Source organism: Coloeus monedula (genome assembly GCF_965178545.1).
Source record: "Coloeus monedula genome assembly, chromosome: 17".
Lineage (NCBI taxonomy): Eukaryota > Metazoa > Chordata > Aves > Passeriformes > Corvidae > Coloeus > Coloeus monedula.
Window position 1 is genome coordinate 15,818,926 of NC_138797.1, and position 111,382 is coordinate 15,930,307.

General features: G+C 51.3%; 5 protein-coding genes across 7 annotated transcripts; 2 read left to right on the forward strand and 3 right to left on the reverse strand.

Annotated features, from left to right (window-relative positions):
- Nucleotides 1-30,493: 30,493 nt before the first annotated feature.
- On the reverse strand, nt 30,494-33,267 carry SNAI1 (snail family transcriptional repressor 1). Its single transcript, XM_082293086.1, has 3 exons — nt 33,183-33,267; nt 32,128-32,631; nt 30,494-30,912 (listed from the first exon to the last, which is right to left on the reverse strand). Exons 1-3 carry the CDS (start codon nt 33,259-33,261, stop codon nt 30,731-30,733), a joined length of 765 nt encoding a protein of 254 aa, XP_082149212.1. The 5' UTR covers nt 33,262-33,267; the 3' UTR covers nt 30,494-30,730.
- Nucleotides 33,268-36,776: 3,509 nt separating this feature from the next.
- RNF114 (ring finger protein 114) lies at nt 36,777-42,142 on the reverse strand. Its single transcript, XM_082293029.1, has 6 exons — nt 42,003-42,142; nt 41,122-41,272; nt 40,546-40,652; nt 39,909-40,023; nt 38,933-39,040; nt 36,777-38,726 (listed from the first exon to the last, which is right to left on the reverse strand). The coding sequence occupies exons 1-6, from the start codon at nt 42,119-42,121 to the stop codon at nt 38,661-38,663; spliced, it is 666 nt and encodes a 221-aa protein (XP_082149155.1). The 5' UTR covers nt 42,122-42,142; the 3' UTR covers nt 36,777-38,660.
- Nucleotides 42,143-42,247: 105 nt separating this feature from the next.
- On the forward strand, nt 42,248-50,941 carry SPATA2 (spermatogenesis associated 2). Its single transcript, XM_082292650.1, has 3 exons — nt 42,248-42,688; nt 45,399-45,834; nt 47,203-50,941. Exons 2-3 carry the CDS (start codon nt 45,517-45,519, stop codon nt 48,448-48,450), a joined length of 1,566 nt encoding a protein of 521 aa, XP_082148776.1. The 5' UTR covers nt 42,248-42,688; nt 45,399-45,516; the 3' UTR covers nt 48,451-50,941.
- Nucleotides 50,942-63,867: 12,926 nt separating this feature from the next.
- Nucleotides 63,868-72,600, forward strand: LOC309579423 (opsin-5-like; the record flags this gene model as incomplete). The annotated part of the gene is made up of 6 exons (XM_082292725.1): nt 63,868-63,950; nt 67,272-67,359; nt 68,618-68,780; nt 69,296-69,423; nt 70,928-71,256; nt 72,046-72,600. The coding sequence occupies exons 1-6, from the start codon at nt 63,882-63,884 to the stop codon at nt 72,598-72,600; spliced, it is 1,332 nt and encodes a 443-aa protein (XP_082148851.1). The 5' UTR covers nt 63,868-63,881.
- A 4,099-nt stretch (nt 72,601-76,699) lies between these two features.
- On the reverse strand, nt 76,700-97,559 carry SLC9A8 (solute carrier family 9 member A8). 3 transcript variants are annotated; one of them, XM_082292593.1, is made up of 16 exons: nt 97,474-97,559; nt 96,691-96,869; nt 96,297-96,377; nt 92,187-92,245; nt 89,594-89,677; nt 88,544-88,645; nt 87,684-87,718; nt 86,969-87,112; nt 85,606-85,744; nt 84,325-84,430; nt 84,049-84,165; nt 83,234-83,316; nt 81,401-81,512; nt 80,744-80,964; nt 79,548-79,694; nt 76,700-78,329 (listed from the first exon to the last, which is right to left on the reverse strand). In XM_082292593.1, exons 1-16 carry the CDS (start codon nt 97,479-97,481, stop codon nt 78,198-78,200), a joined length of 1,749 nt encoding a protein of 582 aa, XP_082148719.1. In that variant the 5' UTR covers nt 97,482-97,559; the 3' UTR covers nt 76,700-78,197. The 3 variants fall into 3 exon arrangements, with proteins under 3 accessions (XP_082148719.1, XP_082148721.1, XP_082148720.1); XM_082292595.1 differs by lacking the exons at nt 92,187-92,245; nt 96,691-96,869 and having other exon boundaries at nt 97,474-97,542; XM_082292594.1 differs by lacking the exons at nt 92,187-92,245; nt 97,474-97,559 and having other exon boundaries at nt 96,691-96,740.
- Nucleotides 97,560-111,382: the final 13,823 nt, after the last annotated feature.

Sequence of the window (111,382 nt, forward strand, 5' to 3'; positions counted from 1 at the left end):
GGGGAATGCAAGAGCCTGCTGGTGTGCAATTGATCTGCTGACTCAGGCAGCCCTCGGGAGGATGGAGGAAAATCCTCCGGCTACAGAACTGCCGAGTGCTTGGAAGCCCGGTGGTGTCTCTGCCGGCGGTGAGCAGAGATCCAGCCCGGTCCTGGCCCTGTCCTGGCTTCACCAGCCGAGGCAGATGCTGCTCTCACACATGCAGTGAAGGCGTGAGGCCTCAGCTCACAGCCCAGCACTGCTCCCGCCCTGCCCTTGCAAAACTTAATTGTTTTCTGCAAAGAAAAAAAATCATTTGGGGAATAGATGGAAAAAGGAGATAGCGTCAGGCAGTCATGGCCTGTTCTCCACCTGTTGTTATTTTGGTCTGGCCCAATCAACCTGCTAGCCAGGCTGGAGCCAGAGACCATCTGGAAAAACTGCCGTGTTTATAAAACTGACATGGAGCAGCACCCCAGGGCCCTGACCTCCCACACAAATCTGGAAATGATTAAAATGGCCCTGGCTGCCTTCGCGGCGCAGAGCTGCCTGCAGAGCAGCCCACCGACTGCATTTGGAGTTCTCATCAGCAGGGCTGGGAACGCGCGTCCCCCCCGGCGCCCCGCCCGGAGCCCCGCGGGCCGGCGGCTCAGGGATGCTCTGGGGGAAGGTGCCAATCCAGCTCACCCTACTGCACCTTTCCCCACTCGGAGCTGCCCTGCGTTCACATCGATCCCTCCATCGCCGTGCTCCTCTGCTTCCATGGCTGCCTGGAATGACAACGTGCAGTAGCACCCGTGACTGTGATTTCAGCGGGACGAGCCTCAGTGCCAAAGGCAGCGAGTGCGAACCCCAGTGAACTGGCTGCGAGCTTCATGAGCTCCTTCTGCAGGCAATGAATGACTGCACAGCTCCGAGTCACTGCTGCAGGACTGGTGCCACATCCAGCCCTTCCTCGGGAGCAGAAAGGCTCCGGCAGGACTTTGAGCTGGGCTCCGGGTTTGGAAAAACACTCCCAAAAGGCTGCTGCCCTTCCCTCTGTGCTGCTCTCAGACCTCCCACCTCCGGGATCTTGCTTATCAAAGCAGCCCTGTGTCCCCTGTGCAGCAAAGGGTGAGCAACACCACAGCCCAAATTCAAGCCACATTGGACCTTGCTGACCTGCCCTGGCCAGGGGACATGTGGCTGCTCTCAGCCTTGCCTCCCCTGCTGGGCAGCAGCTTAATTAGAGAGGTGTGAATAATGAATTATCCGTGACTCTGAGCCATCCATGGAAAATTCAAATCAACCTGCTTTTTGGCTACAAGACGTCAGCAAACTATCTGCCAAGAGAGAGCAGGGGGAGAGCACAGAGCCAGCCTGTGTCTTGATGGGGATGAGGGGTGGGTGGAGGTGATGGGCTGTGCAGGAAAGGGATGCTCGGCCCCTCGGAGTGTGAGCCAGGGCCGGAGCTGCCAGGCTGTGTGACGGATGCTCCCCACTCCCACCTCACTCCCCACCAGCAGGCGAGTTGCTGGGTGGGCATGGTGACAAGTGCAGCCATGGCCAGCAACTGGAGGGCTAGGCAAGTCCTTCTTCATGGGGTGCCACCCCCGGGCCCCCCCAGCTCCCACCGGAGCAGGTGAAGCATTGTCCTGGCCCAGGAGTAAAGCCAGGTCCTGCTGGGGTGGGGGACAGCTGGCACCTGGGTACAGGTGGGGAGCAAGGTGTCTCGGTTTTGAGACAAAACTTCAGGAGGAAACACCCTGGAGTGAGTGTTCCCTCCGAAGGGAAAAGGGCCTCCCCATTTCCTCCGTCAATGAGACAAATGGGTCACAAGAAGTGAAAGTGGGAAAAAGAAACCAAAGTGTTTATTAACACATGAACAAAACAGGGTAGAACAGGATAAGAAAAACCAACTCAAAATACAACACATCCCCGGAGAGGGAACAGACATGGGGGCTCGGACCAGCTGGGGCCACCCCATGGGCTGCCCGGACCAGCAAGGAGGGAAGGGAGGCAGTGAGGCAAGGGGAAGGAAAGGGGGAAAAGAACAAGGAAAAAAACCAACAGAACCTTTTCCCAGCTAGCTGGAACACAAAGGAACCCAAAAAGCAGCACAGTGCTCCCAGCACACTCCCTCCTGAGCCCTGCTGAGCCCCCCGAGCCCCTGGGCCCCGTTAAGCTGCCCCTCGGGTCCGTGGCACCGGCCCTGGGTCCATCCTAAAGGCACTGCATCCTTGGGCGTTGAGCGGACGGGTAGGAATAAAGCAGCTTCATAACATCACCCCAGGACACAAGGGCAGGGAGAGGCCCCGTCCACAGCCCCACAGCACACGTGGGGTGCACACAGCTCCCTCTTGCAAGCAGGGCTGCTGGGACTGATAGCAAGGGCTTTGGAAAACACTTGCTTCACCCCAGCACCAGGGGACCTAATCCCTGGAAGGGCCCTGGCCTTGGGCCTGAAGGAGCCCTTTTGGCTGTGTTTGTTTTCATCCCTCCCCTGGTTTACCCGCTCGGCCCCCTAAGCCCTGGCCCTGGGTTTGCTGCCGCCGCTATTGTTCCCTGTGTTATCAGGGGAGGATGATGGGGACAGGGAGAGGAGCGGGGGGGCTGGCCAGGCTGCAGTGTGGCTGGGGACAGCCAAGAGCTTGAACTTGGCGCAGCCACTGCCAGGCACAGCTGGGCAGGATGTTCTGGGCAAAGTTTGTCCTTCCCTCCAGGTGCAGCCCTGACCTGGCTGTGGGGGTGGCAGCTCCTTCCCTCCTCTCCAACCTGCCCACGGAGCTGCTCGTCCTGCTCCTGTGTGCTCGGGCAGGAATGCTGGGAAAGACACAGCATCAGCACCTCCTCCCAAAGCAGGCAGGAGGTTTGATGGGAAAATGTGCAAAAATGTTCAGCCTGAATTTCAGATGCTTTAATTGGCTGCTGATAATGAGGGGCAGCCTCGTGCTGCTGCCGGGGCTGAAGGCTTTGAAACAGGCAGGAAATAGACCTATCCCATCTTTGTCCAGGGCCAGCTCTGCCCATTGATCTCTCTATCAGATGAGCAAACCCATATATATTAACCCGCAGCCAAAGTAAACACATTCTGAGTGCTGAAGAGGCTCAGGTAAGTCCTTTTCTCCCTCCAGGAAGATGGAGCTGAAGCCCTGGCTGGGGGCAGCCGTGTGGTCCCAGACCAGCTCCTGGCACAGGCTCACCTGGGACAAGGGGCTGTGTGTGCCTCAGTTTCCCTGCCTGGGAAGGGGACGGGACCCTCCCCAGTGGGTTCATCCTGGGCCCCCACTCCAGAGCCTCTGGCTGCCATTGCTCACCTGCCCCAGAGGATGTGTGCTGTGGGCACCCACCAGCCCTCCCACCTCAGCCCTATTTGCTTGCAGAGATTATTAAATCCCCCCGTTTGCAGAAGGTCGGGCTCCTGGCTGATTGCCCCTGAGACAGGCGGGTGATAACAGCAGGGAGATAAAGCCTCCTGCCAGCCCCAGCAGCAGCCAGGGGTCCTGTGGCAGCCCCTGCACACACCCACCTGCAGGGACCACGACTGTAACCTCTTATAAAATTATGATTAAAACCTATGGCACGAATGAACTTTGAGAGTAAATTGAGCTCCAGGGAAGTTCAGTACTTGGAAACACAAGAAAAACCTGTGGCTGATTCAATCACTGGACAGGGATGATAAGTGGGTCTGACCTGGGTTTCTTCTCCCTTGGTGCTAAATAAGCATCACCTGGGCCTTGAGGGGAAATTCTGAGGTGCTGGGACCCACCTGCCTAGGCAGTCAGAAGTGAAACACTTAACCAGGACATGAGCATTTCGGTGCTTTTTCCCTGGGGGAGAGTTGAAATGACTCATGCTAATGGGGGTTTTGGCACAATGAGGTCCGTGCCTGATTTTTTAAATAAGCTTCAAAGTTTCATTTCCACATGATTGTTTTGGTTAATTTTGCTTCAATTTTTATACTTAGAACTGTGCTAGATACTTCTGCTTCACATTTTCCTTTAAATGATGTGCTAAATACATTGTGCATGCAATATATTACATGGACATGGTCATTTGGATGGTACAAAATTCAGTTTTATATAAATGGCAATCTAGGAATGAGAAGAAGAGAGCATCCCTGTGGTGCCACATGGAGACCTCATTCCCTCCCTCATTCCCATCACCTGCCAGCCCTGGCCCCGCTCCCCCACTGTGGGAGCTGAGGGTGAATGGGAAAGGTGTTTGAGGGCCTTCACTAAGGACAGAGGGGGGAAGCGAAGGGAAGTGACTCGTCTCTGTCACCGCCAGGCTGTGTGTCACCGGAGAAGCCGGGAGGCCACCTGCGTCCGGCCCGGCGAGCGGCCGGCACTGCTCGCCCTGTCCAGCTGTGCCTGACCAGCACCCGAATCACCCACGAGAGAAAGGATCAGACGCGGCTGCTGGCGCGGGTGGGACACCGTGGGTGAGGGGCCGGTGAGCAGGACCACCGCTGGTGCCAGGTTTGGGCTGCACCTTGCAAAGACTGGGCAGGAGCCAGAGGAAGCTGCGGCAGCTGACAGCCGTGCTGGGAGCGGAAACCAGGACAGCCCCAGCGCCACGACCTTTCCTCCCTCCGGGAATGTGCTGCCTCAGCAGGAAACGCCTGGGGCTCTCCAGCCTCTCCTGGGGGCTGCTGCTCCCCAGGAACGCTGGCAGCTGCTGTGCGGCCCTGGGAAGAGGCTCAGAGAAGCCCTGACCGAGAGCATCCTTGGCAGGGGCTTTGGGCAATAGGGCTGGCTGTGGCACACCCGCGGACACCGCACGCCCAGTCACCTGATTTCTCTCACGGGTAAGAGAAAGGGACCTGGAAGGAGCCTGGATGCAGGACAGCCCACCCTGGGCCAGGCTGCTCTCACAGCACACCATGGGGATTTCTGCCATCAGAGTCTCATTCAGTCTTTTATAAGTGGTAAATAAATTAGCTGGGAAATTAGGGCAAAGGATGGGAAAAGCCGACACTGAATCCTGATTCCTGTTCTCCATCCACACTGTGATGCGATTCTGGGGAAAAGCAGCATCCTGCTGAGGGTGTGGAGCTGCCGGCCCTGCCGCAAGCACCTCAGCATCCCCCAGCCCCGCCCGCTCCCCAGGGAGCTGCGGACATGGATTACAGGCTGCCAAAAGGACAGAGACTGGCTGGACTGACAGGGCCCAGCGCGGGCAGTGGGGGGTGCTGGGTGTGAATGCTGTGGAGCAAAGCTCGGCCCCAGCTGTGGGAGCACAGTGTGGAGCAGGGATGTAACCCACACTGTAAAACCTATGTGCTCCCCTCCAACTGAAAATCAAAATGTTTGCCCAAGGAGCAGCCTATCTCGCTCAATACTCAGCCCAGGTAAGCCCCTAATGGCACCCAGGTTTCCACTGAGCATGGCTGGAGGTTGCCAGAATATCAAGCCAGACTGGGGTTCAGGTTTGTGATTAAACCCTTCGGGTCTGGGGGCTGCTCACAGCGCCCCCAGCACAGCCGCTACCTTCACTTCCTTCAGCCGAGAATAAACTTGGAAAGGGCTTTTGCTGGCGCAGCCCTGGCGCCAGAGGCAGTTCCATGGCAGCAGGGTCAGTCCCTGTAGGTGAAACACCCCGAGAAGCACCGGCATAGGAAACAGGGGCCCGTTCCGGTAAGGAAACGGTGCGAATGCTATTTATTTGCAGTTTTGTTTTCATTAACTCCAGCATGAGTCAAACCCTTCCTGCCAGCATCCCGCCCGGCACGGTGCCTCCGGCTGGCACGGCTTCGCAGGGTGGAAGCTGCGATGGCGTGGGCGCAGGAAGGTGACGATGCTGCCCCGGGGCAGGTGCTGGCCGGCCCGGCGGCGCGAGTGGCGCTGGCGACAGTGCCGGCCCGCAGATGTGTCCCTGAGCCGCTCCTCGGGGCTTTCCAGGGAGGCTCCATGAGCTGTGAGCATGAATCATGGGCTGGCTGGGAAAAGAGGAGAAACGCGGCGATGATGGGGGAAACGGGGAGGTGGGGGAGGGCTGCAGCAAGCCCCGGAGGGAGCTGGGGCTGTGCTGGAAACAGCTGCCTGCGGGACGGTTCGAGCTAATTTTAGGGGTGGGATTGGGCGGACACCCCGGAGCCGAGCTCCTCACGCCTTCGCCGCCGCGGACGGTGCGCAGCGCGGAGCCGGAGCCATCCAGCCCATCCTGTCTCCCGCAGCCAGCCGGGAGGGAGGCGAGGGGCGAGGGTAAGAATAGCACGGCCGTCCTTCCCGGCGCCCGGCTCCGTGGCCAGGGATTTCCTGAGCAGGGCGGTGCCCCGCGGCTGGAGGGGATGCGGCGCCTGCCCCTGCACCGGCGGCTCCGGGTGCCCGCGCCATCCCCTGCAGCTCCGTGCCGGGGAATTGCATCTCCTCTGTCCCATCCGAACCGAGGGCTGGCGGTGACCACCTGCAGGTGTCTGTGCCAGCCATTTCCGCGGTAGCCAGAGCGCACGATGGGAAGGGGATCCAGACTGGGCTGTCTTACGACTGTTCCAGGTCCGAGCCGTTTCAGCTCGTAGAATGGCCCTTTCAAGATGAAGGAACAGGGACATTTAAAACCAGACTGGCGACAGCCATTAGAAACACGCTGTCAGGAATACACGATGGTCTCCCAGTCTGTTCACTTTTCCCCAGAGGTGTTCCAGAGTGGGTGAAAACAAACCAAAGACAAGGTGGGGGGCTTTTACTTCTGCAGCTGAGAGATGCAGCACCCCATGCCCTCGCCCTTCCCTTCGCCTGCAAACGCAGGGACACCCTGCAGATATCCTATCTGTGGCACTCCGTCGGAGAGGAACGGCTGCTGCAAACCACACAGCCCTGCAGAGAAAAGGTCTTTGTGTGAGAAGGAGCCGGTTCCCCGCCGCTTCCTCCGCCCTGATGCCTGTGACCCACCGCGTCCTCCGGGCCCAGAGCTGGCCCAGGCAGGAAACAGGTGGGATAAATATTTGTGCAAACCAGAGCGAAATTTCCCTTGAAGATGGTGCAATGTGTTTCCCCCGCCGCGGTTGTGAATGGGAAGGTAATGGTCAGCACAGCAGCAGGTGCTGCCAGGGTGGTGTGGGACCAGTGCTGCCGCCTTCCCGGGGAAAGTGAACCCAATACTCTTACTTCACCCTGAAGACAGGCTCAGGAAGCTGCGGGGGGCTGCAGGAAAAGCAATCCTGGAAAAACCTAGGCATTTAATTGCTGTGGCTTAAACCCAAGGCCCATGGGAGGGAGCCCAGCAAGGCAAGGGCCAGCACACCCCACTCCAGGAGAGCCAGAAGGCTGTGGGAGCACAACAGCTTCCATGCTGCTGGGACGGAGCAAAATCTGTTACAGACCCAGCGTGACATTCCCAAAGATCTGTCCCTGCCCTTTGCAAGGCTGGTTAAGAAAACCACCGAGGGCCACATCCCCTGCATTGCTGCATGCAGGCACAGCCCCGGCACGGCCATGGGGCGCGAGCAGAGGGACGTGCTGGCAGCACAGCAGGGCGGGCAGCACGCAGGAGGTGCTGGCAGTTTGGGAGCAGATGTTACCCCATTCCTGATGTGGGCTGTTCCCCTGGGATGTACCCTGCCTGCTGGGAGGGAATAGGGTGTGAAAGCACAAGGGAGCACATGGGTCTGGTGCTTTCTGCAACCAAAGTGTTGCTGGAAACAATGTGCTGGTGGGGCTGGAGCAGACCCAGAAGCTCTTGCTCTCCCCTTGGAGAACGGTGGTCAGGATCTGATCTGCTGAGCCCGTCAGCGTCAGTGTGAAGGAGGGGCGAATGCACTGGGAACCCTCTGTGGTGGGAGTCTGCAGCTATAGCGCCCAGCTGCACTGGGGGATGAGGAGATTCAGAGGACTATCTTTATCTGGAACCCAGATTGAACAAGTCTGTCTCAAACAGCTTCATCTGGTTCATTTCAGAGTCGGTCAGTGCAAAAGGAGTGGGAATTTCTGTCTAAGTAAGTGGGCGAGGTGAGCCCAGGCAGCACAGGATACAGGCGCCTCTGAGCTAACACGCACCCGGTACAGCCCCAACATCTGCTCTCTGACCTCTTGAGCTCCCATTGCCGGCAAACCTGATGTGACTGCCTTCCCCCTCTTGAGTTTCTTCCTCCTCCTGCATGCAGAGACCACAAGCTCCCTGGCCGAGGAGCCACAGCACTCCAGTAGCTGAGCCCAGATTTGGGGGCTGGAGGGTAGGGACAGGCTCTGCAAACCAACAACGTTTCACAATAGTTTGCTTAAGGGCTTGTGACTTACAGCTCAGGTGCTCCAGGCAGGCCGGGAGCAGCCCTGTCCTCGCTGCCCACAGGAGCCCAGCCCACTCTGCCCTGGGGGGACAGCCCTGCACCCCCTGGGGCACAGCTGCTCCAGGGACACTGCAGGAGGCTGAGCTATCACCATGCCCTGGGCACCAGGTGCTCACACCCACTGAACCTGCTAGATCTAACCAGCATCCCTCAGGGCAGCTGCTCACATTGCTGAGAGTGTGAGATCCACCCAGCAGAAATCAGCACGGCCAACTCGATCCTTTCCCCTCCTCTAACTCTCCCCCTTTTTTCCTCCCTCTCCTTCCCCCCTTCCCCCAAAAGCTCTTTGTCTCCAGGCTCTGTGGAGGAAGCAGACCTTCTGAAAATAAACTCTTTCTGCTTTGATCTGGTTTATGGGCACGCACTGTTTATAGCTCCGTGTGTACGACTTGACACCTTCCCACCTGCGGCCCCAGCAACTGCTTCTTATCACAGCCACTTTGGATATTAACAGGGCGGCAGGGAGGGTGATCTGGAGGTCCCCAAGGCCCCTGGCCCCCCACACCCCACTGCCCCCCAGCCACTGCCGCTCCCCCTCCCCAGGCAGGAGGGAGACAGGCTGGTGTCTCCCTGCATGTGATAATTGCATCAGCCCATGTTTATTGGGATGTTTATCTCAACCAGCAAAGATGGGAGGGTCCTCACAGGTCGGATCCATCCCTTCCCCACTGGAATTAGCTCCTTTTGACCTGTCCCTCCACACAGGACAGCACTGGGTTCCTATGCCTGTGTTCTGACCTGGTGGATATACTCATGTGGGAAGAGGGGGCAGGAAAGGCCTGGAAAGCCCCAAATCTGCTCTGTTCTGACCTGCTGGAGTGTGTATTGAAGCAGGTGTCACCCACGTGGGCAAGGGACTGGGGCCCATGAAGGCACTGCAGCCTGGCTGTGGTCAGCACTGGAGCACCCAGGTTCCCAATGGGGCTGTCACCATGGGAGGAGGTCTGGGAGGATAAGCTCAAGGCACGGGGTCTTTGCTTCAGCTCCCCACAAACCTGGAGTTTCAGACAGGAGTGTTGCTGTGCAGTGCCAGCCCTGCTGTGGGGCTGTGGCACAGCGGTGATGCCAGGAGCAGCTGGGCCAGCCCTGACCCTGCCTGTGCAGCCCCGGAGGGAGGGCAGGTACTGCAGCCTGCTCCAGAGCCTGTTTCACTGAGCTCTCTGCTGCACTACAACTCCCTGGAAAGGGCCCGAGATGTTGCACTAAAATGTCTGTTAATAAACAACGTCAAGTCTGGGTGGCTCTTACAATCATCTTTTATCCAGGCTGGCCCTCAAAACATCCGCCAGCAGGGCATCTCTGCTGGTAACACAATGAGCCAACATAGCCAGCACGGGTCCCAGCAAGTCCCTGGGATCCCCACACTGCTCCACCTCCTCACCCACACCAGCAGGGACCAGGGAGTGCACCCGCACTGCCTGAGCACCCCAGTGTCCCAAGGGACCCCAATACCTTCCTGCCTCCCACCCCCACCTCCTCCACTGACCCCAGGCAGCTGCTGCCCCGACCCCAGCGCTGCAGAGGTGGCCCCAGGTGCCATATTTTGGCCCTGACCCTGACACACCAGTCCCTGTCACCCCATCTCCACATCCCACAGGTCCCTGGCCGCGCCCACTCTGCTCAGCCTGGTACCTTCAGAGCAGTACAAGCGACACCAAATACCCTCTGTAACACCCAGGTCAGCTGGCTACACAGATCAGCAGAGGTTTTGAACATTTCCCCTTCAAAAGCTGGGGGGAAATGAAATTTCAAGGCTCATTCCCAAGTCCTGGATTAGATCAGCCTTGGTCACTTCTCCCACCTTCATTCAGACACTTCTGAAGTATTTTGTTTTCACTTTGAACATACAGAATGTTTTAAAGTGCATTTAATTAGCTTATATTTCATGGGGAAAAAAGAGATCATTGGGACTTGGAAAAAATGAGATTTTTTACAGAGCTCCAATGGTGGGGGCATATTTTCAAGTAGAGAAATGAATCAAAATCCACTTTTTCCCACCATATTGATTGCAGCCTTCTTTCTAAAGAAACACCATTTCTTTAAAACATTCCTGCCAGCTCTGGTGGCAGTGCTCACTCCAAAGCTCCCGCTGCACAGGAGAGGGTAACCCTCAAAACCCCCACTTAAAGCTGATAGAGGGGCACAACGCGGGGCACTGCTGGCCACGAGGCATTTCTGAGGTCAAGCACCGAGTGCAGCCCCAGCGGCACTGCCAGAGGCAGGGGATGCTCCTCTGCCCCCCGGGCAAGCGGCCGGAGCCGCGGGCTGGGGGAGCGGGGAGCCCGCGGGGCTCTGCCGGAGCACCTGCTGCACGGCCCCGGTCTCGGGAGGGAGAGCGCACACGGTGTCTTGCACAAGGGCTGCTATCAGCACACTTCGGGGCTGAGCGGCGGCGCGGAAAGGGACGGGACGGGGATTGCTCTTGGCTGTGGAGCACCAGGGCTGCAGCCAGGCGCCGAGGCTGGGGAACAGCCTGCGCTGTCACGCTGCGAGCCAACAGCTCCAGCGCACGGAAACCCGTGGAAAACAGCCCAGAAATCCCGAGGCTTGGCCTGGTGTGGGGAATGACTCTCCCTTGGCATCCTACCCCAGCACATCGCCGCCTCCCCCATGGTCTGCAAGGGCAGGGGATCCTGCCACCCTGCGAACCACCATCCCCCAGTGCAACAGGACCTGCACCTGGAGCTGCCAGCTGGATGTGGGAATTGCTGTGTGAAACACCAGAGGAAGGTCTGATCCTGCCACACACCACCTCTCACAGGGGCTCTGCACTCTGCATTTCTCACCTTTGCTTTCCACCTCTCCTGGCTGTGATCCAAGCCCCAGGTGAGAGCCTGGGCTGAGCAGGGGTCCCTGCCACCTCCCTGAGAACACATTAACCACATCCCTGTCCAGCCCAAACCCTGACCTCCGAGGAAAACTCCATCATCCTTTCCGGCAGACACTTGCTGAGGCAGCATCACCTTGGAAGGGGCTGGTTTTCTTCCTGTGTTTGGGGGAACCTGAGGCGTGGAGCCAGCCCAGCCCCACTTGTCAAACACAGTCACCATAGCAGGGACCTGGCAGTGAGTAATGCAGGGGCAGTTTCTGAGCATCACCTGTGAACCTCAAACAACTCCAACAGCAGAGGAAGGTGAGACAGCTCTTGTTATGGAGCACCCTGAGGACACACCACCCCAGGTAATGGAGGAGTATTGTATCCAGGTTTCAGGGCAGTTCTTGGGCTCTGGAGCTCATGGAGCAGGACTGAGGAGTGTGGCCACCCACCTCCCATGGGGCGTGCAGTGCCAAGTCAGCCAGGTGTCCGCAACAACCTCTGTTTGATGTGGAGGCACCTCTGCCTTCTCCTGCCCAGGCCCATGTTTGGGTTCTGAGGGCCCGAGGAGCATTTCAGTGGCCACATGCCCAGCTGTGCCCATGGGGAGGGCCCTGTGCTCCCCAGAGCCTCCATGCCCCCGTGCCCAGCCCCCTCCGGCACCCCCGTGGCCGGCAGCTCGCGGCACACTATCAATCACTGCAGCCACACCGTGCCTCCCACCCCAGAGCTTCTTGAAAGAAACTCCTAATTTTCAACACCTACTTAAGGCACTTGAGGCTGTGTCGCTGCCGGCAGACGTGAGCTCATGCTGGTGCTCATAGGCATGTGCCACCCTGCTCCAAGGCTGACGCCCTCAGCAAAACATCTCCCCCAGCTTCTGGCTGCACGAATGGGCACCAGGCAAGCACCAGCTGAGGAACAAAAGGTGGGGTCACAGGTGGACCCCCACTGCCTGTGTGGCTCCCAAGGCCCCATGGTTTTAAATATGTAAATCTCAGAATAATTAACCAGGGGTACTCATGAGAGATTCTGTGTTTGCCTCCCCTGGTGACACAGGGACAGTCCTACAACATCGCTGAGTTTATGACTCACCACCACAGGGGCTGGGCACGGGTTTCATACAGCATCTCCCCACCGAGGTCCTGCTGCCCTGGAGCACTCCTGCCACAGAGATGGAGTGTAGTTCTTGGGATGGTGCTTCTGTCCTGCCGGTCTGGTTTGTCCTGCCCTTGTGGCAGCTAAGACCTTCCCTCCCCAGGTAATGCCTAAGTGGGGCAGAGAAAGAGGAAGGTCCTATTTCAGTGGGAAGCTCAAAGGCAAACAGCTTACAGCTGCTTCTGTGCCAGGGTGTGAGCAATCAAGTCCTGGAGCTCCTGCCAAGGGGTCACTGTGCCAAAGAGCCACTGTCACCCTCCCAGAGGCACTGTGGCACAGGCAGTGTGGCACTCGGGTGCGTGTGCCCCTGAAGAGGCTCTTCCAGGCATGCAGGAATGCAGTGGATGGCACCCAAGGGGAGGCTCAGCCCTGTCCCTGTCGCTGTCCCTCAGCCGAGGTGTAGACTGGACTTGGTGTAATGTCCAGCTGGGCAGTCCCTTCCCCAGGGCAGCAGCCTGGGCTGGAGGAACACGGCCAGAAGTGGACAGCTTTCTTGGTTTCTCACCAGCCCTGGGCTACCACAAATGTTTTCTTCTGGCTAACCACAGCCCGGCTTCGTGTGAAGGTCCCAGGCCCCAGGGGATGAAAGCCTTTGGTGATTTCCCCTGCTTCATGCAAACCAGGCTCCTGTGAACACCACATGAAAGAGACGGGGGGCGGAGAGGGCACAGGAAAGGTTCCCAAGAAGAAAGAATGTTGTGCCCTGGAAATGGGCCATGTTGAGAAGCCAAAATAACACTGAGATACCAAGCTGCCCTAAACCACCCGGCAAGAGAAGCCCCATGTGCAGGGCCACCAAGCAGCCTTGATGCATGGATTTCCAAGGCATTTCTGGTCTGTGAAATAGGAGTCTGACAGCAAACACATCTGGGGCGAGGTCCCTTATGGGGCAGCACCCTACAGAGTTACTGTGTGCCCCAGAGAAAAGGCTGGAGCTCGGAGGGGCTGCTCAGCATCCCAGGGCAGACTGAGGCTAAGTGGGGATAAAGGGGTTAAAAATCCAGGAAAAAGATGCAAATGGATTTCACAGATGGTCCTTTAGCCACAACTGCAAACCTCCCCAGGTTGCACTCTGGTTGTGTCGGTCCCTGTGGGTGCTGGGGCAAGGGGGACAGGACAGCACTTGGAGACCTCCTCCCATCCGGCACCCCCAGGAGACGGCGTGGGGCAGAGGCTGGGACACAGAGTGTGGCCTCGGTTTCAGCAGGAGGCATGGAAAATAAGAAGGATGAGGTCACTGCAAAGCGGTCGTGTAGGATGTGATACAGGAGAGGAGTGGGGCTCACGGAGGAACAAGGAGCTATTGTAACCTTGCAGAGCAAGGAAAAACCAGCTGTGGGGATGGCAGGTCACCTCCTGCTCACGCCAGGCATTTGGGATTTAGCTTGTCTGAGGTCACATAAAACGGGTGTAGAAGAGGAGTGGGTAGAAGGAGGTGGTGGAGGCCAGGGGGGATCCTGTGCAAAAGCATGGACATGGCTTTTCCCTGTACTGCACCAGCCCTGCTGGGGGAAAGTACAGCAGGTACTGGTGGTGCAGCCAGCTCAGGCACACAGAAACAGCTGGAAAACACCTGGCCCAATGCTGGGAATGCCCCGTGCGTGGATCTGCCGTGTTCAACTCCTGCTCCCCAGGGCATTCACTGGGATATGCCGCGGTTTGCACGGGGGTGCTCAGAGCCTTTTCCTCATCCCTCCGCCCTTTGAGCCTCCCAGATTTTTAGCTGTGCCGTGCTGTGGCCAGCTGGCAGAGGGTGACTCCATGCCCCATGCCATGGAGAACCCCAGCGTTATCCCGGGATGCGCAGGAGGTGCCACTGCTCGGTCTGCGGCCGCGCGCTGGCCTGAGGGTCCAGCCCTGGCCAGCCCCGTTCCCTCGGTCTGCCCGGCGGGGCTGCAGCCCCCGAGCCCCCCATGGGCCGTGCCTGCCCCGCGGTGGCCGCGGCGGCGGAGCCCCAGACTTTCTGTCTGCGCGGGGACTTCCCGTCCCCGCTCGGCGCTGCCGCCGCGAAACCAAAGAGCGGCTTGTTCGGCTGCCGGGGCCGCCTCCGCGCTGACTGCCCTGCTCTGTTCCCGCTAGCAATAATACACCCAGCTCTGCGCATAAATTGAGTTTCCCAGAGCCAGGCTGGTGGGGAGACTTTAATGGGAAGGAAAATAAACTGTGTACTCGGCACGCGGGGAGGTGTGGTGCTGGCAGAGGGGCGCCGCGAGAAGGCTCCTCTTGGCTTCTTTTTTTCCCCGACTTGTTTGCTGAGGGAGCACACGTATGCACGGCTGCCTGTGCCGTGCGTCTGCTGCCCAGGATGCCAAGGAAAAGAGAGGCGTTCTGAAGGAGCTGGTTGAGAGCTCTGAGCTCTCTGAGCTGCCAAAGAGCTCGGTGGCAGCGCCCAGCCTGGCCCTCGGAGGAGGCGTCCGCTTCAGGAGAAGCTGCTGCTTTCCTCCCCAGACCGCTCCCCTCGGGGCTCCAAGGAAGCTGTGGTGGCGCGGGCACCCAGGAGGAATGTCGCTGTGCCGGGACGGTGCCAGCCTGTTTGTGATTTCTCAGCACAATGCTGCGATTCAGAGCCTGGGGAAGCTCATGAGTCACGCCGAACTTCCCCGGCCAGTCACCGCTGGGAAACGCGCTCGCATCTGCTCAGCCACCCTCACAGTGCCTCCTGCTCAGGAATAATTCCACCGCTTCTCCCTTCCCGCCTGCTGCCGGTGCCGGCTGGGGCTGCTCCAGGAATATCAGGAGCCCAGGGACGGTGCAGGGGAAGCAGTGAGAGAATGCAAGAGGAGGGAAACAACAGAATTGGGACGCAGGAGAAGAAAAGTGCCTGTGTTTATTTGCTCGTCCGTGCACAGTGGACACCAGCCAGGCTTTCAGGGCGGCTGGGACGTGCACCGCCCATGCCCGCCCCCCCCGGCAGAGGAGGCTCTGTTGACTTAACTCTGGGGCTGCACCTATTCCTGTTTGCAAAGCCTTTGAAGCCCTCAGGGAGAAGAGCAGGGCCTTCGGATGCGCCCGTGACTCAGGAGAATCCGCCCCCTCTATGACCAATAATTACCCCGAGCAGGAGGAGGGAGGCTGGGGGCGGTGGGCATCCCCCACCTGCGGGCAGCCCCGGGCGCAGGAGGGACACGGACGGGCTTCCCCGGGCCACGCTGGGGCTGGGAAAAGTCCTCAGGTTCGGGAAACAGTGTTTCCCTTTGAACATGCTGTCAGTTTTCAACAAACGTCAGAAATACAAATGGGAAGTGAAATCCCACTTTTATAAAAATATTTGCTTTGAGCTGAACGAAGCTTATTAAGGGAAAGGGTGGGTTTGAGTTTCTTTTCAGTGAGATGCTCCCCTCATCCTGCTCCCAGGGAAGGCAGCCTCCCTTTGCCCGGGTACATCCCCAGGGCCGCGTGCTGGTGGTCACGTTCCACCTGTGTGCCCTCACTTCTACAAAGCCTTGCCGAGCCGAGGGGATCCCGGGCAGCAGCCGTGGCACAGGCCGTGCCAGGCCCTCGCCCGGGGCAGGTGAGGGGGGCTGCTCTGCCCCGAAAGCCCAGCCGGCAGCTCGGGCCCCGTCCCGCTCCAGCTTCCCGCGAGGGGAGCCGTCTGTGCCGCATCCTGCTGAGTAACACCGGGCCACATCCATACATGGGGAAGAGCCGGCGAGAGCCGCTCTCCGCTGTCAGACCTCTCCCTTGCTCAGTAAATAACATTCCTGCTAGCGCCGGTATGTAGGAAACTTTCCAGCTCTCCGACTCACGTCAGCATCAGGCTGCACAGCCTGCCTGGCAGCAGGACTGTGTGGGGTAGGGGCTGCACCCTGGCCAGACCCCCGGGCACAGTGGGGTCCCTGCCCTGTGCCCCCTCGGGGGTTGAAGAGGGGGTGCCTGTGAAACCCTGAGTTCTTTAAGTGACCAGTGCATCAGCTTGTAGTAGCCCAAACATCCCAGGCCTCCCGCTGAACCCCGGCTCCTCTGCTGCCGTGGTGGCTCCCAGGGTCAGTGGCTGGGACCCAGGAAGGCAATTTTTGCTTTTGTTCCTCAGCAGCCAGGCCTCCTCCTGAGAGAGCCCAGCGTGCCGGACACCTCCCCGCTTCCCGGGCTGCTGTCCCGCACCTTCCAGGGAAATCACACCCTCATCCCAAACTGATGCAGTCAGGCTCACAGCTCATTTTATGGCCTCAGAGGGAATTCCACGGCTGGGGGATGAGCCCACATGTGGTTGTATCACAACCCTGCAACCTTGGAAGAGGGGCCTCTCTGGCTGTTCTCGCTGCAGATCCGGGTGGATATGCTAAAAAGGGTGCTCAAAGCCCTGGGCAGCTGATGTGTTTCATGCATCACCGCGGGTCAGAGTGGGCTCCCTGCTGGAAAACAGGAATAGGAGCCAGAGCTCCAGGACTCGGCATGGAGATGGCCCCGCTATCCACTCAAGCTCTTCCTGGCCACTCGGCAAAGGAAATGTGTACTGAGGGCTGCTGGGGATGGGCCGTTGCCTCCCCCGGGCTTTTCCTTCTCTGGCCTATTTAGGTATGAGAGGATCAGTGGAGGAAAGCCTGGCTGGGGTGGGGCAGGGGCTGTGCAGAGCTGTGGGTGCTGCTGGACCCTGTGGGTGCTGCCAGAGCCTGCTGTGGCCCTGTCCCCGTGGGCTGGCCGTGGCTGGGAGGGGGCTTGTGCCGAGCTGTACTTACCATGACGGGAAATGAAAATAAAAGCGTGGTGTTTTCAACTGTCTCCTACCATGGCCCCAAAAGTGGTGAGATGGCTGTCTTAGTGCTGCTGCAGCCCAGCTAGCAGGATGGGGACTGGGGGAAGATGTGGCTGGGGCCCGGCTGCAATCCCTTTGGGAGCCTGGGATGCCAGAGAGATAATGAGAGGGGATGTTAAACATTACTGCAGTCACAGGGCTGTTTATCTGACATGAACAGAGGCAGCCGGGAATCCTCCAGGGTGCACAGCTCAACTTAGACCCCATTAAAGTTCCTTTTATTCCCTGTGTTTTGGCTGATGCTGAAGCAGCGCCTGAATTGCTCCTGCGGGAGGTGAGTTCCCCGCCTGGCGTCTGCTCTGCTCCTGCTCCGGACCGCGGCCGGGCTCGGGCCACCTCTGCTCCTCTGTCCCTGCACCCCAGCACCCAGCTCCCAGCCCGGGCCGGGCAGGGACAGGCAGTCCCAAAGGACACGGCACTGCAGGGTGGGCAGAGTGTGCAGGAGAGGAGTTGAGGGTCCCTCTGGAGCCATCCCAGGGCTCTGCAGGATGGGGACAAGAGGGAGAAGCCAAAGGGGCCATTTGTGCGGGAGCCAGGCTTGGGCTGCCTGCCTGCGGCTTCCCAGGGCTGCCAGGACATTATCTCCTTCTGCTCTGAGATTTCAGGGGGATTTTTTTCTATCCAGAAATAGGAAAAAAGCTGAACAAGCTTGGAGATTTTTCGGTACCTGGGCACCAGAGCTGCCACTAAAGAGCTCACACTTCCAAGCCAAGCCTGTTGTGAACTAGAGACATGTTTAGTTTTGGGGGGGAACACAGCAAAATGAGACAATTTGGACATTTTCCAAACATTTTTTGGACCCCTGAGTTCCTGTCTTGCACTTCCCCACTAGCTACTCCTGCGTGTGGCTTTGGGGCTACAGAAGGACCGTGGCTGGGGCAGCAGTGCCATGGAGCTGCTTACAGCAGAGCCGAGGGGACGCCCAGCCAGTGCAGGTGCCACCACAGCATCACCCACCCTGCCCGCTGCCCTCGTGGAGGAGCAGGAGCTGGGTGCTGCTCCCTGAGGCAAGGCAAGGCAAGGCAGGAGGGCAGCGAGGCAGCCGGGGCTGGGGAATTCGGATCCAGAAGCGGAACAGACAATTTCCAAGTCGTTGTGACGGTGCGCAGTGATGAGCCGGGGCTGCTTCAAAGGGAACCAGCTTTAACTGGATCAAACCCCGAGCCAAAAGCATAAACACTAGGAGGAAGTTTGGCTAAAGTTAAATCATGTTTTATTTAAAAATCTCCCTCTCCCTGTTGTAAGATGGAAACTCTACATCTGAAAAGTGAAACTAAGATTGGAAACAGTCTGCAGTCATTAAGTTTATGCTACTTTTTTTTTTCTCCAGCTTCTCAAGTAAAATATCAACTGGCTCCACTGTCAGGGACAGGAAACATTAGTAATAAGTTCATAGATTTACATTTTCCCCAGGGAAATACAGGAATATCAGAGATCAAAAGTTGGAGAAAGGAGTTATTTTTATACAGTGATTTGCAACCAGCATTCATTGAGGGGAGTAAATAAATTACAGGCCCTTCACTTTGGGGCTGTTTAAGTTCTTTTTCTTTAATGCTGTCCCTTTTAACTACTGTAGAGTCTGTCAGGCCTTACACAGAGCAGGAAAGCTTCCCTGCCTGCCAAAGAGGCTCTTTTCCAGCAAATGCTGTTGGTCACTGCAGTTCGTTGTTGTACGGGATTGTCACGCACGGGCCTGTGGGCAGGTGGGCATTGGGGTGGCTCGGGGTAGGACATGGGACAGACCCGCCTGGCATGCAGGGACAACATGGGGACATGACTCTGCTGGCCAGAAAGGTCCATTTGGGGACTGTCAGAGCCAGCGAGGGGTACCTGTGTGAGGCAACACTGCTGCCAGAGCTGGGGCTGTTGGGGCCTCCCCTCTGCCTCTGCCAGCCCTGGTCACCGCTGCTTCAGCCAAGGCAGGGCGACGGCCCTGGGCACCCGCTCTGCAGGCGGGCAGGGGCTGCCCCAGGGGTTTTGCTGCCACCCAGCAAAACCAACCAACCCAGACTGGTTCTCCCCACGACCCAGTGGGTGGCTTGTGGCACCCTGGCCCCTCGGGGTGTCTCTGCCTGAGCTCACGTCCCAGCCCAGGGACACCCTGTGCCCTCTGCCAGATCCACTGCTTCAGCCCCTGCTCCCCGTGAGCTGCACCACGGGGGACCAGAGCTCCGGTGGCCGTGTCCCCCTTGTCCTCCAGGTCACCCACAGGGGCTGAGCTGCTCTGGCAAGGTCAGGGGTGTCAGGGAGCCAGTCCCAGTTGTGGTGGAGACACTGGAAACTTTGAGCAGGCATTTTGTCTGGTGTCATCAATTAAAGGTGAGGCACTCGCTGGCTGGGCAGGATAATGAATGATGGGTTTAAGTACAACTGGAAAAACAATAAAATACGCTATTAGGGTGACACAGCTGTGAACAATGAACATTAAACAACTTTGCGCGAGCAGAGCTGCCGCAGCCACACTTAGCCCTGGCGCTTGATGGATTCCTGTTTGGAGTGCGCCTCACAAAGCCACTCTGCATCCACCCTGGGCTGGGAACCACTCTCTCCTTCTCCTGCTTAAAAATACATCCACATAAAACGTGCTTTAAGAATCCCTAAAGGTTCATTAATGTCACAAGCAGAGGAGGAGAAAAGAGTTGGACGGTCTTGAAGTACATGTCGGAAACACTCCAGAGAAAACTGTAAATGCTGCTGGGATGAACTGCAGGCTCTGGAGGATCAGCCGTGCTGGAAGACTATTTATTTTCCAGTCTATTTTAAACACTGGACTGTTTCAGATAAGAGTTGCCTGTGGTGGCAGACAGGATCGTGGGACTGGTGTGCAGGAACTCATGCCAGATTCATTTCTGGGGAGTATTTCCTCCCTGCCTTGATAAATCTGCCTTGTCTGCTATACCAGGTTACTTCCTTTGGAGTTCTCTCTCCTTATTATTACTTATTAAAGTTGCCTGCAAATAGCACTTGGGCTTCATGCAACATCCTGTACGACAATTCATCCTTCTCGTTATCTCAAAGCTGACAATTCCCACCAGGGCCAGAGAGGGTGGGTGGAAAAATGCCTTGAGAAGAAACAGAAATGGCCATCCCTTCTTGCGAGGCTGAAGAAACCACACTGGGGAGGCTGGAAAGGACAGGAGATAAGTGGGGACTTCCCCCCTTCAGGGACAAAACCATGAAGGGGAAGAAAAGAAGAAGAAACAAAGCCGGCAGCACCAATGAGTGTCTTCCCCTTGCCCACTGGCGCTGGGGTCCTGGGCTGGTGTTCAGAGGGGTCAGCGAGCCCCCTGCGACCTGACCTTGCAAACAGCCCCCCTTTGCCTAGATCTTATCTAGGAAAGGTGCTCAGGTTACACAGCTCTCCGTGCAGGGTTTCCCTGCAGACTGAACCCACCTCTTCGCTCTGCACCTCCCGGCACGGCCGCGGGGGGAGGCCCGGGCAGGGCCCCTGGACTTTGAAACTCTGCTGCACCCCTTGCTGCAGGGAGGAGATGCAGTGTCCCAGTGACCAGGGCTGAGTGCAGGGAGAGCTCTGGGGAGCCTCATCCCTGCAAGTGGGCTGCAAATGGCATTAGCTGGGGGTGCTGTGCTGGAGCTGCTCTGGGGATGGCTCTTGTCTTTCTGGCCTCCATCCTGGCAGCATGAGCCAGCGGGTTGCAGCTCCCAGCCCTCATCTCACCCAGTTCTCTCAGCTTGACTGAGCTGAAAAGTCCGGCTTGGCTCCCGCAAGCGTGGGGCGCTGCCATCAGGGAGCTGCAAGGCTGTATGAGCCCATTTCCACCCTGAGCATCACTCGTGGGGACACAGCAGCAGCTCCCCTGGCCCCATCCTGCCAGCCCCCCTAGCCCTGGCCATCTGGTCCCTCCATTGACCCCCAGCCTGAGCCATCCCACTCCGAAGCAGCCTTTGCTCAGGCACGTGCCCTCAGTCCTTGGTCCGGGCACCACAGCCCTGCTCAGGGGACAGCACTGCCCTGCCCATGTGGGCTTAATCATGGAGCATCTGCTTCCCATTGCAGCCGCCCAGGGCAGGTTTCCCTGGCAGCCTCCTGCAAGGGTGCTAATTTTATGTACACAGGCTCATTCAGCATGGAATCAGGAGAGCTGGGCAGCAGCAGGGGAAGGGGGGCCCTGCCCTGGGCAGGAGGAGTGGGGCAGAGGGGGGCCAGGGCGATGCACAGGGAGAGAGGCTCCTCCTCCCACTGGGGCTATGGGGAAGCTGGAAGCAAGTCTCAGAGACACTTGGCCCGGCACAGCAGCATGGAGGGGTGCCAGGGACTATTTTCGGAAACCTCGCTCATGGTAACATCCCAAGCCCGGGGTAACACTAACCCGGTGTCGCTGGCACAGCCTGACCCGTCCCAAAGCTGCAGGGTTTGCGAGACGGCTCCTCATGTGTGGGGATGGGCAGCCCCAGCGCCAGGCAGGAATCTTAACTAGCACTTCCCAGCCACAGCTCCTAGAAATGGCAAATTCTGCTGGTGCCAGACGACGGATGACTCCTCCAGACGTCTTGGAGAAGCCTCTGGAAAACTGTCTCTTCAAGGGAGCTCAATTTTGGCTTTCTAAATTGAGGCTCCCCAAATTGCTTTTGGAAGCATTAGCCATTATTATTTTCCTTCTGTTTAATCACAGTATTTTCCCTGGTCCTCGGTGATAACAGACATCCAAGACTTTCATGCTCCCCAGGAGAGGCCGCGCACTGTCACCCCCCCCAGCTCCCACACTGTGACAGTCCCCATCACTGTGCCAGGGCTGCCATCACCCCTGGTCCACAGGCAAGGACGGGTGACACGGAGCAAGAGACTGTCCAGTCTGCCCTTGGCGAGGGGCAGGGAGCGCTGCAAACCCCGGCTCCGCTGCAAACCCAGCGGGGAGCTCAGCGCCGGGGATGCCGAGGGCCCACAGACCCGGCCGAGTGCCTGCCTGCAGGATGAGTGACAAGGAGGTGGCTGTGACAGGGTGGGAACAAGCCCATCCCCATGGCCAGGGGCTGCTGACAGCAGCACGTCACCCTCTGAGAGCCCTTCAGCTGCTCAAGGAAAACCTCAGAGCGCTTTGATCTGCGCCGGGGCTCCTTGATGTAAAGCAGGCACTGCGTGATGGTGGCTGTGGGATGAGCCCTCAGCCGCCAGCTCTCCCTCCTGGGGAGCAGCAGGGTTGCCCTGTGGCACTGAGCAGTGCTGGCCTCGCCAGCAAGGCCTGAGGGGGCACCTGAAATGCACATGCAGGAGCAGGCAGGGCTGTGTGGGGATCAAAGGTCATGGAGTTCTCTGCTTTAGGGGATGCTTTGCATCCACCTCTGCCCTCCCTTGCAGAGACACCAAAGGCCATGACAAACCTCTGTGGTGTGGGCTGGGGTCAGATCCTGCTCAGCAGCACTCCCAGACCCAGCACCAGGAGCCTGGCTGCAGGCTGACAGAGCTTGCAGCATCCAACCCATCTAATGGGGGAAAATGGGGCACAGGAAGCAAAAAGCCAAACATGGAGCAGGTGGGAAAGCTCAGGTCTCTGCCTCAGAACAAGATCATGTTGGCGAGATCCCACACAGCCCAACAGCAGCTGGCCCCTTCTGAAGAGCCCATCATGGTGCAGTGTAATCCTCCCTGCAGCCTGGCACCACAGCTGTTTGAAACAACTGCAGGTGGCACCTCCCTGGGTGGGTACCAGCTCTCATCTCCATCCTCCACCAAGAGCCAGCGAAGCCCTGACCCACAGGTACACGGGGCCAGCAGGTCCCAGGCCTCCCCATGGGGCTGCTGGAAAGGGTCCCCGGGGGAGGGCCGTGGTTCTGGTCCTGGTGGCCCTTCTCATCTTCTGGCTCATCTGCTGTGTGCACCAGCTCCCCAGCCCCAGGCTCAGAGGCTCCTTGGGGCTGCAGCTGCGCTGTGATGTTCCCCACCGTGCACAGAAAGGAGCGCACGTGGAGATGATTGCCGTGGCCAAGGATGCAGTGGGTGTCAGAGTCGGAATGTGATACCCACACTCACCCAGCTGCTCTCTGCTCTGCTGGCCTGCCCTCCCTCAGTGCCATGTGGTGCTTCTGCAGGTGTCTCCCATCCAAGGCTCCTGCTGCAATGGGAACAGCTCCTGTGCCGCGGAGCCCCAGCCCCGGGCTCCTGGCAGGGACTGCTCTCGGCACCCCCACACTGGGCTGGCCGGGAGGGTGCGTGGGGGGATTCACGGGGGTGGGGAGGGGAAGGCTGGGGGTGCCCCAGGCGTGGCCACGTGTGAGCGGTTCCTTGGCACACGTTGTGCCAGGGACCATCGCTGCTCTTCCCTTGTTGGTGTCTCTGGCCCTGAGCCGGAGCATGCCAGGAAAAGCTTCCTGCTTCTGAGCTCACAGCCTCCCCCACGCTCCCTCCCACCACCCTTTATTTATGGGACAGCTATTTCCTTTCGGAGAGAAGTAGCCAGCAGTATGGAATGGCAAAAGGGTTTGAATGAAAACAAGGTGTTTGCTTAAAATGTGGAAGATTTGAAGTTTCCAATGGGTGATGGTGTGTCACATCCCAGCCTTCTCTCTCTCCCCAGCAGCAGGCAAGGACTGTCCCACAGGCACGTGCCAGTTGCGGTTTTGACTCCTGGGACACTCTGAAGACCATTTGAAGGAAACCATTTGCCATCTTCCACAGCATCTGCATTCACAAACTCACCTTCAGGTCCTCATCTGAGTCACAACTACCAATAGCTGTGAATTTTTCCAGCAAGTGCAGGCCCCACATTGCTGCCCTCCAGCTCTGTGGAAGCGATGATGGAAGGTTATTGCTGTAAAGAGAGGTTTAGGGGGGAAAATTTAGATGATATTGATCACACACAGCAGCTGCTGTAACCAAGGCAGTAAACTTTCCTACCCCAGTACTTCTTTTGACATAAAGTAACTTCTGTCTTAAGCTGAATCTTTCAGAAGTCTGAGCAGAGGTTATTTTTTTATGGGATGGGGAAGCCCAGCTCCTCCCATGGCAGCTTGGCATGAAGGGGGCACCCGGCTGATGCTCTGGGGTCGGTGGATGTGTGTGGATGAGGAGCCTGCAGGCTCTGGTAGCTTGAGGCCCCAATTCATGGGGCCACAGTTGAGGATGCTCTGGCCATCGTGGTGGGGCGACTTGGGGGACCAGGTCCCTGCAGGACTTCACAGGCTTTGAAGCCAACTGGACAGGCAGGACACAGGGAACATTTCCAGCACTGTGGTGCTACCCCAGTCTGGGCTGGGAGCTCCCTGCACCTCTGCATTTGCTCTGTCCCCACCTCGAGTGGCAGCAGATGCCTTTACAGACAGAGGAAGGGCTCTGAGTGCTTCCTGCCCCTCTGAGCCGCGAGTCGCCGGCAGGCAGGGCAGCTCCCGTGCCAGCTGCTCATCCCTCGGTCCCTGACATCCTTTCCTGACACACTTCGGCTTCCTGCATGCGGCTCTCGCACCACTTCCTACTCTGCTTTGGTTTCCACCCAGCACTGCATGTCACAGAGTGTGTGGGGGAGGAAATAAAAGAGAAATAAAATGAGTAACTTTTCCTTCTGGCCCCCCATGGCCCGAAGCGAGGCGCAGCCTGGGCAGGCAGTGCCCGTCCCCACAGCCGGTCCCACAGGAGCTTCCCTGGCATGGGGTCACATCCAGCAGGGTGGGGAGATGTCCTGTGGTCACTGATGGCTTGACACCAAAACTCACTTGTTCCCTGATTCATAGCCTCATTTCTGAGAAGGGCAGGTGCTCTGCCCTCCCCACCATCCCTGAGCTGCTGGGGCTGGGTGCTACCACCCCTGTGATGGTTTTAGGGTGGCAGGAGGCTGCCCTTGCCACGGCAATAGGATCATTCCCGCCTCTGCCAGCTGCCAGGCCACTCTCCAAAACCAGTTTCTGCCTCACCAGGAAAGCGGGAAAAGCGATCAGTGGCTCTAGCCCTGGCTTTAGAAAGTGGATTAAGGCCAGTGAATAGGAACTGTCTCTCTAATGAAGTGCTATTACCAACAGGCTAATTGAGTAATGACATAATGCAGGCCCTTGAAGCTCTTTATAACGGGCCATGACTCCGTGCCACAACACGCCGCCACTTCCTCGCCCTGCCCCGCTCTGCCTCCAGCACATCGCGGCAAAGGAGGCTCAATGTGCAGCACCGTCCTCCCGGAGCGGCCACAGACAAAGTGTCGCCAGCATAACCCTGCGTGGAAAATGCAGAGGTGGAGGGAAACCCGGGCTAATTAGCTCAGGAGCCGCCAATCTCCTCCATGTGAAATGTGAGCCTTTTTATTGGGAAAAGTAAAACAGGCCTTGCATTGCTTTCAGAGAGCCCAGTAAAACAGAAGGTGATCCATACATACGCATGCTATGCTAGATTTAAAATACTTTCTGATGATTTTCTAGGCAGATCTCCAATAAGTTACAGCACAGCATTGCTGTTGTAGAGCGGTCGGCACAGGCTGGTGGTTCCCTCTGGCACCTCTTATTGTGGAGAGGACACGGTCACTGCTGTGCGTGTGCTGCTGGCTCCCATGCCAGTGTCCATCCTCAGGTAAAGAAATTAAACTTAACCAGCTTAGTGGCAGGTGGCTGAGGCTTTGCTGGGGCCCGGTGCAGCCCTGTGCTGTGGTGGGCATCGCCCCGTGCCCTTGTCCTGCTGCTCTGGGGGCAGGCAGGGGGCACTCGCTGGGAGAGGTGATGCCCGGGAAGGCGAGTGCAGACAGTGCAAGGCCACAGTGAAGCTGCCACCCAGACCACCTGCACCCACAGGGAGACAGCACCTTTATTTCACTCCTCCAGCCTCAGAGCCCTTCCCCAGGGCTGCCTGGCTCTCTCCTTCTGCATTTGCTGTGCTTTACCTGCATGGGAAGACTTGCAGCTCCCCAGCCCCATGCTATCAGTTCACCATCCGATTAAAGATTAATTTGAGATTATTGCTCATGTCAAGAGCACAGAGGCAGAAAAACAATAGCTACACCTGCAGCTTGTTTGTGAGCCCTGCTCCTTATGGCGAGCTGTTAATGGACACAGGCTTTCACCGGGACTGTCTGTTGACAGGCTGAGCCCTGCACCGGCACCTGCTGCCCCTGTCCACACAGGGAAAACCTCACACACCTTCCGAGGCCTCCTGCATCCATCCCAGCCCTCTCAAGTGGGAAACCTATGTTGTCTCTGCTGATCACCCCACAAGCCATCCCAGCTTCTGCCACGAAGCTCTGATCATTTCCTTCCCCAAATCAGGAACAGCCGCCCAGCGATTGGCTTCAGTCCGGGCCTTTCCCTGGATTCTGCCTAGTTTCTGTTTGTTTGCTCAGCTTTCTCTAGCTAAGGTAAGAGCCAAAAGGAGAATTAGGCCCCTACACTTTGTAGGGGCTGAGCTTTGGCTGCCTTCTCTGCGGGCTGCATGCTCAGATGCTGGAAGTGCTCCTGCAGAGGCTGTGCAGGATGCAGGGGATCACAGAATCATGAGGAGAACATTTCTATCAGATAGGTTTGCAATGACAGGAGAAGAAAGTGGAAATTTTTTGTTTTCTACTGCCCTGGAGGTGGGAAGAGGCATTCTGGGGGGCCCCAGAGCTCCTCTTCATCCTCACAGCACAAGGACCAGGTGTGCCTCGTGCCTGTCCTTGGGAGAGATGGGGACAGAAAGGGGTGAAAAAGGAAATGTTGGGAACTGCAGCCCACAAATGACTGAGGAGATGAAGCTTAGTGTTCACAAAGGTGGCTGTAATCCTCATGCTTCCCTTCTCATCACTTCTGGGATGCTCCAGATGCTTGCAGAGACAGGACAGGATGAGTTCAAAGGGTGGCAAGAAAGCTTTAAAACCCCTTTTAACCCGGTATCTCTACATGGGTCTGTCCCAGGGGGCACCCACGGCAGGGCGGGTTTCCCAACACCCTTAATTCTACATCGTGTCAGGGAGGGGGGCAAACACTTGCTCTCTCTGGGAAGAAAAGGCATTTTGTGGTTTCCCTGGAGCTTTTGAAAGGGCTCCAGGAGCTATGGGGACGTACGTGCTGGTTTAAAGGTCCCGTGGAGTTCCGTGGAAATTAAACAGCGGAGTTCAAACGCTCGACACCGCGGCCGTGCCACCGCCCGGGGAGCGCGGCAGCCCCGGAGCCGGCACCGCCCGCACCCCGGACCGGCCCGGCCAGCGGGGCCCCGCTACCTGCCGGGCGCTTGATTGAATCCCGGCTTTTACGAGCGTTGACACCGTAATCTGTTACAGATGGTCACACAAGGTGGTCACCAAATGGTTCCCCCGCTGATCGCCGGCTGCTCCCCGCCCCCGCTCCCACCCCAAAGTGCAGCCTGCGCTACCTGGCTGAGCCCAGGGCGGCGGCTTTACGGGAGTTTGGTTCCTGGGGCATTAAAAATGAGACGGAGGGAAGCTGCTGAGCTTTTGCCATGGACCCCAGGCTTCGCTGAGCAGCTCTGATTGCCCGGGTGAGCACAGGGGACCAAGGGCAGGGCACCACGGCACTGCTGCCAGGGATGCTGCTCTGCGGCTTTCCTTCAGAAAATGAAACGAAAAAGCAATTGCGACTCGTCCTCAGGCCCAGCTCCCGGGTGCATTTCTCCATCACAGAGCACCAAAGGTCTGCAAGGGCAGAGAAAGGCCAGGAGGGATACCCCTTGTCTGCAGCTGGCTTGAGCTGGACCCAAGGGTGTCCTGGCCATGGTCCTCAGCCCACTGCTCATCCCAACATCCCTCAGGCAGAAAGAAGATATACTTCTGCAGTAGCAAATTGAGCAGCTGGTCAGAGAAGGAGAGATCTGGAGCACATTCATCACCCTGCGACGGGACAGCAGCTGGCCAGACCTGCCGACACCTGGGGAGGTCTTAGGCACTGTCCCAATGGGCGGGACATCACCTGGGCAGCCGTGTCCCCAGGGCACAGGGCAGGGCAAGAAGCAGATGCAGAAGCAACCCAAGTGCCAGTGGGCTGTGCTTTTGTGATTCAGAACAGGCAGCATTTCTTGTTTCCAGTGTTTTAAGGCTGCATTTGTGTTTGAATGCCAGCGGGATTTGTCGGTCGAGCCTAGGCTGCTCTCCACCCGGTTTATACCTTCCCTCTAAAAGCCTGGCGTCCCAGCCAGGCGCTGGACAAAGCCAGGAGCACAACTGAGAGCAGCAAAGCTTGCTGAGGAGGAGGTTTCTCACAGCTCTCACCGCCGGCCTGACCAATATTAGTTGAAGCCCATTGAGAGGGAGCTGGCAGGGGTCCCCGGTGGGTGCGAGTGCGGGGATGCAGCAAGAGCCCGAATGACACGGGAAAGGGGCAGGGTCCCCATGTGGTGACAGCCCTGGCACACGTGGGCGGGGACAAAGCGCAGCCGGTGCAGGGCCCTGATGCGGCTGTCGGAGCTGCAAAGCCAACCCCGGCTGGTCTGCCAGGGCTGCTGCTGCCAGCGCACCCACTCCTCGGCCCTCCTTTCCAGCTCCTGCAGGTGGTCCCTTCTCAAGATTGGTCTCTTCCCCTCCCCCCCCCCCCTTTTTTTTAACTATTTAGCTGCTTTTGCGGCTCCAGGATTTTATGGATGGAAAGCTGAAAGTAATTAGTGCCCCTCCCCCGCTTCCTGTTGGGAAAAGGAAGAAAAGCACACACAAGAGCAAACCCAAAACTTCCTGCCCTGCTTAATAATCGAGTAATGAGTCCAACTCGGCTGGGAAAGTCAGTTTATACCGGGTGAGCTCTTAATTAAAGAAGGGCCGAGCAGCAGCTCTGCTGACTTTTACAGCTGCACACATCTTCCTGCCCTGAGCAGCCCCTGGGAGAGGCGCCGGGAGCCGGACGGCCGCGGGCTGCAGGGGGATGAGTTTGAGGTCGCGTGCCCTTTTATTCCCTGGTCGAAAGCAATGACCGGGAGATGGCACTGAGGAAATGCGGACAGAGGACAAAAATCCAGTCCCTGGGGGAGGCAGGCAGTAAGTCTGGCTGCAGACTCTGAAGCACCCCGAATGGGAGCGGCTGGGAAGGTGCAAGGCAGGTGGTTTGGAGCACTGGGAGTTTCACTATGGAAATCCTGGAGGCAGACACTGAGGTATCCCGCAGCACCCGCCCCTGGTGCCCCCCAGGTGAGGGACAGCCCCTCCTGTGCGTGCTGACGAGCTCTGCGGTGACAACAGGATGTGTCAGCTCTGCTGCTGCGCCACCCACATCGGGTCACCCACCCCGGTGCTGGAGGCGTCCCTGGGGAGGCTCGGGATCCTGCCGAGAGCCAGAGGCAGCTCCGCCACCCCAGAGGAACAGTGCCCTGTGCTGAGGCATGGACCTGCTCCCCAGGGAGTGCTCAGGGATGCGGGCAAGCCGCAGGTGCTCCAACAGCTCCAGGGGGATGCCAGCACCCACCCGGGCGGGCTGGGAGGGACAAGGCACGATCTTGTGCTTTCCCACATGGAGCCTGAGAGGTCCACTGCACCCCCAGCCCGCACCACGACACAGCTGCCCCAGCCTTTGGCAGGAACTGACTCAGCCTGACTGTTCTCTCCCGAGAGGCAACTGCTCCACACGTTCCCTCCTGCAAATGCCCCTTTCTAGTCACCTGCAGCCAAGAGCACCAGGTGGGAGGAGAGCTGAGCCCAGCACCCTGGTCTGCACAGTACTCCCCTCTTACAGCTGCATATTCACCCCAAGCACCCACAAAACTGTATTATAAATTAACCATTTTATTGAATATCAATAAACTGTATATAATTATATAAAAAGTTTCATCAGTACAAAATTGTGGCACAAAAATATAAATACCAGTGTACCTTTGAAATGTAAACATCCTCTTTGTAATGATTCCATGAAAACAATGTCCAAAGAAAGATGCATTCAGGAGGCACCTGTCAATACCCATAAAGAGGGCTTTTGGCACACACCTGTCGATGGACAGCCTTGGGACAGGCCACCATTGTATCAGCTGACAAGTGCCTGCTATTAGTCACAGTTCTCTTGAAAAGCAGTTGTTAAGAGTCATTTTAACAGGTGCTTGAGTGCATAGCTGCTCTGTAAACAGGGCTGGGGTTTGAAATGGCTACCCTTGCCTTTCATGGACACTGTTAATCTCGCAGGCATTGCAAATTGTCATTGTGCTGGGGAGAAGCAGCTGCTTCACAACTACTGGGATACTGTATTATTGCATAGTTACACCTTCTACAGGCGGGGTATATACACTCGGGGTACGGGGGGGGAGTGTCTTGTCCTTCATTAAAAAAATACTGGTTCTTAGAAGTTACCGAGTGGTTATGGTGTTACAAAAACAAAACAAAACAAAACAAACCCAACACAAAACCCCCAACCCCCCCAAGCTACATGGTCGCAGTGTTCAATACCGGCACAGGGCCGAGGGTGCAGATCCAGCCCTGCAAGGTGCCGAGTGCCTCTGGCAAGGGGGGGGCACCTGCTGAGGGGCTGGGGCAGGACCGCCACCCCCGAGTTTCACACACTCGGCACCGAGTCCAGGTCTGCACACCCAGATGCCAAGAGGGGAGAAGTGGTCACAGCACCAAGCCTGTCTGAGTTCAAGCAGTGTTTGGACAATGCTCTCAGGCACATGGTGGGGTTCTTGGGATGTCCTGCACAGGGCCAGGAATTGGACTTGATGATCCTGATAGGTCCCTTCCAACTCAGCATATTCTACAATCAGGCTCTTGCATTGCACTGGAGGCACCACGTGAGGAGTGTGAGGGTCTCAGGGGCCAGAGTAGCAGTGTCCGGCCCGGTGCACACTGCAATGGTGATGGAGGAAACTAACTCCTACAGAAACTGGTTATAATATAGGTATTTGTGATGAGAGGCCAGGGGAGAGGAGTCCTCAGCGAGAGCCAGAGCAGCCCGTCTCCTCATGCTTGTGGAGCAGCGACATGCGGGAGAAAGTCCGGGAGCAGGTTTTGCACTGGTACTTCTTTACATCTGAATGGGTCTGCAGGTGGGCGCGGAGATTAGAGCGGTCAGCAAAGGCCCGGTTGCAGTGTGTACAGGAAAAGGGCTTTTCACCTATGGGACAAAGAGAAACGCTCCCAATTAACCAGTGCATCAACACATGGGGAATATCAAAGAAGGAGCCATTCATTAGCCAAAGTTTGTGCAGGGCACAGTGAAAAGAAGTGCTGGCTGTTATTGTTCGCGGGAAAGCCGGGTATGGACAGCATTGCTTGGGGGAGAACTGCCAGCTTGGGAATTGCCAGCTCCCAGAAAAACCTTTCCCATGAACCACGGTAAAACTAATGCTGGAAACATCTGCAAGTAGCACGGCAGTTGCACATACAAACGAAGACTCGATACTCGTCTCCTGCACGGAGCCAAGCGAGGAGCTCGCAGCAGGGCAGGAAAGCCGAGCGCTGTGTGTTAATTATATCATAGCAGGCAGCGGCTGCGAGGCGCCAGCCCAGGGTGAGTGGAGCTATTTCCTCTGCCGAGACCCGCGCTCCCCCTTCTCCTGCCCGGCTCGCATTGAAAAGCCTGGCCAGGGCGAATTCCTCCCAGAAAGACTCTTTTGGAGGAAACAAATGTGTATGCTCAATTTGGAAAGCACAATTAAGTCTACCCGGCTTCCTTCAGCCATCATCTTTAGTACGTTAAGAGGGTGTGAAATCAGTGCCAAGTCACAATTACACCGTCCCACAGCCCCACAAAGGATGCTCGGGAGATGCTTTGTCGGGGCGGCCGCGGCAGCGGGGTGGGCTGCAGCTGCGCACCCGGCCCCGCGCCAACAGGTGCCTGCAGCACCTGCCCGCAGGCCCCGCCGAGGCACATCCCGGCAGCGGGCACGCCTGGAGCCGGGCTCGTCCCCGCCTTGGCGGCTGATGGTGGGTGGGCAGCTGCGGCTGAGGTGCTGCCCCGGCTGGGAGCCCTCGGTGTGGGTAGGGATGGATGCTTTGGGCACGGCAGTGCACAGGAGGGGGGCTGCAGCAGCCTCACAGCCCCACTTTATGACACTTTGGCGAAACCTGTGCCGTCGCTGGCGGGCCGGCTCCCAGGCGGGCACTGCACTCGCAGCAGCCGCACGGATTTACAGGCTGGGCCTTGACCCTGCGCTCCGTTCCAGCCAAGAGGATATTTAAAGGACACTTCAGAGAGATGTGCCAAGGGGGTCTGGGAAGCCCTTATCTCCCCAGATAACACCCGACACGCCGATTCGCTGGGGCAGTGGAGCAGGGAAGAGGGAGGTGATAAGGCAGGGGGGGGGAGAGGGACAAGAGGGGACGTTACCAGTGTGCGTCCGGATGTGGCCCTGCAGCAGCCAGGGCCGGGAGAAGGCCTTCCCGCACATCTTGCAGACGCAGGGCAGCGTGTGGCTCCGGATGTGCATCTTGAGAGCCCCCAGGCTCACGTACTCCTTCTCACAGTACTTGCAGCTGAAGGATTTCCTGGCTTGAGCGTCGCAGTGCAATTGCTTGTGCTTGGAGAGCCCGGCGAAGGTGGAGTACGCCTTGGCACACTGGGCACAGCGGAAGCGCTCGGCGGCGGCGGGGGCCGAGGCCGGGCTGGGGGGACCCGAGCTCTTGCCTTCATCCTCCTCGCTGGAGAGCGCCGTCAGGTCCAGGGCGGGGGCCGTGCCGCCCGCAGCCTCGCTGCCCGGGCCGCCCGGGAACAGGCTGGACAGCAGCCCCGCGTCCCACACCAGCGGTGGGTAGTAGGCGCCGGGGCCGAGCACCTCGGGCGGGGGGATGACGGGCAGCGGGCACGTCTCGTACAGCAGCGGCGCGGCCAGCACTGCGGGAGGCGGCGGTGGTCAGCGGGGCCCTCGGAACGAGGGCGACAGGGCCCAACCCACCCCCACGGGCTCAGCGGGACCCCATCCCAGGCGATTCCTTGGGACCCCCGCGCCGCACCCCTGAGTCGGAGGGGCAAAGGGATCCCAACCTCCCCATGGGAGCCCAGAGCCGCAGTCCGCCTCGGGAAAAAGGGGACCGACCTCACACCGCAGGAACCCCGCGCCCCTACCCGCCTCGCCGCAAGGGATGGGGTGAAGATAGCCCCACGCTCCCGCCCAGTCGCGGCACGGGGAGCTCCCCACGCGCCCCACGAGGGAGCCACCGCTGCCACCGACATCCCCGGGGTACTAGGGAGCGGCTCGGCATCCCAGGACACGGGGGATCCCGCGCCACGAGATGCACGAAATTGAAACAAACAGCTCCGCAACCCTGCGAAAAGCCGGTCAGTCCCCGCCCGCTCCCGTGTGGAGCCCTACGGAGATCCCGCACCAAGGCCCCCGCCCCGTCCCGCGGAGCGCCCCACGTGCGCGGCCCGTCCTGTCCACGCACCGGCCTGGCTCTCCAGCTCGCTGTAGTTGGGCTTCTTGCTGGCCGAGAAGTGCTTCTTCACCAGGAAGGAGCGCGGCATCTTGCAGCCCCGGTGCCGCCGCCGCCGCGGGGCCGCGGTGCCGCCGCTCCCGCTGATATCTGCGCGGGGCCGGGGGCGCGGCGCGGGGAGGGCGGTGCGGAGCCGCCCCCGGGGGCCGCAGCCAATGGGCCGGGCGGGACGGGGCGGGCAGGGGCAGGGGCAGGTGTCGGTGCTGGTGTCTGCCCCACCGCCGGCGGCCGGAGCTTGGGGGCCGCTCCCGCGGTGTGGCCGCGCTGCCCGCCCGGTGCCGGAGTACGAACCGCTGCATCAGCCGCTCCTGGCTTCTCTCCCCAGCATTTCCCCGTGCCATGCTGCCCGCCGGTGCTCCGGAGGGAGGCGGTGGGGGGAACCCTGGAGTGACCCACGGCCCGTGCCCAGCGCGGGCAGAGCGGCTCGGCGGGCTGAAGGAAGGCGCTGTGCCCTGGGGTGATCCCCGGAATCCCCCCCGCGTCCTTCCCCTGTCCCACGGCTGAGGACTGAGGTGTGGGTTGGGACAAGCCTCCGCCGTGCCCGGCCGGGACACAGCCCTGCGGGAGAGCACGCTTCGCCACCGGTTAATAATCCTCTGGGAAGAGGCAGTGACTGTCGGAGCATCGGGATGGATCCGGCACAGCCCTCGGTGACTCCCTCCCGCTGCCAGGGGTCAGGAGCACCTGCCCAGACATTTTCTTTTCTGCTGGGAAGGTTTTGGGCAGTGCAGCCGTCCCTCAAGCAAGCTCCCTTCTGTTCTCTTTCCTCCTGCTTTCCCCCGACTCTTTTCCGCGGTCAAATAGCCCCGCTGAGGCACACGCTCCCTTTGGCTTCCCGCTCCACAGGGGCTATGTGCCCGTGGGCAGGTGCCCAGGCACGGCTAGCGGGTGCTGGGCAGCGGTGAGCAGAGATGTACCAGTCCTGCAGCCTGGGCTTCCAGCTCACCCCGGCCCTCTGGCTCACGTGGGGGTTTCCCCGCTGAAAGGGCTCAGGGCACGGCTCCAGCCACCTGCTGCAGGAGCCGCGCTCAGCTCCGGGCCAAGACAGCTGCGGCTGCCGGAGGAGGAACAGGTCCTGCTGGGAATGCCTCCTCCGGCCCTGCCACTCGGAAAAGGGCCGTGTGCTGGGCCACTCGTGACTCAGCCGTCACACATCACACATTACTGCGCCAGCCCCTGCTGACCACATGTTACTGTTTAGCCACAACGACAAGAAATGCAGAAGTGGGAGCAAAGCTTTCCGCTGGCACGGCTCCAGCGCAGGGGCTGAGCTCACTGTCAGCCTTTCCTCGGGGCAGGAACAGCTTGGAAAGCCTGTCCTGCCAGCCACGAGTATCCTGCCCCGACCAGACGCATTTGCAAACTCTTCCCCTGCAGCCATGTGCTCTGGTACTGGATCATCCCTCCTTTGCTGTGGAATTGCCCGTGGCTTTCAGCAGGTGTTTATCTGCAAAACTCATCCCTGGATCAGCCTGAAGTTCAGGGGGAAAAGTGCCCCCGAAGCCCTTGGGGGATACAAATCACCAAGGCCGGGTCCTCCCGTTTCTCTCGGGGGTCCGGAGGTGCAGCTCCCCGCAGGGCGGGGGCAGCAGCCCGGGGGCTGTGCAGGTGCCTCCTCCTGTGCAGGTGCCCCCCCGCGCTCCTCCACCTGCCGCGGATGTGGTTACAGTGGGGACACTTGCACCAGGAACACAGCGAGGTGGTTTTCTTTGAAGAAGCAAAGCCGACTCCTGTGTTCTTTCTGAAATGGTGATAATCAGATTTTTTCAACCATTGCATGTGGAAAAAAAACTTGCCTGTGCTAGGGGAAAAAACGAGATCAAGGGAAAAAGCAACCTGACCTGCCTGTGCCCGTGAGCCAGGATGATAGGGGACGGAGAGCAGGACGCAGGGGAGGGGAAGCTCTGCAGTGGTTCATGGGCTGGAAGTGGCAGGGAGTTTCTCAGTTGTCCCACCCTCACCATCAGAGAGGGCATCAGCTGAGCCCCAAAGTGGTCAGAGCAGACCTGCCACCAGCCTGTGGCACAGCTCCAGTCCCAGAACCACAAGGACTGGCCCAAGGGGCTCACCAGTACATTTCAACCACCTCCAGAGCAACAAGTCTGCTGAAAATTCTTCTTTTTCCTTCCCTGGCCCCATGTCTCCATGAAGCATCTTGAATACCTGGCTGCAGAGCAGAGCTGCTCCCACCAAGGGAGGCTGTGGTGGGAAAAAGAGAAGCTCTGGCCGTGGGATGGGGTGTGAACCCTCACTGCAAGGCTGAAGAAGTTCCCTGAAACCCACAGCAGCCCCCTGAGCCCAGGGGAGGAGGCTGGGGCCGAGCACTGTGCCGGGAGGAGGGAGCCCCGCTCTCTCCAAGATGCAAGACCTCCCTCTGCCGTCAGCGTGCAGCTCACAGAAGCTCCACGGAATTACTTTTTTAAACCCTAGCATCTGTAAAGACAAAATAAATGTAAGAACTAGAAGAGAGATCTAAGCCAGTAGCAATGACACTTAATTTTCACTAAGTGCTGAGTATCTTCTGGAGTTTTAGGGAAGGAGTAAGGAAGGAAAAGCAAGTTTTTGTACTGGTTTCAACAGTCCTCATTTGTACCACCCAGAGAATAATGTAATTTGTCCATAAAAATGTGTTGGTTTTGATAAGCACAGACCAATGCAACCATGACACAAAGATCTACGTCAGAAAAACAAACGAAAACCCACCCCCAAAACAGGCAAATGCTCCACTGTAACTTTCAGTATATTTAAACCAAAGAAAAGTTTTAGGACTGCAAGCACATCCCTCATTTGCCCTTCCATGGTTTAACACAGCCTCGGTTGGTTAATCCTTCTTGAGGTGGGCTCAGCAGTCCAGTATAGCTGGGCAAAGGCCTTGAAGAAATTTTGCTGCTCTCTTTTCAGTCAGGTGACATGAGGAGCCGGATCACAGCACTTAGGCTTTGGCAAGATCTCATCCCCCAGCCTAAAGGAGACCATGGGGATTTGCCGCTGTAATTCCAGATGAAGCAATGCCTGTGCATTAGGAAATCAATGCTGACAACAATTTATCAGACCTATTAAGACCAGTCGTTGTCTGGAGACAAATTCATTTAATAAAATAGCTCAACTGCAAGCCCGGCTCCTCCCATTGTGTTTCTGTGTGCTAATTGTCCTCCTCAGGCTGACTCCTTGTGCCAGACATGGGGAATTTCACAGGTCCGGGCTGGCCCGATTGCATTATCCCCCACAATGCGGCTGCACAATCAGCTGCTGACGAGGCGAGAGCAGCTCTGGCAGAGCACTGCCCCCTTCCCAGGGACACTCACTGGGTTTAGAAGCCTAAACTGGCTTGCTCTACACAAAGGATTTTTTTTACCACCCAAACGACATGAGTGGAGGCCGTGCACAGCACACAGGTGCCTCTCATCAGAGCGGCTTTTCATCAATCAGGGAGTCTCAGTGTACCCCGGCGAGTGCAAACGCTCTGGCTGCTCGAAGGAAACATGTGGACCATGAGGAAGAAATGACAAGAGCTGACACAAAGGTAGGATTTTATAAATTAAATGGCCTTTATTTGTAATTTGTCTTCAAAAGTCAAAAACATGACAAAGTAATTACTCGGAAGCTCCTAATTGCTCCTAAAACGTTTTATCAGAATTGCATGGAAGTGCACTTAGAATAAAAGCAGGAATCTGGATTCCTGGCAATGGGCATCACCAAACTGCACGGTAGCCAGATCTGAGAGATCCCCATCCAATCCCCAATACACCATCACCTCTTTGCAGGTCAAGCATTAAAATATCCACCCCCAAACACAGCACTTTTCCTACAGAACCAGGAGATTCCATGTCTCCCACCCCCACTGGGCTTCCAGTCCCCATGCAGGTGCTCAGGGGTGAGTGTGTAACAGCCCCTACTGGGGTAGAACCCCAAGGTCAGCTGAGAGGTGCCAGAGGTCTGGCTGGACACAAGGTTTAATCACGAGGTTACACGGGAGTGTGTTTCATGATTTTCAGGGTAAGGCTAGGCTGCAGTCTGCAGAGCACATTGGGAGAAGGTTACTGCTCAAATCAATTAACCAGTACTCAATTCCAGGGTGGTGCAGGCCCACTGCTCCACTTACAACACTTACACTGGACATCTCGACACTGTGCTTTACAGGTTCTGGTCAGGTGCCTCAGGCCCTCAGATCTCAGCAGCTTCTCTGTGAACTTAATGAAAGCATCAAATTAAAATCAAGGAATCCCTATGGCAAAAGTGTAGGCTTGAACACAGAGTATCCATTTACCAAGGGCTGGAACTGTCCTGCTTTCAGGGCTATGTTTTACTTTTCCTTGAAAGCTACACCTGACTAGTCTACACACATGCTGCCAGATGGCAAACAATCCAAGTACAGCTTCAGCTACTTTAGGAACATTTAAATGAAGAACAGGAATTCAAAATACCTGATAAAATCTGTGATGCAGAAAGGAAGTGCTATGCCAGTGCTATGAATTACTTGTAAGTTTTTCGACCAGCTTGCCTTGAGAAATGGAAAACCCAAGAATATATATGAAAATTTTAGTTTAAATAGAAAGCAGAGGTATTGAAAAAAACCTTCTGAATTCCCCTATCAGCATAAGGCTTAAAATTACTAGGAAACCAGTTTCAAATCCACCAATTTAATCATAAAGCCAGCAATTTTGATTAGTATTTGCTAAGATAGTTTAAAAATTACACATTTTAACTAAGACCAACACTAAAGTTCATTTTCCAGGCTAGAAATTATAGTAGGAGTATGGAGGAAACTAATCATCATGCATAGAACTGAAGTATTTTGAACTAGTTTTTACACAGTGCAAAGATTTCCTAGGAAAGTTTGCAGTTGGAACACTCATACTGAAGATGTGTTTTCCATATAGTTGGGAGGCTGCCTGTAAGGATTGAAACACTGGGAAACATTATGGAATCAAAGGTATCAGAGGTCACTTGCATGAGAGGTGGTTACAGTTAGCACCTGAAGTCTCACTAGAGGGGAACAGAGTTACCAATACACTTCACATACAACCACTTGAGATATGTAAATGAGATTGGGAAGATATTTATTAATTAGTTCAGGCCATTCCATCTGGAATGGTTTTGATTTTAGACAGTCAAATAAATACAACTGCCAAAGAAACCAACAGGCATAGGTAAAGGAAAAAGCCTTGGTTCCCACGTGTTGATCTACAATGAAACTGAGTCTAAGCAAGTAGAAAAATGGGGCTGACAGGGCTGAATGTCAGAGACCATGACACCAAAAGACTGAGTGGTACAGAAATATCAAACCAGGATTGAAAACTGAGATAGCATTAAAGTCTTCTGTACTTCTGGATGCCTGAGTTAATCTTGGGATGTGCAGGGAGAAGTGCAAGGATGCTGGGCATTTCCCCCTCGTGGAAGCTTGGGTTTACAGTAAATCTTCTGGCTGAATCACTTATCCCGCAAGGAACGCATCAAAACCTGTGCCATGATATCATCTTCATCAGCATCATAATCCTGGGAACAAAGGGCACAGAAAGGCTTTCACTGCAACAGCCACACTGGGCAGTACAACAAGTGGCAGCAGCAAGAGCTGCATTTCCCTGTGCCCTCCCGTTTGTGCCAGGACACACGTGCACGGGGGGATTCCACAGCAGCGCCCAGGGAGCGGCGCTGCCTTTAGGAGCCCCCAGGCCGCCTCCCGAGGGGGAGCAAACACCTACCACAAACGTGTCGTAGGAAAAGCGGTGTCGTCTCTGCAGGTGCTCCATGAAGTTAGCACTCCTGTAATTTGGGTCCCCCCATGGCATTGAGGCACAAATTGGGCAAACCTTCAAGGAAAAAAAACCAGTTAGGCCCCAGTGGTTCAGTGCTTTAACACTGACAGCAGGAAGGGCAGGGCAGGGCCAGCCTGGGGGAGTGAAGCTCAAGGTTTGTGCTGTCACTGCTCTGTATGCAAAGTGATGGCCAATAACTTGCTGGGACATTTAATAGAAAAGCCTCAGATAACCCTGAATAATTTCAATTAATGTCTTAGATCCTTGAAATGGAATGGTTTACTCTTCTCCCACGTTCTGAAAATCAGAACTCACTGAAGTCCCTTGTTTTATAGGACTTCAGCCTTTATTTCTCAGTAGCAGGAAAGTTTCCTTGGTCTTCTCTGCAATGTTCACTTCTCTCCAAGAGAAAAAAGGAACTTTTTTTTTTTCCCCCTGAATAATCTGGAATTCCAAAAAACTTTCCAGAAAAATGAAAGTTTCAAATTCAGTTCCATGTTTTGCCATTCCTCTTACATGAGAGGAAGTATCACAGACAGATTACTAGAATGATACACTGTTTTTTGCAAGCATTTCCTCCAACAGTTTATAGTATCTCCTTGCTGTAAACAATGGGAAAAACAAGGAGAAAATTAAATGTCTGACATATTTTTTAAATTATATTTTACTAATTAACTTTGAATGTGCGCCATTTTTCAAGGATGAAAGGAGGATGTGGCCCAGCTGCAGTGGGAGTAGAGACCAGAGACCCACTGAGAGGAGACAGCAGAACCACACCAGGCTTAGAGGCATGACCAGCACAGCCACACTGACTGAACAGCAATTACATCTACTGAATTCAAGAGCAAGTCTCTAACTCATTGTTTCAAAGGGCTTTAAGACCAGACTTCATTGCAGTTCTTGCACCAAGACTTTTTATTACCACTTGTTTTGCATCCATGCTGTGCAAAGCTTTGCAGTGCTCAACCAGTCCTTCTTGATCAAAGTTCTTCTCACTGCAGTACGGGCAAGGGAAGGTGAAGCGATTTGGGAAGTTCCTGGTTGGGGGAGAAAAAGAGGTTATTTAAAAATACAGATTATTCAAAGCAATAATCTTACGTATGCAATTAAGGCAAGCTAATTTTAACAATCAGTTTATAAACTCCTAACAGTATCTTAGGGAACTCAATATTGTCCATATTTAGACTGAATTACAGCTCTTCTATAAATGTTCTAAGTGCCATTTATCACCTTTTTCTCAAACACCAGGGTACCACCCACTAGCCACACACAAGAGCACTGCCAACTCCCACTTCCCTCATTGTAGGTGAATGCAATCAGGAGACACAGGTATTTAAAAAACCAGCTACATCTACAGAATGCCCTGATCTTAGAGATCTCCTGTGCATGGACCAAGCAGAAGTGGCAGAGTTCACCTGGGCACAGTCAGCTGCAGGATGAAGGCTGTTTTACCTATGTAAAAATTAGCACCCAAACTGAGCAAAGAGGTAAAGTCTGCTTTCACTTCAAAATTTTTTCTCGTGACAGAAAAGCCCGGGATTTCAGAGCAGAGGTGTTACCTGGTGTTGTGGAGGGGCTCTTTAGTAACAGCTTTCACACCTTCCATGATGTAATTCTGGTACTTGGAGCAGGAGGCTGCGTGGCTGCGCATCTTGGAGAGGTACATCTGTGCAGGCAACAACAGCACAGCAAGGTGAGCCCAAACCACCTGCACCTCCTGCTACACTTCTAAGCAGAAGCAGCAAATGTGTAAACCAGAGCAGCTTTCAATAGAAGTGTTAAAGCAGAAAATCCAAATACTTCAGCTGACCAAGTGGAAAATTTTTGCCATTACAGGTTAGTTAACCTGTAACCCTGCTGTCTGTGGTATGTTACCATACACCCCTGCGCACAGCAGCAACGTTTCACTGTAACTTTAAAATCAAAATCTTACATTTGAATTTTTTTTCCTGAAGAGGCAACAATAAAAAACCGTGGAAAGAATGTCAGCATCTGGGTGCTGCCTATATAAAACACCTCTAGCACATATCAGAACAAACATTTTGACCTGATTTTGCAGAAAGCTGAGGAGGAAGCAGTTTATTTTCCCCTAGGTGGACACATCTCATGCACTTAATTTCCAAACACTTTCATACTTTTTTATTGCAGCCATTGCAAGTGGTTTCTGTCGTTTCAATTTGCTTTTCCAAGTCCAGAGCTCTGCTCCCAGGAGACAGGGTGCTGCGGCACACCCCGCAGACTGGCTTCTTGGGCTTCAGACACTCCTGCAGGCACGGCGTGCAGAAGCTGTGGTGGGAGAAAAGGAGGAGGTGGTGAGACAGCCCTCTGGGCACCAACAATGCCCACTGCCCTTGCATGGCCTCTGCCCAAAGGAGTAACAGAGTCTCGAGACCCAATAAAGAAGGGTAAAGGAGGAGCTGCTGGCACCTGGGCACGAAAGGAGGAGGTGGAAGCTGCCATGCTGAGCATTGTTTGCTGGACAGTGCTCTGTGCCCTCGGTTTCTGCACAGAATCATGGAATGGTTTGTGCTGGAAGGGGCCTTAAAGCCCATCCAGTGCCAGCCCTGCCATGGGCAGGGACACCTTCCACTGTCCCAGGCTGCTCCAAGTCCCGTCCAACCTGGCCTTGGGCACTGCCAGGGATGGGGCAGCCTGCGCCAGGGCCTCCGCACCCACACAGGGAGCAATTTCATCCCAACATCCAACCTAAGCCTGCCCTCTGACAGCGTGAAGCCATTCCCCCTTGTTCTGTCACTTCATGCCCGGGTTCCTCAGGAGGAACGGGAACCGAAAGTGGCGGAACACTGCCTTTCCTTCCCCCCCGCTTTTCTTTCGTTTTCTCCCTTTCAAGGACGCTCCAGGTCACGCAGTCGCCGCTGCCGGGGCGCAGCGCAGCGTGCGCAGCCCCTGCCCTCAGCCGCCGCGGGGGCCCCGAGCCGCGGCTCCTCCCGAGGCCCCGCAGCCCCCGCGGACCCAGCCCGGCCCCCCCCGCCCCGGCCCGGCGGCGGGCGCTCACACGTGTCCGCAGGGGACGCGCACCGGGCTCTCGAACACCTCCAGGCACACGGGGCAGGTGAGGCGGGACAGCGGGTCCGGCCGCCGCTCCGGGGCCCGCGACGACCCGCCCGCCGCCATCTTCCGCCGCGCCGCCAGGGGGCGGCCCTGCGCACGCGCGGCCCCGCCCGGGCCCGCCCCCGCCGTGCGCGTGTGGGCGCGGCCGAGCGCTGCGGGCGGGGCCTACCGGGCGGGGCCTACCGGGCGGGCGGGGCCGACATCCCCGGCAGCTGCCGGCGGGCGGGGCCGAGCGCGGCGGGCTCCGCTGCGGAGCCCAGCGTGGTGCCAGCGCCGCTCCGGGCACGGCGGTGCCCTACGGGCCGGTCGTGTCACAGCCCCGCAGGCGTCCCACGGCCGCTTCTTTCCCGGCAGCCCCCGGAGCGAGGCCCTGGGGGACCGCCCCGCCTGCCGCGCCCCGCCCCGATGACGTCACGCGGCGGAAGTGCTCCCGCCCCGCCGTTCACTTCCGGGCCGCCGCTGCCGCCGCCGCGGCCCTGCCCGAGCCGTGAGGGCGGGCGCGCTCCGTCCGCGGCACCGGCCGGGCCTCCGCGGCTCTGCCGGGGCAGCGCGTCGGGGACGCGGGGCAGCATCCCGGGCACCGGGCGCTCCCGGTGGAGCGGCGGCGGCTCCCGGCGGTGGAGCGGAGCGGTGAGGGACGGGACAGGCCGCGGTGCGGGGGCTTAGCCCGGGCGGGTGGGCGGGCGGCGTGGCCGCGGCACAGCGAGGGCGGCGAGGCGGCCGGGGGCGGCGGGAGCTCCCGGGGCCGGGGACGATGCCGCCGCGGAGGCCCAGGCGGTGTCCCGAGGCTCCTGGACCCGGATCTGCAACAAGTGCCCCGGGCACGGACCGGCCCCGAGCGGGCGGCACCGCGCTGGGTCCGCGGGCTGCAGGTGCTGCTCCTGTGCCGGTGACAGCCCCTGTGCTCGGGAGCGTTTTCGGGCGTCTGGGCTCAGTCTGGCGTGTCTGGCCCCCTGGGCACGGTAGGACACGGCTGTGCTGTGGCAGCGGGGTGTCCCTTGGCAGAGGGGTGTCCCTTGGCTGAAGGGTGTCCCTTAGCTGAAGGGTGTATTTGTCCCCTGTTTCTCCCCTACTGCTGTCAAGGTTTTTGTACAACCGAGTGGTCCAGCGTGGTCAGAGGAGTTGGTTCCCTCGGGTGAGGCTTTGACCCTGGAGATGGATAGAAACATTCTCTTGTCTCAACAGCAGGCACTGGACTCTGATCAGGACTTATTATTGTTGCATCTCTAGGAAGTCTTGAGGTTTGGAGTCAATGCTTAGCAGCAAAGCGGCCTTGTTCCTTTACGCATTCTGTCAGTCAGGGTGCTGCTTAAACCTATATTTATCTGTGCCTGCTCGCATCGTGAGCTCTCCGGAGCCTGTAACCATGGATGTTGCTGCTGGGTGGGCTGCCGGGACGGGGATGTTGTGCTGCCTGGAGCTCTGTGCGCTGGAGCAGCCCTGGCAGGGCTGGCAGGCCCTGCTCTGCCGCGGTTTGTTGGGCTGTGCAAGCCCTGGCTCGGGTGCAAAGCACGGGGCACAGTCAGGGCTGGCAGAGGCCCTGGGAGCTGCAGTCTGCAAGGCCTCGATGAAGGGCTCTCTTTTTTCATCTGGGGGCTTCCTGACACTGACGTGTCTCACGTGTAACCAAGCGCTTTGTTTGGTGGGGATGGCAGAAGGGTGATTCCGAATCCAGCTCCTTGTCAGCACAGGATCACTCCATGTCCTGGGGGTGTTTTGCTGACGGGCCAGACAAAGATCTCTCTGCAATTCTCGTGTGCAGCTCTTCTTGCCAAGGAACAGACTCTGCTGTCTTTGTCCACAGACTTCACCCTGCACAACTTGCGGAGGAACGTGGAGAGGGAAGGGACTGCTCCTGGCCTTATGCTCGGATGTTAATTTAGCACTCCACATTTCCTGTGATTCACAGCCTGTCTCTTGACAGGAGCGCGTGTGCCTTGGAGCAGAAGCTGAACTGCTACTTAACTTTTCCCACACGGGTCTGGCGCTGAGCACAGCCTTTCATCAAGGAATGTTAACTGCCAGGCTGTTGATCTTTTTGTTTGCTTGTTCCCCTGGCCTCTTGGTTGTTGGTATTTTGTGTTTTGGTTCCTTTCATTCAGTTGATCTTGCTCTTAACGGTGATTTTCCTTTAACAGGAGCGTTGATCAGTGCTTTAGCAGCTGCAATTAATACTGGGTGAAAAGTCTTTTCTGAATTGCTGTTTGAGACTGAGTACATCTGAAACAGTGCACTGATTTCTCCCACCTCCTATTCCCTCGGGTCAGGAGCTGGTTTGTCTTTTTATGTAATAAACAAAGCCTGCGGTCTGCTTTTTGATCACAAGTTCCTTAGGCATTCCAGATGGAGTCTGTTGGCCCTTTAATTACCTTGGTTTTCTTAAAGCAGCATTTGGGAGATTGTTCTGTCACCAGCTATTTCAGCTCAGTGTGTGAGCTCAGTGCAGTGAAAATGGAGATTAGTACATCCATAAAAACAACTATCCCTGCAAACCAAACATATGTGATGGTAACACAGGAATGGTTGTACTCAGCTCTCACAGAGCAGCTGAAGGTGGCAGGTGTAGCTTTTTTGCCGTGAAGATCACAGTGGTGTTTGCAGCTGCCAGCTTTCAGCTGGAATTTGGGCTGTGGTTTGCAGCAGTCAGGAGTGGGTCCTCTGGAGGTGGCTGCAGAGCTGCCCCAGCACAGGGCTGCACTGGGGGCACCAGCGGGAGGAATGTCATTGGCTGTCAAAAGCCTAGAAAATGTTAGAAATCAAAAGGCAAAGTCAAATCTGCTCAGCCTCAGGACAGTCCTTTGCCACAGGACGGGGAGGGGAAAGCAGATACCTTCACAAGATGAGCAAAATGAAACTTTTGGGTGATTTTTAAAAAATCTTTGTATCATTGTGCAGGGATAAAAACAAGAATCTCCCAGTGACTGTTTAAAATAATGTTTGTGTAGGTTGGGTGAACTGAAAGGGCAAAATAAAATGCAGAGAAGAGACTCTAAAAAACTCATCCTTCTCCTTGCAGTTCTTTGCCATGAGTTACTTCTCCCTGGGACCCAAAGCCAGGGAGGTCTCAGTGTGGGCTGGAGCCTGCCCAGCTCTGTTGTACCAAGGTCTCAGAGTCTTGTTCAGCGTCAGCTCGTGGTGCTGACTTGGGCAGGGACCTGGAAAACAAGTGGGGAATGATGGTGGAAAGCAGGACAGGGCGTTTCTGTGGCTCCTGTGCTTTTTCAGAGTCCTGGGGAGGCTGTGAGGGAGCTGCTGCTCTGTGTCACAGAGTCCCAGGGGCAGGGAGGTGCTGGGGACGTCTGGGATGTGTGTACCTGCAATGACTTGTCTTTGTTTTCAGTTTTTATTCCAGGACAGTTGTTGCTGAAGATTCCTAATGCCAGATACCCAACCTACTGCCAAATAGCCATGAAAGAGATGAGGTAGCTGCCCCCAGCGCGAGGGAAAAACTGATTTCAATGGATACGAAATACAAAGACGATTTATTTAGGAAGTATGTGCAGTTCCACGAGTGCAAACTGAATGCCTCTGACAACAAGCAGCGTCCTATTAACGATGAGTACTTGCGAGTCGCGGCGGCAGCCTTACTTTGCCTTCCCAAAATTGATCCCTTTTATAGATTCCGGTTGATAAAATTTTACGAGATGGCTGAAAACTCACTGAGATCTGTGAAATCCTCAAGTTTACATTGTCTCCATAATGCATTCAACATGCTTGAGACACTTGGAATTAATCTCTTTCTGTACCCCTGGAAAAAGGAGTTCAAAAACATTAAGGTAAGACATTTTTTATGTAGCCATAGTGAGAACATTATTTTTTTTCCTTTCTGTGAACACATTTCATGCATTTCCTTTAAAGGCTTCTCTTTTTTTCTTTTCCATTTATAGCATGATATATATATATTTTTTTTTTCTCTATATATACAGTTGGTAAACAGAAGCCATAGGGAAATTTCTACGTAAAATAAGTGAAGTTGGTGCTGGTGAGAGTATTCCAAGAACAGAAGTACAAGCACTATCTGCAATTAGAATGTGTATAAAGTAGAAGAGCTTATTCAAGTTTGTTGTTCAGCCTCCCCTGCTGCACTGTTTTATTTTTACTTGTTGGAGAGGCTTTCACTATGGTGTGTGGTCAAGCTGGATTTAAGTTCACTCAGAGTTTGATTTGTCTTGCCACAGCTGTTACTGGACACAAGTATTAAAACCCAGTGCATGTGTTCAAGTGGATGCTTTGCTGAGGTTCCCACAAGTTGTATGATAATGGTGAAGGAATTTCTGCAAAAGAACCGTTTTCAGAACATCTTTGATCTGCTTCTCAGTGCTCAGTTCCTGAAGTTTTGATTTTAAGATGCTTTCAAATGGATCTACCTATGGCAGGTTCCCAGAGGGAAAAGTGGGACCTCACTGCTGGGCTTGGGTGGTGAAGTCCCATGGGAAGCTCTCTGCAGTTGAGTTTTGTGTTTCATCTTTTACCTGTGGTGGGCAGATTGCTCCTTCCTGCACTCAGAACAGGCTGAACTGGGCTAAGCACGTCCCTCAGGTGTGCCAGATGCTGAGAGTATTTCAGCTTGCAGAAACTCATGTCTTTGCTTTTGGGGCTCTTTTAGTGGAAGTTTTTGAATTAATACTAAATTAAATAAAACTGACATTTGAAACTGTATAGTAACAGTACACAAAAAAGAGTGCACCTCAAGTGTATTTAAAACTGAAGAGGAGTTTGTCACTCCTGCAGTAATTCTGAGTTCCTGTTAGCTCCAGCTTGTCCCTGGGTGGGGTAGTTCCCAAAATCCTGGCCTTTTTGTCTTACGTGGTAGATTTTCTGTAAATGCAGACATGTCCGGTATGCATAACAGTTAATGTTAGTGCAGAGCAGAGTGATTTAAATCACCAGGGAGAACATTATGCTAATCAGGATTTTAAATTGAATGAAAACTCTCCTACTTTGAATTTTCCTCATGTGGAATTTCCATCTGCTGAGCAGGAGGGATGCAGAAATCGAGCTCCTCTTGCCAAGGCAGTTGCATGTGTTCGGAGTCGTTATTATTGTATTTAATTATATGGTCTCTGTCACTGAATTATCCGAACATCTCGTCCACCACTGAATTTGTAACCTAGTTTTCCTTTTATTCCCCCCATCCCTCTTAGACCTACACTGGACCTTTTGTTTATTATGTAAAGTCTGCTCTAACCGAAGATGATGTAAGGCAGATTCTGAACTACATGGGCTATGTCCAAGAGCTGGGAACAACGTTTAAGCTCAAAGAGCAGGTCGATGCCATTCAAGTGAAAATGATTTCATTTGAGCTCTTTTTGGCCAAAGTGGAATGTGAGCAGCTTCTGGAAATTCACCTGCAAGTGAAGGATAAGGGTTATTCTGAGATTGATGTGATCAACGAGCGCAAGAACAGCAGCGAGGACGTCCGAGGCTGCTCCGAGGCCATGAAGCGGCGCCTGGAGTGCAAGGAGACGCTGAACACGTCCATGGCACGGATGGTGCTCCAGAAATCGGCCAGCGAACGCGCCTCCAAGGATTACTTTAAGCCAAAGGTGAGCAAGCCTTCCAAGTCAGTGGACACGTATGATAGTTACTGGGAGAGTAAGAAACCACCTTTGATGAGCTCGCTGAGTCTCAGGAAAGAGCCGATTTTGGTCGATGCGGAAGATGACATTAAAGATGAAATTATCCGTCCGTCGCCCTCTCTGCTGACCATGTCCAGCTCCCCACACGGGTGTTCAGATGAATACTTGCCAACTTCCTCTCATCACAATGGCATGCTAAGAACAAATGTCCCTTACAGCTCCTATTTTTCTGCTCAAGAGGACTTAGATTTGTATACTGACCCCGATTCTAGAAGTATGTTAAACTTTAAAAGACAAGACGCTATTAAGCCTGATGTATGGCTATTAAAAAGTGATGCCACCCCTGTTTACCACAAACGCACCCACCTAGCCAAAGACACAGCTTCCTCCAAGTGCCAGAACTGTGGCATACCCTGTGGCGCTTCTGTTTGCCAGAAGTGTGACAATCTGTTCAGCTCGAGGCAGGAGTACCCAGCAGTGAAACAGAGCTCCTACTCAATCAAACCACTCCCAAGCGATGGCTTGTCTCCTGCTCTGAGGGAGAAATCTCAGTACACATCACAGACTCAGAGTCAAGACAGAGCTGCTCAGTTCAGTTCCAAGTCCAAGCCTTCGGGCACCTCGCGCTGCGGCTTCTGCAACCGCTCGGGAGCCGCCAACACGTGCACGTTCTGCTCCAAGGTCTCGTGTGACACTTGCCTCAACGCTTACTACTATGACCCCTGCTGTAGGAAGAGCGACCTCCACAGGTTCCTGCCTAACAACCAGTTAAACTATAAATCATCCCAGCTGTCCCACGTGGTTTATAGATAGACTGGATGAGTCTGTTTGGAAAGGGAAGGAAAGGGGGAGAGGAAAGGGCTATCCTAACTAATGTTCTGACTCCACACTGACCTCTTACCAAAATCACATGTCCAGATATTTGGAACCATGGTTCAGTGATCAGGTGCCAGTTCTTGATTTTTGTGGCTTGACAGATGCTGCAGATCCATTAGATTTCATGCTGCTATAATTTAGGTAACTCCTAAATGATCATTGCTTTTCAACTTACATGGGGGAGAAGAGCACGTTTTTCCTTAAAACTTGGCAGCTGTTGTATTTTTAAAAAGTGACATCACACCTTCCTATTATGTCGCATCTTGCCCAAATAAAACCAGGCAGGGTTTAAAAATAAAGTCAGAGAATGAAGATTCTCGTTTTCTATGAGTGATGAAACCACTGCCAGTTTTTGATAAAGTATGACTTCAAAATGTGCAGGAAATACGTGAATGGCTTGTTTTGCCAACAAGGACTATTTTTTGATGTGTGTCTGCATTTCTTGATCTCCAAAATGCAAACACTGCAACATCTCTTCCTTTTGTCTTTGTTTCCTCCTTCTCCCCTTCTCTCCTGGTTGTTTATCTCGAGCTTATATAACCTGAATCTAGACAATATGTGCTTTATTTTCCGGTGTTGCCAATATCATCCTCCTGGGTTTCACTGTATGGTATTTTAAAGAGGTGATCCTGTATCTGTGTCACTCAGATGATGCCTGGAGTGTTGTCCTCTCAGATGAGTATCCATCTTCTTTCTGTTGCACATGTTTTAAATACTGTTCTTTGTACTGTAAATAGGTGATTTGGAAACCGTTTATTTTTAATAAATATTTAATATGTTGAGTTCTTAAAAGTGGTAGAATCATTATAACTATGAAGTCTCTCTGGGTTATTTGTTCAGGTGACTTTTTGTTTTTCCTTGTACTGTATTTCATAGCTTATTATAGCCACTGTGGCAGAGTGATGTTCTTGGCTCTGATCAATCTTGGGTTTTAATCTGACATTTTTTTCCCTCTGATAAGGCTGCCACTCGTCTGAGTCAAGTCTTGTCTAAGAATTGCAGGATTTTGCTCTCAGTGCACGCTTTTTCTTTGTGGTTATGGAAATTGTAAGTGTCAATGTTCTGCTTGCTTCCAAATTCACTGCCAAGTCTGTAGTGTAGTCCAGCAAGTAAAGCACTGGCCTGGTGAAAAATCAGAGCTCATTTGTGACTCCTGTTCAAGTGAACCCATCAGTTATGGATGTGAATCAGATAATAACCCTTGTCTCTTGCTATAGCATCTGGGGACCCTGGCTGAGAACCAAGACTCCCTTGTGTTGGGCTCTGTACAGTTTGACCCCCAGACACCACCTGGTTATGAATAGACCTTAGTTTTTTATTAAAAGAAAACCCCTAAGAATCCTAACTCCCTTATTCCAACTATAGCTAGTTAGCACAAAGTATCAGGCAACCTAATCTGATGTGCAGAATTAAATGTGTTTAAAATATCTGTAAAGAATCTAGCTGAGATGTAAACTATGTAGTCCACTTTGCACTGAAATGATTGACTTTGGGGTTTTTAATCACTGTTAGAGTCTAGGCTTCTCAACTTCAATGTCCATCACTCCCTGTGTGACAGAAACATGCATGAATGATCGTTTGTCTTACATTTTTTTGGGTGGGGGGAGGGCTTCAGGTAGGTAGAGGGGAAAATTACATAGGCTAATGTTGTAAAATAGCTAAAATAATTTTAGCCATAACTGGGTGTCAGAAGCATTATGGAAATAAGATGGAACCTGGGTCTTACAGAGGGCTGAGAACAGTAAGTTACTGTCCAGTTTGCACTAAGAAACAAAGTGAACGGCGTGTGTTTAACAATCAGGGAAATTCTGAATCAAGGGACTGCAACTGAGCATAACGTCAAGGGCAAGTACTGCCTTGCTGACCCTGAAGGTTGGGGTGAATCTTGTTTAAGTGAATGATTTTAAGGTTTTCAATCTTGTATGTTTTTTATAAATATATATATATATATAAATATGACACAAATGTAGATACATTATGTATATAGTGAAGAATTTAAAAACAATTTTACTATTAAAATGCAGTCTAAGGGTGGTTTTAATTTCGGTGGTTATTTGGGTTTTGTTCACCTTCTGCAGTGTCATGCCTGTTTGGCTGCTCTACAGCGTATCTTCTGGTTCACCAGTTCGATTTCCATATGGCTCCTCACACTACAGTGAATAACTAAAACTGTGATGCCACGTAATTTTTACGGTGACCAGGGCAGGGGCTCTACCTGCTCTGAAAAAGAGAAGTCCTCTGTATATATGTCATGGAATCCTGTAGTACAAACCTGTGTTGAATTGAAGTGATACCATGCTCTATTTTTGTGTATCTTACTGTATGAGGTTGCTGTGATTGATACAGTAAAATATATGCGAATTTAAAATGCAGGTGTTTTGCATCTGATTTGTTTAAATTAATTTATGTTTTGAAGGAATTTAAAAATAAAGAGGCCTTTAAGAAAAGGCTTAACTCTTTTCTTAAAGTGGAGTGTGCATGTAGCTGTCTGTTCCCAACTGCATTTGCATGCTGTGACTGGTGCTCGGAGGGGTCGTGGGGCACAGGCAGGACAGGAGTGTCCGTCCATCGTGCGCCTCTGGAGCTGGGAGTGCTGTGAGCAGAGTGTAGAGCTTCTGGAATCCTGTTCATTTTCCAGCCTTAGCAGCATGACTCAGAGTGTTCATGGAGCATGTGAGCCGGTCTGTCAGCAGGCTGCAGCAGGCTGGGGCGGGCTGGGAGCAGGTTCTGGGGACCATGTGGAGCTGCCTCCATGGATCCCAGCCTTGGCTCTCCATGGCGCTTGCCTAACAAGCTTCCTGAGGGAAGCTGCATCTCCCAGAAGATGTGTGACACTACTGAGGTACATTTTGGCACTTGAATTAGGCCTTCTGGGTCCTTTTGCATCCTGCTAGCTCTGGAGTAGGATAATTCCTCAAGTTCCAAACTAGATCATTCTTTTTGTTTTTTCCTTGTGTTAAAGCATGTCAGGTGAATGCTGAAATGCCTGAAGTGCCTTTTCTACAAGTGTTTTATGATCTGTTGTGGTTACTGAAAGTACCAGGGAGGATTATAAAAATCGGGCTCCAGGTAACTAAAATATTCTTGCAGGAAATGTTGCCTCACACTGTAATGCTTCTTGAGCTGACGTATTTCTGGTGCATATAAAACAAGCCTTCGAGCTGTCTTGTTGTCTGACATCTCTGATTACAGACCTGTAAGCTTGTTTGCCGCATCTTTGGCTTTCAACAGAAGCTTAAAGGTTCCATACAGAGTTAAGAGGTTTAGATTTGATGGTTTGAGCTGACAGTGCCTTAAAGTTATTTTCTGGAAGATGACTCTGGGTTACAAGCATTTAGTACACGTTGCTAATTATGCTGTAGGATGTTTTTAGGGGAAGAGAGTCACCTTTCCAGCATTTGTTTAGAAACAGGAGCTAATCTGAGCATGGTGATAATTGATACACTGCCAGAGAGACTGGGAGAAAAGCAGGAGGTGACTCTTGATATACCTGGTTTGGCTCTGAAATCAGAGTGAATTAGGCCTTTTAGCATGAGCATTACCATGGTGTCTCAGCAGCAACTCAGCTGGGCTGCAAATGTCCCTGTTATTTGTGAAGGGTGTTCTGTGATTCCTTCTGAAAATCATGGAATGTGGTTGTGTTTGTCCAAGATTATAAGTACTTTTCTTTTTTACAGTGATCGTATTTCCCTGGAAAAGGTTTCCTGTACCTGGTCTTGCCAGTCAGAAGATGTAGGGGCAGTGTGAAAAACGAGGTTCACTCTCCTGTTAGAATTTAAAGAGTTTAATATAAAGACAATAAGAGACACATAAAATAAAGCAAAGGGATAATGGCCGGGTGCCTTGGCGCTCTGCCAAGAGCACACCTGATGCCCGAGGTGAGTCCTTTTTATACCATTTTTACTGTCTGTTCTTTATTCATATTAAAACTTTTCCAGGAATTGATCTGCATGGCGACTCCTTGGGTCCGCCTTTTCAGAGCATGCGTAGTCTTCTGCCTTGTGGTTTTATTTCTTTTGGTTCTTGGGGTTGGGCCCGCTAGGTGAGAGTCGATGGTGGGGTGGATCTCTTAATTCTCCAGACAGTCAGGGCTGATTGCAGCTTTGGGCCTCTTTGCCCCCCGGGCAGAGCGGTGATAGCGGCTCTCGGACCCTCCTGGCCGCCCGTTCTCCGGGCAGAGCAGCCTTTGGGCCCTTTTGTTCTCTGGACAAAGTGTTGATCAGCAGCTCCTTGGGCCTCATCCTCTGCTCGATTGGAGGTTCTCTTACTTGCTCACACTTGCTAACATTCTTGCTAAAACGAGAGAAAACTACATCCACACAGCAAAAAGCATTTCTAACATTATATAATATCTACTTTAATACTTTGTGAGAAGCCAATACTATAATATATGTTTATAACAGGCAGGGAATCAGTAAGTGCTTAGGTTTGTGGTTTTGTACTCCTGCACCCTCCTGTGAAAAACAGACTCGGGGGGCAACATGAAAATGAACAGGGTGCAGCACATCTTACACAGTGCCTGGAGGAAGGCAAAGGGTTAAGGCCTGTGTTATGGCAACAGCTCCTTTACCTCCCAAATCCTGCAGACTGCCACAGAATTGAAGCTCCTCCATGTGAGGAGAGGGGTAGGAGAGCCAGGGAGCAGCTGCTGTGTTCACAGCCCTGCTGCCCAGATTTCACTGTGCTGATGTGTGCCAAGCACGGCTGGTCCTCGGGCACTGGGAGCTCTGCACTGGGGAGATCCCAGCCTGGTTTGTTCTGGGGTGGGTCCTTGGGTCAGCCTGGAGTGCAGGTCCCTGTGACTGGGCAGTGCCTGCAGCCAGCTCTGTGCCAGAGTCAGGAGAGACAACGCTAATCCTGGGCTGGCCGTGCAGAGCTGTGGGGATGGCTGACCTGTGACCAGGGATTTACAGCCGGCAGCAGTGCCCAAAGTGGGGCAATCCTTATCATTCCTGGTTGTTCCCCTCCTCTGCTGCTTTTGCTGCTTTCACAGTGGAACAGGCTCTGGGAGCTCAGGCATTGCAATCAAGGGTTGGTTTTTTTGGAACCAGCTGCTTTGCCGCCCTCACCTCTGGAGAAGGATCTGCTCTCCTGAGGAGTTGCTGAAGGAGGGCAGGCACTGCCTTGCTCGGAGGCAGTGGGGTGCTGCTGGTTGGTTCCTGCCATTTGCAGGGCAGAGTTGCTCCGAGCTTTTTCAGATGCAGGCAGAATGATTCCCCCGCTGGCCGTGCTGCCACAGAGGCCTCCGGAGGGCCGGGTTTGTGTTTCCTCACCCTGAGGCACAGCAGGGTCGGAGGCTTTGGTCCCCTCCTCTCCGTGGTGCAGTCAGTGCCCTGCTCCCCGTCCTGTCCCAGCTGGCAGCAGCAGCGCTGGCTCCCTGCTGCTGTGGCAGAGCAGAGGGGCTGTGAAAGTCATCCTGACACCCAGCAGCTCCCTGTGTCAGGCATGGACTGGCAATGAACATGGAAAGGCTTTGTGCAGAAAAAACGTGGACAGGTGGAAATGTTCCAGATAAAAATGAAACAACCTGCTCTGATTTTTTTTTTTTCCCCTTGGCATCAAGAAGAAATTTCCAGCATTCAGAGTCTGGGAGGCACTGAAGTAATTTTGCAGGGAACTTTACATGAGGTTAGAGACTTTTAATTATTGATATTTCTTATTGATGAGATCTTTTCTTAGTGCTGCAAATCCTGAATGTGAGTGGTGGTGATTCTGGAGCTTCTGCTCAGGCTGGGCTTTATCGTACACAGTTCCTGCTTTGAGATGAGGATGTGAAGTACCTTCTGATGTGGGTAATGCCTCCCATTTGTTTTTCCTGTCTTATCTGGACTTTGAGTTAATTCTGCACTGTGCAGGTCTCTGAACTGAAGACAGTGTCAGAGTTCCATTAGCTATAAGTGGTGCAGGAGCAGCCCTGGCAACTTGTGTGTGGCAGCTGCTTCTGCTGTTGTGGGTGTGGGACTGTCATGCTTCCTGCTTTAGAAATCATTCTCATGATAGTCATACTGTTCTGAGATTTTTCATCATCAACCTGCTTTAAAAAAAGAAAAAGAAAAATCAACCCACAACTGCTCATTAACTCCTTAGAGAAAAATGCTGCTTTCTCACAAAGTAAGTAAAATCTGCTCAGTAGCTTTGTGTCAAGGGGCTCCAATTTAACTGCATTACCTGGAATTTTCACAGGCACCCTTCTAAGGCGTGGCCAGTTCTGGTGAGCTGCCTTTGCTGAGGCAGCAGTCTCTGAGTGACTCCATCATTGCACATGTGTAAACCCCACACACATAAATGAACTGTTAATGAAAAGAGATGCTGCCATCCAGCAGGTCTAAGAAGGAACAGCCTGTTTACATCTCAGTGCACTTATGCTGACTGGTACATCCCTGGTGAACCTTCCCACAGGGCAGTCTGGGATGAAGAGGAGGCCTCCTCCTCCTCTCCTGTGTGCCACCGGGAGCCTGGGTGTGCCCACAGGAGGGGCTGTATGGATTTGCTGGCCACAGCTTGCATGGGCTGACTCAGTGGCAGAAGCAGAAGGGGACCAGGACAGCATCTGTCCCCTCAGTCTGTTTCCTCAGCTCAGGGCCAAGGTTAGCCATAAGCCTCTGTGTCTTGAGGGGTCAGCTCAGCACTGCTGTGAAACACCTCCCCAGGAACTCAGTTACCTTTGGGAAGTGCTGGTGAAGGCTCGTTTATGGGTCCTGGGATGTGCACTGAGGGGAGAATGCCATTTCCAGCTCTTTTTGCTTTATACTTTGTTCCTGGGCCTAAAAATGCGAATGTCTGTAGCATTGTTTCCTGCGGTATTAACCGAGGTGTGCTCTCAGAGCTGTTCCCAGCCTGCTTTATATGCTGGCTTTGGGCCACCTCAGCAGAAATCAGTGGGCTGTGTGCATATGTTCTGCTTCTCCTTTTTTGGGGAGAGTGGGGGAGAGGGGCTTAGTTCCCCACGCTCTGCCTCTCACTCCTGGAGAAGTAAAACCCCTCTTAGAGCAGCTACTGTTGCATCTTCTGCCATGACTAAATTCTCTCATCCTTCAGCCCCCAATGACAGAAGTTGCTCTGAGGGACAGGAAGGGGAAGGAGCGTGTCTGTGTTGGTGCCCAGCTGTGCAGTCCTGCTCAGTGGCTCTCTGGGGCTGGTCACTGCCCGTGGCCCGCTGGTGCTGCAGGACAGAGCACGGTGGCACTGGCTTGGGACAGCCCGGCCAGCTGGGAGGAGATTTATGTACAGCTGCTGCAGCAAACCCAGGGGGTGAGCAAGGCCACAGCTAAAGGTAGGAAGGGTGGGAAATTCAGTTTAAGGAATAAGATGAAGCCTAGTGGCAGAGCAGTATCCTAACACAGGAACGGTGTTTCCTGCTGTACAGACTGTTACAGACAGTGCTTCCATGTGGGTGATCTGGCATTTGGGGTCTTGTGTTGAGAAGGATCTAAGGAAATTTGTACCTTGTTTAGAGGATGTTTCATTCAGTGTCTGCCCAGGCTCCCCATGCCCTAAGTGGTGCTGGAGGCTGTGCTGCCCCACAGTACCAAGGGGACAGGCTGCAGGTGCTGCTCCAGAACAGAACTGCGGAAATGTCAGCTGAGCAGAGGATGCTGATAGACTCTGTCACCCACTCCTGGGTTTCCAGTGGAGAATTTCAGCCTGAGAACACAAAACCTCTTCATGTAAACCAGTAACAGAAATAAGATTTAGAATGGGTGACTACTGGCGGGCAGGAGGGCACATTTGGTCTGTGCACGGTCCTCCAGGGAGAGCTTTGCATCTTCTGAGATCAAACTTGAGAGGTCAGTCTCAGAAATCCCTTATTTTCCCCTTCTTATTCCCGCATTTCAATATTCAGGTAGAGAAGCACTGAGTCATCTGAAATGTGTTCTCTCCTCTGTGGATCACGGCTGGGCTCTGGGAAGAGTCTGCCATGTGGAGTCTTCCAAACCTCCCTTCACTTGGACTCTTGTAGGACTTCTGCCTCCTTCAGGAATTAAAGTCTGATTCACTTTCCACTGTGACTCGTAAAGTCTTAGACTACTTAGAGGCAGATCAAAAATTAAAATAATCTCTTTTGACAGCATCGAAGCCTGTGGTGTTTGAATCTTTGATATGAAGATTTCTCCTGCTTGGAGAATAGCTCATTTTTAATGCTGTGAAATAGAGCATGATAACTGTGCTGCTGTCTATACTACAGTGAGCATTATGTGCTGCTTAATAAAGTGATGTTCCTGTCCAAGAGCTTTATTTCAAAATGAAAGAAGGTGCAGTATTCAGATACTGGTAACTCACTCCAAAAACTTTTGGCACAAATTTGTCTTTAGCATAGATTTTCTGCCTGCAGCTGGAGTTAAATTCTCTCTCCCTGGTTCAGTGCTCACAGCTTAAAATACCACCTGTTAAATGTTGCAGTGGTCCAGATACCTCTGGGACCCATTTTCTGTCTGGTCTTGCTCTGCAGGGGATTTGCAGTACAATGAGAAGCTGAGGAAGAATGTTTGAGATGTGCTAAAACACTGAGAGGTCTATAAACATGATTTGGGGGAAAAAAAGATGGGACATCCTAGGAAGCAACACACAGCTGCAGAAGTAAAAACCTACAGGACTTTGCCACCAAGAACTCTGTCTGCTAGGCAGGATCAAACAGAAATGTTCCTGCTGCAGTACAAGCCCAGGTATGGTTCCTGTATTTGCCTCCTGGCTGCTCCTGAGTCTGTATCTCAGGGCAGGTTGTGGGCATCTTTTGGTAGGTTTCAGTGCATGATGTAAAAATCCTTTTTTTCCTTTCATTGTACTTCCTGCTTTTCAACAGGCTCAAAGCCTGTTGGCAAAATGACTTTTACTGAGCACAAGTAGGGTGCTCACATGTCTTTGGAGTGAATGTGGATTTGACACTGATTTGATTCTGCTTTTTCTGCCTGCAGCTTATCACTCAGGCTCTCCAGTGAAGGACATTATTTCCTCAGTGGAATATTTTCCATATGACTAAATAATGGCCAGGGGCTGTGATTTTTGTGTCAGTGCTCGGCACTGTGGGTTTCTGCTCAGAAATCGGATGGACATGTGAGAAGTAGTCCTAAAAACAAGCACTGCATTGTTCGGAGTGACAGGGTAAAATGAAGTGATGGGGTATTGTTATTTCCATGGCACTTAGAATTTGTCTTTTTTTCCCCAACAAAGCTTGAAGTCACAAGGAGATTAATTCTTTGTCAGCAGACACCTTCCCTGTCAAACTGAAAGTCATGTCCCAGTTTCTCCATTTGCACTCCCTGGAACGTGGTGCTTGTGAAAAGCACCAGCTCAGCCGCAGGATGTTCAGCTCTCACCCTCCTCCCGAGGGAGCAGGAGCTGTCCCTGAAGGGCTGGCAGCAGCTCTGCCCCAGAAGGACCTTTGTCAAGGGGAGCCTGATACCCAGTTGTGTTTGGCAGAGAGCTCCCCTGTTGCCAGCAAGCAAAGGGGTTTCTGAGTGGGGTTGTGATCAGGGAAAATGTTCAATTTCAAACCTGCCTGGGACTCCGAGCTGGCTTAGGGACCCACAATCGAGGCACTGTCTTGTAATTATGGTTTTTCTCCAAAAACAAAGGTTGGCTCCCTAGCCTGTCTGGTTTGTGCTGGGGAGGACTGATTGTAGCGTGGTTAAACGTGATCTGTGCAACAGGGAGAGGAAGTGAGGGGACAGAATTAATGCTAGATAAAACCACAGGTGTGGAAGGCTCATTAAGAACTGTCAAGCTGTGGAGTAAAGAAATGTGGGAAAGCAATTACACCAGTGCCAAGAAGTAGAATGAGTAGGAAGATAAGGGGAGAAAGTTTTTGGCCTGACAGTCCTTCAGAGAAGAGGAGGAAAAAATTGGCTTAAAAATCGAATCTGATAATGAAGTGGTGTCTGATTACTACACACAAAAGTGACTTTTCCTTGAAATACTAGTTTTATAGTCTAATGCAGAAAAGCTAGGTAGCAGCAAAGAAAGATGATAGATTTCAAAGGGAATAGTAATTAGAAACAATTTGAAAGTCTAGCTAAAGATCGATTTAAATTGATGAATTTTTAATAGAAATTAACCTTCCATGTGTTTTCCTGAAATAAAATAACTTGATAAGGTACTAAGTCTGTATGTGTTCAAAGTAGACTTTGAACATTGGAAAAGAATAAACCAGAACTTAAAGGAATTCACTCCAGAGTGTGAGGCATGCAGCCCTTCCCAGCAGGGCTGCTCCCAGGGCTGGGAAACACGCCGAGCTGGGAGACAGGAGGGCTTGGTGCAGGTTCCTGTGTCTTTCCACGATGTTTTGAGCAAGATACAGATTTTTTGTAGTGTGTTAAGAGAGAGCACAAGCTGTGTGCAGCTCGATGCCAGAGGGATTCTGCTCCTGGGTGTGCTGCAGGCTGTGGGCTCGCACACTGCTGAGCCGCTTGCACTTTGCAGTGCAAGGTGAGCCGTGGTGGATGTTGGTGGATCTGGCTGCACACGTGCAGGGATTTTGCAGAAAATGACACTTTCAGGTCTGATGGGTCCCGTGTATGGTGGCAGCCTGGAGGTGTGCCATTCTTTCCAGTTTTGCTGGGAAAAGTGGGCAGGTGTGTGGCATGAAGGAGACACCAGTCGAAGGCTGTGCTGTATTTGGCTACACATGGCTGAACTAAAGTGCTCTTTGATCTGAGCACATCTGTTCCTTTGAGATAACCTCCTGAAACACAGGGACCTTTGCACCCTTCACAGCACCCAGCCCTTATCCTGGCTGTGAAAGAGCTGTGAGCTGGATGAGTTTCCTCTGCAGTGATGTTTAAAGGCAGCTGTCAGGTGTCCTGCTGAGAGCAGGATAACCACAGTCTCTGTGGGTGGTTCTTTGCTGCTTTGACTGCTGCCTACTTATATTTGGGGTTTATGCCCTCTACTTTCCAGGCTTCTAGCCAGGCTTCTGCCACCAAGGCTAACCCTTGGCTCCCAGCATCAGAGCCTGCTCCAGGACCTGCAGCTTGTTATTCCTCTCTGCTCCCCTCTGCTTCAATCTCTTCCCTGAAGTGGAGGGGATGAAGTGCCCTTCGTGGCAGGGGAAGGTGGAGATGGAGCGCCCTGGTTGCTGTGCTGAGGTTGGGTGGGATCCAGCCGCCAGGGTGCTCCCAGGGATGCTTTGCAATGTCCTGTCAGGCTGTGGAGCTGAGCAGGGCTGACTTAGCCTGGGGAGGATCCTGAAAGTTAAGGGTTAAACTCTGGCCAGCTGGACTTTAAGTAACAGGCAGCATTCAAAGCAGAGGGGACAAGTGGGATGTGAGAAGCCAGAATCCGCAGGCACTGGGAATTGTGGGTGGCACTGAAAAGCCAAATACATGAACAGAAATACATACATTTAATATATATTTCCATTACAGTCACAAGCACAAATTGAGAGGGGGGAAGTGCATCTCAAGAGCAACAAATGTGTTACCTCATGCCTCCAGCTAAGTATACAAGCATGGGAATAATGTCTACTTAACATAAAGCTGAAAGTTGGGTGTACAGATGGTAGGAAGCTGGGAAACAGCATGTGTAGCTTAGATGTGTCCTGCATGAATGCCATCCCCTAGCATTGTTTCTTGCTAAATGTCACCCTTCAGATCCGTCCTGACCCACTTGCAAAGATACTGAGCTGCCTCTTCAGTGCAGGAGTGCTCAGGAAATTGTGGGTGTGACCTCAGCTGGGCTAGGTGAGAACCTAGTGATGGTAAAACCAATGAGAACACAAAGCAGTGGGAGAAATATGGGCCAATAAAAATCAGCCAGTGGGCCTAAATCTTGTCAGACAAATGTGGGGTTTCTCCCTTGCCTTTAAGGTCAGACACAGGAACTGATGTACATGGACACCTGTGAGTCACTTGAGAGTGAGGCACAACAGACTGCTGGGTCGGATTAGCGGGTACAAAATGTGCCTGGGAGATCCTAAAGGAGGAAATGTGACTGGCGTGCGGGAAAACTCATTGTATGCAGATTTCAGAGCCACGCACAGACAGGTAATGAGCAGAACCTCCTGCCACACTGTGTGAAATAAATACTTTTAATGCTGTTTGCAGGTGAGGAACAGAGGCCTGGGGAGGTGACATGATTCATGAACAACGAGTGCAATAGAACTGGAAGTGATGCTTTCCAGATTAATTTCATTAGTGTGATGTACTGTGACTGCTTTGGTACATCCCTGCTCCAGCCAAATAACCAGAGGGTGCTGTGAGGGGAGGAGGCTTTACAGACAACCTCTACATTCACTCTACATTCAGGCAATTTTTTTCAGAATCTTCCTCTGCACCTATTTATGGTGATTATTTTTGTCTTAATAAATCTGACCAAGCCCATCTTTCAATCTGCTGTGATTGAGGCCAGATGATAGGAGCATGCTTTTAGGGAAATATCTTTGCCCTCATTGATTGTGTGGAGCTCTGTCTGTTCTAAAGCTTAGGACACTGTCTGCTTTATGAATGCAATTGTCATCGGTGCTTTGTGCCTCTGCTGTCTGATTGCTCTCTAGAATTAAATGCTCTTTTGGTCTGAGTGGGAGCCAAGAGTGGTACTATGCAACACTTTGGCTGCAGCTGCCTGGCTTGGAGACCTCTCAAACTGATCTTCACAAATTTTCTGCCAAGTGAGGAGGACAATAATGCTTCGCTAAGATGCCCTGCTCACGCAGGCAGTGGAGCTGGGAAGGGACTTAAACAGGATCTGCTGTGTTTAGTCCCCTTGGGCCTCTCTTTAAGGGGCAAAACCCAGCCACGTGAGCAGAGTCCAAAGCCAGAGTCCTCAGTTCCACGCTGTATTTGTCAGTACAGACATGCACTTTGGTTGCACCACAGGAACAGTCTGTGAGCAGGTGAGTGATTGTTTAGGACAGCTTGTTTGCTCCCACATGGCCTTTTCTGCCCACACAAAGTGCTGACAGAGGAGTGGATCCCTGCTCCCTGTCACTTAATTTTTGCCTTTCCTGGCTTGATTATTGAGAGCAATTTGCAGTACATGGCACTTCATTCATCAGGAACAAACCAGGGATACAAGAGAGAAAGTATTCCCATCCTCTTTGTAGGAGACTGAGCAATGTGCTTCCAAACCTCTGCACACCTGTGCTGTCATTGATTCATGTCTCATACAAATGGCTGTGGTCCTTCAGGCTGCAGCTGAGTTCCCTGCCCAGGCATGGAGCATGTTCTCACCCTGTATCTGTCACTGCTCCTTAATGAAAAAGCTGAACATCTCTTCTCTTGCAGTGTCCGATAACGGTTCCATTTTCATTTGAGTTGCTGGCTGATTTTCTGGTTAGACCATGATAAATAAAACTTGAACATTCAGAACAGATCTCTAGCTAGTGACGTTAACATGTTTTGGGAGTTTAAATTACACCTCATAACACTAATGCACTTACAAATTCTTGTGGTCGGTGCCTTCCAGCACTGGGGCAGAGACACAGGGCAGGAGGTCGAAATTCAGCCAGACTTCATTGCTTCTCAAAGTCTCATCTTCTTATCTCTGACACTGCCAGAGTTTGCTGCCAGCATTTTAGTGGGGTGGGTCCTGTGGGAAAGGGTCCTGTGTCTGGTGGTGAGCTGATGGTTTCTCAAAGGCAGAGGGATACGAGTTTCAGGTTTCTCCCACCATCTGGAGTTCAGAAATGCTAAGCCAAGGCTGGGCAAGGACACCATAGGGCACCTCTGACAGGAGCAGCTGGGCTGCACTGTCCCTTCCTCACATGGTGCAGGAGTGATACCACATCCCCACGGAGCAGCTGGGGAGCAGGAGAGGCGGCCCCGGGGCAGAGCAGGAAGATCAGGCATGTGCACACCTGTGTGTGCCTGTGCATGTTGTCCCCCTGCCAGCTTCCCTTGGCTGAAGAAGAGTCCAGGTACACGTTTTGAAGAGCCACAGTAATTTGGTTTTGTTTCCATTTTCAAGTTCTTTGTAAGACAAGGAGTTCATACACTTCATTTCAGAGGTGGAATTTGGAATGTTTGCTCCTAGATCTGGAACCTGGCATTGTTAAAGGAGATGTTCCAGCTGCTGGAAGAAAGAAGGGAAAGCTCAGAAAATAAAATTAGATGCTTGAGATAACAAAAACTACACCAGCATCTTTAGGATTCATGGCAAAGAATTATGCTTCAGGTCAGTTTTGGTTTCTGGAAGACAATCTGTTGATTAATTCCCAGGTCAAAAGGACTCCTTTGAAGATTCTCTGTGCCTTGACCACTGCCATAAAAAGCAATGTTGAAAGTGTGGTGGGCCTGGGCTTGAACACAGCTCTCCGTGTGCTCAGGCTTAAGAAGAAAAAGCTGTTCCATGGACAGCCAAGCGTATGGAGTCTGGTTTCCTGCAGGTTTGGTTTCCCATTGTGTCACCTCCATAACCCCTGGCTCCTCCATCTCTTCTGGGAAAACTCTTGTAGACAAGAAGGGAGGGAGCAAACTGGGGTCTGTGTCTGCTCCATGGTGTCTCCACACCTTCCTCACTTTCTCAGACAGCTCCCCTGTGTCTTTCCCAACTACACAAACCAAGTGGGAACTAAATTATCTCAAGGACTTCAGTCCCTCTTCCAAACCTGGGTGAGAATGGCTGATGAATGAAGTGCTGTTGGGGAGGAGTGGTGGTGTTGAGGAAAGACAGACTGAGATGGAGCTTGGTTTCCCAAGGAAAACTATGCTAAAGGAATAATGCAATTGTGCAAGTGTGCCCCCGAAGTTCGGTAGCTGTTGGCAGCGCAGTGCGGAGTGGAAAGAGCTGCTGCTCCTGTGTGAGCTTGTGACCCTGTTGAGAACTCCCTGTCCCTTGGGGCATCACTGAACATCTTCCCTCAGATCCATTCCAGGTGAGATGGAGAAAATGGAGCACATTCCCTGGTGCATGTTGGGATTTTTGGGTTAACTCCAGCCATGTGGAGAGGCTGCACAATGGGGTTTCAGACTTGTCTGAGGCCTTTTGTATTTCTGGAACACAAACAACAACTAACTTTCAGTTTATAACAATCTCAGTATGTATCTATTTACATAGCTGGTGAATCCATAAATGATTCTCATGAAGCCTCTTTCACACATGTGGATACATAAGGCTGTTGCTGTGCATTTCTCCAGCTTTGGATTTCCTTTCTGAAGCAAATTTAAGCAGCTGAATCCAAGCTGACCAGCAGACCTGGCAGTATTTGGAGCTCTAAAAATTAATATTAGGATTTTTGATATCATTCCCATTTCCTACTGGCAACCAGAGGAAAGCTCTTGGTGTGGAGGATATTAACAAAATTAAGTGCTGGTTGTGACTTGTGTTTTGCCAAGCAGAGACAGGTCAAATGCTTTGGGTGGAAAACAAAACCCAGCTCCGACTGGCAACAGAGTCAGTACAATCCCCACCTCCTCGTCTCCACTGTCACTCTGAGCATGTCCTTGGAGCACCTCAGAGCTCCCCATGGGGTCCTGCCCAGTGGCCAGCCGGGTCTGCAGGGACAGGTGAGTGACCAGCCTATCTTCCTTGGGGCAGAGGGGAGGGGGTGGCCAAGCAGAGGTAAAAACGAGCCCGGGGATGCTGAGGCCACGGAGTGCTGCTTTAAAATACACTCTTGGTGCCTCAGTTTCTCTTGCTGTGAAAATCGCGGCTCCGAGGTCGGTTAGTGGGGTGGGGGAGCGGGGGAAGGGGATGCCGGGGCTGAGGGGCACAGCGGGGCTGTCCCGGCGGTGGCGACGGTGTCCCTCAGCCTCCCCAGCGCCGCGGGCAGGGCGGGACAGAGCCCGGTGCGGGTGGGACAGTGCCCGGTGCGGATGGGACAGTGCCCGGTGCGGGTGGGACAGTGCCCGGTGCGGATGGGACAGTGCCCGGTGCGGGTGGGACAGAGCGCGGTGCGGGTGGGACAGAGCCCGGTGCGGGTGGGACAGAGCGCGGTGCGGGTGGGACAGAGCGCGGTGCGGGTGGGACAGAGCGCGGTGCGGATGGGACAGAGCCCGGTGCGGGTGGGACAGAGCACGGTGCGGGTGGGACAGAGCGCGGTGCGGGTGGGACACGCAGTGCGGGTGGGACACGCGGTGCGGGTGGGACAGAGCGCGGTGCGGGTGGGACAGTGCCCGGTGCGGGTGGGACACGCGGGGCGGACGGGACACGCGGTGCCCAGCGGAGCTGTCCGTGGCTGGCGGTGCTGAGCGAGCGGCGGAACCGCGCCCGCCCCGCGGAGCCCCGGTAAGTTCCTGTCGCGGGGACAGGAGCGGGCAGCACCGGCGGCTCCTCCGGGAAAGGTCAGGCGCTGCCCCGGAGGGACACGGTGCCCCGAGCATCCCCGCGCCCGGGCGCGGGCAGGACACGGGTCCCCGCGGGTGCAGCAGCATAGGGAGCCCCGTGAGTGACCGGGGCTGTGGGGACGCTCCCGGGCTGCGGGGGGCTCGGGGGAGCCGGGGGCGGCAGTGGCGGTCCGGGCTGTGAGCTCCGCTCCTCGCTCCGTGCGTGTGTGAGTGCGGGACACGCTTTGGGGCGTGAGCGGCGTTGGACTCCCCTAAAAGGGGCCTGCCGGAGTCCCGGGCGGGCACTGAGGCAGAACGCAGATTTTACCGTCTGGAGCCGGTGGGGATGGGCAGCCCTGGCACAGGAGGATTTCGGGTAGGGGTCCAAGGGCTGCCTGTCCTCACACTGCTGTCTGTCCTTCAGGCCCTGAGCACTTCTCAGCTGTGCGCTTTTGCTATTCTGTGACTTTCCAGGGCCTGCACTATTTGCTAGGTAGGCAGCAGTGTCTGAGCTTCCCCTGTGCTGGGAATTGCAGAAATCGATTCCTGCCGTTGACTATTGAAAGAGTCTGGAGGTCAGGAGAGTTTCCAGGCTCATCAGGTTTCCTCCTCCTCTCCAAGGCAGACTCTGGCTTTGTGGCACGTTTGCTGAAGAAAAGCAACTATTAAAGTCTGGAGAAGAAAAGGGCAAAACTGATAATCACACAAAATGCAAAGCATGATTTTTCATGTAGACAGAGTGTGTGTGACCAGGCCAGTCCAGCCATGCCAGTGTCCTCCCAGGTGCCAGGGATGTAGGTTTGGGTTTAGGTTTCTTCTTGTGAACACAGGAATCAGGGCTGGGATGCAGAACACAAGGGTTTCCTCGTTATGTACCTGTGGCAGCAGCTGCTTGGAAAACTTCATCTCATTTTGAAGTCTGATTAAATTGAGGGGAAAGGAGCTTTCACAGTCTGTCTCTTCTCAGAACAGCGTCTGAGCAATGGAGCTTAAATCAAATTCAGCAGCTCTGTGTGTCCAGAGAGTACGTGGCCGAGCAGTCTGATGTTGAAGCGCTGCACTGTGCTGGCTGTACCCCTGAGGACAGTCTGGGCTGAATCCCTCCCAGAGGAGTCACAGATTTAGTCTTGATTGAGCACAGTCATGTGTTTGGAATGTTTCTGAGCTGGAAGAAAACTCTTGTCGCTGTTTCTGTCAGAAATGATTGTGGATATGTTTGGTACCTGCACTGCTATTTCTGCAGTTTGTGACTCTCCACTAAGGGTGACAGCAGAGAGGAGGCCTGTGCAGGCGTCCCCCATCACACTCTCACCTGAGGGAGCACCTTGATGGGAGTGTACAGGATCCAATTTATGACTTACTTTTGGACACCGAAGGGATAGCTCTCCACATTTCTATAAAACTGATTTATTGTCTGTGTGTCAGTGACATCAGCACACTGATCAGTGCAAGAGATGCATTTTTATCAGTTCTGTATTAGAATGAGAGATGTGTATTTTCCAGGCAGCTCAAGCACAATCATAAAAATGGGATTTATCCTAAGCAACATGTGAGAAATAGAAATTCCTCTCCTGTGATTATTGTTCCTTTTTGCCGGCTTGATCTCACAGGACACTTGCAGCTCACCTGATATATTGCAGGATGGAGACCTGCCAGGGATCTGAAGAAAATCAAATCCTACAAGCTTTACCAGTTCTCTCCTTTGCTGCATGTGCGCTGAGGAGAAGGAGCAATTCATTCCAGGCTGTATATGCTGGGCCGTGCCCCATCTCATCACCAGTGCATCTGTGTGGCCACAGTCCCTCCTTTTTCCCTGGCTCTGTGTTCTTAATACACAGATGCTTTGCTAAAGCCTCTTGGAGAGCTGATGTGCATGTGCTGTGTTCAGCTTGGCTGCTTCCAAGGGCTCTTGAGGAAGATCAAATATGGCCTAGGGGTGAACTGTGCATTATGAGCATTTCAGGAGTGATTTCAACTCTAAATGAAGGTTGTTTCCAATTAGGTTAATGAAGAATGTCGTTCTCATGTCCAGAGTCACTTGGTCTGTACAGGGAGATATAAATCACCTGTCCCTGTACACAGACACTCTGAAAGCACAGGAGAACAAAGAAGATCATTTCCACTGGGCTGTGAAGCATTGAGCATCCAGGGTGTCTGTGGAGGAAATGAGCCCAGAGCCCCCTTCCACCACGGGTACTATGTCCTCCTGCCACCCATCACCCCTGGGAGCTGCCAGCTGAGGGGGTGGCCTGGGCTGCTCCGAGCAGCCAGTCCCTGTGTCCGACCACACAGCGCCTGCTGCCGCCGCACACGGCCAGGACTTGCCAAGAGAGTCAAGGTGTGAAAGCTGCTGCTCATCAGCGAAATCCATGGTTGAAGGAATGGTAATCAAGTGGGATTACCAGCCTGATCCCATCCCAGGCCAGTCAGTGCCGCAGACAGCGCTGGCCAGAGGCTCCTGCTGGCCAGGAATGTGTCACCGTGTCCTCCCGGGAACTGAAGGAGCTGGGCGCTCCTCGTTAGCCAGAATTCACTCTCACTCTCATGTATCTTGCTTTGCAGATGGGGAATGTGTCCAACACCTCAGTGTTCACCTCCACCTTATCGGAGAGAGAAGACCTGATTTTTGGCACTGTCTATTTAGTCTTTGGTAAGGAAAGATGACCTGTTGATCCCCACGTCCCTGCCCAGCTGCCTGCCAGAGACAGTCAGGCCTCTTCAGTCACTGATGCTTCCAGAAGTGTCCAGTCATTAGCAGAATAATTAAACTGTCCCTTCCCATGTTACTCGAAAGTATGATCTGGGGACTGAAAAGTTGAATAACTTTGAGAAATATGCGGTAACTCCTACTACAGCCACCCGAGGTGAGACGGGCAAGGGCTCTGTTGGCACCACCAGCTTCAGATCTCTTGAAGGGGATTTGTAGCTCAAGCTGGCTCTTGATTTCAGCAGGAGTTGGTAAAGCTAATACAGTGTACTTAGCACAGATGTGAGACTCACTGTGTGGGAAAAATGCCTTGTGAGGCTGGGAAGAAGGATAAATATCTCAGTACTCTGCTCTCCAGTGACTCCAAAGCCTCCAAAGCTCTGGATTTGGCCAGGTCCCACGTGGGAGTCCTGTTCCTGAGGGGAACTTTAGTGTTGGCCATTCAGTGGCTTTGGAAGCTGGTTCTTACCATGGGATTTAATTTGCAGCCTAATCCATTAGGGAGGAACTCTTATCCTGCCCAACCTGCCCCACGAGCAGCAAAGATTCCCCTTCCAAGGACACTGAAACCTTTTTTCCATGAAATCACAATTATGTAATGAAAAAGAGAAAGCCCTTGTTATAAAACTTTAATCACCACTGTTGATTTAAATACACTAATAGCAAAGAGCCTTCTTTTGTTTAGTCTGGATTTTCCTTGATCTTCATAATGCCTTTCTTCTTGTTTATTTTGTTACCACAGTGCAGACTCACAGGAGTGACACTGCCAGGAAGAAATTACAAAGGCCAAGGGGCCCAGCTCCCTGGCCTCACATCAGAGGAGCAGTTGCACAAAGCTCCCGTTATTTTTCTAGCTGGGAGGAAGTGCCCCTTGCTCCTTCCAGCTGGAACAAGTGACTTTGGCCAGATCCTGCACCCGGAGCCCATTGCAGTCTCATCCCATCATTGCCCTCCTACCAAGCCTCTGTAGGATCTCAGGAAGGGGAAGGGATCTGGTCCAATGTAAAGTAGCTCCAGTTGTGCTCACAGAGCTCTGTGGGTCCTGTGGGCTCCCCTGCTCAGCCCACCCCAGAGAGGGAAGCCTGTAGCCCTCTCCACCCTCTGTAGACTTCTGCAGTGTTTCCTTCTGAACATCTCAAGATGCTCCTGGTTCCTCTCCTGGCTCGGTTACACACAGCACCATTCTCTGCCTCCTCCACAGGCATCATGTCCCTGTCTGGGAACTCGCTGCTGCTGCTGGTGGCCCATCAGAAGAGGTCCCTGCTGAAGCCTGCTGAGTTCTTCATCGTCAACCTGGCCATCAGTGACCTGAGCATGACAGTGACGCTCTTCCCCTTGGCCACCTCCTCCTTCTTTGCACACAGGTACCTCATGGAAGTGGCTCTGCACTGGCCAGTGGCCCAGCTTGCAAATTGTCTGGGAACCAGGAGATCTCTGGCAGGTGCAGAGGGACTCGGGAGTGAGTCTGGTGGCACAGGGCACATGTGAGCTCCCAGACCTCCATTCCACAGTGGGTGCTTTGCTGCTCCCTGTCCCTCCAGTTCCTCACACAGACCCACTGCAAAAGGGGTTTGGTGGGAGCTGCTGTGGTCAGGGAAGCTCCTGCACCCCTGGCTCCATCTGTGCACATCGCTGGGATGCTCAAGGAACAAATTTGGGGCAAGGTCATGCCCATATTTACTTGGCCAGGTGCTGGTACTGTGCAGCCTGTTGGAACCACCCCACCTGTGCCCAGCTTTACTGCTGGAGTGGGACCAGCTGCTGGGAAATTCCCGACCTTCCTTCCCACAAAGGAGAAGCCTCCTGTCCAGCCGAGTGCAGGGCTGTCAGCCCCTGCCCCGGGGGGAAGGACGGGCTCACCTGCAGGCTCTCCTTGCAGGTGGCTCTTCGACCAGGCCGTGTGCACCCTCTACGCCTTCTGCGGGGTCCTGTTCGGGCTGTGCAGCCTCGCCAGCCTGACGGTGCTCAGCACGGTTTGCTGCCTGAAGGTCTGTTACCCGGCATACGGTAGGTGCTGGGATGGGTTACCTGATCCTCACTTACACCCCTCTCTGTTAACAGAGCCCTCTTTGTTCTAATGAGCCAGATCCACCTCTTCAGGGAAAGCTTTGCCCCAGGGCAACCTATTCCCAGTAAATATTTAGAGTCACAGAATCACAGAAATATGTTTAGGTTGGAAAATATCTTTAGGATCATTGAGTCCAGCTGTTACTACAGCACTTCCAAGTCCAGCACAAAACCATGTCCCCAAGTGCCACATCTGTGTGGCTGTATCACAACAGGTTGCAGGTTTTTGAATGTCCATACACACACTTGAGCTTAGACTAGAGCAGACTGCAGCTGGGAAGCCACAAGCTCTGGCAGAGCAAGAAGAGCTGCTTTCCCTGGTCCCTGGTGGGAGAGCCATAGGCTAAATGTATTTAATTCACTGAAATAATTAATACAGGAGGGCTGGGTGTGCAGTATTACAGCTCATGTCTGTAGCCCCGTTTTCACCTGGATGTCCTCCACAGAGCTAAGGTGATTGTTTGCACTGCAGGGAGCACCTGAGGAAGTGAGGGAGCCCAGGGATGTTCCCTACACAGCTCCTTCTCCAATTCTTAATTTCCTCAGCTCAGCTGCCAATCCTCCCTCTAGCATTTATCTTCAGAACAGACTTTGCATTAAAGACCAAAAATAGAAATAAAATGGGAAATCAGAGATAGCAGTTTAATTTGCAGACCAGCGCCCCAGGGCTCCTCCTGTCACCCTCTCCCCTGACTAACTGCCTGTGTGCCCTGAGCTGGTGGCTGCTGCCAGCCACCAGTGTGTCCCCAGCAGCTCTCAGTGCCTCAAGGACGATGCTGGAGCACAGTCACCTTGGTATGTGCCAGCACAACAGCTCAGGAGGTGGCTAAAAAGGTGGGAGGAAAGATAAAGATGAAAGTTGGCTGCGGAAAGGCAGCCCAGGTGATGGTGGCTTTTCCCTGCACAGCCTCTGCTCTTGATCAGCCAGTGCTTGGCAGCCTGGCACTTGGGGCTTATCTACAGCCCAGCCCATCTTCTGTGAGGAAATGCAGAATCAAATTGTGCTTTTAATTGCTTAGTTTCAAAGCAAAATGTTACTTGTACGTATGTCTGAAGATTTAGCACTTTATAGTGAGTCTTAGAACATCGGAGAGTTTGAGATTTGATGGGGGTTGGGACAAAAATGAAAACAAAATGTCTCCCCCAAAGCTTCGCTCGGCAGGGAGGGAAAGGTCCTTCAAGTGTCAGGATCTGGGGTGGTGGCCTTGAGTAGCCCTGCCCTGTGCCCAGGCACTGCAGCCGGTGCCGTGTCCACACAACGTCCCAGCAATTCCCGGCAGGCCAAAGGGGCTGTGCGGCCGATCCTGCGGCCGGGCCGGACCCCGGCGTTTCTCCCGGCTCCTGGCGCCTGGGCCTGGAGCTGTGGGTGGCTCGGGGTGCAGTCCCCTCTCTCCCCTGCCCTGGCCCACGGGGAGCCCTCCTGAGCCCCATCCCCACGCCTCAGGGAGCAGGTTCTCGCGGAGCCACGCCGCGGTGCTGCTGCTGGCCGTGTGGGCCTATGCCCTGGCCTTCGCCACGGCGCCCCTGGCCCAGTGGGGCGGCTACGGCCCCGAGCCCTACGGGACAGCCTGCTGCATCACCTGGGAGGCCTCCAGCAGGGAGGCCACGCTCTACATCCTCGCCCTCCTCATCTTCTGCTACCTCCTCCCGTGCCTCCTCATCCTCGTGTCCTACGCGCTGATCCTGTGGACGGTGCGGGTGTCGCGGAGAGCCGTGCGGCAGCACACGTCCCCCCGGCGCGGAGCCCGCGGCGTGCACGGCCTGCTCCTCAAGGTACTGGGGCTCGGGGGCCTGTGCGGGGGGCTCGGGGTGCCCTGCCCAGCCCACTGCCCACAGGCGGGCAGAGGCAGCAGGGTCCCTCCCGCTGGGCATCTGCTGCTCCTGATGAGTTCTCCGGGTCTCTGTGTCAGTGTGGGTAACAACACATTGCTCCTCGTTTAAAGCCATCAGGTGGAGGAGTTTTCATTTTAAATTACATTGGAAAATATCATAAAGGAGCTTGCATGAGTCATTGTTCCCCAGACTACAAGCTAATACTAGAATTTACCAAGGATATGTAAAAACCCCTGAATACCCTTTAAAAAACCACAGCACGAAAGAAAACAGCTTGCAAGCCTGGCTTTGAAGGAAACATCCACATCCAGTCAGGGGAGGGGGACTGAGCATAGCCCATTTCCAGGCCTCCCAAGCCACACAGGTTGCTGGAGGGATTTCCAGTGCTGCCAAAAACTGTTGGGGTCCGATGCTGAGCTGGTCCCAGCCAGGTCACTTGGTCCTTTGTACCCATCTGCCACAGCAGACTGAGGCCGTGCCCGACTTTCCCAGGTGGGACAGGGTGTGAGTGGCCTGAAGCAAGAGCAGGTCTATGCATGAGGTGTGCTGAATTGCTGCCCTGCTCTCTGATGTTCCAGTACGGGTCCAGAAGGCTGAGCACCTTTCCCTGGGGATGTGAGGAGTGCTCAGGGTCCTGCTGCACATGGCTGAGTTTGGGGGGTGTGTCAGCATCCCCCAAGTGCTGCAGGAGTCTCACAGCACCACCATCTCCATCTCCTCCTTTTCCAGCTGAGCATTGCCGTGTGCCTGGGGTTCCTGGCTGCCTGGACTCCCTACGCCGTGGTTGCGCTGTGGGCACTGCTCGGGGACGCCAGCCAGGTGCCAGCGCTGGCCTTTGTGCTCTCAGCCGTCTTTGCCAAGTCCTCGACGCTCTACAACCCGCTGGTGTACCTGCTCTTCAAGCCCAGCTTCCACAAGTTCCTGTCCAAGGACAGGGTGCTCCTGCAGGCCCTGCATGCCCTCCTCTGCTGTGGCTGCTGGGGCGCTGCGCTCCAGCCCTTCCCGTCCCCGGCCTTTGGCGGCCGCCCCGGCGCTTGCAGAAGCTGCAGTGATGCTTTTGAGTGTTTCAGTAACTACCCCAGGTGCTACACACCCCGCCGGGCGCCCGGCAGCTCGGCCCAGAGTGGCCCCCTGGCCGTGCTGGCCGGTGGAGCTGCCGGGCAGCCAGGGCTGAGGAGGACGGTGCAGGTGATGGTGCTGCTCACGCGGAGGCAGTCGGGCCTGGGCACTGCCCACGTGGCGGGGGAGGCCTTGCCCTCGGCCATCACCAAGGACCTGCTCTGAGCCCAGCCCTGTCCAGCTCTATCCTACCAGAGCACTGGAACACAAACCCAAACCCAGCATTCTCTCACCCCCGTACCCAGCGGGTCCCAGATGTTCCACAGATGAAGTGACATGAAGATGTAAGACCAACCCCTCTGGTTTGGCTCTTGCAGCTCTGAGCCTGGTGTTGGCACTTGCAAAAACAAGAACAAAAATAGACCCCAGTGCCTGAGATGTGCCCAGGGTGCAGCCCAGGGTACAGTCTCTCCTGCAGTTTGCTCTCTGGGCCCTTGGCCTTTGTTTTTCCAACCTGGTACTCTGATGACCAAGTAGGAACTTGGTTGTCTTAAAAATTGTGCCTGGCAGGGCAGGCTGGGGGCCAGGAGGCCCTGAGGGGCATCTACCTCCAGTGCCAGCTCCTACAGCCCCTGCAGCCACTGCCTCTCCCACTGGGGAGTGGGGCTGTCCGCACAGCTACCCACCCTGGGATCACGAAGCACCTCCCTACCGGTCTCAGGGACTGCTCTCTGTGCCGGCTGTGCTACCCCACTCCCTCCACTTGAGTGAAAGCCACCACTGCCTACCGACAGGAATGGGAGCTTGTCTTTAGAGCAAGGATTTGGGGTTACAATAATCCTGGAGCGAGTAATGGCAGTCCCAGGGAATGATCTGCAGGCAGGGAATGGCAAATCTGTGGGTGAGCACCACCCTGGAGATGGGGCTGTGGCCGCAGGGTGCCCCCGGTGCTGGGACAATGGGGCAGCTCGTGTCACCTGCACTGCTGCACAGGGCAGCAGCTGCCTGGGCTGCAGCATCCCACAGGATTGCAGTTGGCCTTTGGAGGTCAGTGAGGGCAGTGCACCCATGGGTAGAGCCTGGGACAAAAAGGAACGAGAAGCTGTGCCAGGGCCTGATGCAAAGCCATCCACAGGAAAACCCCACCTGGCAAGTTCCCTGTGCCCTGTTCCCGGCCCTCCAGCATGTGAGGGGATCACGCAGTGTCTCTGCTGACCATTCATCGTGTTCCAGAAGTTGTCCTTTCTAAAGTAAATTCCCTCATGCAAAACCGGCGTCCGGCTCGGTTCAGATCCATGTTGGTGGCTGCACTGCAGGATAACGGGAACACGGATGGGGACAGTGCGGAGCGTGGCCGGGGCCAGAGCGTGGCCAGGCTGGGTGCCACGGGCGAGCCACACAGAGAGGGGCACAGCCCATCTGCTGGGCACGGGCGCGGGGCTGCAGCAAACCTCCTCTGCCCCAGCAGCCAGGCCTCCCTCGTGCCGAGCGCCACGGCCATGGTGTGTCCGGCAGCAACGGGACCCTGCCGCACCCTGCGTGTCCCCCGGGCCATCCTGGGCCATCCTGGGCCATCCTGCTGCTGCCCATCGAGAAAAGCCTCCAGAAAGGGACCAGGGGCTGATTTCCCTTTGGAGGACGCAAACATGAAGGGCTGCTGCCATCTCCTGGGGGCTCTCAGGGCATGGCCACCCCGGGGTGGACAGGGACCAAGGACTGACCAGCCAGGCTGGGGACTGGGCTGTGCCGGGCTCAGGGACACCGACGCAGCGCTGGGTCCCTGCTCCGCCTGCCAGCCCCCGGCCGACTGCTTTAGGCCCTGCTGGCTAAAAATACGGTGCTCCAGAGATCAGGGAGAAAGATACTGATCTGCCAGTCCCTCAGGTCCTTTATTACTCCAGGAAACCTCCAGATGAGCGTTTTCACCTTCAGGTCGGTGTGAGAATGCCCAACACTGAGAGCCCTAATGCTGGGAGTGTTTAATCTCCATTCCCACACACTCCTGCTGCCGACGGCAGAGGAGCTGCAGCAACCCAGCAAACCCCAACCAGTTCAATGAACTCCACGTGCTGTGGCAGGACCAAACAGCAAGTCCAGGGTCCAGCATCACCCGGGGCTCCTCCCTGCCAGGCTGGCTCCACGCCGTGGGGCACAGCACAGCTGGGAATGGTGCCAACAGCTGCCACCAGTTACCTGAGGATTAGAGACAACCCCCTCCCTCCAGGGCAGCTTCCCTGGTGCTGCTGATGGGCTGAGCCTGCGAGGAGGCTGGTGGCTTCACCCTCGGAGCTCAGGTAGGGTCTCTGCTGGGCCCAGCAGGGTTTGGGAAGGGGATTCTTGATTGTGAGAACCAATTTCTTTGAATTTGGTGATGCTGCAGTGGGTGGGGAGGGAGTTGGGGTCTGCAGTGCTGCTCAGTGAGAGCCTGGGCCTGGTGCAAGAAAGGAGACAGAGCTCCCTTGGGGTGGGTTTGGTGCCCAGGGGCTGCACTCTGGGGACTGAGTTCCCACTCTGTGCTGGCTCACTCAGGAGTCTGAGGGCACAGCTACATGCTCCAAGGTGGCAGGGACACAGTCTGTCCTAGGAAAGGAAAAGTGGGGAATAAGATGAGTGTCAAGGAAAGTCAGCAAAATCATAAATGAATGTGAAAACCAAACGTAGCAGAAATTTCTTCCAGTGGTTCTGAGCCACAGAGGTTAATGTGTAATTTGATGGAAAGTGAAGTCTTAACTCTGAGTTGTGCCAAGTGTGGTGATATTTTGGTGCAGTTGCTTTTTAAATAGCTCCCCCACCCCCCCATTCCTCCAGCTTCATTGCCTCAAATGATTTAATTCCTGTGGTGGTTAATTGAAGGTATAAAATACTTCCAGCTGGGGCTCTTGTCCCTGAGCAGGGCCGGGAGCAGGACCAGCCTCCCCAGCAGCTCTGTGCTCCAGCAGGGCCCACAAAGCTCATCCATCTCCTGTTCAAATCTGAAGTGTGAATCCCTTATAAAGATCCCATCAGCTCAAACCAGAGCTGCCCTCAGTAATGCCCAGGGAGGCTTTGCAACCAGGCCCTTTTGTACTGCCAAAATCACCATGGCACAAAGCGGACAGCGCAGGTGCCCCATTCCTGTGCTGTGTCACCTCCTGTGGCTCTGCTGTTCTCGTGGGCTGGGCAGCCTCGGCCTGTGCCACTGTCCCTTAACTGCAGCCCCACAGGTGGAAACCTCCCCTCAGGTGGGCGAGCTCACCTGGGGGGGTGCAGGCGTGGGGGAAAGGCTAAAGGTGTCTAATCAGCACAGGTCGGAGCTCTGCTCTGGCTTCCCAAAGGCTGAGCTCCTGAAGGGCAGGGAAGGACTCTTGGTTGTGGCAGCTTTGGAATTAGGCTGTGGAAACAGCCCATCGGTGCTTTGGTGTTTAAAGTAAAGCAGCATCTCCTCAGTCTGGAGGATCAGCCAGAGCCCACTGTGCAGCAGCTCCTGGGGCTCTGCAGGCAGCAACCTCTGCTTCAGCTTCTGGGGCCCTTCACTGAGCGTGTTAGGAAATCAAGTTCACTCGTGCACAGATTTGCAGATGACACCAAGTTAGGACAGGGAGCTAGTGCTTGTGGAAAGAGGGTTAGAGTTTAATAGTGGCCTGATAAAATAGGAAATTATCTAAAGCAACTGCCAGGCAAGTCAATAAAGAAGAATTTTTCTTTTATAAGCATATTAAGTGAAGAACTCCAAACTGTGAAGTGACTGACAGGAAAGCCATTGTATTGATAAATGAATATGAGAATTGGGCGCTATGGTAAAGACTTCTTTTGGTCCAAAACATGGGAGTTAGCTTTGCTCTCTCAGAATACACACTTCATTCCAAGTTGTGACAAATGTAATATTATGTTAAGTTTTAGAATAGTTGGGTTTAAACCCAACCATCCCACGTGTCTTCACCGGAATCGCTCCAGATCGATTCCCTCCGTCCCAGCCGTCACTTGCCGCTTTCCCGGGAAGCCGCCGTGTCCCGGCGCGGCGCCGCCGCCAGAGGGCGAGAGCGAGCAGCGCACCTGACGGCAGGTGCGGCCGGGAGGCACCGGGAGGCACCGGGAGGCACCGGGAACCGCGGGGAACCGGGCACGGCAGCGGGACTGAGGCATCGTGCTACCCCCGCTGTAACAGCAGCTCCACCACTGAACACCTGAGGAGAAGCTCTCAGGGACCTTCCAGCAGCTCCTGGGCTTAAAGGCTCAAGGTGAGAAATGCAGCAGGAGTGATGGGTAACTAAAGTTTAATTCAGCCTGCTGGGGTCTACAAGGGTGACAAAAAGCCCGATTTTCACACAGATCTTCCGACGGATCAAGCAAGCACCGATGGCTTCCACAGCCCGCTCAGCCCCAGCTGTGCAGGTCTAAGCTCTGGGACGAGCAGTGAGTCCCTTTCCACAGGCAGGGAAGGGGCAGCAGGGGACCAAGATGCAGTATTCTGAAAAATTGCTCAGACAGCAGGTTCAGGATTTCTAAATACATTCTTGAACTTTTATTCTCCCACTAGGTAAGCAGTGGATTAAAAATCTCAGTAGCAAAACCAGACCCAAACTAAGTCTCACGCCTTCAGAAACAAACGTGCATTTGCATGTCAGATGTAATTCACATCCCGACAGTGGATATGCAAATGACCAAGGAGGAATTTGCAGTGGGAGCAAAGTGCTGCGTGTGTCACCATGGCAAATGTGCAACAAACACAAGTTCAGGTGTTGGCAACGCTGAGCAAACACTGGGCCATGGAGAACAAATGCAGTGATACCACGGATTCTGAAACAGTGTAAGCAGAAGAGAAAAATGGGACAGCTTAATGGAAGCTGTTTGGCACTTCCCAGCAGAGGCTGCTTCAGCCACGTGCAGTATTAATCTTTCTGTACCTGGATTAGATTTTGTGGCTCTTTTTCCTCATGTGCACGTCGCTTTTGCTTCCACTGAAGCTTAAAACTTCCACTAGTGAATTCTGGAGTGTTAGGGACACTTCATAAATTAGCCAAAATAGAAGCTGCTCTTTTCTAAGATTTGAAGCCAAAGTGCCGGCAAAGAGCAACTGCCAATTACAGAAATCCAAATGCAACTGGCTTTAGCCAAAGAAAATAAACTAGAATTTCAAATGCAGTTCTGTGCTGTCACAGGCCCCCACTCCCCCAAAACCATGCTATAATCAGTACTGTGGATTAGATCCCTTAGTATAAAAACCAAAAAATCCCATAAAACAGAAATCAAGAATTTCTTAAGTGACAAAACTTGTGTTTTCAGAGGTGATTTTCAGATGTGCAACATCTGCTCTTGTCAAGGTATGGATCTTTCCTGGGTTCAAAATGTGCAAATCCCATAAATTATAGGTTTCTTCCAGTCAGATTCCCTCACTAGTGCTGAAACAAATTGACAGTATGAACTGCCAAGACTCTTCATGCTGTGAAGGAATATACTTTTATATACATATATAAAAGGTAAAGTGCAATTTGTTCTGTTTTGCAGAGCCACACAGAGGCCCTGCACTGCAGCGTGTGGTCACAGCAGGTTTTGGGATGAGAAGAAGCCCCCCCATTAACAATGTCATCATTTCATGGCAGATGGTTCTGCTTTTCAACAGACTGCATGGAATTGCTATGCAGTGAAGTCCGAACAAAAGGTTCTTCCCTCAGGCCGTCCAGTGTCTGACCCTTGTGGGTTTCCCTTCCTGAACAGTAACAGCAGAGCTGTGGGTTTTACCTAAACAAGGAGCACATGACACGTCTGAAATGTGAACATTCACCCTTGGGTTGCAGCTCCCGTGCAGTCGGGCCCTGGGCCCCTCAGCGAGGCCCCGGTGGAGCTCAGTGCGCTCCTGCCCCGCTCTGCTGCAGCAGCTCCTGCTCGTCGTCCTCGGAGCCCGAGGGGCCCTGGCGCACCTCCTCGTACCACTTGTTGGTCAGGGTCTTCATCTGGATGCGCCCATCGTGCAAGTCCTGGGGCAAAGGCAAACCAGGGCACTCTGTCACTTGCTGCAACACCCCTTCAGTGTCAGGGCAAATTAGGAAATAATCTGCTCCTGGTCTCTGAGCACACAAAGCCATTCTGTTTCCCACCAGAAAATATTTATCAAGTGCTCAGTCAGTAATTATTGCTACAGATGCCAGTTTTGATGATGGGTATTTTTACCTGTGTTCTCTAGACAGTCCTGCTCTGTGTGTTTCAACAATCCTAATGCTGTCTGGAGGCCCTGGCTTTGACTCTCCTCCTCATGTTCCCAGGGACACTGGGAAGCTTGTGGCCTGCTGCGGTGATTCACATGCTTATTCTTCCAGCCTTTGGCTGCAATCTGGATGGCAGCCTGTGCTTTTGGCTACCAGCTACAAATCAGATGCTTACTTTGGTTTCTTGATTCCTTTCTGGTTTTGCAATAAATTACTTTAGTTTTTGTAGGAAAGTGCAGAAAGGGTACTTTTGAAAAATACAAAACAAGAGGAAAAACAGTACTTTTGAGCAGGCTAGGAAGATGGAATGTGCACTTACACAAAATTATCAGCTCCACAGCCAAAATGCTTCCATGGGAAATTGGAAAAACAGTGAATTCTGTGACTAAGGAGCCTCAGATTTCTGAAGCATGAGAGTGAAAAAGGCACAGTATTTATACCTCGGAGCCACTCATTGGTACGTTACACGTTCAGTCAGGTGTTGTTTTGCATTTACAGCCTCAGAGCTTTGGTACCCAGTGAGCAGCCTGCAAAGTGAAGGGCGCAATGCTGGTGCCGATTTCCAAGATAGAAACTGCACTCTGCAGCAACATCACAGCTCCAGAAGTCACAGGACCACTGACAGTAAGAGGCAGGAACTGTATGTGACAGCACTTTAAAACCTCTGCCCGAGTGGCAGCAGCTTTTTCTAGCAGCAGCAGCAGCCAGTGACTCCTGATGCCATTCATGGTTCTCTGCACGATTAAAGGCGAGTTCAACAAATCCATACACCAAGTTTATCTGGGGTAGCTCTGAGATGCTCACTTAGTTCAACCTGCACTTTTACAAAGCAGCTGTTCATTACAGCTGCTCTCTCTATGCATGAGCAATACACAGATGTCCCACTGTCCCCACACAAGTTGTATGGCTGCATGATGAGCCCTGTGTGGTACTGAGGGCAACAACCAATTCGACCAGTTTCTCTTCTTCAATAAAATGAGAAAGACTTACTTCTTGTGTGAGCCTTCTGGTGAAGAAAGGATTCAAATACTCAACATCCAGCCGCATAAACCCTTTGAGGTTCTGGCGTTTTATGTACTGGGCTTCATATTCCTCCTCTGTGAGCTCTGATAAATGCTCAGATTCTATAGTGTTTCCCTAGAAAAATCACAAATATTGGAATAACCCAAGAGAAGTGGCAGTCATCCCACCACCCTGCTTCAGCCCCTGCTCTGTGGTCTCCCTTATCACAACCAGTTGCCATGCTGGAACAATATGGAAATGATCCCCACCCCAGCCTTGCAGGGCTGGGGGCTGTATGAGTCTGTTCAGCCATCGAATCCCAGAGCCACCTCAAATGTTCCATGTTTTCTATTGTCACTACTGCTGAGAGCAGGTTTCTACTGTGCAGGTTTTCCCTTGTGAGCTGGACAATGCTTTCATTCAGCAAGCACCACTGCTGTCATTGTGCCACTGAAAACAAGCTGTGTGGAACACGCGCTGTCCCTGCACTCTTCCTGCACTTCCTTGTGTGGACAGTTCAAGGTAATTCTAAAGACTACAGTCGACCTCATGCAAAGAGAAAATGATCTTAAGATCCTAGAGAACAATACTCTGTATATACTCTTCAATGGTTTAGGGAAAAACAGGCAAAAAATGTCCTGTGATACTTCATATTCTCCAGTCTTTTGCACAAGCGGTTCCAGAGTGGCTGTTGGCTTTGTCAGATCTCTTGCTTTGCCAGAAATTGCTTCAAAATAAAGTCCAGTCAGAGGGGGCTGTTGTTACCACCTTCTCATGGCCTTTGACTTTTTCAAAATGATTTCCATCTGCCTTTTATGATTAACTTCTGTCTCACACTATACCAACTACTTTCTCTCAGTATATGACTCAATCCTCTATCATCTTCTTTATGCTTTTGCAGGGGTTACTTTAATTCACATAGATCAATTTATAATTGGATCGAATTAAGAGACTATTTCTCCTCCCCTTGTCCAAACACATATTTTGAGTAAACACTACCAAACTCTGTCTTTGGGATATTTTGAAATTATATTGCTTGGCTTTTTCCTACTACATTGGTTTTTTCTACTGCCTTCATCTAACTTTTTAGTAAAAAATTATGTACTAGTCCTGAAAAATGTTTAACCTGAAAAAAACTCCCCACCAAACCCCAGTGATCCTCTGAAGGAAAACCCCAAACAAACCATCTTCTCTGTCTTGCTAAGATTAACGTCCTTCTTGTTCCTCTTGCGTGGTTTGGAGTCCTCGATGTCCACGAGCCTGATGAGGGGCATGGTTCCCCCTCCCAGCAGCAGGATGGTGAACAGCACGATGATGATGGTCGTGGTGCCGATGAGCTGCCGCTTCTCGATGGGCTCCAGGCCCAGGTGGAGGCTGAGGGCATAGGGAATGGCACCACGTAATCCTCAGGGAGAGAACAGGGCAGCAAGGGAGAATCAATCAACAGCGACACCGGTCCTGAGCACCCGGAGAACTCTACAGCAATTCACCACCTTCAAAAGGTTTTTTACAGACCTATGGCATACCCATTATCTATCACTTGGTTACCACCCTAAAACAAGTCTGAGCACTTCAGACACTCTTGTTCAAGCCGTGAAGCTGTTAGGCCTAGAGAGACAAGCAGCCTCTATGTAGAAAAGCTTTCATGGGGCTCGCCAGAGCAAAGTCCTCCAGTGCAAAGGGGAAAGATAACATTTCTGTTGCACTTGGGTTTCAGAATAGTGCAAATGTTCAGTTGAGTTTGCTCAACCAATGAAAAACCAGTTCCTCCTAGAGTGGGCCACACAATGGAAAAGATAAAACATTTTTTCTGGTTTTCAGTATTTTGAGCTTTAACTTACCACTAAACCACATGATAAACATCATTTTGGGAGTGATTTTATGATCACGGAAAAAGTTGAGTAAGTAGGAAAGCGGAAAAATATTCACTGCTCTACCAAACAGAACCAGCACCTGAAAAACAGAAATAAAAGCAAAAGACCATTTGATGTGTTACATCCATGAGGCCCCAGCTGCAGCTGGTTTTACATGGGAAGGTGAACATGCTCTTTTTGCTCACAGGAAGGTGTGCTGCTCCATAAACAGAGAGAAACCCCTCAGCACAGGGCATTGCGGAATTTTACTCTTGAAACATTGTGTCTGCTTAACTGGAACTAAATCAGACTTGTCACTGATGGAGACCAGGCCGCTTTATTTATAATAAATAAATGGAACCCAGGAGGCATTCCAGGGAGACTAAGAATTACTTTAGGTAGAAGTACTCCTCAGTTCAGCCAGTTCAGCTCCTTTAATCATTCCCTAGGCACAGCAGCCAAGAGGCAGTAAGGTATTTCTATTGTCTCCCTGTGGCCCAGTTGCTCAGAAAGGCCAGAAGCCAAACAAACAGCACATCAGGCTGTTTCTCAACATTTCCCTGGGTATGGCAATAAAACATACCCCAAACTGAAGCAACACTTTGAGAGAGGAAAATAAAAAAAAAGGACTATTGATTTAATGGTAAACAATTAACAAACACAGTGAAAACTTTAACTCAGAAAAAGGCAAGGTTTTCCCAGAGCATTCTTTTTAAGCTCCACTACAAACAGACCTTGATAAGGTAAATATCCTACAATTAGTCAGCAGGATCCTTGAAGGGCTGTGCTGTTTTCCTTTATGAATCACCCCAAAATTACACAATTTGCATTACACTTGAGAGGGCATTGCTACACAGATGGAAGTGTCACACCTTAGATACATATTAGATAGGGAAGTTGGGTGTAATGCAGGCAGAGCAGTTCCCTGTGCTGATACCCCTATCAGGAAGCTGTAGATAACAATTCTTCCCTTGAACCATGCATTAAATGGGTCAGTGTACATTGCTGTACACAACTGGAAATGGATCCACATTGCCCTCACTGGACTCTGCAAAAGGGAACATACTTTTCATGCTGATATTAAGCCATTACAATGGCAACAGATGGAGGCAACGCCCACATGAAACGTAACTCTCAGTGTCACTGCACTAAGCTACGCTGAAATGGGGAGAAAGACAAAGAATTAGGAAAGGAGTCAGAGAATGAACACATTGAAGAAGGCCTGAGTAAGGACTTCCTCTGAAGAACTCAGAGAGATGAAGTCATGCATGGACTAAATTGGTTAATATAAACAAACTGCAACAATATATGAGAAAGAAAGACTCAAAAGCTGCAGTGCTGGGAGATGAAGGAGCAGAGTTTGATACTGGTTTGCACTGGAGTTGCTATGAACTGCCCATTCAAACAGATCATTTGTGGGAACCCAAAGACAGGTAAAAACTCATGATTGTTTTCTGGTAAAATCACCAGAATGGTTATGGATAATAATCTCAACATCTTTTGAGATTTCTAATAGTGTCTAAACAAGCAAGGTTCTTTTCATTGTTTTTACTTATCTTATACAGAAGGGCTTCAAAATACCAGCTGATGGGAATTTCAAAAGACTGATGTATTTGTACACCAAAGTGCTGAGACCAAGAAGAATAATTTCATGCTATTAGGGAGCATTAACTTTGTGCAATATACAAAAATACTGAAGTCTTTTTATAAAAACCTATAAATTGTAACAATTATTCTAAAATCTTTTAACTGTAAGGTGTTTCCCCCTTCCCCAATACCAAAAATGCATCTAAAAAGGCATGGAAGAAAGTAAATACCTACTATGCACCAGATGACAAAGGACATTTCAAACTTGTGAGGAAAACTAAAAATTGACAGGCCAAGAAATGCAAAAACACACGTTTCTGAAAAAGAGAAATCACATAGTAAATAAAGAATTCTAGAAAACCTTTTCTACTCCTATTATTAATTACTACATACAGTACATGAAAAGGCATTTCCTGACCAAACCCTGCAGAGCTGCTGGTGCTCAGGTAAGGAGTGGTTCAGTTTGCAGCAAAGCCACTTCCTGATCACGCTGCACCCTCCTGCAAACAATGCTGAATTCATTCATGGCAGCCCCCAGAAATCTGGGACACATTTGTAATACAGGAACATGTCATTTCTTCAAAGGTTTGGTTTGGAAAAGGAACTGGAAAGGCTCTAGGACACTGAGCTGCTTGTACCACTACTTCCAAAAACTTCTCCATATGTGAAGTTACTGTTTTTGCAAGTAGATTTTTATATTAAAAAAAAAAAACAAAAAGAAAAAACCAAAACACTCAACCCTCATCTACTAGAACTAAAAACAGACCAGAGGAATACACGAGTCATAGATCTCTATTTCGTCATCAATCTCATGGCAAATCTTAGCAGGAGCCTGCAGGATGGGAGAGAGATTTACTGTATGTTTTATCCAGTGTGGCAGGAAAGGTGACTTTTGAGTGCCTTCCAGCCTCCACTCTCTTCTCTTAAAGACAAGCACCATTGACACACAAATGCCTGGATGCAAATTCACATCTCTGCTGCTCTCAACAGAATGACCGTTCCATGCAAACTAAATTTTATTAGCAGATTTAATAGCAGGCAGCACCTACCACACATGAAAGCAACAGTTCTGAGTGTCTGCTGCATCAGGATCTGTGTCACCGGGGACAGGTTGTGGTGTGTGTAGTGAGACATCACGATGCCAGAGAACAGGATTGCCATGATACCTGTGGGCAAGAATGTGGCAGTCAGCAGAAGACTCTGCAAGGATTTACTGCTGAGACCCTCCAGAGTCATCTTCTCACAAGGCAAAACTTGTTTCTACAGCAATATATAAATATTTTAACATATCAAACAGTGTGGTCAGAACTCATTTTGCTACTCACCTGAGAGTGAGATACCTTCTGCAAGTCCATAAGGAAGGTAAGCAAAGATAATCATCATCCCAAATTCTAGGGAAGGTGTCTTCCTTAAATCAATGTGCTTTAGTACGTACACATGGAAACGTTATGGAAAAAGGAAATTAAAAAATAAATCAAAGAAATATTTTGATGTGTTCATTCCATTACAAAACAATGATTATACTTAATGTACTTCTCCTCTGAATAGCCAATAAAATCTACACATTGGCCTTGAGTTCAACTCAAGTATGGAAAGATTAGTAACTTCTTGTATGAGGAATGTTTCTTATAGAAGCTACTGCTGGTAGAAGTCTGTCAGAAGACAGAGCTAGAGACAAAGAATGATCTGTTACTGATGTGCCTCTACAATACTGATAACAACAGGTAAATCAAATACTTCTGAGGCACAAATAACTGTACAGGGCAATTAAGCTGCTTTTCTCTTTGACTTAGTATCATTTAGATACGAGTCAAAGAAGTGTTGAACATCTGTCTCCCTCTTTGGTTGTGATGTATGGAATAATTTAAAAGTTTCTTGAATTAGGCTGATGAACCAAGATGGGAAATATGTCTGTATTTAATCAAACATTCTATTCTTGTTGTTTACAAACAAAGTGTTTGGCAGCTGACATGAGCAATTGTTGAACAGCTCAGACCTCATAAACTGAAGTCAGAGCTAGCATTAAACAAGCCCAAAAAGTAACAAAGGTGTCTGGGCTACAGCAAACAGCCTTCCTGATCTCAGCAGAGGAGCTCCTGGGTTGTTTCACAACCAACTCATGGAAGTGGAAGAGGCAAAATATAACCCAGGGTAAATCCAAACAGAACAGTGTCTGCACTCAGCTGCCTGCACATGATCCACAGGGACAAATGAGCTGGGCTGACTCAAAGGCCCTCGGGAAAAGCAGCTTTTTTTTCTTTTTAATTAACTGTTTTATGTATGTAAAAAAGCAGCCATATGCTTGCTAAAATGGATTGGTATTGAAATGGAATTAATATATTTTGAATTTACAAAACAATTACCATATCTTATAACACTCCAATGCACATAAGCTATTATACAACATGTCAGACCTTAATTATGTTCATAAAAATTTGATGCCACTTTTAATACACATCCATGCACACTAACATAAAAACAAAATAATGTCTAACAAGAAATACCCTCTAAGAAATGCTGGAGAAGACGAGAAAAAAAATACTATTAGAATGTTGCAGTTGTATACCAATGTATACATATATATCACCAAGATTAAAAAAGGATATTAATGCAGAAATAAGACCAGTAAGCGTGCCAAGTGCTGCAGAGCCAAAGAACATCTTGAGGAAGTATCCCAGTGCCTGTAGAAAGGTTTGCCATCCACTTACATCTGACATATTTTCTCTTGTCAAACCTTCTGCTGTGCTAGATACAATTAAAAGAGAAATAAGAAGAAATGCTTATACATTCCAAGCCTGGATCCAAAAATATCAAACATCTTTTGAGCATAACAACAAAAAAGACTCCCATTTCTTTGTTGCTACCACTCTTAAAAGGCTTTTACTGTGATATATATAACAAGAGGAATGTCAAAAGATGTTAAATCAAGCCTTAGTGTAATCCCCAAAGGGAAACCTAATTCTGCTAAAAATCCAGCATTGCTCCTCTGAAGAATCCCAGAATGGCGTAAATAGGCTATGGTGATGCCCAGTATTTCAAAACAATGTTCAAACTTTGAAAAGGAAACACATTTTACAGCGGTAAAAACTCATGTGATCCTCTGAGAAGAACAAATGAACAGGAAGAACTCTCATCAAATATTTAGGTGTGGATGAGAGACAAGAAGGTCACTGAAAGAAAACACAGCAGCTCTTAGGAGGAAATGGGAGAAACCTCTTTGAATTTCAGGAATGTATTTCATGGAAATTCTGTGCAAAGAAAACCAGTGTTCCTTTTGGCTGCTTTTAGCCTTCAGGGTCTTCCCTAAAAGCACCACAACTGTAGTAAAAGCAATTAGTTCATTAGAAAATTACTCTGACTCCGCTGCCTGCTTGGTACAGCTGCTCCTTCTATACATTCAGTCACATCTATCAGCTTCAGCAATAACATGAAGATACATCTATCAATTTTTTACTCTTTCAGACCCAAAGAATTATCATGGGCAAAAGATAAGGATATTGGATGTTCCTCTTTCCCGTGGTAGCCCCAACATAAACATAACCCTATTGCATGGATGCTGGCCAGTGGGACCCTGGGCATAAGCCAATGGCACAGAGACTGAGCTGCTCTCTACAAGGTGAATATTTCTGTGCCAAGCCTGACAGGTGACACGTGGGGTTCCTGTCATCAGGACCCTCAGATGGAAGGAGAGCTGATAATGAATGGAATTAGAAAGCAATCAATTATCTGGGGCCAATGAGATAAGGCATTGAGGTAGCGGTAATGAGGCAACCATTTACTGTCCTCTGCCTATGCAGTTCATGTTATGGACTGATTATTACACAGAAGCACCATACAAGATTCAGCTTTACACCAGAAATACATGATTTGTTCCAAATGGAGATGGAAGAATTACTGTATATCCAAAAAACTAACAGAAAACAAGGCAGTTACTGCTTCCATAAACATGTCTGGCTCCAATGCACTTACTTAGTCAGGACAATTGAGACTGCATCGTTGAGAATACTTTCTCCAAAAACCAACATGTTAAGCACAGGATCCACATTAAGGGCATTGAAAATGGCAATAGTAGCCACAGGGTCAACTGCAGATATTAAAGAGCCGAATGCAAAACTGGAAGAACACAAAAGAGGAAAGTAGATGAAAGAAAAATACCTACCTAGTAACTTACATGAACAACAGTAACAAAGTCCATTTAGGTTACAGTTTCCACACAGTGATAAGCTGTGCTCCCTTTCCAGTCATAAGAACTTGGCCATTAGCCAAGTTCTTGAAAAAATCTACATTACTGATACTGAAAAATTTATTCTGTCTTTTAGGCGAAGATTTGGACAGGGAAGTTGTACCCTTATTACCTATATTAATAATACCAACTAATCCAAGTTTACAAATCTTAACGTTTGGTTAAAATACCCAGTATCTGTCTAAAGAAATCACTGAGCCCAGAACAGAATAGACTAGAACACAACAGAATAGAGTATAATCCAACACTATTTGGAAATAAGGGCGTAATAAATAGGATACAGAAGTGTTCCATCTATTTCTTAGTTTCATACACAATGTTGAATCTCAGCAATCTAAACACTAACCAAAAGAGGTGGCCAACTGCAGTGCATTTCCCACCTACAGCTATCCTGAAAGCAAGCTTCATTTCATATACTATACCATTTCCCCAAGAGCTTACCTGTCTGTCATGTTGAGTTTATAAATTACATCAGCCTGAAAGAATAGGTAGAACATAATCACAATCAACTGTGGTGTTCCGCTGTTCTTAAAAACCAAACTATTCATCAAATCCTGAGTTCATTATTAAGAAAAATCCACAGTAGTGATGTTATCCAGTTTAACACTGCCCACCAACAGTGATCTGCTGCTACAATTCTGGTCACCCAAGATCAGGGAACTAGGGCAGTCAGGTGAGTAGAGTAACTAAGACATTCAAAGGAAAATAAATCTGAGTGGCAAAGAGGAAAGTATAGAATGTTTAGCCTACCACAATGAAGTCTGAGAGGAAAGACAAATATTTGTGTCTATATGTAATCAATGGGAAACACCAAATCACAGAAGCAAAAAAAATATTGAGAGAAGAACAAACAAATTTAATATTGTAGAGTATAAGATGGCTCTAGAGAACAAAGGTTTTGGAACAGCCTTGCAACAGGAAGATTGTGGAAGTTACAAAAAAGTAAAACTCAATTCTTAATTGCTTTTCCCGCGAAGCATGCTGTGTCACAGAGTCACAGAGCGGCTCAGGTTGGAGGGAACCACTGAGGTCACCTGCTCCACCCTGCCTGCTCTGCAGGGTCCCTGGAACACGGTACCCAGGACCATGTCCAGAGAGCTTTTGAGCATTTCCTGGGAAGGAGACCCCATGGCCTCTCCGCAGTATCATGGAAGGGGTTGTATAACACTGCCCTTGTGAGAGCAGAGAACTGGACTTTGTGACACAGGAATTCACTTTCACTATACTTGTCAGCTCTTGAAAAATGGACTTTCAAATAACAAGCCAGATAAACTTAAGTGCTTCAAAGCAGTAGGTCTTACCCGGCCCAGGAAATAGATTCCTCCACCTACAATGAAAGCTGATATTGCAGTGCCAAATACTGAGAACAGAATGATGGAACCAATGTTCTGAAAAAAATTACCCTGGAACACAGTAATAAAATAAGTAAATTAGTAAAAATGACCTGAGGGAAAACTCATGTTTGGGTTTGCATTTAATTAGATTCTAATTCACAACTGGGTTTCCGATTATAAAGGCTCATTAGTTTGGTTCCAGGTACCCCAGGACACACATCCACACCATCTGCCTAAAGAGACTGCTGCTCTCTCGAGGACAATGGCAATTCCCTCTGATTCCCAGGACTGATTCCCAGTCTGGGACCATAACAACAACCCAATCCTCAGGCAAACAGCTGGATATTTACCAGCACTTTGACATATTCCCCACCTAGCAAAAGTGTAAGTTAATCCCTCTGTTGGAGATAGGGCATGTGAAAAAGGCTTGTACACTTCCCAGTTGCTGGTCCATTCCTTGTGATTTTGTATGAAAAGATCTCCAGTGTTGGTGCCAGCTCCTGGCATCACCATGGCCCCTGCTCCCTCCCTCTCCTGCAGCACAGCTGGAGCACAAAGGCTGCACACAGGAGCACCAAAGCCCCTCGGCCAGGATGAGTGCAGTGAGAAATGCCCATGGAAACACGGGCCCCCAGGCAAGGGGTCAGAACCCTTGCACACATTTTCTCCTTCTTTAGCTGTGGAGTGACCCCACCTTTCCCACTTCTGATCCTACTCCTTCCCACTTCTCCTCCTTCACACCAGCACTTGTACAGCTCTGGTGAGGTAAGAAACCTCTCCAGCCAAGGAAAACCTCGACTGTGCTGTACCCGACACCTTGCCAGCACTGTTATCAGCAACAAGCTACACTCCCTGCACTCTGGGTTGAAGAGGCTTAAATTTTGCACTCTCAATTCCCTAAGGATTAATATAATGGAATTTAATGCAATTATCCTAAGCTTCGTGAACACAACTAAAAGCAGAATCTGTTCCAAACAAAACCTCAACATCCAAAATCAGTGTCTGGCAGGGACTGACCTTATGCAGTGAATATCCAGATTCAAATATAATAGGTGGAAGCAAAAGCAGAAAAAACATATTTGGACGAAACATTTCTTCTTCCTGCAAGAAAAAAAAATCAATTTTAATTTCAGGGATATCATCATTATTGAAATAATACCAAGTCTTCCAAAAGAAAAGCTATTAAAAAAAATAGTGTTGGAAAATGAAAAATCTTTCTCCCTTCTTATCATGAAGTAGAAGACTGAAGAGCAGTAAACTATTCCAGGGTTGCTACTTCTATTGTTCTTTTGCAACCCAGTGATAGAAATTTAGGAGTTACTTATTTTAAATTACCGTCTCCAAAAAAGCTGCATAGAAAACAAGTTATTTATGGTAAAGAAAAATCTTCCTGTTTCCACAAAGAGTATTGCCACTTTATCTGAGTGTCTGGAAATCTGTAAGGACTGCCAAGGAACGGTGACCTCTCGGCCACTGTTTGAACAGAACAGGTTAGCTGGGACTAGGCAGGTTCACTGGAAAACTCATCACCTGACAAGAGGAAATCACATCATCAGCCCCGTGCCCCTGCAGGTGACCAGGCTCAGGTGACACACCACCAGAGGGGTCTGAGGCTGCATTCTTCTCAGCAAATGTAATTTCTGCCTGAATTGAATGGTACTATTCTGATGGTTCCTTTTTGCCATCACAGTGATATAAATGGAACCCACCATGAGGTAAGAGGCTATTTTTTTGTGTCCTCAGTCCTTGGCACTTATCCCCTGGCTAACACTGCTCATGCTGTACCCCCAGCCTGGCACCCTGGTTTTTCTGCTGGCAGACTAAACACAGAAGGCAAATGAATCCCAACTGAGGGGGCCAGTCCCTTTACCCACCTGTTTACTCCCTCCTGGTCCCCCCAGCACTGAACACGGTAGAGTTTGTCACCTCCGCAAGCACCGATTAACTTGTTTAAATCCAGGTTAAACAGCTGATGGACTGTTCTGTTCAAACACCAGCTTTCAAAACAGAGGTACTCATCTCTTTAAAGTCTCATTCCTGCCTGTACCAGTGATAATCATCTTAAAGGATTTGGGGGGCTTAGAAAACAAAACTCATCCTTTAGACTGAAATGCTCCAGTCCATGATTGTGCAGCACAATCCTGTGAATCAATGGCTGACACTGCCTGTTTCTGTCAGCACAGTAACTGCACCAGAACAAAACCCACAGATCTGAGTCACTACACTTGTTAAAAGCCCCTGAAACCAGAGCTGGACAAGGAAGTGAGAACAATGGAAAGGAAGGACCGTGTTTGTGCTGCATGGAAGCAGAGGAAAATAAAACACGAGGACTCTGATTATCAGCTGTGCTAGCCAAGAACCACCGGCAAGCACAAGGTCTTAGTGGTGAACCTGAATGAACACTCAGCAAGGAGTGATCACTAGAAATTACATTACAAAATTTTTAGGGCACGGATATGATCCAACATTTGCTTTGTACAGGGATATAGTCTGCAGTTAAATTTTTTTTTTTTATCTTATCAGATAAACAAAAAATATTTAATATATTTAGAACCATTTATAACCATGTAATAAAGTCCATAATTATTATTGATTAGAAAATCTCATATCTAAAATTACAACAGCCTACGTTAAAACCTAAGCTTTATTACAGTGAAAGTAACTCAAATAAGCAAATAACTATGTGGTATCTGTGGCCTTTCACCTTGGCTGACAACACAAGCAAGCACAGCTCCCCAGTGCCTCCCAAGATATGACCAACACTTCCCAAAAAACCCCCACATAATTCACCAGCTGTGATCAGTATTTCCTGTGTTTGGAGAACGAGTGCTCAAATCAGAGCACAAAGCTTTCTTTTTCCTTCTTACGTACATGATCTTACTCAGATTATTTTATTTAATCAATAAGAAACTATTTTAATGCTGATGTTGTGACCATTTAACTGACTTTCAATTTTAAGTCAAATCCAGTTGACACAAATCAGGAATGAAAAAGCACTAACTACTGCAGCCCCCACTGTTTCTAATGACTTCATATGTAAAAATGAAATATTACAACATGACTGTTGAGCTATGTAAGTGTTTAAACAAGTGTACACAGAACCAGTGTAGTTAGTTGACAAAAAAAGGAGTATAATATGTAGTTCAAAAGCTACATCAGGATGAAAATCTATCCATTTTAATGTATTTCATCTAAGGAGAAAAAAATCTTCCTTTAGGGCAATAACTGCCAAGAAACATAAAGCTGCAAGCTAGGATTAAAATTCACTACTCAGACCAAGATTTTCAGCTGGCTGATATAAATCCTGTTTAGAACTGGCAATTCAAATCACTGTAACTTCAATCAGTTCAGTGATCTAATAAACTGTTTGGTGCTATGAAACAAAATCAGTTTAAATGCTGCAAGATTTCAAATTAAAGCAGGAATAGTGAAGAGTTCATTGCTTTGATAATGTGGCTAAATGGTAGGAGACAAAATCCTTGCTTCACTGTAGACTTCAGCTCTTGCAGAAACTTCTGCCAGGACTTGCCCTCTAAAATATAGAGTATTACAAAGCCTTTTTCATAAGATTTAGGGATTTTTCTACAATTAAAAATTGTTACAACTATACCTTCCAGTTGGCCAGCTTTTGAGCCTCTATGATTTTTATAAAAGCTCCCATAAGGATACCTAGGAGAGAATAAGAAAACATTCTGAAATAGCCAGAAAACACATCACTGTTTATCAGCTCTCCAAGTTTTAGAAGTGAAAACAAGGCAAAACATAGTGCAGCAAGTCTTTCATTCCTAAACCATGAAAACACGGAGTAGTTTTGGGTTTAATACCCAAATATCCAGTTTCCAACATGTTACATAATTCCAGAGCTTCCCTGCACAACAGATTGTCTCTTGGGATATCCCAACTCCAAACAGACCTACTGAGAGTGTGATGCTCACTGGTTCAGAAAGATAACAGGCTTAACTACTCAAACCGCTTCTCATCTAAGCTGCACTCAAATAAAATTCCACCTTTCTTGCTGAAGAATCAGGAAGTTATAGCTAGGCATCTGTGCTTCATGTAATTTCAGTATTATTTGCAGTTGAAGCAGCTTAAATGAAATCAGTCTTCTCCAAAGAAATGAATTTTGTTTGAATGAAATCATAGCACTTTCTGGCAATGAAGAAGGCAACAAACTCTGATCAGGGTGGAGACCCTGTCAGAACTATTTTCCAAATGAATTACACATTGTTTAAGTCATGTAGAAATAATCTGAATATAAAATAATTTTATCAAGGCTACTGCAAACTCAATGGTTAAAGGTTATCGTACTCTTTCCTCCTATACATTTTCAAACATAAAGACATAAAACTGTAACAATATTTCTTCTGGAAGTCATGAAGATAACTCATGAACTGTCATTAGTTGTTTTCAAGTAGTTACAGGGAACTTGTCTTTAGTCAGATTTCAGATCTCTGTCTCTGCATAGCTGTGTTTTATTATTTACAGAATGGAGACTTTACAGTCAAACACTGGGACACAGAAGTCAAATACTCCAAATGAAAGGTACAAAGTGTCTGAGAAGCTTTAAGTATGCTTTCCTGTAACTCATGTTAAGCATGCTTTCCTTTAACTCATGAGACCTCCTCTCATGCTGTAGCTAACAAAAGCGTCTCACAAACAGAATCACATGGATTACTCCTGATGGATGTGTCACACACACAAAGCCATGAGGCCTAAGCCTTCTTTTATACAAAAATCTGTGAAGGCATCAGTCCCAGAGGGTAGAAATAATTGTTCCATGAAATAGTTTCTATGGAAAGGAAGGGGAAAACATTAATGAAGGAACATCAAAGGTCTGTTGTTCCTTGAAGGACAGAACACAGATACAGCCACTCACATGCCACATACATTTACAAACTACTCTTCCTTTATTACTAAATGAATGAACGCAGTTTTTGATCAGCTGGTTCTATTAAATCAGGCAGGTCCATTCTGTCAAGGGGCTAATTAGAAGGGTAAGTCTGTAAGACTTACTAATCTATACCTCATTTTTTGGAAAATTTTATAGGCATTTTCTTATTGCAACCAACCTTCATTTTTTCTGAGAACATGTTAAAACTCAGTAACAAATCAAAGAGAAAAAACATTTCTGGCAACTATTGTTACCAACGAAATTCCAGCAACTTATAAGGACGAGGATCAAAATCCAGCCTCAGAGAACGCACTCCCCCAGTCCAGCAGCAGAGACACACCCTCTAGAAACCATAAATCGGAAGCTTCCGAGCAGCTTAGACAATGGGAGGAAAAACATTTGTGAAAATCATACCCCTCTTCTCTGCTGCCACTTTTATTAGCCTTCAATGACTTCCTGAGAACATTTGCTTAATTTACAAGTCAAAACAGGACACACCTCACTTCTGGCACTGCTAGCAAAACTGGATACTTGAAACTCAAGCTGTGCTCTTGCAGCTGTGCAGAGCATTACCAGGACCAGAGGGTGACTGAGCAGCACTGAGCTGGCAACTCCAGTGACTATACAGGTGCTGAGTCCTGTCACCAGGGCTGAGAGTACTTTAAGTATGACTGAGTCTATAAACTAAATAAATAAGGCTGAAATGACACAGGACGTCTGTTACCTGGGCTGCTCCTGGGTATAACACCCTGTTGACTCACAGGAATTGCATCTGCTGGTATCATGTCGCCTCACTGGGGGGACAGACTGCTGTGGTTCACCCCAAAACCCAACTGGGCAAGTTCCTGCACGGCCTCTAAACAGAACACAAGGGACACAGCCCTGCTCCTTCTGACCCACCCTGAGTAGCAGCGACAGCCCTGGCAAGAAGCTGTTTCTTGAACAGGATTTTGTTGGGGCTTACAGGAACATAGCACACACCAACACTAAATCCAACAGCTAAAACCCTTCTCCTGCAGCTGAGATGCCAATAACAAGAAACAGAAAGAGGAGAATGACTGTGCCTCTGCTGCTCTGCAGGAAGAGGGACACAAGCTGGCTCAACACCTCTGCTCCACACTGCCCAGGATACATGGAATGATAGCAAAGAAAATCCAAAGCTATCCCAGCAAGAGCAATCACTATACTGCTGCATTTTATATTGGGGATTATGCTTAAATTTAGATTAGCTATTTAACAGCCATGGTAACTAACCTGATTTGAAGCCAAATCAACACCCTGTATTTGGGCTTTTGTGCACAAAGGGGAAGGATACTAAAGGGATAGCAATGTCCTTTTGGCACCTTTCAGGACACTGGGAAATACGTTCACTAGACATCTCACCAGTCCATGGCAACAACGCAAGGAGGGATGGAAAGAGAAGTGTGTCAACAGTGAATCAAGCACTGTGTGGTTTCTGTGAGGATGACAAAGTGAGTCTGGAGGAGCTGCAGCAGCTCGGACCCGTGTCATGTACAGAACCATAAAGGCACAAATAAAAAGCCTGAAGGATGTTGCTGCTATAAAGATGAAGGGTGTGTGCAACACCCAGCACTAGGACAGGATCCTTACCCACCTGTTTGTTTTTCAGTTAAACAGAAACACTGAAACTCACATAGGGCTTTGCAAGTGAATGCTGCTTGAAGCTCCAAAACCTACTGTGTGAGAAACATGATGTGGTCTCCACCACACCCAGTTATCTACAAATCCAGGGAGTCACACTGCTGGAAAATATGCTTCTCTTTCTGCCAAGTAACAGCTCTAAGATTTTCTCGATCTAGCACCCAGGATGCAAGAAGATCACTGTTTTCCAGAAAGCTTAAGTTACTGACAAGCACCAGAAAGCTCATTTGCTCCCACTGAGAAACTGTGTAAAAATACAGTTAAGAAATATGAGAGAAGGTACCAGCCTAGCCCAGGATAGTCAAAAATCTACCTGCTCAACCAGTAATACAGTCCTTTGAGCTGCATCCGGATTATAACTGAGCATCTTTGTCTTCTTGTTGTAATTTTAGAACAACTGCCAGTGAAAGCATCACTAGCAAGAGAAGCAAAAATATCACAGAATCTTGAAGACAAGTCACAGCTGAAAAACTGGTGCTGGGAACACTCAGACCAGGTTCTTTAAACATTAGACAGCATGTAGAGAAAATAATGAATGTATTTGGCCTGATTTGTTCCTCATTTACACATTTATTAATCAGGAGCAACAGCATACAAATAAATTAAATTACCCTGACATAAAACTACAGGCTCAGGAATACTCCAGATTTAATCCAAATTAAGTAAGCACTTGATCTCCATGAAGATTGACACTTTTATGGCTCAAGCCATAGGAAGAGCTCTTGTCTTGGTACTACTGGGATAGTTAAGGCGAGTTTTCAGGACAGTTGCAGTCCCCAGCTACATTAAAATCCCACACTCAGACACAATTCTACCAACACCAATATAAACACACGTACCACTTCAAAGGGAAGGCCAGAGCCTCATAACCAGGGAGTGCTGCACATCTTGTCCCACCCTGAGGATGCAAACTAGAGGAAAATGCCAAACTACTCAGGTAGTGACATCCCTATAGGTGTCATTTTTCTAGGCCAGTCTCTGCATGTATGCTCATTTCTTTATTCCTTCAATCAATTTAACTCTGTTAATTAGTTGTTTTCTTCACTGCATCTGGTTTGCTGCATCTTTCTGGTGATGGCTAACACACAACAGAGCATTATCTCCAGTGCATACTACTGACAGTCCCTGGATTAACACAAATCCAACAAAAATGTCATGGCTACTCACCTAAAGACACAACAGCCACGCTCTCTGGTAAAAAATGAAGGCGGTATTCTATCAGTAAATGCACCAATATGATGCAAATGGCTGTGAAGGGAAAAAAATGGAGATTCAAAAGTGTTAGAAAATAATAAAATATACTTTTCAGTAGTATTTTTAGAATACACAAGCAAACTTCTCCTAATGATTTAGTAGACTTCACTTTGGCAATAAACCAAGAAGCACCAGTCAAAGCAGTAGCTCCCACCACCATAAATGTTCTAAATCCCTGTGCCTGTGCAAAATCCCACTTCACAGAGAGAACCAGAGGAGAAATAAAACGCTATGATTTTGAGCTGGCCTATGTCCTCAGACACAGAGTACAATTAAGAGATTAATAGACTTTCAGTTCATCATTCACCTATAACAAGAAGACTAAAAAAAATCGTCATGCCACTAGACTGTTCCTCTTGCTGTGCCTGGACTCCAGTCTGAACTGGAAGGATGGGTTTGGGAGGTGTAGGTGCCACCAACTTGGTAGTAGCAGCCAGCATAGTGTGGAGGGTGGCATTGATGACTTCATGGGTGGCATTTGAAGACCTGTCAGGATAATATAATATGTGATTATACTGGATGGGAGCAGCATGATAAAGCCTACTACAGATATGCACACATCAACCAACCACCAGATCATACTGAACTCGTAAAGGTGACCAACTCGTTACGGTCGTTTTTTAAACGCAGTCTCTGACTAGACAAATACTGGAAGTTCACGTTCATGGAGCGGATTATTGCTGAGTGGCTTCACGCACTGCAGACACCCAATACGCTGCAGCGCAGCCTGGGACGCACCGAAAGTCTGGCGCCGAGGGCACGACCGGCCCCCGCAGCGTGTGCGCACCAACAAACCCGCGGCCAGCGCCCCGCCGCGCCTCAGCGCCCGGAGCCCTCAGCGCCCGGAGCCTCGGCACCGCGGGGGCCGCTCGGGGCCGGCCGCACCGCGAGCCGCTGCTGCGGGGAGAGGCACCGCCGGCAGGAACGGCACAGCACAGCACGGCCCGGCCGTGCCCCGCAGCAGGACCGATACCGGCCCGGCCCGGCACGGCACGGCACGGCACGGCACGGCCCGGCACGGCACGGCACGGCACGGCCCGGCACGGCCGTGCCCCGCAGCCCCGGGCCGCCCCCTCCGCCGCGCACTCACTCCGCCATCTTGCCAGGCTCAGCCTCCCGCGGCGCCCCGCGCGCCGCCGCTTCCGGCGCTGCGGCGGGCACGTCCGGCCGCGCGCGACCGGGGCGTCACGTGATAGCGGGGCCGTGGCGCGCGCGCGGGGCACGTCACGGTTCCCGCGCTGCGGGCGGGGGCGGTGGCGCGTGGGGCGCCCCCTCTCGGCGGGGGCAGCGACTGCACCGCCGCCATCGCTCCCTGTCCCTCAGAGCCGCCATCGCTCCCTGTCCCTCAGAGCCGCCATCGCTCCCTGTCCTCAGAGCCGCCATCGCTCCCCGTCCCTCAGAGCCGCCATCGCTCCCTGTCCTCAGAGCCGCCATCGCTCCCTGTCCCTCAGAGCCGCCATCGCTCCCCATCCCTCAGAGCCGCCATCGCTCCCTGTCCCTCAGAGCCGCCATCGCCTCCAACACATGAGAAACTCAGGCACTTCTGCTTTTTGATCTCAGTTTTCCTGATGTACTGGAGTAGAGATTTTGAACATCACTTCATCCATAAATACTGAAGCTTGGTCCAGAATGAGATGCACTTAAGCTTATGAAACACAGGAAATTTCCTTGTGAATACTGTCTTCCTTTTTCCTGTGAAAACTAAAGTTCAGAGTTTTCTAAGGATGACTGGAAGTAGCTGGTCACTAAAAGGTGAATCATTAGTGTTTCCCTTGAGAATGCCTCTAAGAAGAAATTAATCTGCAAATTAGCATGTTTTTAGTTCATAATAACTTTTGGAGTTTTTCTTTGCTTTTCTGGGAAGCACAGTGAAAAAGCAAGAAGTTAAATTGAAAGGGATTGAGGGAGATCCGGTGGCATCCGATTATGGCAGAGAAGGACACTGGGGGCCATGTGCCGCTCTCCTCCATGCAGGATGGCTCGTGCTCTGGGTCACAGGACAGGAAGAAGCTCCCCAGCTGTGCAACCCAGTTCTCTTTGGCAGGTCCTTATCCTGTCCTCCTAGAAATCAGAGAAAAACATCACTGAAAGCACCTCTGCAGAGTTCCAGTCCATCCTCTGCTTGCAGCAGGTCCAGCTTCAAGGTCAGAGGAGGTTGCTCAGGGTCTTGTCCAGAGAAATTTTGAGAATCTCTAAGGATGGAATGTCCCCACTCCATGGATGGAGCATGGATGGAGCTGTTCTGGGAGACCTGTCCTCGTGCTGCACTGCTCTCAGGGTGAAGAACTCTTTCTGTTGTGCAGCTGAAAGTCCCCTTGTTGCACTTCATAGCTGGTGCCTCTTCTGTTGCACAGCCATGGCAGGCGTCTGCTCCTCCTCCCTTATAGCTGTGCCCGCACTGCTCTGAGGTACGAGTAACTGCATCCACTCTTGGTGTTTTAAAATCCAATCAGCCAATGGTGGAAGAGCCATGGCAGCTGTGTAGGTCAGGGAAAAGGGCATGGCTGGAGTCCTGTGTGATCTTCCCCAATGGTGATGGGCTCCTGCCATTGTCACCAGAGCAATGTTCAGTTCTGTACCAGGCTGGTGCAGAACAAGGAAAATCTTAAAACTCTCTTTCCTAGTCACTCAAGTTGTGTTTGGCATAATGAGTAGGTCATCTGGCCTAAGAAAGAAGGCCGGAAATTGTATTGGTTTGCTTTTTCTTTGCTATTTCTTTGCTTTTGTTTTGTTTGGGGTTTTTTTGGTTTTGGCCTCAGCCTCAGCCTCATTTTTTGGGTTGTTTTTGTCCCTTAAATCTTTCAACTGATGTGATCAGAAAGCTCCACACTTGTTTTGTTTTACTGGATTTTTAGCTGTCATGTGCTTTTAATCATGAGGGACTGGTGCAGAAAAGGGATGAGTACAGATGTAACTCTTAAGGATGTGACTGACCTTCTCCTCACGGTGCCTGCTGGCCCCAGCCAAAGGGAAACCACAGATGGGGTTTGGGAGCCATGGGAAGGATTCAGGAAGGGATGTGGAAGGGAGGAAGATTTAGCCAGGAAAGTAGAGGCCTGGCAACATAAACACAAACCCAGGACTGAACCTCACAAAGGCCAGGATCTGAAAGGGAAAAAAAAAAAAAAAAACAGGAAAAGGGAAAAAGGTAGATTGAGAACAAGGGTCCAAGGGAGCCCTGTTGGAGGCGGGAGCATCAGAGCAGCTGGAGGCATCAAGGGCTGCTGCATCTCCTGTGTGAGAACAGGAAACTGCAGCAACCAGCACACAGCAGTTGGTCAGCTACCCTGAACTGTCACTTTCCACTGAGTTGTAGTGCTGCACACACATGTTCAGCACAGCACACTCTGGGTGAAGTACCAACAGGTGATACCAAATTATAATGTCTCAAATGTTCTGTGTGAAGAGACGGTGATTTTCATGTCTTGTCTCTGACTCATCAGCAGGAAATACCTGTTGTTGCCATTGAGAAGGGGCCAGTCCATCTTACTGCCACTGAGGTAACCAAGCCAAACACTGCTCCAGCATCGCGGTGTACTTGGTGTTTCAAGGACTTGGTCACAAGGAAAGCAATAATTTTGGCAGGATGCTGTTCAGGCTGCTTCTCACTTGTGGTTTTCTGATGCACAGCAACTGAGCATCTGTTGATTAATGCATGTACTGAATGTTGCTTTTAATAGATCACAGGAATTTCACAGTTGTTTAAGCTCATCTAAGATGATGTGGCTGTAGGTAACATAGTGTTTAGTTTTAATTCTTAAATTATGGAGAGCAGCCTAAATAGATAGCTATGTAGAACATCGAGGGCAGGCACAGATGAGTTAGTGACCAGCTGTAACCTTGCGCTGGAAACGTAGGGGAAGGTGCTAATTTACAGCTCAGGACTTTGCTCTCGCTTAGGAGTGGAGTCTGTCGGCTCTAAAGACCAAGGGCATGTCAGATTTACTCTGGGGAATTGGTTTAGCTCTTATGACACTCTTTGGCCTTGAAGACATCTGGGTTTGCCTTTTAGATTATCTACAAACATGGTGATCTCAGGCACGTTGAAGTCACCCTTGAGTCAGTTCTCTCTGAAACAGAGTGCTGAACTTCCTTCTGCAGTGGGGTGCAGCGACAGTGGGAGGAGACTGCTAGTAGGGAAGGTAGAAGTGCTTCAACTAGATTTACTGTAGAACTATCCTACAAGTGTTTGAAAACATCAGTTCCCTTCCGAGCTTGGATTCATAGTAAAGATAAAATATTTCCTGGGTTATGGAGAGGGATTCAGCTCTAAACTCACCTGAAGCCAGATCCTGATTCTGGCATGGAATATGGTATAGGCCAAAACCCAAAATGAGCCAGTGTTTTCAAGGACAAAATCAGCAATACTAAGAACACCAAGATCAGCTGTGGCCTTAAAATGTCCGTATCTGTGGGCTGCATGTGAGGAGGGAATGCCTATGGCCATGGCACCACAGTGCCAACAGGGCAGTTATTGCTTGCAAAAGACCTGCCTTTTGGGGGCTTCAGCATCACCCAGGATTGGCCCCATTACCGCTGCTGAAGATCTTGGCAGGCTGGGATGTGAGTGCTGGAGAGCTGCATTGGCCTGAGAACAACCTCTGTGCAAATGGATCTCTTCCCACTCCTTTCTCTCAGTCTGAGACTGGAAAAGAGACAACTGGTGGTACTTTAATGGGACAGATTAATGATCTTTGTTATTAAACTTAGGACATTTCTTTATTACACAGGTGAAGGTTCAGCTGCCACAAAGCAGGCAGGGAAAGCGTCAGCATGTAATTTGCTTTATTGCTTTGGGATAGATGGGAAAGAGTCTCTTAGGCTGACTGATGAAATGCTGAAAATTCTTTTGGACCCTTCACCGTATAGAGTTGTTTTTCCATTTCTTAATGTGCCTTAGCATATATAGCATTTTATTCTCTTGTTCTCTAGCTATGTGCAGTAGGCATATGCTTGGATGCATATATATACACAGACTTGCATGTATAAACATAAATAAATACATAGGCAAATGCCAGGCACTAGTTCTCAACAGATAATGTCTCTCCTGCTGCTTAGTTATCTATTGTTTGAAACTATTGGATGCTTGATTTGTTTGTTTTTCATTGCATGTTTAGTCTGGTTTTGACATGCTCAATCTGGAGGTTATCCAGGAGGAAGCAGTGACAGCAGGAATCACATTGCATGGCTGTAGCCAGTGCCCAGCAAGATATGCTGCTGTAGCCAGGCACCAAAGGTTGTGATTCACCTGAAATGCAAAGGGGATCAGCCCTTGGAAACAGGGACCCAAAGGGCATTCGAGGGAGTGTCCCCAAGGACGCTGTCACGTCACCTGCTGGCACTGCTGAGTGGCTGAACACAAAGGCTGGGGAGACTGAACTCCTCCCTTGCCTGGGATGGGGCTGCAGTGAAGAGCACCATGCTGAGAAGTGATCCCAATTTCTCCAGCTCCGTTTGCTTTTCAGGGAAACGCAGCTCTCCTGACCCCAACCTCATGTCTTCATTTTTGGCAGGAGATGTTTGTTCATGCTGCCTTGTGCGCTGCCACACATCAACAAGTGCTCTGCCAGGTAGGCAGACAGGTAGACACAGGAGTGTCCCCATGCACAGAGCTCGCTGGTTTACCTACAGACAGGCTCTGCTGGGTGCATGGTTCAGATACTGACAGGTACGGCCAGGAGGTGCTACCCCAGAGATGGGACACAGAGGAATTTTCCTCACTTGTTTTTTGTTTTAAACGTTGAATTTTTTTGACTGTGAACTCAGGCATTTCATGAATTTCAGAGCTGGTGCTGTGCCGTGACTCATCGAGTCCCCTCTCCCAGCAGTGTGTGATGGGCCTTCTGTCTCACGACGTGACTCTCCCAGCACAAATGGGCTATGTTTAGTGACAGGCTTCAGCAGGAGGCAGTTGCTGTTTTACAAATGCCTGAACTGAGGCACAGAGAGGCTGGAGAAACGGGCCCAGATCAGACAGCAAGTCCACGGGTGAGCTGGGAAGCATCTCACAGGGTCCTCTCCACCTGCTTTCTGACCAACGCTTTATCTTGAGACCCAAACAGACTGGGGAAACCTCTCCCACTTTTTTACCCCAGTCCCCAGTGAAGAGGTTTTGGTTTGTTTACAGGCTCTCACTAACACCACTTACTTATCTGCCCATTCTGCACGCTGCAGGCAACCAGCCAGACGGGCTGGAGCCCAGCATGGTGCAGCTCCATGCTCGCGTCTCCTGCCAGTCCCCGGGACACAGCCACACTGCCCCAGGCCAGGGGATCCTGCAGGCCCCTCGTCTTCTTCCCAGCAGTGGCCAAGGGCTTCTGCATGCTCATGAAATGAGGTGTGAGAAGGCAGTGATGACTAAGTAACATCCTCTTCCTTTTCTTCCTGAATGGCTTCCTCAAGTCAATCTACTTTCTTTTTTAAAGGGCTGTTCAATGCTTCATTTCAAACCAGCATTGCAAATTCGAGCCTCCTGCACCCAGCCCAGGTGTGGTTTCTGGAGTGTATTTATGTATTTGGTGCATGTGTATCCATCCCTGAATTTGATGGCACATTGCATGTGTGTGTGTGTAGGGGAACGACAGGGAAAGAAGACAACAGCAGTAGAAAGCATCACTTGTAAATTAAGAAAAAAAAAATAATGAAGAATGGAAAAATCAATTATGCCAACTGCCCCCCTTTCCAATACCCAAAGCCAGTAGAGGCTGAAAGGAGGCAGCTCGGGAGACAAAGAACAGGGTAAGCAGATGCGGCCTGGCTCCCGAAAGCCTCTCCAGCTACTCCTCAGTATATAAAAATCATGGAAACTTCTAGTATCTGCAGCTTCCTCTGGCAACCAGTCCCCACTGGACTGTGAGCAGAGCCACCTCCTTTTCTGTTCTGGACCTGGTTGCCACTAGATTCCTTGGACACAGGCCCATGTGCTGCGGGGAACCGTGAGTGTTGTGTCCACATTTGCCCTCGGTGGGCAGGCAGCAGCTGCTCCCCAGGCAGGAGCCATTCGTCACCCGGGAGGTGAAACCGCAATAACAGCTGCAGAAAGCTTGGCCTTGCCTGAGCCCTGCCTTCCTCCCTGCACAGCTCCCCTCCTCACTGCCTGCCCTCTGCCCAGGGTTCGTTTAAATGCTGAATACCTGTTTGTTAAGGGCAGGGTTCAGTATTCTCTGGGTTACATTCTTGTTGGTCTATAAATTAAAAGTTCTTCCTCTTTCCTTGTTACAGACTGTCCTGAAAGCCCTTCTGTCAATGGGAATTAACAAATCTTTGTGACAACTCTGATAAACAGAGTGTTTGGTTAGCTGGATTACATTTACTGGTGCCAGCTGCCAATGAGTCCAAGTATCTGTTGCACTGGTGAGGTACATCTGCTGTGACATGTCTACAAACAAATGGCAATGGGAAAAGAGAGCAACTGTACAAACAACTGCATTTCTCGCTCACAGCCTGGAGCTGCTGGGCACTCCCAGGACTTGTCACCTCATGCTCACATGAGCATCTTGCTCTCAAGCTGCCTCCAGAACTGCCAGCCCTTGCAGGAGGAAATGCAGGACCCTTCCAAGAGGGATGCCTGTCTTCTCTGCCCTTTGCCAGTAAAGGGATGGCCTGGCAAAGGCAGCTGGGACACAGAGAGGCACACGGGATGGCACTCCAAAGTGTGTGCCAGTGTGCACACATATTTCCCAGCTGGTCTGCCAGGCCTCCAGCCTGCTCTGCTCAGGAGCCCTGCTGCAGCCAGCCAGACACCTCTGCCCAGTGCCGTTTAGCAGATTGTTGGGAATACAAGCAGTAGGACCTCGATTTTTTTGGGAGGCTCCATTACCTTGTCCGTGGTGCATCTGCTGGGAGAGAGAAGCTTCACAGCTGAAATAAGTATTCTGTTCAGTACCCAGCAAAGTCAGAGCAGAGAGAAAAATAATCACCTGAATGTTCTGCTCTGCCTGGTACACCACACTCTCTCATGTCTCCTCCCTGTCAGAGGCTGCTGCTGGTGGTTTTTACAGGCATTCTCTGAAGTGTAAGAAGTAAAAGAATGTTCTCCTGCTTCTGTTATCTCTGCAATCCCTCATCAGGACAGCAATTACTTTGTTGATAAAACACAGCTCCTGTTCACACCTACTTCACAAATCACTTTTGACACACAACATGCAGGACCCGTAGGACACAGAGCGACATCCCTTCCCAGGGCTCTGTGGCCTGTCTTGCCCTGGATAGAGAACATGGCTCCTGCATCCTGAAGCGTAGGTAAGGGGACAAATGCAGATTTTAGAGAGGTAAAGTGGAAAAGCAACAATAACAAAGATTTAATGCCACATGAGCGATAACTAACTGATAGGAAAGAGGGGATATGTTAAGAAAGAAAGAAAAGAGAGTGGAAGGAATGCTCTCTAGCTGTGGTGGGCTGATAAACACCCAGCCAGGTGCTCGCTCCCCTCTAGTCAGATGGGGGAGAAGATCAGAAGGACAAAAGTGAGAAAAAAATGAGTGGGTTGGGACAAAGGCAGTTTAGTAAGTGAAGCAAAGCTGTACAAGCAAGGAAAGTGAGATAAGGAATTCAGTCATCACTTTGCATCAGCAGGCACGTGTTGGGCCATTCCTAGGGATGCTCATAGAGGTTACTTGGGAAGACAAATACCATAGCCTTGAACATCTCTTTCCTCATCCTGTCCCTGGGATTTTATTGCTGAGCACGATGTTCTGTGGTGTGGAATATCCTTTTGGTCACTCAGGGTCAGCTGTGCTTTCCCCCCAGTCTCTCACCTCCCCAGCCTCCTTGCTGTGGGGGCGGTGTGGAAAAGAAAAGGCCTTGATGCTGTGCCAGCTCTGCTGGACAGTGGGTGAAGCACTGGGGTGTTACCAGTGTTGATTTAATCAGAACTACAAACCACAGCACCTGACCAGAGCCACTGAAGAAACTCTACTCTGCCCCAGCCAGACTCAGTCTGGCAGTGCTGGACAAGGAGAGCCTGGTGAGAAAAGAGCAAAAGCCGAGGGCAAGGGAATGATTTCTTTCCTTGGCAAGGCCATTTTCCTTGGATACTCCTCTCTTTCCAAGAAGAGATCAGCTCTACCAGCCTCCTTTCACCCCTGCAATAAATCTTTTGATAGACCCAGCTGCTCCTTCTCTCTGCCACATCCATCCAGCCATGGCACACAGACTGAAGTGGGTGCGTTGCCCATTGCTGTAGTGCTGCTGCCCATGGCTGTCCCTGGCTGTGGGGTAAGATGAAGCTGTAACCAGCAGCTCCCCCTGCTCTCCAAGGGCCAGCTCTTCAGCTGATCCTCCAATTAACTTCAGCTCGGAAAAAGGGTTAGGGCATAGTCTCAGAGTTTTGACTGGGATGTATAACATCACATCCCTCTGTCCCAGCAAAGCAGTGATGGCTCAAAATGATCCATGCTATTTTAAACCCAGAAATCTGCAGCACCACAAAAAAAACATTAACAAAATGCTGTTTGCTTAGTTTAAAATACCCTTACAAATTAAACTGCTTAAATCCAGGTTGTGTACAATGAACTGCGCACTGTAAAAAGATCTTTTTCTTGGTTTATCTGAGAAAAATATGCTGATGGCAAGGCCAAGCCTGGTTTGTTATTGTAACTAGGCACCGTTCTTAGCAAACTCGCCTGCAAGCCTCAGTTGGCCATTGTGAATAAATAATGGAGGTTGCATAAGATGAGAAACTCTGAGAACCTGGCTGAAACCAGCTGGTCATGCAGGGAGCACCTCTCACCCTGGTGAATCATGGGGTGGTGATCATTTGGGGACACAGCAGTTAGGGCCAGCAGACCCATTAGGTGACCTTTGCTGGCCACCTCTGTATCACAGGCCAGTAGTATCATCTGTGAAACCCTGTAACGAGCCCCATAGCTTGTATTCCAGGATGTGTGGCTGATATTTAAATTCCATGGAATTACACTGCTTTAACTGGGTGACAGCAGGACATAAAAAACCTATCACTTCCACTTTTGCTCTTACAAAGTTCAGCCTGACTTTCAATTGGAATGTTTCTGGCTGCAGTTACGTTATGTGGTCACTCAGGTTGTTCATAAGAAGCAAGTATGAGCCCCGGTGCCCTGGTCAAATTCCTGTTTAGATGATCATATTCTGCTCTGCCACAGCTTCTGCCATTCCTGTATTTTCCTGTACTAGCTGGGGATGCTCTGCCTTTTCTGCCCTGCCCCACATCTCACGGTTATTCTGCACTGTCAGCTGCAGACCCTGGTGTGGGCTTGGGTGGAGATTCTGAGGTTCCCGGAGGAAATACCAGAGCAAGGTCAGCCTGATTGTGGATTGCAGCCCCTGTTCCTGTTCTGATGGCACAAACAGCCCTGTCACACTGGGTCCGTGGTGTCCCTTGGGAAAAGTTCTGCCTCTTTCAGAGCCCACCTTGACACTGTGGGGGAACAGAACTGCTGCTGTCCTGTGTGGGGACCAGCTCTGGTGCCTTTCTTTATGGCTTTCCTGGGTAGATGGTTTGTACAAGCTCAGCAAATCCACCACGCTCAAAAGGTGCTGACCCATCACACGCACACAGCTGCACAGCACCTCCACAATAAACCTGATGCTTCCAGAAGGTGTTGATCTTGCAGCACATGGACTGTGTGGAGACAGAAAAACACTGTTCTTCCTGATTTTGGTGTGTGGCAACACAGCTGGGGCTGCTGTACAGCATTGCTGGCCAGGCAGCACCTCCCTGGCTGCTGTAAATCCCTCTTCTCTTCTCTCCAAGTATGACATCTCAGCTGAAAAAGAGCAGGTATCTGGGGAAAGGCAGGTAGGCAGCAAACTCGTCTTCAGGGATAGCTGCAGTTGTGAAATAAGTTGTTTCCAGGTGCCTTAAGATCCCTTGCAGTGAGGGCATTAAATCAATATGTATTTCACTCCTATAGCAGGGTCCTGCTTATGTCAACAGCTGATACTTGACAGCATTAAGTAATTACAAAAATGAACTGCCTTGCAGAGTGAGATATTCCATGGAGTAAAGATGTTTAAACCAGATTGTTGTGACTGAAGCTGGATAACCTTCGAGGCCACTCAAGAGACACTTTGCCCTTGAATTCTGGAGAAAGGAGGACAAGAGGTTTGTGCATGGCCTTGCATGAAGATCACTGGAGCGATGTTTCTGGTGAGCATTTTCCGGAATCCGGGATGAGAAGACAGGGTGTAAGCGGTGCTGTGGGTGCAGCATGGCACAGGTGTGTGCCCTGCCCTTGGTGGCATCTCACTGGCCTTATATTGTTGAAATCACTAATTTGCTTTCTTTTGGTCAGCAAGAGAAGCCGATGACTGGGAGCAGGCAGTGCCCAGCGCTGTCGGCATCGAGCCCTGAGGGCTGAGGGCAGTCTGTGTGTAGGTTTTGCAGCCCTGGATTCAGAGTCCTGCTGGTTTGGCTGTTACAGATAATCCCACATTCAAACCCTGAGTTTCCTGTTCTGCTCCATGCTGGGGAATTTCTGGTTGTTAATTTTGCAGTGGCACACAGCAACGCTGAGTAATGCAGGGAAGCAGCCTCAGAATGCCTGAGCGTGGAGGAAGTTACACATTTGGCATTTGAGAAAATGTATGCAAATAGCTTTTCCAAGGCGGTCTCATCACCATCCATGTTTAAAGCAATTAAACCTTCCTCAGAGCAACACTTCCATGCAATAAATATTATACAGCACCTCACCAAACTCCAGCACAGCCAAATAAATAATGGAAGATAACTATTCTGAGCTCTGAACTGTTGTTCTCCAGATGAGGAATAAATCAGCTGCAGCAGCAAGAGCAGCAGCTGTTTTTAGAGCTGGTGAAGGTCTCTTTAGCTTGACTTCACCTTCCCTGCTCAGAGTCACGCTCGCTTCTGCAAAGATTTGAGAGTCAGATATTTATAGAGGACAGCAGGAGTCCCACAGCAAACAGGATCAGAATCAAGCACGACAGGAAATCATTAGGATTTCCTCAGAATAAAATAAATATAGTAAAGGTGCAAGTGCTCCTTCGGGGAAAAGTAAGAGCACATGTCACAAACGGTGCTAGTGCCAAAAGCAGGCAGTAATTAAGCCCAGAGGAGAGGGAATCCGAAAGGGCGGCGGTGCCGGTTCCAGCAGATCTCTCTCGTAGGCTGAGCTGCTTCCCAAGCCTTGATTCAGCACACGCCTAACCCCTGCAGAAGTCGGTGACTTTTAAGCAGGTATCTGGGTGCTCTGTCAGATTGCAGGGGAGGGGAGGGCAAAGCGATGCCCGGCTGCAGCCCAGCACGCCGTGTGTCGATGCTACCCCACTCGTGTCAGCTCCACATCATTGCTCCAAAGGGAGGAAAACGTCCAGAGCCGCGTCCAGGAGCCCCTCAGGGGCTGCACCGCAGCTCCTCACGGCAGCCGCTGCCCAGGGAGGGCTGCAGGAGCCGGCAGCTCTAAGGCAAGCAGGGACAGCACAGAGAGCTCTTCAGCCCCGTGCTTTTCGTGGGGACACGTGTGACATGGGGACCTGGGAAACAAATGCCCAAGCTCCTTTTGGCTGCGGGGGGCAAGGCAAGCCTCCCCTCCCTCATCTGACCAAGACGAGCAGGAGTCACTCTGTGCCATGTTCACTGCACGGCTTCTGGGTGACAAATCCAAGAACAGGGCCCGACCTTGCTACGATTTTAAGAAAAATGAAAGGCTGCACATGTTTTAAGAAAGTCCTACAAGCTCTTTCCTTGTACATCAAAGGGCAATGACTACAGCGGCAGCGCCTGCGTGGTCAAGAGGTTCATCTCTGTGCCTTTCCAATTAAATATTTATTCCAGTTAATCAAAATCCAAGTTGGGAAGAAGATTAAGGTGGCTAGAAGGCTTCATACTTTATTCCAGCAACATATCCAAATATATTCACAGGATTAATTATGATTTTGTGTGTGGCTGAAAGTGCAAGGAGGGATCCAGAAGGGAGCCATTTCGTATGGTCACCTGAGCAACTTGCCACTGGTCAGAGATTGAGTGGAAATGGTTAAAACTCCCTCTGTAGTAGCTGTTGAAGGAAATGGGCTTTTTTTTTTTTTTTGCTTCACAGCAGAAGAATTTATATTCTGCATTTGAACCATCATACTTAATGTGACCATGGAAGGTTCTTGTTCACCATACAACTGTCTTTCCCTCTTGAGAATCCAATTAAGGTATTGGCCTTTGTGAGTTAATGTTACATTATGTAATTATGAGTTAATAGAAAGCAATTTCCTCTGAAATGTTCTTTTGTTCCTGGTTGTCCTTGTCACCGGATTTCTGGAAGGCAGTTGCGTTTCTACACAGTGCGAAGTTGTGAAGTCAGGTGGCTTCAAGAGAGGCAGAATTTCATCCCACTTTCTTGCCTCCACTGCTAGTTTTGAAATCCAGCTGTGTGCCTGAATAGTGCAGATGTTTTTCCATCCCTGTCACCTGGCAGGAGTTAGGCAGGGTTTCACCTCTGCCTGCATTGCCTTTTCATCTGGTTTTGCCTGATGTCCTTGCAATCCTTCACAGACCAGGGAAGAGCAGCATTCTTCCATCCCATCCACAACACAAGGCTGGCCCCACTGGAGAGCTTTGTGGCATTCTCCTCTTGACCTCGGGGTGTACTGGAAATAGCCTGTTTGTTTTCTGATGCTTAGACAGTTTGGGCTGTTTGGCAGTAGTTTACCCCAGCCATTGTCATAGCTTTTTGAGAGGGACTATGTTAAATGGTATTTTAAAATATGGATAAATTATTTGCACTGAATTACTCAATAATTATATCTCTTGTCAGCTGAAATTTCCTTCCTTGGGAAGTTTTGGAAAGTACAGCCCGCTGTATTCCCTTGACTAAATATTTAGATCTCAAAGGCATTTTATGAATCCTTGCACAAGTCCGCTTGACTGGGTCAGATGATCAGCCTTCAGAGGTGGGCTGATGCAACAAAATCATTTGAATCTCTGCAATGTGCCATGAGAAGATAAACATTTTAGCCTATTTCTCTGATGAGAGTTACCTTCCAAGTGAATGTGGAGCTTTGCAAAATCATTTCTGTGGGTATTGACTCCTTTTGGGAGCTATGACACATCTGTTGACTGTGGTAGAATGAGTCATCCCTATGGCACATGTACAGGTGCTATTAGGATCAGAGCCCTAATAGCCTTGTTAGAAAGTGTAGTGGGTGGCATAATCTGAGAACTGGTCTACAGCAGTCCTGTGTGCAAGGAGCACCTTGCAGCGCTCAGTGGAGTTTTTCTATCTTAACAAATACCTGCTTTTGGTTTCCTCTCTGTTATTTCCAACACATCAATGCGAGATTAAATAGCTGCATCCGTGGGTGGCAGTGGTCTGATACCCAGCCGAAAACGCCAGGGCCACTTACGTGTGCTCTCATTGCCAAATTAAGCACACACCCTGTTGTGTCTTTCTGAAAACCTGCTGCATCAATTATTATGTCTCTGATCTGGCACATAGCATATGCTGAGTATGCTGGGGCAATGCTGGGGCTGTGGGTGTACATGTAAAAAATATTTATATTCCTACTGTGCATGCATCCTCTGCGTCCTGCCCCTGCTCAGAGCCCAGGATGACACCGTGTTGTCTTTATATGGAGCTGGAGCAAGCCCCATGCTCTAAAGAGACATTTAGTAAAACACAGAGGGAGCACACTGCTTCTGCAAGGCCGAGAGCTGGTCAGCATCCAGTCCACCCCAAGTTTCTGTCTGTCTCTGAGAGACACAACTCAGGTTCCCACTTCCCTCACAAGCTATCTGGCAGCAGAAACTCCAGGGAAGAGCTAAAGCAAGCAGCATTGCTGAGCACCTGGAGGGCTGACACAGTGCAACGCTGACTGTCCTCGCCTTTATAAATGGAGGCATTTTCCTAATCCCAGCATGAAGTCTATTCTGGAAAGTCTCTGCCATTGGGGCTGAAGGTGCCAGAAGCCCCAGGGTCCATGAAAAAGACTGCAAAATGCTGGCCAGGGCGGTGATATCCTTGCTATGACCTGTCCATCCCTGAAGTGGCAGAACAAAGATTATCCTCCCAGATTA

Excerpts from the sequence above, each read along its gene's own strand:
- SNAI1 (XM_082293086.1), bottom strand. The coding sequence starts at position 33,261 with ATGCCGCGCTCCTTCCTGGTGAAGAAGCACTTCTCGGCCAGCAAGAAG. Across the intron at positions 32,632-33,182 it reads CGAGCTGGAGAGCCAGGCCG|TGCTGGCCGCGCCGCTGCTG; the intron begins GTGCGTGGACAG and ends CGCCTCCCGCAG. Across the intron at positions 30,913-32,127 it reads CCACATCCGGACGCACACTG|GTGAAAAGCCCTTTTCCTGT; the intron begins GTAACGTCCCCT and ends TTTGTCCCATAG.
- RNF114 (XM_082293029.1), bottom strand. The coding sequence starts at position 42,121 with ATGGCGGCGGGCGGGTCGTCGCGGGCCCCGGAGCGGCGGCCGGACCCG. Across the intron at positions 41,273-42,002 it reads CGCGTCCCCTGCGGACACGT|CTTCTGCACGCCGTGCCTGC; the intron begins GTGAGCGCCCGC and ends CTCCCACCACAG. Across the intron at positions 40,024-40,545 it reads GAGCCCCTCCACAACACCAG|GAACTTCCCAAATCGCTTCA; the intron begins GTAACACCTCTG and ends TCCCCCAACCAG.
- SPATA2 (XM_082292650.1), top strand. The coding sequence starts at position 45,517 with ATGGATACGAAATACAAAGACGATTTATTTAGGAAGTATGTGCAGTTC. Across the intron at positions 45,835-47,202 it reads AGGAGTTCAAAAACATTAAG|ACCTACACTGGACCTTTTGT; the intron begins GTAAGACATTTT and ends CATCCCTCTTAG.
- SLC9A8 (XM_082292593.1), bottom strand. Across the intron at positions 79,695-80,743 it reads TTAGCAAGACAGAGAAGATG|GGAAACACTATAGAATCTGA; the intron begins GTTTGTTTGGGG and ends TGATTTTTCTAG. Across the intron at positions 78,330-79,547 it reads CCAGAAGGCTCACACAAGAA|GACTTGCACGATGGGCGCAT; the intron begins GTAAGTCTTTCT and ends CCTTTGCCCCAG.